The following is a 135,779-nucleotide window of genomic DNA, read 5'->3' on the forward strand; positions in this document are numbered from 1 at the left end:
ACGAGTTAAGTAACATAGGGACATACTAGCCTTTGTTTAAAGCTGTGAAGGATGTGGAACGACCTCGTGTCATAGGGAACATCGGGAAAGAAACGAAGAAAGAGAGAGAATGCAACAAAAAGTTTGGACATCTTTTCCTTTATATCAACAAGAAACTTCTACTACAGTGTTTTCAATACACTACGCATCACATCTTCCTATTGCTACTGCATGTAAGGTGTTATCACCAAAAACCCCATGCAGAAAACCAAAGCATCTTCACCATCAATACTAAGGAGTCTTCTAGGGTTTTGGAGGGTCATGTTTGGTGCCTGAGGTGGTGCCGTTGTTGGTGTTGCCAGCACCACCCTTAGTGTTAGGGTTTGCCTTGGAGAGCCTTTGCTTCAGTTCGGACAAGAGGGCCTGGTTCTCTTGGTTGAGAAGTTGAGCCTTCATCTTTAGCCTCTCGTTCTCTTGTAGTATGTAGCAGTTTTGCAGAAAGAGCTCAGCGTTCAACTTCTCCATCTCTGCACCACAATATGCTATCACTTTTGATCAAACTTTTCTAAAACACCAAGAGAAAGGAAGATAATATAGGTATTGAATTAACAGTGTAAACCATTTGGACACCAAGTGATTTTTTTTTTATAAACATTGTCTGTTTGCAAGATGTGTCTGAACTCAGTAACTACAACGGTTCTAATACTAGGAGCAAACTTCAAACTCTTGATATCATATATGTGAGAGATGACCAATGTTTTTTTATCTTTTCTGAAAAATAGATCCAAATTCATGAACAAAAGCTAAAGAGTTCATGATCTTGGTCGCCTTTATATTTGATTTCTTAGCCGGTTCTTTCATTATTGAAACCCCTCTCTGCTGTCAATAGAATTTAATCACCCAGTCTCCCATACAGCCTAAAAATAAATGCAATATAACAAGAAACAAATAGGATCTTGCTTATTTGGAGCATGGCACTTCACGGGTGCTTAATTTGAAGTGACCAACTAACCCTCGAGATTGGCCTCACTAATTCAGGATGTGACTATGAGTTTGTACATGCCTTTACACTTAGACACGTCCGAAGCTAATAAGAATTGAAGGCCACAAGAAGAAAACACTAAAACCATCAGCCAAAAGCACTGTAGTAAATAAATATATGATGGAACAAGTCTTTGATTAAAATAAATGAAAAAGCACACAACAGATTAAATGAATCTAGCGCCAAAGCATACAGCAGATTAAATGAATCTAGCGCCATGTTGGCTGCTTACAAAACTGTAGTAAATAATAAATAAAAGGAAAAGGTCACGAGATAATTTTATGGAGGGGCAAGTTTTTGAATAAAAACGAATGAAAAAGCACACAGCAAATGAAATGAATCTTGCGCCATGTTGGCCGTTTATAGAAAGTTCATTTTAAAAAAACATATAAGACCATTATCTTCAAATAGAGACACCCAAACTTATTCAGAAAACAAAGTGACCAAGTGAGAAAAGAAAAGTTGGTACTTGAGTGAGAAGTACTAACGATGAGCCAGCAGACAACAGAACAAAGAAAACCAAAGCAAGAAGAAGAGATTGGGAAGTTGGGAACTTCACCTACTTTGCTTCCTCCAGTCCAATCTCTGAATTTTCTGTGTGTGTGTGTGAGAGAGAGAGAGAGAGAGATTTTAGAAAGCCTTATATGAGAAGAATGAAGAGGAGAGGGGATATATATAGAGAGAAGAAAGCAGGAAAGAGATGGGTCTGCAACGACCATCATGTAAGGGAAAGCACGATAGGCGGCGTGTTGGGCGGTTGCATGATGATGGTGATGATGGGGGATGCCGAGCATGGCGTCACGCTCATCAACCATCATCATATATGCCTACCTGTCCTCTGAATTCAAAATCTTCATCATCATCATCCCCTCTTAACGTCTCCCTTCTCTCTCTAGAGAGAGGTTCCCTGGAGATACGCACACTTGAGAGAGAGACCCTTAACTTATCTCTTCTCTCTCTCTGTCTAGAGAGGGGCCCTGTAGATGCACAATTGGAGAGAGAGAGAGAGAGAGGTGATGATGACGAAGAGAGATTCGCAATGATGGGGAGGGAGGTCAGGGGAAAACAAATTTTCATCATCACATGCACTTCCCGACGACGCCATCTGCTTCATTTTCTTTCCTCAACGCCTCCCATCAATGCTCTTTTTGGATATTTTCTCAGTGTTTTCTCTTACCCTTTCAGGGCTATAATGCCCATGGCTTCTCTCCCAAATCACCTTGATATTCCTCTTTGCTATTCTACGCTTAACTCAGTCTGCCCCTCTAGCACTTTTTTCTTTCCTTGCTAAGGGTGCCATGTTAGGGCCCATGGACTTTTGTCATTTTGATTCATCACTGGTATAGATTATAGAACTGCAAGCTCCATGATGGAGTCCTCTTATGACCTTGTTCTATAGCCTAATGCAATCTGAGAAGGTTCACTGGGTCAGGTACTCAAACCATATTTAAGTGCTTCACATGGAGTTGGCCCTGCTACCATGAAATTGGCCAAGTTGGTGTAGGCCAGACTTGGCCAATCATAAATTCCTAGGCTAAGAAAACAAGGACCTGACTAGTGTTGCATTGAATTGCATAGGCTAATCAACATCATGCATAGTCTGTAACTCTGTATATCTGCTATTAATCCTTCAGTAAGGTAGTATCGTGTGATTCATTGCCATATTAAAGAATCACCAATAAATATGATTAAAGGAGCAGTTGGCTCATGTATGTTCAATGAAACAATGATGTAGACCATGGATCTTGGGAATTCGACGGTCTAGATATCACCGATTTCCATGTGGACGTGCTCAATGATCATACATGATCTGTAACTCTAAGACATGAGTTTGGAACAAAATGGTCATTTCATAATCATAGAGACATGCTCACATAGGCAATGAAATGTGTCAAAAGGGGGTATTCTCGTCACATCAGAAAACCACAGAACCGTCCCTACCTCTAGGGCTCATGAGAAGCTCTTGAACTTGACTCTCATATGACCAAAATGCCCCTTCAATGATTGAGATTACATCTGTCATTTGCTAAAACATCTTTTACTACATCCCGTCCCAAACTTAGCATTAGGCAACTCCAGTAGGTTCACTCAAAAAAAAAAAAAAAAACTCTAGAAGGGCATTTCGGTCATTTATGGGCAACCCCAAACGAAGATCCTAATGCTCCTGGACATCATCAAACCAAACCCTGCTCACTGTTCTCACATAATGACTCATCCGGTCTTATAATTATAAGGGTATTATAGTCTTTTGACACTTCAAAAAATTCTCCTTGTTCCCCTCTGTCAGGTCTGTAAATTCCTATTGTAGTGGTGGACTCTAACATCATCATCATCATGCCTATCCCCCTAGGTCAGTGTAGGGCAGGGGTATTTTCGTTCTTTTAAAAATCTGTGGGCCACATCTGTCCATTCAACCCTAGCTTAGCGGTGCTTTTGTTTTGACTTGTTCTCATCTTGTGGTCTACTCGTCATCAAACGTCCCATACAAAACGGTCTTGTCTTCATTGATTGAGAGAGAAAGTCTCATGATAAAGTGTTTGACTGGTGACTTACCCCTACATTCCAAGTCAACCTCAGAAAATAATCTTTTAAGAGATTTTTTACATTTCCGAGGCAGGGTTTTTGAGGGTGAAACTAGGCTGTTCAAATAAAATGATCTAGTTTTCTGATATTGCATGAATTGTAACACCAAGTTCATGAACTCGGGCATCACTGCCATGGCTGTGATCAAGTTCTTGGTGAGGTGCCTCACCTAATACCAAACGCTGAATTTCATACACTTAATGCAAGCAAGCAGGCATTATGACACCGGTTGCATGTTTGCAACATTATTAGAAAGGTAATGATTCAGTGGGAACCGTTTAGAAGCGTTGCTGATAATTGTTAGTCTAGGCTTATTCACAGTTCACCGAAGGCCCTTTTTCTCAGTTCTATTTTTCTCTTGATGACAGTAACATGTTAGCAGTATGTGGGTTTGAATTGGAGCTAGCAATGTTTTTTGTTACTCCCAAAAACCGCTCCAGCCGCAGAGACCTAGCCGTGCTGGCTCATTCTGTTTTACTCAGCTTAAAACTCCCAAGGCTTACCCCTCGATCCCAGGAAATCACCAAGCTTCGGCTTATTGGGGGTGACGCCCATGGGATTTGAACCTAGGCTGCCCGTCAAATGGCCTAGGCCCCAATCCCACTAAGCCAAACCCCTTGGGTCCTGAGCTAGCAATGTTACCAAGAGCTCTACTGTTAGCTTGTTAGAAAATTTTATTTTCTGAAAAACTGCATTGCAAACATTGTTAAGTTATATCTAGAGCATATTAAAAGGCGGTTTGGCCAACGATTCAGGTGCATCGGCCCGATACCAATACTCAAGTGAATCATTCTGCCAAAAAATAATAATAAAAATAATGTGTCAATCAAGACATGACACATGTTAAAACTATTAAAGTACTATTTAAAAATATAAAAAAATAATTTGTATTTTTTAATATTTATTAAAAAATAGCCTAATCAGGGGTGACTCATATCGATTTTCTAGCGATATAATGTGTATGGGTCGGCCGATAAGCGTGGATACTTATAACATTGATTTTTTGGTATAAATATCTGTCTTCCTACTCTTCATTTGTATCCCTAATGCATGCTGTAATTTTGCCATCACAACTGAACTTCAAAAAGTGTTTTTCTTACTTGACATTACGTTAGCATCCCTTGCCGCAAGCTGGAAGCTTGGTATGCTCCCAGGTAGGCAGGTGAATCGGCCTATATCGATCAGAGTTACCGGAAGCTTCTTCGATAGGTGGGAAGCTCACTTTTTGAAAACTTGCTTCGAAAGCGCGATACTCGTCATTTTCGAAACTTGATGATAACCTTGATTCTCTCATGCTTTTCACACACTTCATCTATTCTTCTTATATGTTCTCTTACTCAACTTTTCATGTTATTTTTATGTTTTCTCAAACTCTTCTCACTCACTTTCATGTGCTTTCTCTAAATTGGTAGTCATCATTTTTAGATTTGACTAAAAATGTAATTTTTACATTAAAAAAATCATGAAATTTAATATTAATCACTTTTATTTTAGTTTTTATTTGTGTTTGCCTCGCTTCTCGCTTTTACTTTTCTTATCATTTTCTACTTCCGCTTCCTAATCTAGCAACCTTGATATCGATACTTAAGTGAATAGTATTAAAAGATATTACATGTCAATCAAAATATGACACGTGTTAAAGCTATTAAAATGATTTTAAGTATTTTTTACATTTATTAAAAAATAGCTGATTCAGGGGTGAAGCTCATTGATTTTCTTCCCTAAAGATATGTATCGGCTTATACACATCGATACTGATAACATTGGTTTTAACAACCAGGAGGCCAATCAATGTGCAGTTAGTGATGGTTATTTTTTTCTTGGACTATAAAAAAACAATAAAAAGGAGGTTGAGCATATGGGAATGGGATAACAGTTCTTTATTAAAAAAAACTGAGGGGATCAAATTGGAAAAAATCCCTTAACAGATACTAAAAAAACTCTGAATGCGTTTAAGGATGATGAGAATGCAAGGAACATGAAATTTACCAAATAATACAGGAAGACGAGGACACCAAAAGGACAATTTTTATATATTATGCATACATACAGTTCAAAGTCCTGGCCAAGGGGACCAAAAGGCTAAACCTGCTCCTTACTTCCTGGGCAAAGTGCTCAAGTGAGACACTTGACTTGAAACACTGCAACATGAAATTACCAATGTGAGACTGTAGCGACTGGACACCTATAATAATAGAGTAGTGTAAGGTAGGGTTTGTCACATTTTCATTAAAAAGAGTTAACAACAGTCAGGTTAGGATGGTTTAAGTCTTGATGATCATCTACTAACAAAGACTTGGATGACAGAAGGATGATGGGTTGTTAACCAATCCTACAAATTGGTTGAGCTTATCCTAACCACTAACGTTATATTGTGCCATGAGTAATATGATTCGACTTAGAGTTTTGGTTGATAGCCATATGCCTAATCGATGACTCAAATTTACGTTTATCATATATTTCTCTAAAGGATTTTTGTCTACCTAATAACTAGGCTGGTAAACAAGCTAAGCTGTTCATGGTTTGGTTCATGTTCGGCTCATAAAGAGCTTGTTTGGACTCATAAAATAGGCTTGGGAAGCTGAACATCAACAATAGGTACTTGGCTCAGCTTGACTTGTATAAGCTCATTAAATAATAAGAAATATATTTTATATATACTTTCATTATATAATACAATATAGAACATAGAATTGAACTATTTAGTTTGAAAAAATAGGTTTAGCTGTAAAATCTTATTAGTCCTAGCTATGAAACACAACATATTTTTTATAATCCTATTTCTTCCAACTCTAAAACTGTTTTTTTTCTGTAAACATGCCAGCTCGAGCTCGGCTTGTTTAACTCGGGCTCATTATGAGCTCGAATTCAGCTTGGCTCGCCACAAGAATAAGCAAGCTTGAACTACTTCAAGCTCGGCTCATCTGGCTCGTCTACCAGCATTACGGATAGCCATATGCTTAAAACATTTCTTTAGTGGATTATTGTGACTCCCTGATGCACTTTCTTTCTATATCATGTTACCTGGATCCAAACTTACCAAGTTTGGTGATCGCGTGATGTCTTCAGATCTGTTTAATAAACAATTAATCATGATAACAACTTACAAGCACTAGTGCATTGGGTTGGATTTTTTTTTTGAAGGAACATTGGATTGGATTATTACATACATAAATCTTTTTTTTTTTGAGGAAGATTACATATATAAATCTAAAACCACATATTGCATTTATGTTATTAGCCCTGCCCATGAGAGAAGATCAGATTCGTTTTCCATGCTTTCACCCATTACCTTCAACATACAATTTTTTGCCATCTCAAGAAGTTGGGAATTGGAGGGTAAACTATAGTCACAAACCCTCGGGATTTTTCTCAGCAAAGAAAATTCTTGCGACATATTAAAAAAAAATTGCTTTCTTGGAAAAAATCTCGAAAACAATATTGGCATATTTAAATTTAAAAAAAGACAAGGAAAACATTAAAATATATAAATACAATTGTAATATCATGATAAAAACACAGCATTTAAAAAAAATAAGTGATACTTTGAAATTATCACTTTTTCGGGATTATATTGATTTTTGAAAATTTCACAATAAAATCGGGAGATTTTTAAGAAAACAGCCGATATTTGTGACTAATGTGCAAACAAGAGAAAACGACTGCAACATATGATTGCTGTATTTGAAAATACAACTTGGTTCCCTGCCATGTGCGAAGAATCATTTTTCCTTACAAAATTTGTCATAGTGTTAGTTCCCAAAATACCACCGGATTTGTGAACCAGACAGTCAAATGACAGCCATGGGCCCCACGATATTTAAATCGTTTGTCTCACTCTTTACAGGTAGCATTAAAGATACGTTGGGAACCATGTAAAACGTGAGCGAGTCTCAACTTCCTATTAGAGCCTAAAAAGACTTCCAATATTAACTTTAACAGGCGTTTTATTTCTTTCCCTCAAACTCTTCTGAGTGGAGGGTTTTGGTGACGCAATAGATGAACCCAAGCACTTCTTTACACCATTACCTTCAATTCAGAGTTTCTAACTTATTCCACTACACTACAACCTCAGCCAAGCATCTGGTCTGGAACCCTTGGTTCTTAGGTGTGGAGTAACTGCCTGAAATAGGATTCCCCATTCCCTTGATAAGAATTCAACTTACCTGCAAAGCATCAATCCCTAATTCAGACCACATTTACATCCTAGAGTAACAGTGGAGACTGCACCATAATGGTATACCTACAGGCCTAACAGGATCACACGGGTGGGATCTGCATTGATTTCTAGAAACACCCCACCAAAAAATCTGCCGAGTTCCTCTCAGCAAATCCAATAGGTCATCAGAGTACATATTTTTGCTCCCCCCAACAACAAAACAGCTAACAAGGAAACTGTTCACCATTTTTAACAATTTCACTCCTACCCTGAATTTTTGCACAAAATTTTCTCATTTATGTCACAGTTCTTTCTCTTCTTTGGCCGAACAAGCTGCAACCCAAGGAACAGTGATAACCACAATCTTTTTCTCAACTTTCCTTTGAGGGTGGCCCGGCAAGAATATTTATTACAAACAGTAAAAAACAGCATCCAACCAATTCATTTTCATCTCCGAAATCAATAACCAAGGGACGAAAGATTCCCATCATTTACATAGGGATTTATGCCTAGTTTTCATCACAAGCAGTTCAAATCATCAAAATCGCTAGTACGGTGCATAGTGCATTCTGGCCCCCACTGATGTCCTAAAGGAGGCTGTCATGGACGCCTAAGGTTTTGAGCTAGAGCTGGACTCCTGATGCCAACCTCCTTTCTGGCACAAACTTCAGTTCACGAAGCCATAAAGATGCCATCTGAACATCTGCAGATGGCAGTCTCCCAGCCATTGCCAAAAACCAGCAAGAATGAATGCTTTTGATCACAGGGATTCTGGTTTGCTGCTTTACAGAAAGACCGTGTACAGATAACTCACTTATTGCTCACCCGCGGGTTGTAGAAACAAGGCGAAGGTATTCAGGCATAAATGATACAAACAATGGTTCCTGGAGAATTCCCTTAGGCAATCAAAAAAATTTCCATCTTTCCTCTTAATTTTTTTTCTGGGATGGATGAATTCATTAACCTCAGATAGGAAGAGATTCAAACCCAAGACTGCCATGGTTCTTCCTGGATGGCCACCAAGAATTTATTACAAACAGTTGAATGGCATCAGAAAGGACAGACTAAAAAGAGTTCACCTTGACAAACTAAAAGTTCACTTGGAAAGAAGTGGCCCTATTTGGCTTGTGGAAGGGATGCAATGTAGTCGATGAGTTGTGCAACAGTAGAAATCTTGTCAGCTTCACTGTTTGGTATGTCTATAGCAAATTCTTCTTCCACAGCCATCATAACTTCCACGCTGTCCAACATATCCAACTGCAAATCCTTCTCCAAGTTGGCTGCTGGCGTCACCTGCATAACATTATAGCATGTAGTTGAAATCATTGATCTGATGAGGTTAAGACGGTGAAATAGCTGTAACTTGGCATGTTCCCAGTGACTCCTTAAGAGACATCAAGTCAAGATTGCCAGTTGCAGGCCTAGTGCATGTGAGAGTGAAACAATAGAATGGGCTCTTAAAATCTCAGATCTTTAAATAAGAGACTCTGATTAAACTAAATGCAATTAATCATGGCATCACAGGCGCTTAGCACAATATACAGCTTTGCTCAGACACAAGAAATAGAAACCTGTAAGGAAACTCCATAAAGAGTTTAAAATACTTGAAGTTCAAATTCTAGATAACAAGCTAGGCAGAAATAGCTTAATGGTAGAGCATAGTCAAGGCTGAGGTTGAGAGGCAGCAACCCTTTCTTGTTGAAGGAAATCCTACGTGATGCCAGAACCCCCTCTGCAAGAAGCTTCTAGGAAAAAAAAAACTTTCTGGAAAAAAGGAGAAACATTTCTTTGAAATTTTATCCCAAAGGTAGCAAAAACGCTGGCTCAATATAGTATAGAAATCAGGCCTACATTAATGTTACATGTTATGGAGCTCATTTTTACCATAGAGAGAAAGAGAGAGCTATTCAGATTTCATGAACTTGCTTAGTAGTTAAGGGACGATGTATAATCCAGCAGCTGTACCCATCAATGTAATTTTTTTATGCGGAAAGCATTTAATAGCATCCATGCCAAAACCAACAATCTAGAGCTTGATCCACAACCTTCCCATGCACATGCTATCAGTGTGTGAACATTGCTTGTCAATATGTAAAGGCACATGTTTGAGGTACTACATGAGGCTAGCATCCTGGCAAGCTCTACTAACAGCCACGAACAAATTTTTTTCAGGGGGCAGAAGTAGACAAATGGTGCATTATAGATGGTAGGACTACAAATGGGAAAGATACAAGCGCTTTGACCCACTCCAAACAAGAAAATATGCTGTCGCATGGGTCATCATTAAGATGCATGTGTTTCCACCATATGTGTACACAAGCTTTTTTAAAAGAAAGTGTTTGGCCTTGCCAAGATGCAATTATGCGATCATGTAAGTAAAAGTACTCTCTCTCTCTCTCTCTCTCTCTCTCTCTCTCTCTCTCTCTCTCTCTCTCTCTCTCTGTGTGTGTGTGTTATAAGGGAAGAGAGGGGGAGGGGGGTTGGTGGTGCACATCAAGTTTTAGTAGCACTGAAACCTACAACAAGAATGTGAACCTTGTGAAAGTGATAAGCAAATTTTTTAATTTTCTTGAAAAAGAATTTCCTCAAATCTTAAGAAAAGAATGAAACTCACAGAAACGTACATGCAAGCACACATGTTAGGTTAATCTCATGATGTCATGATAAACGAGGACATCACAATGCACTTCAACCTGGGGATAATTTGAAACTGACAGGATACTTTTAATATCTCATTTCAAAAGGTCTAGCAAGAATATGATACTCTTACCAACGATATTTTTGACAAGGTAGAAACTTCAGACGACTAATGGATATGCATATTTACGTAAACTGAAACTAATGTTTATAATTTTAACATCAAGAAACTCAAGAACATATCTTAACAGAAAAAGAAAAAGAGAAAAACAACTAAGTTTATGTAATCTGAAAATAATTTCTATAATTTTAACATTAATAAGCTCTAGAACGTATCCTAATGGAAAAAGGAAGGAAACAAAAATGTCTGTTTACGTGAGCTGACACAGATGTTCAGACTGAAGAACATATCCTAATGAAAACAGAAAAGAAAAAAAAAATGAGATTATTACTCTTTTTCTTTAATGTATGATCATGTGGTTATGACATGGTTGCCAAAGAATGAGAGAGAAAAAAAAAGTGAGAAAGCTTCAAGGAAAGCATTGAAGTTAAGATTTTAGGAATTTGGAAACAGGAATCCGTAAGGGAGTGAGGGAGGATTTTTTCAGGGAAGAGGTGAGGGGTGGAGGGATGAAAAACAAAAAGCCGTAATGAATGGAAAGCATTAACATGTAAACAGGCTCTGTAATTGTCCAAACTCCAGAGGCTTTAGTACATGCAAGAAATTCTAGTTCTTTTTTGCCCCAAAACATATTTTAAATGATATAGTTGGACCCATATCTTAGCGGTCACTCTCAGGGCCGATTTACTGATTTTTTGTGAAAAGAAAAAGGTACTTTTTCGGTTGTAGCTTAAGAATTAAAGCTCCTAATTAATGTCAAGAACCACCATGGTATTTCAAAACATGTCAAGGCATTTTATCAACTAGTTAATGTGTGCTAAAATGCCATGAATGCTAACAGCAAGCCGGCACCTTAAATTATGTAAATCAATATAACATACTATTCCAAAAATTAAATAAATATACTTTTATATGGAACTTCTGTAAACAACAACAACAACAACAACAAATAACATGTTCCAAATGTTGGGAACCATGCTTCTATTTCGTGGAAAGATGATTCCAGCTAGATGAATTCATGATGGACCGCTGGATGGCGTCATGTTTCCTTAGAGCTTCACAACTTAGTGAAGCATTTTGGCTCCTGCATTCTAGTCAACCTTTGCAGATTGACCTAAAGCTTCCGGTAATGATGCTTACACAAATGTGACTTTGAATTAAAGTAGCAGAAATCTGAACTGTTATCCTCTTTGTGGGACTGCATAGCATGCTTCCTGATATTTGCATATTAATGTAGTCAAATGTCAAATGAATAGCTGGACATGAAACCTATGGGTTAATATTAACATCTTTTGGGAGTGACTGTGTAGAAACCTGGATACAACGTTACTTCAAAAGAAGCCTGAACTCCCATACATTTTTTTCCCCAAGCTAGAGCTTGCAAAAGGAGTGTGCTTCTATTTGGTAAAGGAGTAAAAGATTTACGTTTTGTGGAAGCCTGGTCCTGTCTGGATAGGCAAAACTGTTGCTTAATTGACTAGTTTTGCTTAGGCAAGAATATGCTGCTGGAACCAAGGCCCAAATATAAGTGTGCTTCCACAATTCACAGGATATACTTTTACATTTTCACCATTGATTAACCAATTAAATATAATTTGACAAACACTCGACATTTTGAGAATGATATGTATCTGAACCATCCAACTTTTGTTCAACTTTTTCAACATATAAAGTATTATGTGAACCTAAGTGCTCCATCAAGGTTTTTCTCCATTTTGACTCCCGTTATGTATCCCTTTATATATTACTCATATTAGAAACTTCATAAAAATGGTTGTATTCCTGTATTGACAACTGTATCCATGTGACGGCTTCCTCCTTCCTTGGCCAGAAAATTGGCTGGCAACTTTTTAAATTTTCATGGATGGTCGGCCATTTCTGGCTGATGGGTGGCAAGAAATAATTTCCCTCCACACCAACTCCCTCCTCTTAGTTACTCAAACAGTAGGCTAAGCCAAGACTTGCCTTTTAACCCCTCATCATTCCAAGCAGTAGGCATCAGACTTAGGCCTACAGAAATGGCCTGCACCAACTATCACCTTTTGTTATTATATGGGAGTCGAGAATACCAAGTCGTGCACTCGTGCTGACTAAAACATTCAAAAACCAAACTTTGTTGTGATCTACTTCAGGTCGTAAATCTATAGAACCAAAAAGACAAGAGATGTGGACCCAATCCTTGAAGACACAGTTCCAGATCCAATCCTTCAAGTGCTGAAGCTTGTGGGACCCACCCTTGGGGTGCCACCTATGATTGCGATGAGGAGGATGCACCCGAACAACCGCAGAACCAGCTCAAGAATGCATTGTTAAAATATATTGTATATAAATATATATATATATATATATATATATATATATATATATAAATACCTGATATACGTATATTTATATATTCATATAAATATACATATATCAGGGGCATTTTGGTCTTTTTATAAATATCGGTCACTAGGGACTGTATAGTAATTTAGTTAGGTCCTTTTTACTTTTTATTTTTCTTTTGTTTTTTTTTGTCTGTTGGGAAGCTATGTCATAGGGATTCGGATTCGGCTAGCAGGGTGCCGCACCCGCGTCGACGCGACTCGATGCGGATGCGGCACCGGGTGCAGTCAACCCGATCCTGGGTGCGTTGACCGCACACAGGATCATTTCGGTCCATTTTTTTATTTTTATTTTTAAAAAAAAATTTCCCTGTGAAATGTGCTGCGGAATTTTAAAAAAAAAAATCTACTGACAGCTGCTATTTTCAAAACCATCCAGATCCTTCTTTTTCGTAAAGGATTTTCTCTCTCTATAATAAATGATGATGATGGTGGTAGCCTTGCTGGCTATTAGTATTCATTGTTCTCCTGACGAGATGTAGCTTTCGGTCCATGTTCGTAAGCCAAGTGGTGGGGACGGCCATGGGCTGCATGATTGGGCCGAGCGTGTTCTGGCTCTTCCACAAGGCCTTCAAAGTGGGCAATCCCAATAGCGAGTACCAGGCGCCCTACGCGACGCTCTACAGGAACATCTCCATACTGGGGGTGGAGGGCTTCTCGGCGTTGCCCAATCACTGCTTCAACTCTGCAGCAGCTTCTTCGCCCTGGCCGTCGTCATCGACCTGCTCAAGTACAGGATCCTCCCCGAGAGGTGGTCCAAGTTCGTGCCGATTCCGATGGCGATGGCCATCCCGTTCTACATCGGGGGTTACTTCACCATCGACATGTGCGTGGGGAGCTTGATACTGTACGTTTGGGAGAGGACGGACAAGGCAAAGGCAGAGGCGTTCGGGCGGGCAGTGGCGTCGGGATTGATATGCGGGGACGGGATATGGACGCTGCCCGCCTCCATACTCTCTCTTGCCAAGATCAACCCACCCATCTGCATGAAGTTCTTGTCCCGCGCCCTCAACAACCGGGTGGATTCCTGGTTGAGTGGTTGAGAAGGGTTGGTGATGGAAAGTTGTTCTCTCTCTCTCTCTCTCTCTCTCTCTCTCTCTCTCTCTCTCTCTCTCTCTCTCTCTCTCTCTCTCTCTCTCTCTCTCTCTCTCTCTCTGCTTTTATCTGTTGATATTTGCTTGGACGGTCCAATTAATTGTGTGGTGCTACCGTGTGTTGCAACAACACTCAGCCTGCTTTTGATTTAAGTCTCTGGTTTTATTCGTATTTTATCAGCAGGCTCCATTCTTGAAATAGTAGTAGGGTATGATAATACAAGATTAACTTAATTAGTTCTATCATTCACTGAGTCGAGTTGGTTGAGTCTTTATCTAAATGTTTGTCTTTTTCCAATTTATATGTCAACTTTGGTTGCTCTCATATTTGAGTTACGGATTTGCCAACCATTATTACCAATGATATGACCATGTAACCAGCATGGTTTCTTTTTCTTTTTTTGGTTATGGGCCAAAGCTATATGATAATGATGGTGGTAGCCTTGCTGGCTATTAGTATTCACGGTTCTCCTGACAAGATGTAGCCTTGTGTAGAATAAAAACTATTAGTATCTCGGTGATCCAGCTGTAGCCTTGTGTAGACCTCTCTTTTTCACATGTCAAATCCAATAAATTTCTTTTAGCTGTCATATCTGTGCAGCTGTATATAAAATGAAATTTGAAAAATCCTATGGCATGGCAGTGGAGTGGTAGGCCTCATGAAGACTCTCTCTCCAACAAACCACATCAAACCTAGTGCTTATATTTTTTTTCGTGAAGACCAGGGAGTTTCAGACATGATTGAATCATGACATTCAGAAGAACGCAGCAGGCTGGGATTGCCAATCCTTTCGTTTCATCAATTTTGTCCCGTTGCCTCAAAGTACACAACAAGCAGAACGTGGGTAACGAGTCTTCAAACAAACTCCCGACCCGCGCCGGGGGAACCCCCAGACCCCCTTATATATATATATATATATATATATATATATATATATATATATATATATATATATATATATATATATATATATATATATATATATATATATATATATACACATTTTTGCCCCTACCGCACCCCTGCACCCGGGTTTTTTGGAAGTGCCGAATCCCCGCACCCGCACCCATATGACATAGTTGGGAAGCAGTCCAACTAGTCGTTGGACTGCTCCCAACGGTCATATTTCTGACCGTTGGAGGCAGTCCAATGACTAGTTGGACTCCCTCCTCTCCTTGTTTTGGTGCATGTAAAAGCTCTATAAATAGAGCACTTTGTAACAATTTTACATATGCTTTTTCAAAGCATATTTGTGATATACAAAAGCTTCTTATTTTCTTTGTGTTCTTTGTGATTTTATATCTCTTTTGTGAAATCATTATTGATCTTTAGTCATCATATTGTGTGTGTGCACTTGTGTAACCCTTCGTTGGCATTGTGATTGTGCACGTCTTGTTTCATTTCATGGTATCAAAGCTTAGGGCTCTTGAAGTATTGAAAGTCATCTTGGGATTGATTTCTTTGTGGCGATGGTCTTCAACCTTTATTCTTCAAACTCAAGTCTTCTTCATCATGGGTGAAAGAGAATTCACCTCCATCATCTCCTACAAGCTCAACGAAAGCAACTATTTGATGTGGGCTACCACAATGAAAAACTATATCAAAGGTAAAAAAACTTTGGAGGTTTGTTAGTGAAACCACTAATGAACCCCAACTAAAGTTAACAAGAAAAGAAGGAGATCAAATCAAAGCTCTCTCTAAAAAAGAAAAAGAAAAGGAGAAGGCTTTACAAGAATACCAAAACAAGTTAGAGGATTGAGAGGCTAACAACGCTCAAATACTCTTATGCAGTGTTGTTAAAAAGGTGCCTCAAGGCGCAAAAAGCGTGCCTCGCCTCAAGGAGAGGGCCTTTGTGCCTTCAGGCGCAATTAAAAAGCGTAAACCCATGTAGGTGTACGCCTCTTGCGCCTTGAGGCGAGGCGCGCCTCAGCGTGAGGCGCACACGCCTTATTTTGTTGGTCAAATGAGGGTCAAATCCCTCATTTGACCAACAATAACATCTCACCCCCGACCCTAATAAGGGTCGGGAGCCCTAATTTCCCTAATCTCCTCTCTCGTAGCCCTCTCTCCCTCTCGTCTCTCGCAGCCCCTCTCTCTCTCTCTCGTCTCTTGCAGTCCCTCTCTCTCGTCTCTCACACTCTCTCGCTTCCCCGCCTCCTCCTCGCCGGAAGTAGCTGCGACGCCGGCAACCCTTGCCAGACACCAGGTAACCCCGACCCCCTCCATTCATCCTTGGTTGTTACTACAACCTTTCTTTTGGATAGTGCTGATCAACAACATAGACAAAAAAAGAACAAGCTTAAATGTTTAAAAGTTGGAAATGTAGTGTGAATGATTACTGATGCAAAAACATTGATTTGGTCCTCTTGATGCTTGCAACTATGTATGGACCAAGCGATTCACGTGCATGGAAAGACTGAGTATTTGAGCCAGCTGCGCGGATGGTTTTTCAACCCAAAAATTGTTATGTCCAATTGCCATTCACGTGTAGATTTTTCGGTTGGCTTACTGAGATATTTCAGTGATTTAAATGCCAAGCCAAATTCCAGATATTGAGGTTTTGCTACGGGCAATATCACGGTGCTGTAGACCATTAAACAGAAAAAGAAACTATTGAGTTACTCTTTAAGAAAGTGCACTGCAGCCATACATGCGTCCGAAAAAGATTGTTTCCAACCTCTTTCAATTGTGCCTAACCTTTTTTATGAAATGGAGGTTTTGGAGTTTGATTCAGGTGGAAGTGAATCCATGATCAATCTGGACCATGTTTTCGTATAAAAAAATAAAAACAAAGATAGAAAAAGATGCTTGATAACAACGTAATCAAGGTCATGGTCCAGTTTCTTCAACCATACAGATAAATAAGTTTGTTTTTGGCAATATAGTGGATCTAGTAAGAACCCTTATAATAGGCATACTTCTGATTTGATGTTTGCTTAAATATTGCTAGAATGCAAGTCCAGTGTTAATTACAAACTCTATACTTCTTATTTTATTTTGTGTTGGTTGTTGCTTCATCAATAAAGCATTTCTTATTTATTTATAATTTTAAATAATTTTTATAGTTTTTTTAAGTTAATTTTTTTTTTAGGCTTACGCTTTGCGCCTCAAGGCTTACGCCTCGCCTCAGATTTTGGTGGAGCGCCTCGCTACGCCTCAACGCTTTTCACAACACTGCTCTTATGGTTCATGAATAGCATAGAGTTCTCACCACCAACATCATCAAATTCAAAAAAGCACGTGATGCATGGATCTTTTTAAAGAGCACATTCATTAAAAAATGTATGGCTAGACTATATTATCTTCAAGACAAGGTACGTAAAAACAAATAAGGAGATTAAAGAGTAAGAGACTTTTATGGTATCTTATTTCCTATTTGGGATGAATTAGCTATGTTGGAACCAAAATGAGAAGGTTCGGCAATTGAGATGAGAAAATTACAAGTGTAAAGAGAACTTTTTATCTTTTATATATAGTCTCCGACCGGAATTTGAGCAAGTTAGGTCATCTTTGCTTCATAGGACTTCGGTCCCTTCTATGAGTGAGGCGCTTGCTCAAATTTGTCAAGAAAAAACAAGACTTGGAATCAGTGCTATCAAAAACGCGCCTTGAGGCGCAAAAGGTGTGCCTCGCCTTGAGGTGTGACCCTCTGTGCCTCAAGGCGCAAGCCTGAGGCACATTTTTTTTTTTTTACAACAAGATTTCTGAGACATGATCAACAAGATTTTTGTAGGTTAATCTCATATATTTTCCAGTTATTTCAGTCATGTAATCAGTTTCTTAGTATATTACTATATTTTAACTTTTATTGGTTAATCTCTTATATTTTTCAGTTATTTCAGTTATGTAATTAGTTTCTTAATATATTTTAACTTTTGTTGGTTAATCTCATGTATTTTCCAGTTATGTAATTAGTTTTTTAGTTACTTTTATATGTTAATCTCATATATTTTAACTTTTGTAGGTTAATCTCATAGATTTTCCAGTTATTTCAATTATGTAATTAGTTTCTTAGTATATTTTAACTTTTGTTGGTTAATCTCATATATTTTCCAGTTATGTAATCAGTTTTTAGTTACTTTTATATGTTAATCTCATACTTTTTAGAATAATCTCATATATTTTAACTTTTATAGGTTAATCTCTTATATTTTCCAGTTATTTCAGTTATGTAATCAATTTCTTAGTATATTTTAACTTTTGTTGGTTAATCTCATATATTTTTCAGTTATGTAATCAGTTTTTTAGTTACTTTTATATGTTAATCTCATATTTTTTAGAATAATCTCATATATTTTAACTTTTGTTGGTTAATCTCATATATTTTCCAGTTATGTAATCAGTTTCTTAGTATATTTTATCTTTTCTTGGTTATTATCTTTTCTTGGTTAATCTCATATATTTTCCAAATATGTAATCATTTTTTTAGTTACTTTTATATGTTAATCTCATATTTTTTAGAATAATCTCATATATTTTAACTTTTGTAGGTTAATCTCATATATTTTCCAGTTATTTTAGTTATGTAATCAGTTTCTTAGTATATTTTAACTTTTGTTGGTTAATATCATATATTTTCCAGTTATGTAATCAGTTTTTTAGTTACTTTTATATATTAATCTCATATTTTTTAGAATAATCTCATATATTTTAACTTTTTTTGGTTGATCTCATATATTTTCCAGTTATGTAATCGGTTTCTTAGTATATTTTATCTTTTATTGGTTAATCTAATATATTTTCCAGTTATGTAATCATTTTTTAGTTACTTTTATATGTTAATCTCATATTTTTTAGAATAATCTCATATATTTTAACTTTTGTAGGTTAATCTCATATATTTTCCAGTTATTTCAGTTATGTAATCAGTTTCTTAGTATATTTTAATTTTGTTTTTAGTTATTTTTATATGTTAATCTCATATTTTTTAGTACTTATTTGAGATTTTCTATTTCTTATTGGTTGTTATTTCATCAATAAAGCATTTCTTTATTTATTTATATTTTTAGATATTTTTTATGATTTTTTTAAAGTTTTCAAAAAAAATATTTGAGGCTTACGCTTTACGCCTCGCCTCGGTTTTTGGTGGAGCGCCTCGCTACGCCTCAATGCTTTTCACAACACTGCTTGGAATGCATAAGTCTAATGACGATGTTCTTACTATATCAAGATCCGAAAGTTTTGTAAAAACTTATAAACCGCCTCACTTTAAAAGAAAATTCAATGGAGAAGAACATAATGAGGATACAAGGGAGGTAAGATTACTTGTCATCATTGTAAAAAACTTGGACACGTAAGACCGGATTGTCCCAAACTCAGAAAAATGGCCGCAGTAAGTGAAGAACCTCAAGAATCAAAGAAAATGGGCAACTTCAATGATTTGACAATTGCCCAAATAGCAGAGGTCATATCACAAATACTAAAAGTCACTCCATCTGATGCCGCCATCTCATCTTCTTCTCCTTCGGGTAAGTCTTCTTGGATTTTGGATTCGAAAGCCTATTTTTATGACTCATAATGAGTCTCTATTATCTGATTGCACTAATTCATATTTTTCATTAGTGTCAACCGCCGATGAAACTTCTTTTAAAATTAAAAGTATAGAAAATCTCAATAATATTTCAAAAAAAAATTATGTTCCAAATGTGAGAGTTATTCCAAAATTAGATTTAAACCTTTTTTCGGTATCCCAAATTTCGGATTATGGATGTAAAGTATTCTTCTCATCTAAGGCTTGTTGGGTGCAGGATCTCCAGTCAGAAAAACTGATTGGGCAAGGTCATAGAAGAGGAGAACTTTACTATATAGATTTCTTATGTTTACACTCTTTTTGCAATCGTATCAAAGAAATTAATTTAGATCTTTGGCATAAAAGATTAGGACATCCAAGTATATCCAAATTATCTGTTTTTCTATTTTTGAAAAAAAATTGTAAGGATAAAAAATTTGTATGTAAAGATTATATACTTGAAAAAATGCAAATGACGCATTTTGAATCTAGAACTTCTTTAACTAATAAAATTTTTGAATTAGTGCATTCGGATGTATACTATAGAGACCTCCTCCCATTATGTCTAAAGGTGGTTATTCATATTATGTTACATTCATAGATGATTTTAGTAGACACACTTGGATCTACTTCCTTAAACTCAAATACGAAGTTTTTTCGTGTTTTAAAATTTTTCATAATCTTATTAAAAATCAATTTAAAACAAATATTAAAATCTTTCGCTCTAACTCAAAGGGAGAGTTTCTTTCAAATGAGTTTCAATCCTATATAAAAACTCACGGTATTTTACACCACAAATCTTGTCCTAAGACCTCCCAACAAAATGGTATTTCCGAAAGAAAACTTCGTCGTATTATTAAAACTATTAGGACTCTACTAATTTCAAAAGAAATTCCAAAAAAAATTGGGCCGAAGCCGCTGTCACTGCGGTTTATTTAATAAAAAGGATGCCTTCTCAAACTTTGGAAAACAAAACTCCAATTGAAAAACTCTTTAAAATTTCTCCCAATTTAGAAAGATTGATGGTCTTCGTATGTAAATATTTTATGCGTCTTAAAAAATATAACAAACTCTCTCCTAAAGCTATGAAATGTATTTTTCTTGGATATGCCAAAAATAAAAAAGGCTATCGATGCTATGATCTCAAAAATGATAAACTTTGTCTCTAGAAATGTAACATTTCTTGAAAATGAAAATGGATTTGATCTTTAAAAACCTAAGGAAGAATCTAAGTATGCCTTCTAGTTTGATTTGTTACATAAGTTCAATAATGAAATTATTGATAATGATGATAGTGATAATGTTGAGTCAAATAATGGACCAAGTAAAGAAAGAGAACTAACTCATGATCTTATACAATATTCTAGACGATATAACGGGGAGCATCCATATTTTTTTGAAAAGTATAGTCAACCAACAAATATTGAAGAATCTAGTGTTAGAAGATCTGAACGAATACATAGGCCTCCAAATAGGTTTGTCTCCTATGAATCCTTCTCTCCAAACTATAAGACATGTCTTTTAGCAATTCATTCATATCATAAACCATCTAACTATAAAGAAGCGAAAGACATAAAAGAATTGGTAGAAGCTATAAAAATAGAACTAGATGCATTATATAAAGCCCATACTTGAGAAGTCCAATATCTTCCTAAGGGAAATAAGACCATAAGATGTAGATGGGTATTTAAAGTCAAAACTAAAAGTGACGGGTGTTAAAATACATGTAATTCATATATATATATATATATATATATATATATATATATATATATATATATATATTATCTAAAATACCCGATAGGGGTATTTTAGTCATTTCACAAGTACCCGATAGGGGTACTTGTTTCTTTTCTTTATTTTTTTGTAAATTCTTTTTTTATTTTTTACTTTTTATTTTTTGTATTTTTGCCCACCTAAAAGGGGCCCCACCATGGAGTCGATGGGGCCCCCAACGGTCACATTTGTGACCGTTGGGGGCTCCCAACGACTCCATGGGAGCCCCTAGGTGGCTCTTCTTTTAAGGCCACAAGGCCACTCCTCCTCTCCTCCTTTTGTGTATAAATAGGGGTGAACCCCTCTTGTATTCTTCACACTTGAGAGCTCTCTCTCTTTTCAATAAGAGACATTTATATTTTTATGTTGTGTTGTCTCTTGTGGGTTTGGGTGTTAGCCCTTTTGTTTGTTCATTAGTGGATGTTGTAAGTGTTGAATGCACTCTTTGATTTTTCGCATATTTCATTACATGGTATCAGAGCCTTGTGTATGCTCTTCTTCTTAATATAGCTAGTTGTGTAGCTATATTTTTTTTTCTTTCTTGTTGTATCTCTCTTCATTTATCCTCTTGTGAGTGATTATAATGGAAGGAGAACAAAAGATTGATCTCTCCTTCAACCTCAATGGATCCAACTACATAATGTGGGCCGCCGCCATGGAGAACAACCTCAAAGGTAAAAAACTTTGGGGATACGTTATGGGCACCATTCCGGAACCACAACTCCAACTAACTAAGATGGATGGTGATCAAGAAAAAACTCTTGAAGGAAATGCCCGCATGAAGGCCATTGAAGATCACCAATCTAAAGTGGAAGATTGGGAAAGTAAGCATGCCAAGATTCTTGCTTGGTTCATGAACAATGTGGAGCTCAAGATTTGCGCCAACATTGCCAAGTTTCGGATGGCTAATGAAGTATGGTTCTTTATGAAAGGTATGTTTACTCAAAAAGACCTTGCTCGTCAATTCTTTCTTCAAGAAAAAATCCGGACTATCAAGCAAGGAGAAATGAGTGTAAGGGATTACTTTAGCACTCTTGGTCCCCTATGAGATGAACTATCTTTACTAGAACCAAAATGGGTTTCTAGTGTGGATGTGGAATTAAGGAGAGAACAAATGGAAAAAGAGCACTTTTTCCAATTTTTACATGGGCTTAGGCCCGAATATGAACAAGTTAGATCTTCCCTCCTACATAGATCTAAGTCTCTTCCCTTGGAAGATGCCACAGCCGAAATATGCCAAGAAGAAACTCGTCTTGGCATGATTAAAGGAGGAGATGATGTCTTGGCGGTATCAAAACCCGGCAACCATATGAAAGCTTACAAACCTCCACATTTTGGAAGGCAAAATAATTACAATGGCAACTATAGAAAAGCCATTTGCCATCATTGTCAAGAACCGGGTCATATAAGACCTAATTGCCCTAAGTTGAATGAAGCACCTAAAAATAAGGTTGCTTCCGTTGAAGAAGCTACTCAAAAGAAAGAGGAAACCATCAAAGGGAAGGAATCTTTTTTTCTTGCTCAACTATCGGAAGCACTACAAACTCTACTCAAGATACCATCAACCTCGGGTGCCGCCATAGCTTCTTCCTCTCCTACAGGTATGTCTTCTTGGATCCTTGACTCTGGAGCATCCAATTTCAAGGTAGACCTCTACGTGTTGCCAATGAAGAGTGTCGGTGTAGTACTAGGGATGAGTTGGCTCTGAACCCTAGGAAGAGTCCAGTGGAACTTCAGCAATATGGAAATGAGCTTCGAGAAAGGCAGGAAGGTCATCTGCCTCAAGGCTCATGAGCTTGAGGGTGGTAATGAGATAGTCTCGGAGGAGGCACTCAAAATCTATAGAGCCACTCAGGTAGCCTTGCTTTGCTTAGTCCAAGCAAAGGAACAAACGAGGGACAACGAAGTGGAAGAGGTCCACCCTGAGATGCGAGAAGTTCTTGCGAAATTCGAAGATGTGTTCACATAACTCACATCCTTACCTCCCCAAAGGTCCCTAGATCACCATATCACCCTCTTTCCGAGTGCGGGACCCATGAGTGTTAGAGACTATCGGTACGCACATTCCCCAAAGGACGAGATCGAAAGACTCATCCTAGAAATGCTTGATAGCAAGGTGATCCAGCTGAGTTCAAGCTCATACTCTTCGTCAGTAATGTTGGTGCGAAAGAATGACAACACATGGTGCTTCTGTCTTGACTACAAAACTCTCAATGTTGTAATTATAAAAGATAAACATCAAATCCCAGCCATTGATGAGTTATTGAATGAGTCGCACAGGGCTCGAGTATTTACAAAAATCGACCTTCGAGCTGAATATCACCAAATCCAGATGACGAATGAGAACATTCTGAAGACGGCATTTAGAACTAATGATGGACAATTTGAGTTCCTTGTAATGCCCTTTGGGTTAATGAATGCCATGACCACCTTCCAAAAGGTTATGAATGATGTATTTTGGCCAATGATTAGAAAGTTTGTCCTCATATTCTTTGACAATATTCTAAGCTATAGCCAAACATGGAAAGACCATCTTAAACATGTTAGGGTTGTCCTTTGTACCCTAAAGGACCATCAGTTTGTGGCCAAAAGATCCAGGTGTAGCTTCGAACACTCCCGCATATAGTAGATGAGTAAGGCGTTAGCGCAAATGTCAAAAAAATCGAGGCCATGCTCTCTTAGCCTAAGCCTGCCTCCATCAATGTCTTGAAAGGGTTTTTCGGATTCACTTGGTACTATAAAAGATTCATGTGGAACTATGGAGTATTGCTTCACCCTTAACAACAATGTTGAAGAAAAACACCTTCGCTTGGTTGGAAGGAGCCGAGCTCGCTTTTGAGAAACTCAAGCAAGTCATGTGTGAGGCCCCGCACTCGCCCTGCCCGAGTTTTCCAAAATATTTGTCATGGAAACCGATGTGTGTGACATCAAGATTGGAGTCATCTTAATGCAAGAAGGCCACCCATTAGAGTTTCTCGAACTCACCGGTTACTATAAAAGATTTGTGAGAAACTATGGAGTCATTGATTCCCCCTTAACAACAATGTTGAAGAAAAACACCTTCGCTTGGTCAGAAGGAGCCGATCTCGCTTTTGAGAAACTCAAGCAAGTCATGTGTGAGGCCTCGTACTCGCCCTGCCCGAGTTTTTCAAAGTATTCATCATGGAAACCGATGTGTGTGATATCAAGATTGGAGTCGTCTTAATGCAAGAAGGCCACCCGTTAGAGTTCATAAGCAAGAGTCTCACCAATCGTGCCAAGGCTCTATCAACATACGAGAAGGAGATGTTTGTCATCATAATGGCACTTAAAAAATGGAGGTCCTTTCTTCTCAGAAGGCAATTCATGGTCCGCACAAACCATAGAGGCCTTAAGTACCTCACGGAGCAACGCATTTCGAACTCGATGCAGCAGAAGTGGGTCGCCAAAATGATGGGGTATGACTTCGAGCTCTAGTACAAGAAAGGCCCTGAGAATCACGTCGTCGATGCTCTATCCCGACAAATGAAAGAAGCAAGAATCAAGGAAGCGCAGGAGAGTAGCTATAAGGAAGGACCCTTTCCTAGTGGACTAGGCAATTCTCAAGGGGGAGAGGGTGATGCAGATCCAATCTTCCAAATGTTGAAGCTTGTGGGACCCACCTCATCTAGAAATAGGGCAAGGGAGATCAGAGGGACCCACCTCCTTGGCGTTCCAGCCTATTTTTGGGCTCCAGTAAAATCGAGTAAGGGGTCTTGAAGTCTCTCTAAAAGTAGAACATGGAAGTCCAAGTGAGAAACCTATTTTTGGAGAAGAAGACCCTATTTTTGGGTGGTCCAAGTAGGCTTAACCAAAGATAGCCAAGGCTAGAGTTACCAGAAGCTTCTTAGATAAGTGAGAAGCTCGCTACCGGGAAACTCGCCTCGGAAGCGCAATAATCCTCGCTTCCGAAACTTGATGGGAATCTCGATTCTCTCACGCTTCTCCTATGCTTTTCATGCACTTCATCTATTCTTCTTATATGTTTTCTCACTCCACTTTTCATGTTTTTTATGTATTTCCTCTCATGCTTCACACTCAATTTCATGTGTTTTCTCTAAATTGGCAATCATCATTTTTAGATTTTGTTAAAAAAATTAAATTTTACGATAAAAAATCATGAAATTTAAGAATAGTCACTTTTATTTTAGTTTTTATTTGTGTTTCATTTCGATTCTCATTCAATTCTTATATTGTTTTTTTATTCCTCGCTTTCCGCTTCATATATATTTTAAAATACATCGCTTTTTGCTTCCACTTCCCATATCGTTTACTGCTTCCGATTCCTAGCCTGGCAACCTTGGCCAAGGCTTTATCTAAAATTAGGGTTTCTCTATTAATTTCATATTGTAACTTGTGTAGGCTTTATGAGCCCACCCTTAGCTTAAGGAAGGAAATGAATTTAGAATTGCTCTCTCTCTCTCTCTCTCTCTCTCTCTCTCTCTCTCTCTCTCTCTCTCTCTCTCTCTCTCTCTCTCTCTCTCTCTCGAGTCCCTCTCTCTTGGCTCGATTCTCTCTTTCTTCTAGTGAGTCCCTACCCCCTAACTCGTCTCTCTCTTTAGGGCTAGTCCCTCTCACCTTGGTGTGCTGATCCCTTGTGGACCAACTCACCCAAGTGGACCAAGGCGGCTGCCAAGGCCCTTCTTGATCCGGCTAGATCAACTCAATCTCCCGGTGATCTCGACCTTCCCCAGCCAATCCGTGAATCCCTTGACCTTCCCCAGTTGACCCAACCACTATAGCAAAGCCTGCCCTACTTAGCCTAAGCTCAGTAAGTCGTCCAATCCTTTCCCTTAGCCCATTTCCAAGTTAGAGTCCACCTAACCCTAATTTGCCCAAACCAGAATTCTAACGAACCCTGAATTTTGTCAGACTTCGAAAAATTACCCAACCCAATCCGTAAGGAGTGAGTCTGAAATTTGGACTTAACACACCTTAGGATATCTAGTTTCAGCCCCCGAAATTTCAAGATTTATAGAGCTCTTCGTAAAGAGAACTCTATTTTTCAATTCGGGTCTACCGAATCCAAAACCCTGTTTGTCCAGCTAAAACCCTAAAAACTTGTCTCTTGTCCTAGTCATATCTCCCTGAATATTAACCCTATGGACCTGAAAATTTAACAGAAGGTAGTCCTAGGTGTCTAGATTAATCCCTCAAATTTTGAGATTTTTCTGTAGCGCCAATTAAGAGTTTTGAATTTTCTATCGAACCCTGCCTACACGATTTTGACTTTTGACCTAAACCAAGCATACCTAGTCCCAACCACGCATCAACAAGATTGAGGATTACACTTGTAAATCAGGTGTGGACCTATTGTAGCTCCTGTAAGAAGATAGAACTCACAACCGAATCGTCAAATGATTCGTCACGAATAATCTCTCTAAAGAACCATAAAGGTTCATACACAAAGCATTCACTCAAGAACCACTAAGGTTCATCCAAAAACACCCAAAAGAGAATGCACAAATAAAAAGTAAGTAATGAATTTCATTTAATGAGATAAAATCCACACCAAAAAATACATAACAATTAAGTAGTGAGGCCCCATATTTATAGGGTTGAAAAGGAGAGAAAGAGGGACTCCCTAATGCTTTATGCTTTTTGACTTAGTCAAAAGGCATAAAGCCTATTACATGTCCAAAACAGAAAAACTAAAAATAAAAAAGGTAAAAAGCTAACTAACCTAATCCTAAGTTCCTAACTAAACTAGAAATATAAGATTACATAAGATGGTGGTATCTCACATATGAGATTAACTATGAGATTATAATTTTAACACTCTCCCTCAAACTTATGGTTGAACAACCGAAACTTTGTCTAAGAGAAAATAAAACTGGGGAGCAACGAGAGGTTTAGTAAAGAAATCTGTCAGCTGATATTCTGAGGAGACATATAGAAGATTAATGGTACTGTGTAGAAATTCTTCTCGTACATAGTGACAATTCATCTCAATATGCTTCGTTCTTTCGTGGAATGTCTGATTGCTAGCAATGTAGATAGAACTTTTATTGTCACAGTACAGTTGTGATGGTCCCGTACTCATAACACCCATATCTTGAAGTAATCTCCTTAACCATACTACTTCCATGGTGGTTGTAGTCATGGTTCTGTACTCAGCTTCAGTTGATGAAAGAGAGATCTTTTGTTGCTTCTTGCACCTTTAAGAGATCAATGATTCTCCTAAAAACACACAAAGACCAGTAGTTGAGTGTCGATCGTTGGGATCACCTCCCCAATCCGCATCAGTATAAGCAGTTAATTGTAATGGAAGAAGCAGACAAAAAAAATTCTCTAAAGATGAAAGTTTTAAGATATCTAACAATGCGTAACACAGCTCACATATGAACAATAGTAGGAGCGTGCTGGAATTGACTTGTTGTGTGAACAACATGTGCAATATTAGGTCTTGTGATGGAAAGATAAGATAATGCCCCAACAAGTTGTCATTAAGGTGTTGGGTTCTCGAGGGATTCGTCAATCTTCATTTTGGTATTTACAACTTCAGGAGTATCAACATGTTTTTCATCTGTGATTCCTAACCTGTCAATAATATTAAGAGCAAATTTAGATTGAGTTAGTAAATAACCTCTAGGAGAATAAGCTACTTCGATACCGAGAAAATTTTTTAAAAACCCTAAATCACTCATTTCAAAGTTGTTTTTAAGAAATTTTTTGATATTGGCAATTCCCTGTTTATTATCACTTCTTGTGATGATCATGTCGTCCACGTAGAGAAGAAGAATAATAATACTTGCATTAGATTTCTTAATAAACAAAGTTGTGTCAATAAGGCAAAATTGAAAACCAAAATCAATCATAACTTGACTGAATTTATCATACCAAGCCTTTGGGGCTTGCTTAAGGCCATACAAGGCCTTATATAAACAAAGGGCTTTTCTTTGAGGAATCTTAATGCCAGGTGGTGGTTCTATATATACTTCTTCGGCTAGGCTACCATTGAGGAAAACATTCTTGACATCCATCTGAAAAATATGTCATTTCTTTACAGAGGCAAGAGCTATTTAGGTTCTTACAGTGGTCATTCTAGCGATTGGTGCAAAGGTCTCTTCATAGTCTATTCTATATTCTTGAGAATAGCCTTTAGCAACTAGTCGGGCTTTAAATCTTTCAAGAGTGTCATCACTCTTGGTTTTCTCTTTGTATACCCATCGGCACCCTATGGGCTTCTTTTCAGGTAGAATATCTTGGATAGTTCATGTATTTGCATTTTCTAAGGCATTTAACTCTACTGACATGGCTTTGACCCATTCTGAGTGTTCTTTTGTTGTATCATAATTAGAAGGTTCTATATAGGAATGTAATAAAGCAATATATACTTGATACTTTGGTGAAAAAGACTCATAGGATACAAATTTTTTGGGCACTTTCGACACCCTAGATGATCTTCTAGTTTCTATTTGATCTTGTGCTTTAGTATATTTTTCTAGAGCTCAAGGTGGTTCTAAATTACCTCGTCTGAAGTATTAAATGCAGTCTATATGAAATGATTTAGTGCTTATTATATCATTTTGATCTTCTTGATCAATTTCTTCCTCATTAATCTTAGGAACTAAGTCCAATAAAAAAGAGTATTCATCAATTTCTCTAAAAATTTTAACTTCAAAAAAACCTTCATTTTCTAGGAAGGATACATTTTGTGACACATATAACTTTCTAATCATGAGATCAAGGCATCTATAATCTTTTTTATTGTTAGCATAACCAAGAAACACACATGGAATGGCACGAGTGGAGAGTTTATCATTTTTGTTAGACAAAACAAAACATTTGCAACCAAATACCCTTAACCTTGAATAATCTGAAATTTGTTTGAAAAGTTTTTCAACGGGTGATATATTGTTTAACAAAGATGATGGCATTCTGTTAATGAAATAGACTGCAGTTACAGTAGCCTCGGCCCAAAAATTTTTGGGTACTTGATGAGTAATGAGTAGAGTTCTTGTTGTTTCTATAATATGCCTATATTTTCTTTCTGCTAAACCATTTTGGTGTAGAGTATATGGACATGATCTTTGATGTGTAATACCATGTAAATTCAAATAATCATTAAATTCTTTTGATAAATACTCTCTCCCCGAATCAGTGCGAAAAATAGAGATGTCATTGTTAAATTGGTTTTTGACCAGAAAATATTTGAAAATGAAAAAATACTTCAGACTTATGTTTGAGAAAATAAATCCAAGTATGCCTTGTAAAGTCATCTACAAAAATGACATAATACGAAAAACCTCCTTCTAATATGACAGGTGCAGGACCTCATACATCTGAATGTACTAACTCAAGAGGTCGAGAAGAGACAAAATTTCTTTCTTGAAAGGGTAGTTTCTTCATTTTTTCAAGAATACATTTTTCACATTCAAATGTTTCAGAATTACAAAAAAAATCATATTTGAAAAAAAATGAATCGTGGATATGCTAGGATGACCAAGTCTCTTGTGCCATAGATCCAAGTCCTTTTTCTAAACATTACAACATAACGTATTCTTGGGACGTTCCAAAAAATCCATGTAGTATAGGCCTTCTTCTCTATGGCCTTCCCCAATCAGCTTCACTGACTGGTGATCCTGTACTCGACAATCACGAGAGGAGAAGGAAATGTTATATCCATGATCAGTTAATTGGGAGACAGACAAGAGATTGAGATTTAATTTTGGAATATACCTAGTTTGCAGAATGTAAAAACCTTTTAAGTTTTGAGAAACATTTTCAAAATTTTCTATTGCTTTGATTTCTAGTGATGTTCTATCAGCAGTAAAAACTTAAGACCCATTTGAGTTATGACATTCAGATAGCATATTAATGTTTGGGGTCATATGAAATGAAGCACCTGAATCAAGAAGCCATAGAAATTTACCTGGATCGGAGGTACTAACTGAAGAAACTGCAGCTCCTGTAGATGAAGATACTCCCTTGAGTAGAGGTTGAAGTGCTTCCATCAATTGTGCTAGAGACATATTTCCAATGAAAGATTCGCTTGATTCTTATGGTGGCCCGAGGAGGCAACCTTTTTCTCATAATGTCTCTTCAATTTTGGATAGTGAGTTTTCACATGTCCAAGTTCACGACAATAATAACAAATGATTTTTCTTTTTTTAAAATCATTGCCTCGTTTTTCATCATTTTCCCTTCCATAGTTAGGGGGTTTGTAAGCTCTAACATAGTTTCCTGGTTTTGAGACGACTAGAACTGAGTCGTCATCACACTTGGTGATTCTACTCTTAAGTATATTTTCTTCCATACTTAATTCTTCTATTGTGTCTTCTATTGAAGACACCTTTCCACGATGGAGAAGAATAGACTTAGTGGATTCAAATTTCGATCTTAATCCACTAATAAAATGAAAGAAATGCTCCGCATTGATTTGATTTTGGCGGAGTTCAATATCTTGTGGACAATGCCACTTTGGTTCAAGAAGAGCTAACTCTTCCCACAATTCCAACAAGCCATTGTAGTACTCCCTAATGCTCTTGTTTCCTTGAACCATATTTTTTACTTTGATTTGTAGATTGCACACATGTGCAATATCTTTAAGAGAATACATTCACTTAAGATAATCCAACGCATCATTTGCATGCTCAAATTTTGCAAGACTTGAGCATTTCTTTATGTCAACGTTTGTAATGAGCCAAGACATGATCTTGGCATGTCCCATTCTCCACTCCTCCCACTTTTTTTCATAAGTGGAGATAGCCTTAATCCTTTCTATTCCATATGAGCCCCATCCACTAATCCCCATAATCTTTTTTCCCATATAAGATGCTTCATGATTGAAGCCCATGTAACATAGTTAGAATCGTTGAGTTTGATGGGCTTAATGGTGACATTATCATTGTCATCCATTTTACAATTTTGGGAAAGAGGAGATAAAGGGAAGAAGAAAGAGAGAAAATGCAAAAAAAAAAAAAGATAAAAATGATAGTCTACCACAAACGGTGAGTATAAGTGTTCCTTCAAGCTTTCAAGCCTTCACACGATCACAACTTCAAGGAACGTCACTTCCTTTAAAAAAACTCGAGTGGCACGCTTCCCAATGCATCGAAAGAACTTAGTTTGATCGCTTCAATCAACGGCTCTGATACCATGTAAGAAGATGGAACTCACAACTGAATCGTCAAATGATTCATCACAAATAATCTCTCTTAAGAACCATAAAGGTTCATACACAAAACATTCACTCAAGAACCACTAAGGTTCATCCAAAAACACCCAAAAGAGAATGCACAAATAAAAAGTAATGAATTTCATTTAAGTGGGATAAAATCCACACCAAAAAATACATAACAACTAAGTAGTGAGGCCCCATATTTATAGGGCTGAAAAGGAGAGAAAGAGGGAGTCGTTGGGCTCCCAACGGCTCTAATTTAAATTAGAGCCGTTGGGAGCCCAACGACTCCCTAATGCTTTTTGACTTAGTCAAAAGGCATAAAGCCTATTACATGTCCAAAACAGAAAAACTAAAAATAAAAAAGGTAAAAAGCTAACTAACCTAATCCTAACCAGTGTTATCAAAAGCGTGCCTTGAGGCACAAAAGGTGCACCTCGCCTTGAGGCGCGGCCCTTTGTGCCTCAAGGCGCAAGCCTGAGGTGCAAAAAAAATATTTTTTTTTTACAACAAGACTTCTGAGACATAATCAAAAAGTATTTTGTTGGTTAATCTCATATATTTTCCAGTTATGTAATCAGTTTTTTAGTTACTTTTATATGGTAATCTCATATTTTTTAGAATAATCTCATATATTTTAACTTTTGTTGGTTAATCTCATAGATTTTCCAGTTATGTAAACGGTTTCTTAGTATATTTTTTATTTTATTGGTTAATCTCATATATTTTCCAGTTATGTAATCATTTTTTTAGTTACTTTTATATGTTAATCTCATATTTTTTAGAATAATCTCATATATTTTAACTTTTGTAGGTTAATCGCATATATTTTCCAGTTATTTCAGTTATGTAATAAGTTTCTTAGTATATTTTAACTTTTTTTGGTTAATCTCATATATTTTCCAATTATATAATCAGTTTTTAGTTACTTTTATATGTTAATCTCATATTTTTTAGTACTTATTGGGGATTTTCTATTTCTTATTGGTTGTTATTTCATCAATAAAGCATTTCTTTATTTATTTGTATTTTTAGATATTTTTTTATAATTTTTTTAAAGTTTTCAACAAAAAAAATTTGAGGCTTCCGCTTTACGCCTCGCCTCGGTTTTTGGTGGAGCGCCTCGCTACGCCTCAACGCTTTTCACAACACTGATCCTAACTAAACTAGAAATATAAGATTACATAAGATATTGGTATCTCACATATGAGATTAACTATGAGATTACAGTTTTAACAGCTCCATGAACAGAGGCATCAACGTCCCTATCAAAACATGTGCTACCACCGATACTCCAAAAACCTCCTAAGAGAAGCTCAATTTATTCACATTGTTTTAAAACTGATAGAACATACAATCAGCACTTTATCTAACATACTATCTATGCAATTAAGATCTTCTACCAGGTCAAAATTGTGCATATGGAGACTCCCAATTCGTTGCTATTCACAAATGTAACCTGACCTCTAAACCAAATACACATTCCATGTGGTGACAAATGTAACCTGACCTCTAAACCAAATACACATTCCATGTGGTGAAGGATGTCAAAGGAAACGAAACAGGCAAATCATCCCCAACAACTCTATGAGTTGCACCGCAAGCAAGAATCCCATCCTTCGGCATCAACAAAAAATTGCAACTTAGAGTCTTAGACGATTCACATTTCACCTGATTCCGTTCCTCGCATCCTCCTCGATGTCAAGAGAAAAAGGAACACATTCTTCCAGAGTTCCTTAACAAATCAATCAGGTTTCTTGATCCCTTGAATCCACAAAAATCCTAACGAATTTTCATGCATTCTCTCCAATTAAACACATAAAAAAAGGAAATTTTTTCTGGGGTTAGACAGCACAATCAGCTAGGCTTCTTCATCACCTTAATCCGCAATAATGCTAATGATTTTTTTAACAGAATTTCTCTAATTGCAAAAAGAGTGAAGCCGGAAAAGCATCGATCAAATCGCAAGACGAACATATAAAAATAAAAAGAAAGGAAGAAATTTCACATTTGACCATGAAAACGAACACAAAGACATGCAACCGACTCAACTAGAGAAAATTAGCGTTTCCAACGACGAGAGAGAGAGAGAGAGAGAGAGAAGATCGCATGCCTTCACGGGATCGACGAGGGGGCTCGATCTGAGGATGCCCGTGACTCGATCCACGACCTCCGCCTTGTCCAGGAACGTCGACGGAGAAGCGTACGCCGCTCCGGAGAAGACCCTAGCGCCCGTCACAGGGCCCCGAGACAGGGTTGTTCCCCTGCCACATGCGAGGCTCCATGCAGGCCGGAGAAGACGAGCTCCCGCACGTGCCGCCTGCATCGTCCCTCCTGGATCAAAACCCCAGAATTTCCCCGATTCCCCGAAAATTTCCCCCTTTTGGGGATATTGTTCAGTGCTCTTGCTGGCGGTGAGCGGAAGAAAAAACGCCAACCAAGACCTTTCACTCCGTGGAGTCGGACATCATGACGCACTGATGAAACTGGCTTTCACGTTGACAAGAAATTCATCTTGAGAAACAGATACGAGCATCATGCAAACACCTGTACCAGTAGGTTTATTTTCTTCCCAAATCTCCTCAACATTTCTCTTAATTCTATCAAGGCCATGTTTGAAAATAGCCGAACGAAAAGTGGAGAATGCTCAGCGCGAAAAACCGTTCCACATTTCACTTCCCACCGGGATGAGGTGGCAGTTACCAAATACTGAGCCCCGGCAATATTGAACCCGATACGGGCTGAAATGGAGTTACACCCGGCCCGAAATCCATCATTGGCAAAACAATTATTTGGGTATGCCATCTTGGGCTTTATTTTGATTAAACGATTTGGGTTCAGGTTGGTGCTGGTTAGCCTTTAAGCATACATAATCGGGTATGGTGTAACAATGGATACGGATAATAAAGTGAGAGTCCTTATAAGATTTTGATCTGTTATAGCTTCTCTCAGTGACCAGTTTTGGATTTTGCATGTAAATGAACTATGATCGCAACAGAATTCAGATTTTCTCCACTTTGGGTGGAAAATAACATGTTCAGGTGGTGCCCCTCGGTTAGTTTGAATATCCGACCTGGACCCGGTCGGTAATGGATCATATGTGAGAACCAATATTTCCCTTTTATTGATATGATGCCTTTTAACTGGTGGGCTTATTAAGGGCTTGGGGCCGGTGCGAACACCCGGGGTTTACTTCACCGAGGTGTAAGCCCATTAAATGACCCAGTTCTCGGCCAGAGTACCTCATCATCAAAGACAAAAAAAGTTTGATAATCCCTTTAACAAAATTTTCAGATGCCATTGATAACCCTTGCGTTAAGGACCATTATCAACAAAAGTTGGAAGAATTCATGCCCCAACATTATGTTAATAATGCTAGACCCAAGGAGTTTGGTTTGGCGCAGTGGGATGGGGCCTAGACTGTTTGACAGGTGGTCTAGGTTCAAATCCCATGGATGTCACCCCCTAAATAAGCCAAAGCTTGGCGACTCCCTGGGGTCGAGGGGTAAGCCCTCGAAGTTTTACGCTATCATAAACAGAGACCTAAGTACAGCAGGCTGAGGCAGGGCGGCTAGGTCTCTGCACTAGTAAAAATTAAAAAAAAAAAAAAAGAAAGGAAAGCTGGACAAGCAAAACAAACATTTCTCAGATTGCCACCAGTAGGATGCTGCATGTGCAAAGCTCTATTTTGGGATTTAAGTGCAAAAATTAGGAATACTTTGAGAGCATACTGGCCACTTTGCACAAGTGTCAGCCCAATAATAATAGGTTGCTTGATTTAAAAAATGCCACCAACTTCCCCATCTTCCACCCAAGGTCAAAGACTAGTGTATTTATGTGACTCCATAAACAGGGAACTCCGCATAAAAAGTTGAGCACTTTATCATTTGTACAAACACATAATGTACATCTTTAGTCTCAAAGGACTATACTTTCAAAGGGGTCTATAGCCATTGCATATATCGATGAGCACCACATACACGTGAAAACTAGAACTGAAGAGCCAACTCTCCTATTGCACAAACTCTCTGCTTACTAGGAAGAAAGTGCAAGATTTTCAACTCTTGATGCTTCTCACTGGAAAACAAAAATAATTTTTTTTTCGTTTCACAAATAAAATATAGGGAATGAAAAGTAAAAAAAAGGAAATTTGTTACCAGAGTCTACCTGAATTCTTTGATAACCAAAGGAGGAGATGCCTTGAGAGTGACCCATCAGGTGGCATTTCTGTTGGTAAATAAAATTCAAAAAAAAAAATTGTCTTTAATTTATGGATCTTTCTCCAAGCCCAACTTAAGAACAGAGAGAATTTCATAATACATATCTAAATGAAAAGGTGGCAGATGGGTCACATACCATTAGTTTAACCAACTGTATACATCCCATGTTAGGGAATGGCTATTCTCTGTCTTCATTCATAGGCCAAAAAACATGGCCTTCCAAGCTCATAGAAAGGTAGGCAATGGCTGGAGAACCATGCATTTGCCTCCAAAAGCTGAGAATGATGGAGCTTTTTGATGCCACAAGTCTGGCATGATATATTAATAAACATGCTCCACTCAGACTCAGCCTTGATGCCTGCACATGTCCTGCCAGTTGATAGAATCACTGCACACACGATCGAATCCGAGAGCCCACTACTGGCAGGCGTGCAGGCATGGCCCAAGCCCCTCAACGGGGCCGGGCTAATCCAAAACTAGCTTCAGACTGCTGTTGATGAGGTTGCTGCATGAATTTAGAAACTGTTATGATCTCAATTAGGAAACAGAAGGTGGAAGCATGCTTAGGAATGTCAAACATATCGACCCAAAACACAGTAGGAAATTGATTAGAAGGCCATGTTGTTTACACAAAAGTTTAATTAACAGTGGGGTACTGTGCTTTTAGTAACTTTCACATGCTTCCTGAGAGAAAGATGAAACTAATGGTCTAACCATGATATATTTGTAATGAAAACAATCAAAACACAAGAGAGTGCCTTAAAGGCAACTGAGATGCAAAGCAAAGTGGTTACTTATGGATCAAGAACACATTCACAATAAAGATGCACAACTCAGTAAGAGTCACAAGTAAAAAATATAAAACGTTCTCATTAACAAAAAAATTAAAAAGCTATATGATACAACACACTAGAGGCTCTATTTATAGAGCCAAAATGACAGGCATTGGAGGCAGTCCAGCTAGCTGTTGGACTGCCGTAACAGTCATTTGACAAAAAACAGAAAAAATAAAAGGGTAAAAAGACTGTGCAATCCCTACTAGGCTGTGCCTATTAGAGCAAAGAAAAGGACTACATATCCCTGATGAATATTTCAGCTTATATATATATATATATATATATATATATATATATATATATATAGATAGATAGATAAAGTGGTTGAGCGTCTATCATTCACATCTCTACCCAAATCAGAGTCAAAATGTGCAATAACTTCTAATGAGGAAGAAGGTGAAAGAAACAAACCATAATTTATAGTGTTTTTAATATATTTAATAATCTTCATCACAACACTCAGGGGTAATGAAGTAAGGGCATGCTGAAATTGGCTAAGAGAATGAATAGCATAAACAATATCATGAAGGGTAATAAAGAAATAAGATAGAGCCCTAATTATTTGTCTATATAGAGTGGGTTCTTCATCATCATTCATCATCTTAGCATTGATGACATCTGGAATATCAACTTTTCTTCATCAGAAAGCCCATATTGCTCCATTATCTCAGCAGCATACTTAGCCTTTGACAAAAAATAACCACGAGATGAATATGTAACTTCAATAACAAGAAAGTAACGTAAAAAACCAAGATCTGTCGTATCAAAGTTGAACTTGTGAATATCTTTGATATAACTAACTCTCTGCTTATCACTTCTTGGTATAATCATTTCATCAACATAGAGTAATAAGATAACTATCCATGCATCAGAAGACTTAAAAAACAATGTTGTGTCAGTATAACAGGATTTAAAACCTAGTTGAACCATCACAGCATTTAATCGATCATATCAAGTCTCAGGGGCTTGTTTAAGGTCATACAATGCTTTTCGCAAACAAAATACTCTTTCATGTGCTATCTTCAAACTTAGAGGGGGTTCCATATAAACTTCTTTATTTAGGTTGTCATTTAAAATAGCAGATTTTACATCCATCTAAAAAATAGGTCATGTTTTAATTGAAGTTATAGAGATAAGGGTTCTAACAGTAGTCGTATGAGCAACGGGAGCAAATGTCTCTTCATAATCAATATCGTACTATTGAATATATCATTTAGCTTTATATCTCTACAATGTTCCATCACTTTTGGTTTTCATTTTGTATAACCACCTATATCATATAGTTTTCTTTCCCTTCGGCAAAGTTTGAATTTCTCAAGTTTTTGCCTTTTTTAAAGCTTTTAATTCATTGTTCATGACACTAATTCATTCTTGATGATTTTTAGCCTTATTGTACAAAGAGGGTTTTACATAAGAGTGAATGACCATTAGACAAGCTCTATAATTAGGTTCAAATGATTCATAGGTTACAAATTTACTTCTTCTAACACTAAGTTCAATCGTTCATCTATGTTTTGACTTTGAGAATATCTATCTAATGCACATGGAGGATTCTCTTGAGTTCTACGAGAATAGACATGCATTTCATTGTGAGGTTCAACTATATCAACAAAACTATTGTTTTCATGTGCATCATGAGTGTTATCATTGTCACTCTCAAGCACATCTTTAATAACAACGCTATCATTTACACCAATAATATCATTATCATGCTCAACAATATTATCATTATGCATTTCAATTAAATCAAACAAGAAATGAGTACTCGCACAATTTTTTAGACTTAATTTTTCCAAAACCATTTTCCTTTTAAAGAAAAGTCACATTTCTTGAAATATAAAGCTCGTATTTTTCAATATTATAACATTTATATCTTTTTTGGTTTTCGGCATAGCCCAACAAAGCACAAGGGACAGCTTTTGCGCAAATCTTGTCAGTTTTTTTTTAAAAAGAACAAAACCTTTACAACCAAAGTTTTTTAATCATTTATAGTCGAGAGGCATTTTAAACAATTTTTCAATAGGAAAAATGTTTCCAAGAATAATTGAAGGCATTATACTAATAAGATAGACCGCGGTAAGGGCGGCTTTGGCCCAAAATTTTTTGGAATATTTTTTTATATGAGATGAGTCCTAATGGTTTCAGTAATGTGATGATGTTTTCTTTTGACCAACCCATTTTGTTATAGTGTATATAGACAAGATCTTTGATGAACAATTCATTATTGCTCAATATAATTTTTGAAATCATTTGATAGAAATTCTCCTCCAAAATCATATCTAAAAATATTAATAGAGGCTTTAAATCACAGGTTACCGAAAACGCCGCTTGACTAGGGAAAGTGTGCTTCCCCGAGATGCGCTTCGAAAGCGCGAAATGCGGCGCTTTCGAAATGTGTGGGGAAGCGCATGTTTAATTTAGGAAGCGCGTACGCATTTAAAGGGATGCACGCTTCCCTTTAAAGGGGGACGTGTTTCCTTTCAAAGGGAAGTGTGTCCCCATTTAAAGGGATATGTGCTTCCCTTTAAAGGGGGACGTGTTTCCTTTCAAAGGGAAGCACGTCCCCATTTAAAGGGATATGTGCTTCCCTTTAAAGGGGGACGTGTTTCCTTTTAAAGGGAAATGTGTCCCCCTTTAAAGGGATACACACTTCCCTTTAAAGGGGGATGCATAAAACATGACGAGTTTGCCCTTTATTTAAAAAAAACATGTGAAAAAAAAATAAACATTTTCTTAATAAGGTGGCAAAATGGACATTATCCAAAACTGTGAAAAATACAAAACCGAAGGGTTTTGTTTTTCACCTCTCTCTCTCTCTCTCTCTCTCTCTCTCTCTCTCTCTCTCTCGAGTTTTTGGCCACCGACTTCCGGCGACCTCCAGAAATTCCGACGACCTCCTCTCCACCGACGTTCAGCGATAAATTTGTTCAGGTACGCTGATTCTCTCGATCTCTTCTCTCACGCTCTCGCACGGCCACCGACTTTCGGCGATCATTTTTGGATAGTGATTCCTTTGGAATCTTGGATAGCTGTAAGCATCACGGCACCTATCCTTAATAAACTGGGAGTAGTTGGGTAGTGCAGGGGGTCGTTGCACCCGCCGGGCACGTGCAACTCGTTGGGACACTGGCCATTGATGTCGGCATTGCAGGTGCCCCTGCAGTTGTTGCTTACAGGGTTGAATGCCATGGGGCTGTTGAATCCATCCACAAGGGATTGGTTGAGTGCAAACTCAGCCAGTGTGTTGGGTGGCCAGCCAAAGGCTTGGCAAGCCAACAGTCCACCACAGCCAGTAATTCGATCTATCTAAAACTATGTAGATATGATCATCGAAAGGGCAAATCCTACGTCACATTGAAAGGCTTGGCAAGTAATCATCAAAAAAACCCAAATCCTATGTCACACAAACATTTCAATTTGCAAGTGCATCTCATAACTTGGACAGAAAACATGCCATATCACTTCATGGACACAGTCAAACCTATGGCAGATATATGATCAACACTAATTCCCTAACTTCATGTATTTTTATGGACAGGAATTATATGTATAGTCATTTTTACCTTTTAAAAGTTTTCACTGATAATGCATTCAACTTGGATTTGGTGTTTCCTGTTTTCTGTCATAATGGTTTAGCTGCTTTAGCATCATTGTTCAAGAAGTTGCAATTTTAAGAGGAGTTTTTTTTTTCTTTTGTTTTTTATGTGAATTCTGAACTTACATGTTGATCAAGTGTATAGTGTATACCGAGCAAGATAAAAGAAACAAAAGAGATACTTATAAGTTATAATATATAAAAAATATATTATAGGAAAATTCTTGAATTCATATTATAAAAATATATAAGTTATAATATATAAAAAATATATTATAAGAAAATTCTTGAATTCATATTATAAAAATATATAAGTTATAATATAAAAACATATTATACAAAATGTATACCGAGCATGATTGAGCTTATCATCCTTATTAAGCATGAAATCTTTGATAATATAGATCTTATTTTTTGATAAATTAAAAATATATCATTACATTTTCGCTTCCCTTTCGCTTTTCACTCGAATCCTAGGTCGCTTCCGGGTTCGCTTCTAAGTCGTCCCGCGCTCCCCTCTTCCTAAAATTTTAGAAGTGCCTCGCTTCTCGCTTCTCGCTTCTCGCTTCCCGCTTCCGCTTCCCGTATCGCTTTCCGCTCCCGCTTCCTCGACTGGCAACTCTGCTTTAAATTGATTTTTAACATATCTATGAAATTTTTTAAAGCAATCAAATACTTCGGATTTGAGTTTAAGAAAATAAATTCATGTGTGCAAAAGATACTCCTCCTTTAGACATAACCAGTGTCGATCCTCGTACATCTGAATGTATTAGCTCAAATGGTTCTTTAGAAACAAAATAACTAAGTCCAAAGGGAAAAGATTTTATTTTTTTCGAGAATACAATCTTCACAAACCAATTTTTTTCATTACAATTTTCAAGAAATAGAAATAAATACAATTTTGACATGCTTGGATGTCCTAATCTTCAATGCCAATTTTCAATGTCTTCCTTTTCAACAAAATTACAAAAAACTTGATTGGAAATCTAAGTTGTTCATGTGGTAGAGGTCCCCTCTTCCATGGCCTCGCCTAATCGGCTTTTCAGATTGGAGATCCTGCACCAAGCAACCACTAGATGAGAAAGTGACCCTAGATCCAATGTCGGTAATTTGAGAAACGGATAAAAGATTTAGATTTAGTACAGGTACTACTCTAATGTTCTGAATATAAAAACTTTGGCTATTTTTAGAAGAATTTTTTAAAGTACCAAAGCTTTTGATTTTTAAAGATGTTTCATTGGTGGTTGAAACATAAGACTCATTTGGCTTAATGTGACATTCGGATAGTACGGACTCATTAGGAGTCATATGGAAAGAGACAATGAAATCAAGAATCCAAGAAGTCTAATCGGGGTCCATGCATGTAGAGACAACCGTACAGAAAAAGGAAGAAGTTTGACCTTTGAATAATGGTTGTAGAGCTTTCACAAGCAACATGTTTTCAATATTTTTGGAGCCTTCACTTGCACCACTTTTCTCAAAGAGGCCACTCCCTTTTCTTCTTTTCTATCTTCTCTTTTCCTTTTTAGACAATAAGGTCTGATGTAACCCGATTCATTACAAAAATGACATGATTTTATTTTTGAAATCATAGTCATTTGAATTTCTCCCGAAATGTGGAGGCTTGTAGACTCTTGTATGATTTTCGGGCCTTGGCATAATAAGCATTGAATCTTCATCTTTTGTAGAAGACGACTTCTTTAACATATTTTCTTTCATAGTTAGTTTTTCTAAGGTTTCAACTATGGAGGGAACACCTTCCCTGCGAAGGAGTGCCGATTTGTTTCGCTCAAACTCAGGTCTAAGTCCATTTACAGAATGATATAAATGTTTCACTTTAGTTTGTTTTTCATGGAGTTCTATGTCTATGGGACAATGCCACTTAGGCTCTAGAAGAGCCAACTCATCCCAAAGAAGAGAAATAGCATTATAATATTATCGTATGTTCATGCCTCCTTGGGTCATGGCCCTCACTTTCTTTTGGAGGTTACGTACATGGGCAATATCTATTAGGGAATACATGTCTTAAAGATACTTCCAAGCAACACTAGCAAACTCAAACTTTGTCAAATTTGAGCAGCTTTTTATGTAAACACTACTAATGAGTCATCCCATGATTTTGGAACGACTGATCTTCCACTCTTTGCATCGCCTTTTGTAATCGATAACGATTTTATTCATATCATTTCCTTGAAGTGTCACTTCCTTGCCATTTTCATTCTTGGTGAAAATGAGCTTTTGTTCTTTCTCGGAGCCATCCACCAAACCCCATAGACTATTTTCCCAAATTCTATGCTTCAATATTGATGCCCACATCACATACTGTCATTGAGTCTCACAGGAATGAATACGATGACTTCTCGCTCATCCTCCATGACTACAAGAGAAAATATGAGATAGAAAAAAAGATATAGAGAGAGAGAGAACAAGAAAGAATGGAAGCAAGGTTCTTTTGGACACCACGAGTCCACGATCTTGCGTCCACACCAACAAGCTTCACAAAGATCTCAATACCAATTGCTATGATACCATGTAATGAAACCAATCAAAACACAAGAGAATGCCTTAAAGGTTACAATGAGATACAAAGCAAAGTGTCACTTATGGACCAAGAACACACCCACAAGAAAGACACAATTCACTAAGAGTCACAAGTAAAAAATATAAAATGTTCTCATTAAAAAAAAAAACTTAAAAAGTTATATGATACAACACACTAAAGGGCTCTATTTATAGAGCCATAATGAGAGGCATGGTTGTTGGACTGCCTTCAATGGTCATATTTATGACCGTTGGGAGTGCCTCAACAGTCATTTGACAGAAAACAAAAAAATAATAAAAAAAAAAACAGTAAAATAAAAGGGTAAAAAGCTAAGTCGCACGGACTCGGCTAAAAGGTCGACGCACCCGCATCGCCCGTACCCGACACGGGGTGGACACGGTCAACTAAGTGTCGGACTCGGTCAACGCACCGGGGCCAAGTATGTCCACATTTTGGACTCGATCAACTTTGATTGATTCTATTTTTGTTCATTTATTAAAATTAATTTTGGGACTCGGTCAACTTTGACAAAGTCTATTTTTGTCCATTTATGATAGTTATATATATATATATATATATATATTGTTATTATTGTTATATATATATATTGTCAGCTTTGCCTGGTCAACTTATTGCTTTAAAATTTACAATCTTATTATTGTTATATATATATATATATATATATAGCCGTGTCCAAAAAAATTTAAATTGCTCCGCACCCGTACCCGTACCCACACCCATGTGACATAGGTAAAAAGGCTGTGCAGTCCCCTACTAGATTGTGCCCATTACAGCAAAGGAAAAGATTGGAATACCCATTTCAGTTTACATACAAAATGAATATATATATATATATATATTAGATAAATACAATATATTAACAATATTTTATGATGCAGGTTAGCTTAATTATTTCATGGAAGTTCCAATTAAAATAATATCATGTTATGAATCTTTAACCTCATACATAAGACTATAACATCATAGTATAATGCTAAATGTCGCCTGATAACTAGACAAACACACATCTTATGGAACAAAAAAGTGCTTGTGAGAGGTACCACATATAATTATAAAATAAAAACGATATCACTAACAAAGGAACAGTATTTATTGATACGTTCAGCACCTAGATGTATAATAGAAAAGGTGCTCTCAGAGATACATGCACCCATAATGGAATATGCTCATAACAAGGCCAAGGCCGAGTAAAGATCAGGTCATTATGCACATTTGCCACAGTTTCAGCTATTAAAATTCAGATTGTATTTGCAAGCCATTTTTGGCAAAACTGTTGTACCTGCGGAAATGGTTGGTGAACAGACTCATGTTGATGCAGAAATGGCAATCCAGGACGGGGACAAGCATACTGAGATGACTGCAGATAGATGGCAGAAGAAGAATGCGCTCCAACATGGGTGGGATTGAATGGTGGCATCATGCTTTCATGGGGTGCATAGTTTATTGCCCCTGCAGATCCAGTTGCGGACCATGGCACACGAGGATGCTGAGTAACTGGTCTAGGTGTATGCTCCATAGGAATTTGATGACTATGAGCTGCAGCTCCAAGCTGGGGAAACTCTGTGTTATAGTTAAGTGCAGGGGAATACATAGGCTGTATAGTGTATGGTCCAGTATTGAAGCCAAAACCAGGGTCAAATCTCTGCATGTACCTACAAATTAATCACCATAAGATCTCACTTCAACTTCAGCATGCTTTACAATTCATGCACAAAGGAAAGGCATAAAGATGTGAAAGGCAAAACTAGAGAAATTTCAGTACCACGTGCAAAAGTTCATGCTGCTAACATCAAGGAATTATCATAGCCCAATTTTTACAACTCGGATATCATGCAAGAGATTAACTAACATAACCTTCCATGTTACCAAACAATATTCAATCAAACAATCAAAGCAAGTTTGTCTTTCCCATGCTACGCATGTACAAATTTCTCATCGCTATTTTGATATTTTCTTCCTCTTTATCGTGAATAGGAAAATTAACCAAAGAGTTAAGAGGAAAAGAATGACAATTTTAATTTTAGCCAAAATGTGGAAATTTTTGGATAATGACAAAAGAATGAAAATTTTTTGCTACACCTGGCAGGCTTCAGTCATAGAGAAAAAACAGTTCTATGCAATGCAAGATGCTTGGGTATGATTTGGCACCAGCCCAGGCCTGGTTCTAATAAAGCACAAGATGAATACACAACTGCCCTCATCCATTAAAATATATGCACCCAGGGATGAGCATAGCCCAGACAACTACTGGACTGGGCCTAAGTTCAGGCTCAAACAAGAGACATAACCGTCGAAAAAGGCTAGCCTTTTTCTTGCTTTTAAACACAAGGCACAACCACCAACAAGAAAAAGAAAAACCTCCCTCTTTCTTGGTGAGTCGCCTAAATTAAAGCACGGATGTCACTTGTCACAACTACTAAATGACACTTTGTAACATAGTGTTATGTGGTCCCAAATGCTTAGTTCGCAATTAAATGGTTCCACAAATAAGGCCATAACAAAGGGAAAGAAAATCAGGATGCAATTGTAGCCAATATCATCACTGACCTATCATAACTACGATCATAATCAGGATCCTTTCGGTCAAGCTCACGATCTCTGAAAATTGCCACTCTATTGTTTGGTATTGACCTACCAACAGTCTCTTTGTCACTTGTGTTTCTGTTTGACCTTGCACTACCTGAAGAAGATTCACCCAAACCCTTCCCAGGATGATTTTCTGGTCCTTCAAACAAAGGCTTTTCCTCCACCTTAGTCAGCAGTAAAGAGCTATGCTGCAAACTGTCCAAGACAGATGGCTCACTTTCGGGCTTTACACCAGTGCTGCTATTATTATTGTGGCTAAATATCCTTGCACGGGCTCTGTTGTATTCCTCTTTCCTTTCCTCCACACTTTTCAAATGATTTGCCTTGGAAGAATGGTGGCTTGTGTTGCTCATAGACTGAGACAATTTTTGGGGCCTCTGTTTGATGGCAACCTTGACAAGGTTATCATCCTGTGGTAGATTTACCGGTATATCAGCCAGCCGAACTAGAGGAAGCCTACAACCAGGCATTTTTCGTAGAACAATCTTAGAACCAGAACTGTCTGTTGAATTGTTGTCCAACACGACCATTGACTGCAGAAAATAGTGCTGCGCAATTCGGTGGGCTGCCAATCTTAGGTAAGATGTTGGGAGCTGTTGAAATTCAAGTTGTTGTTGCCTGGGATCAAGAATGAACTTCTCGACATCTTGCTCCATTCGCAAAACTGTAAACAAAATGCACCTTAATTAAAGAAATATGTGTTCATATGTGTCAAAGTGTGCCCATGTGTGTATGTGTTTCAGAGAGAGAGAGAGAGGGTTAAAAAGGTTGCTATAAACTAATTGATTAGAGATTAACGGAAGCCACAATCTTGTGGGTGAAATGAAGAGGACAGAAACACATGAAACCATAAGCCACTACGTAAAGCGAAGAAAATGACTGACCCCAGATCAAGATAAAAAATGAGTAGGAAAGAAAGAAAAGCCTTCATAAGATCCTAAGTAGGCTGAAACATGGAGAGAGTGAACAACTGGCAAGTCCTCGATACTATGCATAAAGAAAGCATGGGCATAAAAGAATTCTACTGTGAAAAGTTTACAACTCTACGCTTCACTGTCATAGCAAATATTCAAAATTAAGTAATTCAGCTAGATGCCTGGATAGCGCAATTTCTAGACATCCTTCAATCGCCTCTCTAATGGTACCAACAGTGTTATATTAGTTGCAGACTAGCATTAATAAGTACGTTAAATTATATACTATTCTAACATTGGCATCAGGACAAACAAATAAACAAATCATATGCAGGATGATATGTAGTGCAAACAGTGATGCATCAATATGATCAAGAATGGTTGATGTATTTCACCTCGTTAGGGCCCACTTCAAATGCTTAGTTTTTGCAAACAAGGGAATTTTTTATTCATGAATCTGGGATCTGAGTACGGCCCCGGATTCATGAATCTCTGGCCAAAGAGGGATCAGGCCAAAGGTACATGTATCTCAAATCTGCACAGGAAGTTGTGTGCTTCCATTTTGACCTACCTTGTCTACCATTTTTTACCTGCCCAATTTCTATACCATTCTCACCTTCTCTCACCCTTCTCTAGGCAGATCAAAAAGGAATTCATCAGTTTCATCATGGGTGAGGTGTCAGACAAGAGTCAGAGGAGGAAAAGGAAAACGATCAACGATGACAACCTCCTCTAGGCCATGCTGATGCTCATCATTAAGGATTATATCAAACCCCTCAAGATCTACATCCAAATCTTCAAGGAGATGGAGGGCTAGACCAGATCCTTGGGGAGACGGGAAGGAGGCCATTTGAATGATGGTGGTGAGCAGTGTAGTTCAAACAATGGTGGTGTGTAGAATGGGTTTGGCGGTGGTTGTGATCAAGGCGATCCAGACAATGGTGGTGATCTATGTCACATGGGTGCGGGTGCGGGTGCAGGTGCGGGTGCGGGGATTCGGCACTTCCAAAAAACCCGGGTGCTGGGGTGCGGCAGGGGCAAAAATATTATATATATATATATATATATATATATATATGCGACGCGGGTTTTTTCAAATTTCATTTTATATACAGCTGCACGCACCCATTTCGTCAGGAGAACAGGAGAACAGTGGAAATCCTTTACTAAAAAGAACCATCATTATCATTTATTATGGAGAGAGAAAATCCTTTACGAAAAAGGATTGAAAAGGCATCTGCTGTCAGCTGTCATTTATTGTGGAGAGAGAAAATCCTTTACGAAATTGAAAAGGCAGGAGCAGCAGCTGCTGTCATTTATTGTGGATCCTTTACGAAATTGAAAAGGCAGGAGCAGCAGCTGCTGTCATTTATTGTGGAGAGAGAAAATCTTTTACGAAATTGAAAAGGCAGCTGCTGTCAGCTGCTAGCAGAATTTTTTTTTTTTAAAATTTCGCAGCCCAGTTCGTAGGGCAAATTTTTTTTTTTTAAAAAAATCCAAACAAAAATGGACCGAAATGATCCTGGGTGCGGTCAACGCACCCAGGATTGGGTTGACCGCATCCGCGTCGAGTCGCGTCGACGCGGGTGCAGCACCCTGCTAGCCGAATCCCTGTGACATAGGTGGTGATGCATTTACGATGATGCCAGTGATGACGGTGGGTCAGAATCTAGGAGAGGTGGTGCACGAGTAGGCCAAGAAGATGGTCAGTGGGTATCAGATTTTGGTGGTCAAAAAGGGTAGGGCTACACCTGGGGGGGGGGGGGGGGGCGGCAAATCAAGCAATAGCTGTTAAGTTATATATATTGTCATTTGTTTCATATTGTACATATATATATATAATGACGTAATAGGTAAATACCCTCTAGGGGTATTCTCATCATTTTACTCACGTAACAGTATTGTTCATTAGGAATAGTTTTTCTCTTATTTATGTTTTTATCTTTTTATTCAAATTCTTTTTTGTAAAGAGCATGGCCTCTATGGTGAAAAGACCATAGAGTCATTGGGGGCTCCCCAACAGTCATATTTGTGCACATTGGAAGCTCCCACCGTCTCTACTGGGCGCTCCCCAATAGAGCCCCAAGCTTTCCCTTTGTGTATAAATAGGGGTTGAACCCCTCTCTTGTAAATAATGCTTCTCTTAAGCATTTATGCTCAATAAAGATAAATATTTTTTATATTTTGTGTTTTTTTATTTAGTTCCTTAATGTTTTATATGCACTTAGTATTTGTGTTGTTGCCCCTTGTTAGTTATTCTTTTGTCCGATAGTGAGCTTGTGCACATTGTGATTGTGATCTTGTAAGACCTAGATCGCATTGGTTTGTGCATATGTACTTTTGTGATCATGATCTTGTAAAGCCCTTAGTGGCATTGTTTTTATATTTTTCGCTATTTCATTACATGGTATCAGAGCCAAGAATTTTTTCTTGGCATTTTGCCTCTTTTGGGCATTTGGATTTTTTTGTTCAAGTTTGTGTTCGTGAAGAATTCATGATCGTTGTGCGGCCTGCATTCAAGGGAAAACTATACCCAGTATGTATCTTATATCTTTATGTATTTCTTGTGTTATCTTTTTTATGCATTATGCATCAAGAAGCACTTATTTTCTTTCATCTTTATATATATATATATATATATATATATATATATATATATGTTTGCTTTTTTATTAAAACAAAAAAAAAACTTTGAATGTTTTGTTTTCTATTATTGTTAGACTTGTTCTTATAAGGTTTATTAGTTTAATCTTGTCAAATTAGACATATGTATGTTTTTTGAAATCATGTTTGAATCTTAATTTTTGAAAAACTTGCTATATTTGATATATATGTATACAATTTTGTATGCTTGAGCATTTGTTGGCTTTTGTTCTATTATTAAACTTTGTTTTGCTGTTTCTCGAAAATTTGTCATATATTTAAAAAAAATAGAATAATGGTGTTGTGTATATTTCATAAGTATGATCTTATGAAATATTGCTTAAACTTGTTTTTAATTTTTCTCTTTACTCTTGGTGTATTACGAGTAGCATATGAAGTGTTACAAATTATGATTTTGCTTATGAGAAAAAATTATATTGATATTTGATCCTTATGCACTTATGGTATTGAGTATAATTTCTTATAAAAAGTCATTCACTTTAATAAATGCCTTTTATGGTCCTTTCGTAGGACAATAGTTATGATATTGGGTGTTTCTCTAGTTGGTTTTTTTGGTGGTCCTTATGATTATGTTATTTTCTTAGTCAAATGGCTCTTTAATCAACATTATCTTACATGTTTTGCATGGGATTTAAATATTATGTTTATATTGCACATTTAGTTTTTAATGAAATATTAGGTTGAGAATCATGAGAAACTTCTTTGAGTTTTCCTTTTGTGGGTGTTATAAATGTTTCCCTCGTGGTTCACTTTAGCACTTGTCAATTATTAATGGACGTGTTTGTCCACTTAGATCTTTGGTGGACATGTATGTTTTTGATTAAAGACTTGATTCATTGCATAATTGTTATTTATAAAATATAAATTTTTATATTGTGGGTGTTATAAGTGTTTCCCTCATGGTTCACTTTAGTACTTGTCAATTATTGATGGACGTGTTTGTCCACTTAGATCTTTAGTGGACATGTGTGTTCTTGATTAAAGACTCTTGATTCATTGCATACTTGTTATTTATAAAATATAAATTTTTATATTGTGCCCTTAGTGTCTTAAATCTATCACTTGCATAAATTCTTAAATTTGTTTTTATGCATGTCTTTTGTATAAAATATATGGCTTTAAATTATTTAGATTATTGCATATACGAGTTCTTTTAATCTCTTTGTAAGTATCCATGATTAGTTGTATTTATATATGTACTTGGTTTTCTATATGGTTCTTTGAGAATCTCTATATATGTTTTTTGTCTTTTTTAATGTTATATGGCATTGATTGTCTCATAGTAAACTTGTAATCTAGATTGAGCTATCTCTCTATATAACTTGCTTATATTAATGATGTTTATGATTGCATCAATTGACATCTTGTTGTGCATATGATTGCACTATATTAAGTCTAAGTTTTTCATCGAACATTATTAGATTTGATTTGAAACTTTATTTTTTCAAATCGGTTCTTATATTTGAACTCACTTATTTGGAAAATGATTTCCGTTAGTATATTTATTGCCTTCTTATGACATTTGTTGTGTCCATCACAGAATTTTACATGATGCATCATTTCTCTTGGCCTTGTTATTGTTGAACCAAAGTTTGGGTGAGTTGTGTGCACCTCAATTATGTCAGTTTAGATTGTCAACTTATAGTTTGGTTTTAACTGACGATTGTTTGATCTCTGATTTTATGAGTGTCTTGTATCACTCATTTGTTTATTTGGCCATTATTATGTTGGATGCTCATAATTATGTTTATCTGTGATGGCTATTTATTTTTTAAACTATGGTGTTTCAAAAGATTGTACAAATTAATGGCATTAGTTTATTTTCATTACAAGTTCTCTTACCTTTTGTGTTTTCTATGCCTCTTATTTAAGTGTCATTTTATGTAGACAAGACATGTTTATTCACACTTTTGTGTTTGTTTAGCCCATTAGTGGCATTATGATTATACTCTTGATCTAGTAGCTGATACACTTAATTTTTTAGTGTCATTAAATATAGACAAAAGATGTTTATTCACACCATCGTGTGTGATTTTAGTCCATTGTTGACATTGTGATTATGCTCTTGTTCTAGTCATTGATACACTTGTTTTGAGTGTCATGATATGTATTTGCACCCATTAGTGATGTTTTCATAGGTTATATTCTTGTTCTAGTCGTTGATACATTTGAATTTTGAGGTTTGGAGGTCTACTGAGGTGATTGCTTGTAGTGGTCGAGCTATTGTTGAAATTTGCAAATATCATTTTCTTTGTTATGTGGGATTTTTTAGAATGTCTCCATGAAATTTCAAAATGTTTTCTACTTGTGTTTCCTTATAGGGAAAAAAGTTCATTGATAAAAAAATCATAGATTTTGCATACTTTTGATGTTTAATAAAAATCTTATTCTTTATATTGTGAGCCTTTTTGCTTGTGCCCCTTTGTGGATGTTGAGAGTGTGTTCCTTGCATAAGCACTTGTTTGTTGTCCACTTGATATTGGTGGATACTTTTATTCGTAATTGAAGGCTATTTAATTCTTTACATTAAAATCATACATTTTATTGATAAAAATAGTTATTTTATTGTTGTCCTATGTGCATTAAATATGCTTTAATTGCATGTTGGATATATATGTGTGTTTCATATTGATTATCTTGTTCTCATTGTTGTGTGCATAAATTTAATTAACTCCTCTTTTCTTGAGGGGGTTTTTTAGTGTTATACTTTATATGCATATTGTTTTTAGTATAAATTGATGATTTGTTTTAATTTAAGAGTTTTTCTAAAAATTTGGAATATTATTAATACGTCATTATTTATCTCTTCTTGATAATTAATATGTTTTTTAGTGATTAAGTTCCGTTATGATCAATATTTATGTTTTCTTGAAAAATATGTTGATTTTGAGTTTATGATTGTCTAAATTTGATTTCATAAAAATTTCTTTTTTGGGGTATGGTCCTCCTATCTTTCTTAATGGTTATCTAATATTTCTAAAAATTATCATTACTTTGTTTAAAAAAAAATCTTGAGTGTTATTCTGGTTCAAAATATATAAATATATATATATATATATATATATTTGTTTTGAAACTTTATAACTATTTGGTTAGAATACCTTCTTTTTGTGCTTGTGAGCTTTGTTTTGTTTTATCTACAAGTTCTGAAAGATGCGATGGATTGAGAAAGGAATATCTTTGATGCATCATGAAGATGGAGATAGCCAATGAAGGTGATTGATGATCACCAATAAAAGACATTTGAAAACTAGTATTTGCAAAACTCTCTAATATGTCATAAAGATGGAGATTTTCATTGAAGACACTTGAAGACTTGGATGCTTCCCATTGAATCTTTGTTGTATTTCCAAACTTTTGGTATATCTCACCATAAGTTGGAGGGAGAGTGTTAAGTTGTATATATATATAATAGATAAATACCTTCTAGGGGTATTTTCATAATTTTACTTGTGTAACTGTATTGTTCATTAAGAACATTTTTCTCTTATTTATTTTTTTATCTTTTTATTTAAAGTCTTTTTTGTAAAGAGCATGGGCTCTATGGTCTAGAGGGTATTTTCATCATTTTACTTGTAACAATATTGTTCATTTAGAACAATTTTTCTCTTTCTTTCTTTTTTTAAAGTCTTTTTTGTAAAGAGCATGGCCTCTATGGTCGAAAGACCATATAACACTATTGGGAGCTCCCCAATAGAGCCCCATGCTCTCCTTTTGTGTATAAATAGGGGTTGAACCCCTCTCTTGTAACTAATGCTTCTCTTAAGCATTTGTGCTCAATAAAGATGAATATTTTTTATGTTTTGTGTTTTTCTATTTAGTTCCTTAACGTTTTATAAGTACCTAGTGCTTGTGTTGTTGTCCCTTGTTGGCTATTGTTTTGTCCGATGGTAGACTTGTGCTTGTACATATTGTGATTGTGATCTTGTAAACCCTTAGTGGCATTGGTTTGTGCTTATGAACTTTTGTGATCTTGATCTTGTAAAGCCCTTAGTGGCATTCTTTTTGTATTTTCCGCTATTTCATTACAATAGCAATGGTCCAAAGGGTGATCAGAGGAAATTCTAAGGTTAGGTCACTCTTTGTTAGGCCCTCCTCAAGGTCCGATTGAATCAGTTTGGAGCTTGGACTAGAAAGGAGCCCTGGCTAGCAACAGATGGGTATTATAGTCTGAGCTCGATGAAAGCGAAAGGATCGTGCATGTGGTTCTTAAACTTTCGAGGATGAGATGGATGTGTTGGGGGTACTGACCCCCATTGGACAGGATGGGGTAGAGGCTTAAGGGTAACCATGGCGTAGGGTTTAGGTGGTTCTGAGAAAATACCTAAAAAATAGAGAAATCGGGTAGGCTAAAAACGACTCTGAAGGCTAATCGAAAAAGGGTTTTGGTTCATATATGGTATTTGGAGCACAAATCGTGAGGCATCTCTTAGAAAATCGAACCATAACACTCGCTCTCTCACACATATCCATTAATGGTCTGTGGTCATAGACTTCATGAGGGCTCATTCAAATATCATTTTTTTGGCTCACATAATTGGAGCATCCCTGTAATTTTTTGGCAAATTATGGTCAATATTTGTTTTAAAAATGTTATTTTTTATTATTTTGATCAATTTTTTATTTTTCAGGATTTAAGAATATTTTCATTGGTATTTTTTAACATTTTTTAGTGTTTATGCATTGAAGAAATTTCAAGTGCTTCATATTTTTTCCCCTTTCTCAGGTTCATCCCATGTCATCCTTCCATCAAAAAGCAATTGAGAAGGAAGAAAACTTGTTGTTGTTATGGAAAAAAGATATCCAAGAATCCCCTCCACGTTCAACTCAGAACAGAAAACAGACAGCAAATAAGATCAGCACCTGATAGTTGCAAAGCTATGTAACAGGGATTCGGCTAGCAAGGTGTCGCACCCGCGTCGACGCGACTCGACATGGGTGCGGGTGCGGGTGAGGCACCGAGTGTGATCAACCTGACCTTGGGTGCGTTGATCGCACCTAGGGTCATTTCGGTCCATTTTTTGGATTTTTTTTTTAATTGCCCTATGAAAAGGGAGGGGGTGTTGCGCAGCCGCTGGAGTGTTGGGGTAACCAACCCCCACTCCCCACGACCCCCCACGATCGCCCACGATCCCCATCTCCCTTATGTTTCGCCCCTCTCTTACGCACTCTTCTAAACCCCCCATCCTCTTCCTCTCTCACTCGTTACCTGTCTCTCTCACTCGTTATCTTCCTTCCCCTACTTCTCTCCCTCTCGTTTTCCTTTCTTTCTAGCACCATTTGGTGAAAAGGCACACGGCTCACACGAGCACGATGGAGAGGGGACTCCTTTGGATTCACGGTAGCTGAAAGAGGGAATCAGAAAGAAATCGGGAATTCGCGATTCACAGGTAGGGTTTACTACGATTGTTGTGGGTGTATTTTGTTTCAAGTTTGCAATGGGTTGTAACACACCCCAAATATAAAGGATTTTGAAAGAAAAAAAGAGGGGTTTTAATGGCTGTCGAAAACCCCAAATCGGCATATTTAGGGGTTTCGGCTGCTTTGAACCCCAAATCAAAAGAGGAGTTTTAAGGGCTGTCGTAAACCCCAAATCGGCAGATTTGGGGATTTCGGCTGCTATGGACCCCCCAAAAAAAAACTCGAAGAATGAAATCACGGACTGAGTATTGGCAACAAAACGTTTTTTTTTCTTCTTGTATGAAATCCACGAATAGAAATCTGTGATTTAGTTATCCTAAATTAAAATTAAAAAAATGTTTGCGATTTGCCTCAACTAATCGGTGTTCTCTTTTGTATCTCAAAGTATAGTTGTGTATGACTGCGGGTTTGCATTTTTATCCATGGTCGAAAATCTGTTTGCAACACCTGCATTACAGCAAAGGATATGTTTTATTAGTTGTTCTCACTTGCTTAGTTCTTATCCCATCATAATTGTGTAATGAATGGTGTTGTACATTTGGATGCAAGTAGGAGTTATATTGGTCGAGATAGTATGAGATTTTATGCTACCTAAAATGTGATGAACATGAAATGTCGAGGAGTTATCTTTTTAAGTATTAAAACATATGTTGTGATTTTCAATATAGATTGTAACTGATCACACCCCTAATTATTAGAAGGGAAATCTATGCGTGTTTATGGATATTCTATAACATAAGGAATTTGTAGGTATTTTTGGCACACGTGGGTCCAGGGGTGTTGCATATTTAATCCCTGTACAACTTACTTTCTTAGATACACTATGGTACTGTGCTATGCTTTACTGGATATTGGTTTTTCCATATGACTATACCGTGATGGTAACATTCACACCAGAAATTGTGAAATATGTTGTTTGTTCATGTACATTTTTTTTATAGAAAACTATAGTTCTAATTGAATTTGAACATATTGAGTAGTGGATTTTATATATATATATATATATTACATTTTTGCCCCTGCCGCACCCCTGCACCTGGGGTTTTTGGAAGTGCCGAATCCCCACACCCGCACCCGCACCCATGTGACATAGCTGCAAAGTATAAGATGAACAAGTGTAGGGAATAACCAGCAGCATAACACGAGGAGATAGATGATATAGATGTGAACAGATCCAAATTGGCAGTTTCGCTACTCAGCAATTCACGCATGTCATGCACCTGACACAAAAGAATCAGAGATTTTCCATAGACTTTTGCAGTTTGAAAGGAGTCGTTATGTACTCATGGAATACATAGAACAAAATGCAGAAACTATACAAATGATGCAACTCATGTTTCAAGATAAGAAGCAGAAACATGAATCACATAATGACTAAAAAGAAAGTGCATGAAATGAACAGACAGATTATGATCCATAAATCATGTCCACTAAGCACATGCTCTTATAGGCTATAGCACATGGTGATACTTGATTCAGCTTAAAGGTTGAACCGTTGAAAAACCCATGTATATGAGATCATGTGTTCAAAAATCATATTTCTGACAATGAAACATCCTATTGATGGTTACAGAGTTGAAGTACTAACACAAGCGCTTAAATATCAGCATGACCTGCAGGGTGCGCAAAAGTGGATTCTTCACCTAGAAAGTGTGAGTCTGTTCCATAGATAAACCTTCCATGATCGGAAATCAAGTTTCTAATCAAGAGGCTACGAATCCAAAACTTGTTGAATGTGAAAAATCATATTCTCAAAGTGAGAATCCAGTAATGACAGCTCATCAACGTGTAATACATCTTCAGGTAACCACATAAGATGCCACGTTCTATGTGAATTCCCCATTCTCATTTGTGTTGTTGCACACCGTATTAATCCACAACCAAAATATAATAGTACATCTATTCATCCAAACATTCGAGCCGTTTCCCATACTAAAGAAATTTCACCATTCCACTCGTGACAAAGACAATGTGAACATGCAGATTACAACAATAAATTGAATGAAGCACTCGGTTAGCAAACACTAACACAAAACCATCAGGACTTACAAAATTCAACAAACACCCAAAAAGGAAATTCAAATTCCCATATTACGGATTGCAGACAAGCACGATTCTGTTATGGTGGCAGCAAGCATTCACGTCGATCTACATAAAAGCAACATAAACTACGGAAGACGATAAGAAAACCAACTCAGATCGCAACCAAAAGAAACCTCCTCAACTCTAAAGACATGATTTTCCAATCCGAGAGAAGAAGATTCTCAACAGCAACGGGCAACAAATGACAGACGATCAAACAACACACCATATTCGAGCAGAATTCCCCGAAAAGTGAATTTAAAACGGCACCCAACCCTAGCATTAATTGTAATCCTAACTCATTAGCTCCAAAAGCAGCTAAAGATCCATAATCCCCATATAGTTATCAGCTAGGATACCACAAAAAGAAAACCTTACAAATAAGACAACAAAACATACAAAAAGGAACAAAAATTCCAAAATTCAATCATAATTGAGTTAAAATTAGGTCAGAAATGAAAAGGACCTACCAGAAATAGAAAGTAGAGACAAACGAAAACCCAAACACTAACATAACCATCAACAAAACCCTAACCCACACCAACAACAAGAAAAGCGAGCAGAGAGAAAGATTCACAAATTTCAATCATAACTGAGGTTAAAATTACGTCAAAAATGAAAAAAAGACCCTGCCAAAAATAGAAACGCAAAGACAAACCCTAACCCTAGCCTTCAACAAAAAACCTTAATCACACACCAACATAGAGAGAGAGATGCTCACTGGAGAGGCGTTCCCGGGGATTCTGAAGGGCTTCACGAAGGAACTGGTCGACCTGGCCGATGGCGTCGTCGAAGCCGCCGTTCCGATCGTGGACGGAGGAGGAAGGCGAGGGGGCGGAAACGGCGTCTGCGGCCGGAGGAGGGCATGCTGGATCCTCGTCGGAGAATTCCGGGGTGGGAGGTCTCCTAGAGACCATGAGCCGCTTGACGCCCTCCTCCAAATCGGCCGATTCCCATGAGTCGGGAGCTCCTGGGTCTTCCGAAGAGCCCTCCATAGCCGGAGAGAGAGAGAGAGAGAGAGGTGAGGGGGAGAGGGAGGGAATCAGGAGGGAAAAGAGAGAGGAATCATCGCGTGATTGAGAGAAAGAAAATCAATCGACCATAGTCCTCCCTTCTTTTATATTTGCCCAGAGAGAGAGAGAGGCGTAAAAGAAGGGATGTAGAAAAATCCCATCCTTTTTCTCAAAAATAAAAAGAAAAGGAAAAGAAAAAATCTCTTAAGTGTGTGTTAGGGTTGGCATGTGTACGAACGGTGGGCTCCGCTTGTCAGTTAGTGCACGTCAACTTGTGTTGGGACGTTGCAAGTTCGAATCTCAATTGTATAGTACAACAACTGGTAGTGGTAGGGGTCTGCCTGACCCAGCTTTCTCTATTAAAAAAAAGATAGGGTTGGCATGTGTGCACGCCTCGTTAAAAACGTGCGCACACAGACATGGACACGGATACGCATACAATGATGTAAACAGGTCGGACACGGCGTCACTTCGGTCCAGTCATTCTTACCGGAAACTTAATCGGCAAATACTTGCAATGGAGGCCTGTTTGGAATCTCAGCGTTGGGATGAGCGTTTATGCATTTGGTGTTCCCAAGGCAAAATCTTGGTCAAACGCTCATGGTGCTCCCATTTGCAATCTCGGCGCATTTAGAGATACTTCTTGTCTGTTTAGAGATGCAAATTTGCTCTTTAGAATCCTATATGTCACTTGACTTGACTTAAACATGCAAATTCAAATTTTTTTAAAAGTATAATTCTATGACAGATTTTAAAAAAAAAAAAATTTATTGATAACCCAACCTTATTCAAATTATATTGAGTTAGTTTTAGTTTTATGAGCGTTGTTTTTTCATTCATTCTATGTCTAAAGCTACATTTTCTGCCACCAATCTTTCAAATCCCACTATATGTTAATTGAGTGCTTTTTTATACTCGAAAAAACCACTCCAGATCCATCCTTTAGTGTAAATACAAAAGAGAAAGGGCTTCATTTTCCATCCCAAATGCATAAACGCCCATCCTAATGGTGGGGACCAACATGGGTGTTTGGCCAAGAATTTGCCTCACGAACACCAAATGCATAAACGCCCATCCCAGTGCCGAGATTCCAAATAGGCACTTATGAGAGCTTTGAATCTAATGTGTCGCGGTTTTTCCCATGTCTTTTTGTTGTTTGGCAACAATAGTATTGTCAAACATTGGATTATGAATAGAGTTGGTATCTCTAACACCACTTTTCAAAATCATTCACAAGAATGGTTTTGGCAACTCCATTCTCAATACCAATTGGGGCTCTGCTTGTATGGCAGTAGTAGTTAGTGTTCGAATCCCAATGGTATGATTATATAAAAGGTAGGGTCTGCCTAACCCCAGCTTTCTCTGTCCAAAAAAACTCCATTTTCACTACCACATTTTGGCAACATACGAAAATGGTGTTTCATGTCAATGCAAGGCTCCCAAACGGGGTCTTATACAATATACATTTCTCTAGGACAGCTGGGTGTTGATTGAGGATGTCTCTAAGTGGGTCCTACACCACCTTTTCCCAGAGTCACTATGATTGGAAAGTGTTTAGAGCAATTTTAGGAGAGAGAAAAACTCTCATAGAAAAAAAATTGCCTATAAGAGTTTTTGATAAGGAAAGTTTTCCCCTTGTTTGTGTAGCATGAGAAAAACAAAGTGACAAAATGTGAAAAAATGAGAGAGAACCATGGTTGTGGGTGGTGATGAGATGGATAGTGGTGGTAATGGTGAGACTCTGAGGGGGTGGTGAGAGGCGGTGAGATGGGTGGTGGAAAGTGTAAAAATAAATTTTTTCTTAGTAGGAAACATTCCTCCACCCCCACATGAATGAATGTTTCCTGTCAAAAATTGTACTTTAAAAAAAAAAATCTCTCAACAAATAAGCATCTTTCGTTTGAAATGATCGAAAAGGGTTTCTCATTTTGCATCACTTTTTCCTACATCTTTCTCGCTTCCAAACGTGCCCTAAGGTATATTGACCAAATTTTTGTCGATATCAATATCGGCCTTGAATCGTTGGGCCACTGGTTCAGCTACATCGTACCGATACTCAATTGAGTCATTCTATATCGGCCACAAAATTCTATATCGGCCACAAAATATTAAAAAAATATTTGGCATCAATCATAACGTGACATGTGTTAAAACCATTAAAATAATAATAACAAATTAAATTTTAGTATTTTTTGTATTTATTTTAAAAATAGCCGGTTCAAGGTGAATCGTATTGATTTTATGCCGACACGCATACTAATATTGGTAAAGACTATAGAGTAAAAACATTCTTAATAGTTAATGCGCACACACACACACACATTAATTGAAATGTGCTTTATCACAAGACATCTTAATTGATAAGATTTATCGGTTTGAGCACAAAAAAGGGTTTATCTATTTTATTTAGCTATCCGGATAAACTAACAACAGTTCACTATTGAAGTACATAACAACAACCATTTTCATCGGACATGTTTATATTTTTTGCAACGGATTATATGTATAAATATATATATAACATGATTGTGAACCTTGGTATCATATGGTGCTAAGCTATTCTATTTAGAGGTGTAAGTTAGTCACTTCGGGTCGGTTTTGTGTCTGGTCTTATCTGACACAATTCGAAATAGAGTCTAAAAGTTAGATCCAAACTCGGGATGTAAACTGTTCAGATTTCGGATCAGAAAATGCATTAGAGAGTCTGATCCGAAACAATCAAAATTTGCAAAAGCTCCATCTTGAATCTGAACCGTTTGCAACCTTAATTCAAACCTGACCCAATCTAATTTGGTTCCAGGTTCGGGTTCAGGCATGGTTGAAATTTCTTGACCCTATAGCTTAATAGGTTCGGGTACCTATCAGGTAGGATAAAATCAGGTTGGGTGGGTCTTCAATAGAATTGCTTTTTAATCAGGTATAAGAATTAGGACTAGACTCCACCCATTTTTTATTCAGGTTCAGGTTTGGGTCTAGGTATGATTGAAAATTATTGATCCATAAGGGTTAACAGAACGGGTATAATCAGTTAGAGTCTTACGGATACGAATTTTAACTCAGGCCTTGATATGATTGGTATTCTGGACCTAATTAACTGCCAATTAAAATATATATATTTAATGGAATCAACAATTCATTAAGAAGATTATATGTTAGCAAATGAGAAGCTTATCTACTATTCTAAATAATAGTGGGTCGGATTTCAATAGGTTCAGTTGGAGTTCGGTCACATATAAAACGAGTTTCAGTACATAATCAGTTTGGATTCAGGTCGGTTCAGATATGAAACAGGTTTGGGTTTGGTTTAGTTCAATTATAAAACGGGCTCAAGTATAGGTCGGTTCTGTTTTACGAACGATTTTTAACTTTTGTCATTATGGTTAAGTGTCTATATTTTGAACCGGACCCAAACCCATGAGTCTACTAAAATCAGATTGGGTAGAGTACAATCAGTTCGAGATGTTAGGTCGAGTTAAGTCTACCCAAAGGCGTAGCTGGGGGGGCAGGACTGGGCTGTAGCCCAGTCCTGCCTCCCGAAACAGTTAAAAAAAAAAAATTTAAAGCCCAGCCCTGATTCCATATAAATAGATTTTAATACATTTTTGTAGCCCAGCCCAGTCCTAGCCCAGCCCTGACTGCAGCAAATAGTTTGATTCGTCCGTCCATATGAAATAGATTTTTATTAATAATTATAGCCATTTTTTATTTTATCTCAAAAAAAAAATTTGGTGGCACTGCCCCCGAACCCCCCGACTATCACACAAAATTTTTTTTTTTTGCTACACCCCTGTTTGCCCCCCCCCCCCCCCTCACATGAATCCTAGCTACGCCACTGAGTATACCCAACCCAATTACATGCCTCCTGTCTGCGATGATTAGGGGGGTGGCAGTGGACTTGGGGAAACAGGGTCCCTCCCCGCCTTGCTCCATTTGGACCAGGGATGGAGGACATGAAACAGGGATGGAGGTTAAAATCAAAACCTGTGTAGGGATGGAGGCGGGGATGGACTTGCGTGTTTCCCCTCCCCGCCCCATCTTGTCCCCATTCTCGGTCCAAATAAGACGAGGCGGGGCCTGGCCTCATTTCTCCCCAATCAAAACATGAAATGGGGATGGAGGTTAAAATCAAAACCTGTGCAAGAATGAAAGCAGGGGGTGGATGGCAGAATTTTGAGACAGAGTGAGGGTGGAGTCCTTGTCCCCTGCATCCGCCCCAAGTCCACTACCATCACTAGCAATGATCAATCCACTGAATATTAGAGATAGGATCAGGTCAAAGTGAGCTCTGACAGTAATACCGTAAGTGTTCTGTACGGATGAGATGCCCATCACTTGGATGGGCCCTACTTTTTCCCTAATGCCCTTCCAGTTCCAGATGAGCAACAAATGAATGGCTCAAATGAGTCTCATTCCCTGTTTGATGAGTGTCGTTCATTTCTAAGATGTGTGACATCCAAGGCACCTCCGACAACCCTTAAACAGTGAATAGGGCTAAGTGGGAGCCATTTATTTTGAACCATTCAGATGTCGTTCATCCAAAACAAGAACGGTATAGTTAAAAAAACATGGGACCCATGTAAGTGATGGTCATCTCATCAGCACAGGTTTAGATGTCGTTCATCTCAAGATCATTGACATCCAAAGTAACCCAGACGGTATCACCGTCAGAGCACACTCTGACCGGATCCCATCTCAATATTAGGGCCACTCATGCACGTGCCTTCAAGGGTGGGTGAAAAATCAAGGGTTTACAATTGATGAAGATAATGATGGTCAAACTTATAATATAAAAAAATTAAAAATAATAACCAATCGCGTATGTGTTTGTTTGGGAGGCACTGTTAGTGCACGTTACCATGTTTTGGGTCGTTGCAAATTCAAAACCCAATAATATGTTGTGGAACTGGTAAGAGTATGCCTAACCCCAACTTGCCTTTCAAAAAAAATAAAAAATATCTACACGCATACAAAAACAAAGAAATAGTAGAATGGTATAAATCTCATGACCATTAGTGTCACGGGCTTACTTTTCAGTGTGTTGCGATGGTCCTTCCTTACCATTGCAAGCCTTTCTATCGCTATGTCACGAGCATAGAATGCTTCGCAAACCCACAATGTGCCAAGTTGTCCAGCCTAACGGCCAAAGGCCACGTACCAATACCTTTCTATGTGTTGAATTATTTTCATTGGCCTTGCGTACCACCTCGTGTGCAGTTGCCTAGCGAAATTTGATCAAGCGCATTTTCAAATGCGCATTATATATAGACCATGCTGCTTTGTGTATAGTCATCCTATACCAGCTATCATTTTTAAAAGAGGCACAAACTTTACCTTAGCCTTACGTACCATGAAGCATATTGCAGCTCCATGCCCACGACATAGCAAAACCTTGTCATTGAAGAAACAAGACCTTGCAGCCCCCAGTCCGAAGACCAATTGATGATTGAACATCATAGCTAAGAACACCACCCAGACTCATTTGTCGGTGCATAGGCATTCACTCGCCTAGCCCCGAGTCACTATACTCGGTTGGAATCACCTAATGTGGTCTCTGAGAATTAACCCTAACTCACACGCACCTCTGTGTGTTCAACCGCTACGCATGAGACACTCTTGAAAGCTGAGAGATCCTTAACCAAATTCTCAAAGGCAATATCCTCTTATCCGCTGGCATTGCTTAACCGAACAATGATGCACACCTATGCCGACATACAACGATGCACTAACAACGATATTGATGCCTATTGCATGCCCTGCTACCACCGCAAGTTAGCGATCAAGCGAACGCACACCGCGCATTCCTACACTCGATATATTTTTCACTTAGTAGAGCTCGGCACTGCACATGTTCTATTCCGAAAGATCGGCCTAAGATAATTAGTTATTGTGGTTCATCATGTATTATATGGCGTATCAGGTACACCCCTAGGTAGAAATCATGCATGTACACGAGCATCTGCTTAATTTGAACCCAAGGGCGTGATTAACATTGGGTGATTTTTTTTTAACGAAGAAAGTTGGGGTTAGACGGACCCTACCAGTTATATAACTCATACCAATGAGTTTTGAACTTGCAACTTTCCAACACAAGGTGACGTGCACTAATTGCTCTTACCAAACAAGTGGAACCCCACAATTGGTGAGTGAGTGCGCTTGCTTGTAGATGCCTAGTGGACTAATTACCATCTTCTCCTATCATTAAGTCTCTCACAATGGAGGGCTCTAACTAAGCATGTGAACGGGTCGGGTTTGGTTCTGAAAATATATTTTTAAAATATTTTATTGAAAAAGTTGTATCATGAGCGTAACATCCTGAAGGGGTTCAACATCATAATTAGAATGTTGAGTGTCACATAGGCAATCCAATGCATTCTGCACAAAGAAAATATGAACCCAACCCCAATCAGTTTTCCAAAACACAGACCAGTTCTTGTGTGACCACAGACTGCCATTATGTTTTGTTTATATGCATGCAAATGTCGCTTTTGGCGTCTACAGCCTTTATGAGCGCTTCGTTCTTTCTCGTCCCGATTTTGATTCTCTAATTCAAGATATTTTTTTTATTAGATTATGCTTTTGCATTAGATCTTTCTTTTTCACCCTTTACTGCTGGATAACCAGTATTGACACAATGATGCTTATGAGTATTATTCTCGTACAATATTTAAGAGAAGCATGTATAATCAAGGATTATTTTTAATCGACTGCTCGATGTATTTAGCCGCAATGAGGACTGGCCTGATAAGACATAACAACTACTCCGGCATAACGACCTTTACGAGTACGGTGCCCTTGAAGGCAAAGATGTAACAAGCCATCCAAGCATGGTTTGACAACAAGGGCATCATTGTGTTATCCATACTAGCTTAGGTAAGTATTTTGCTAAAAATTTTGGCAGTATTTCTCCTGTTTAATGAAAAAAATATGGCATTCTTTTTTAACTCGGAGAGCAATATGTTAGAAATTTTGGCAGCATCTCCCCTGTTTAATGGAAAATTCATTGCGTTCATTTTTAGATAGATGTGCACCATTATGTGTACGTTACATCTTCCATGATTTATTGAAAACCTAGGCCTCAGTTAGGCCTTACGCTGATGACTTAGATGTTTACGTAATTATAATTTTATGCAAATCTAAAATCTTAGTAATAGAGGTTTCTTTGTCAAATAATACTTTAAACGAGGCAAGACATTTGAAATTGCTTTGGACGATAGGGATTAATAAGCATTTGTATGCTTATTATAGCGTAATTAGATTTAATAAAAGTAGGAGCCTATGCACATAACAATGCGATGACAAAGTAAAGTGCATAAAGCAAGACCTGGTGAATGAAACCACGCATTTAGCTAAATAAATTGCGTAAAGTAGGAGCATGTGCACATAACAACATGACGATAAAATAAAGTGCGTAAAGTAGAGCCCAATGAATGAAACCATGCATTGGGCTAAGTAAATTACGTAAAACAACATATATATAGTAAATAAGATAGTACGTAAGGATATATGCGTAGATACTGAAGCAAGCTTGTGATAGCCTAGATGGCGTAAACTAATGACTACAACTCTATGACACATAATTCACCATAAATATCAAGAGATAATCGCTAGGGCACATGCGTAAACATCAAAGCAAGTTTGTGGTGCTCTAGAGGGCATGAACTAGGGATTAGGACCAGATATTATTTTACAAAGATGTACGATAAGAAAAATCCTACCGTACAGGACAGTTAATCTAACAAATAACTTGAAAGAGAGAGAACAACATGCAAACTTACCAAAATTAGGTAGTGGTGGCTCAGTGCAGTGTAGAGGTGCTCTTTGGTTGTAGCTGGCATGTCCCTACATCTGGTACGGTCACAACCAAGAGTATCTCATATAGAATTTGTCAGTGCGATGAAACAAAGAGGTATAGGCGAAAAAATGGATTGGACCTAGTTTAAGTCCAACTGAGTTCAAACCTACTTCTAGTGGGTTAAACTAGGTCAAATGGGTTGGTCCTAGTCAAGAAAAAGATACAAGAGGTCAAGCTATTATGGCTAAGGGGTTTTAACTAAACTGAGTTTAGTTTAGGTCAGGTGGGTCCAAGCTCACCTCAAGTAGGCTCTATCTAGGTCAAGTGAGTTTGACCCAAGATAATACCAAAAACAAAAGAAGAGAGAGAAAAACTAACTTGGTAGGTCAAGTGATTTCACCCAATGGACTCGGTCTAGGCTAGGCAGACTCAAGCTCACCTCAAGTGGGCTTGGTCTAAGTCAACTAGGTTTACATTTTATAAGGAAGAGGAGTCTCCTCTTATTTATAGCCAAGCATTTTGGATCTTGGGTATGTGTAGGGACTCAATCTGATCCATCCAAATCATCTGATTCAGATCTAACCTAAGGCTAAAGTAATAAAATAACATGCACATCCATGTGGGGCCTACTAGATAATTTTATGGTATATTTATGTGAGGCCCACAAGATATTTTTGTGAGATATTTATGTGAGGCCCATGAGATATTTTTGTAAGGCTTGCGCATTTTTGGGGTTTCGTTGATAATTTTCATGAAAAAAATGAGTATGGCATTCTTTTCATCTCGACGAGATAAAGTGAATCTACTCTACGAAATTATCTAATTTTTCTTAGTGAGTGAGATATGGCTCCCTAACTGTTTAAGCATATATCCCTAATGATATATATGTCTTAAGTATAATTGGTTCTGCACAAATTTTTTGTTTAGTATTTTAGGTTAATACAATAAACTTTACATAAAAATACCTCTTGTTTTTATTTATTTATTTTTTTGAAAAGTTATGGATTTTACATTACTGGACACAACCAAGTGAGGATGGCCACCTTGAGAGAGTGAGACACTCTTGAATGACAAAAAGAGAGGGGGAGTGGGGTATTTATAGGGTTGAGAGGGTGCCTTTTTTAGGGAAAAAAGTGAAAAGTAAAAAGAGGAAAAATGTTTTAGAAAATTCAAAGGTTTGAATTTCTTGAAATATGAGAGGGAAGGGGTTTAGGTCTTGGATTTTGTGAGACCCTATTTGGGCCTCATCAAATCCAACCCATTGTTATTAATATTCATATATATTTAATATAATATAATATATATTATATTATATTTTATATGATCCGATTGGGTCTCGAATGAACCCAAATTATTTTACCTTATTGAGATCAATTTGGGTTCTAAATGGATCCAAATCCTTATTTGGCTTTAGTAGGATCTATTTGGATCTCAAATAGGTCCAATTTTTTATTTAATGCTAGTGAGATCTATTTGGGTTTCCAATGGATCTAATTTCCTATGCAGCATTAGTGAGATCCGTTTGGATCTTCAGTGGATTCAACTCTTTAGCAAGACCAATTTGGGTCTCAAGTGGATCCAGAACTCCTTCATATCCCATTTAAACCTAATATGGGTCTAAACCCTACCCACATTCATTTGGTTTGACCCAAATCATTCAAAAATACAAATTTGGATGACTTAAGATCCATTGTGCTTATTTGAATAGTTCAAACTCACATTTTTTTTGTAGGTTGATCATTTGGACAATTTGGACTCACATTTTTTTAGGTTGATCGTCTTGGATCTCTATTGAAGTTCAGATCCAAACACCTCATACCAAACCTCGTAAGTTCTTAATTAAATTTGTTAATTAACAACAAATCACCATAAATGATAATGACTTGTTAAATTCTTGAAATTCATGAGTGTGGACCATAATTCACACGGGTAAAATTCTTATAATATTCTACAACTGGATGAAATGGAAGAGTGCAACTGGAGTGTTGTGCAATCGTAGAATGCCATTGCGGTTGAAGGGAAAGTTTTATAGGACGACTATTAGGCCCGCTTTACTATATGGTACGGAATGTTGGGTTGCCAAGCGACATCATATTCAAAAAATGAGTGTAGCTGAGATGCGTATGCTGAGATGGATGTGTGGAAATACAATAAAAGATAAGATTCAGAACGAAGAGATACGTAAGAAGGTAGGCATTGCACCCATTGAAAATAAGATGAGAGAGAATCGTTTACGGTGGTTTGGACATATTCGACGAAGGCCTAATGATGCTCCAGTTAGAAGGATGGAGAAATGGGAAAATATATTAGTTAAAAGAGGTCGGGGTAGGCCTAGGAAGACATGAATGGAGGTGATAGGAAAGGATATGAATGCTTTGAACCTCACTGAGGACATGGCATTGGATAGAAATGAATGGAGGAGAAGGATTCTTGTGGAAGACCCATAATGATTTTCTTTGTTGGTTCATATCTCCGACCCCAATTGTTTTGGGATGAAGGCGTAGTTGTAGTTGTTGTTGTTGTTGTATTCTACAAAATTTTCGGATATTACACCCCTAGCTCCAACCATCTAGGTGTTTAAATTGGAGCAAGATTTCAATACCAATGTGTAGGTACTCAGTTTCTCTCTTACATAAAGGCCGTCAATTTGGGCCTGATATGTGTAATTTTGGCCCCATAACAATGAGTTTTGGAGTTCACTATGTTGCCCTTCATCATATTTGGTTCATATAGCTCATGTAGTAAAATGGTGAAAAGAACATAATGGATTCACTTACAAAAAGTTGAACCGATCCTCTTTCCAATAGGTCGTATGACTGCAAAAGAGATGAGTTTGGAGATTTGTTTTTTTAGTTTATAACCCGAAGAAACCACACCTGACATGAAGACCTGGTCACGCTGGCTCAGTTTGCCGTACCTGCAGTCATCATGCCAGCAGCGTAAAACTCTGAGGCCAGAACCCTTGACCCCAGGGACTATACTATGCATCGGCTTAAACAGAGGTGCTTGGGAATCGAACCTTGACTGCCAGTCTAGCGGCCAAGACCCCCACCCCACGACGCCAACCATCTTGGGGCAAGAATATTTTTCCTTGTTTTTCACATTGTGGTGCTTGTGGATTACTTACCATTTGAGTCTAACAATTTTTCTTGAAAACCGGGCTATTGCTGGTAGAAGAATAATTCAAGATCAAGAAAAGTTTGTGAGCGTTTCAATGAAGCTTTTTTATACCAAGGACTTCACTTTGGCTATCCTCCCAATATTCTATTGAATATGTTTTTTTCAATTTCTAGAATGGGAGGGAAAGCAATAGTAAAGGGAAGCACATGACTACCTTTTTTCTGATTTTCTCCTTTTTTTTATATTATGCGTTTTGCGTTTTAATCTTTATAGACGGCTTCTGCATGCACACAGAAGCAGGGTGGGCGTGCATGAATTTATCCGTGTATGGTGTGCATGTGTACTTTGTACCATTTTTTCATTTTTTTTAAAATTTTAACTGTGAAGATAATATGTTTTACATGGTCGATTTATTGAGAATCAACATTTAATTCTTCTGGTTTTCACATGAAGGGTTTTTTAAGGTATGAAAAATCAATAACACAAATTTTAAAATTTCACGCAAACATGCCCTAACGAGGCCATCGGCAAAAACAGGTGAACTCTCTCTCTCTCTCTCTCTCTCTCTCTCTCTATATATATATATATATATATATATATATATATATATATATATACACGCCTAAAAGATAGGTTAAATGAATTAAATCTGGTACAATCCAAGCCAATAATAGCCATAAGGAATCACAAGAGGAGGCCTTACCAATGCAAAACTCATAAAGCTGGGTTACGGATAAAATTCATATAAGTACAAAATTTGCACTTTTCAAATTTCTGCAAACAAGGTTGTTAACACAAAGGGAGACCGTGATGGTGGTTTAATTGGGAGACATAGAATTATGCATTTCTTAGTTCCAGCTTTTACCAATTTCTTATAAGCCATCAAATGTCACCACATGTAACGACCCAAATCTGGGCCTCTCGAGCTCGGGTTTGTGGATGATAGTTTTCAATTTTTTTTTATCAAATTAACCTAAAAATCATGGCAAATTATTATTTTTCATAATGGTAATAAGATCCATATATTCATCAATAGTAATGATACCATTTCAACTGAAAGTATTCAATTTACATAATCCTAATAAAAGAAAATACAAAGATGAAACACTACAAGAAAAATGCGGATTAGCGACGGATCATTTCCGTTGCTAATCCGTCGCTAACGTGTTTAGCGACGGATTAGCGACAGAAAGGGTCCGTCGCATAATCCTGGTCGCTAAATAGCGATATAACTAATCTGTCGCTATTTCATCATTAATTAGCGATGGATTAGTGACGAATCATGTTCGTCTCTAATCCGTCGCTAAATAAGGACTGATTTGGTTTTACGACAAAATTTAATACATCGCAAAAATTTAACGACGAATACGTATCCATCGCTAATGTTCATCGACAATTTAGCGAGGGATTAGCGACAGATTAAATTTCATCACAAAACATCGGCAGATTTAAATTAGCGACGGATAATCCGTCGCTAATCCGTCACAAATTTATTGTTTTTTTTTTGAAATATGAATATCGAGAAAAAATTCTCGTTATACAATTTATATAACCTTGTGTATAAAAAACAAAGTACACATAAAAAATACATATATAAAGCAGGTGAAACAAATTTAACACAAGTTATAAGGAAACAAATTTAACAACCCAATACAGTTATTGCCAAGTTCTAATTAGTTACAAGTACGTGAAACAAATTAAACACATGAAGCTAATCCTCGCCAAGATTCAGGGCATCATCCTCTTCATTTTCTCGATCTGCCCCTTCATCCATGCCTCCATCAGCTCCTCTATGCTGATCATCTTCAACATCCTACAAGAGAAACAAAATGTTAGTATTGATAAATAAAATATAATGAAATAAATTATATGCAATGCACCTAATCTAATGCAATCAAAGTAAATGATTGAATGACACATAGACTAGCAATAAAGTGAAGGACATTAACAGAATTCAGATATGTGTTCTAAGACTGACAAAAAAAATCATAGAGATTCAATCATACAGATATGTGTTCTAAGGTTGTAAAAAAATGTCACAGTGATTCACGCATGCATATATGGTTTATAAGGCTGTCAAATAAATGTGTTATGTATCACAATCATGCATATATGTGTTCTAAGGTTGTAAAAAAACTTTATAGTGATGAAATCATGTTTATATGTGTTCTAAGGTTGTCAAAAAAATTTCATAGTGATTCAATCATGCATATATGTGTTCTACGGCAATCAAAAACTTTCATATTGATGCAATCATGCATATATGTGTTATAAGGCAATCAAAAAACTTTCATATATGCTAATATCATGCTCATGTGTGTTCTAAGGTTGTCATGGTGATGAAAGAATGCTTGTATGTGTTCTAAGGTTGTCAAAAAACTTTCATAGTGATTCAATCATGCATATATATGTTATATGGCAGTAAAAAAATTTTATAGTGATTAAATCATGCTTATATGTGTTGTAAGGTTGCCAAAACACTTTCATAGTGATTCAATCATGTGTATATGTGTCATAAAAGTGTCATAAAAATTGTATAGTGATTCAATCAAGCATATATGTGTTCCAAAGGTGTCAAAAAAATTCATAGTGATTCAATCATGTATATACTAGCCTGAAATCTAACAACATGAAACAAATTACATGAATCTTTATACCTGACAGGCACCAGAGCTCATGTTGAATGCAGACGAAGTTCCCCTGTCACGAAAAAAGTTGCACAACTCATTATGGATAAGGTTGGAAATGGCTTCATGTAAAAAGTCACACATTTTGTCCTCAAGATGCTGACAGACACCATCCCAAGACATAGCAGGGTCAATCAGACGATGAAAGTTGATGCTGGCGGGAGAACTCTGAGAGCCCTGGCTGCAGGAGGCAATGACTGGTGTGATATTCATCTTACTCCCAAACCCGAACACATGACCCTTTTTGGTTCACCGGTTGTAGTCACCCATGCTGCATGATCAAAAGGTGGATGTTGAGTGGAGTCATCGCTATATCGCTTTATCATCTGCTGCTCGTATGACTCATACAAAATAATGATTATAGTATGGATTAATAATTAAGAATTATAATATTCATGGTAACTTGTTTATTACAATATTTATTAATACAATAAATACATACTGTTGTCGCTCTCGCCTTCTCTGATATGAACTCTCTCGTGCTATTATGTTTATGTGTTTCAACAAATATATCCTTGTAAGACACAATGCCTCCTTTTTATGCTTCCTGCGAGGTTAAATGATAAAAAAATCAATTAAAAAGTATGCAACAATACTTATAAATTTAATAATATATATTGATGAGTTACCATTTTCTTCTAGTGGCTCCCAAAAGTCTTAGATCCACCTATGTATAGATGGGCATCAGGCATCTTTGCTCGGTTTTGTGCAGCCTTTGCTGAGCGATTTTGAAATTCATTGCTCGCCCACTTGTTGCACATTCTTTCCCAATAATCTTTCCTGATAGTAGAAGAGCCATGACTCTTCCACTGCAGTCGATCATCTATCCCACCAGCTGATTTTATTGTTGCAATCTTCATATTGTGCAGCATGTCGACAAATCAATTGGAAGCCACCTTCTGCCACACTACCCTCGCGTCCTTTTCCTCGTTCGCTATCGTGAAGCGATGCAAGGCCTACAAATACTTTCATAATGTTGGCACACATGACTATAACAAAAAATTTAATATGAAACACATCAGTTATGATAAACGATTAGATACCATGAATCAGGACAATAATCTGTCCAACACCTCTTTCAGGTACTCTTTCCATTGAACGACCGGTCCTGGAAGATGCTGAAGTAATGACTTCCTAATTTCTCGTATTACTTCTTGTGGCTCGAACCTCGCACTGCACATGAATTTATACACATTAACAATCGACTGTCGATATATATTATTTATAAGATAAGTATTGAACAAGTGACAATGAAATACTTATGACCGACTATCGATATATACTATTTGAATGAGTCATCATGTGTCAAACTGAGAAGACCTGGCATCCGGCATTGTCTCGTGATGTGTATGAGTAGTTGGTGTATGTGGGTCATGTGTAGGCGAAACATTACTTAAAGAATAATGAGTTAGAAATTCACACAATGCACATTTAAACTAATCAAGTATATAATTATTTAAAAGATATACCTATCGAAGCATTATGTGAAAACGAAGACTGGCTATAACTGAGCTAGAATCCTATAAAGACGATTAATAAGTAACAATTTTTAAATCAACATATAAGCAAAAACATAATGAATGTCTATATTTAAATATAACACAAAGATATCTACCTAATGATGTCCCACGACCTCCACTTGGTCCTCGACCACTGAGTGTTCGACCACTGTTACCTCCACAAACCATATTCTAACAAATAAAAATATTATTTAGATCAGTTACATGATATGCAATTTCATGGACACATAATCAAATCGAAAATAACTTTATGCAAGCATGGATACTGTAAAACCCGTGTCTTAAAAAAAAAATCTTTTAAAAACACACAGACCCAGGTCGGACCCGACCCGGATTTGTAACCCGGTAGGGTTTTAAAACCCAGACCCGGGTTGCACTTTATAAAACAAAGGGAAACAAGAATCGTGCCTAGGGCACAATTCTTGCAAATATCGAAGGGGAAGAGGGGGGCGGTTACAGAAGGTGTAACCAACCTCGCGTTTCTCGGAGAAGAGGGGGTTTCAGTGTGATAAAAGGGGGATGGAAAGGGTCTCACCCTCCTCACTCGGCTCTCTTTTTCTCCCTCTCTCGTGCGCTCTCTGCATTGCAACAGCCAACGACGTCGGCCGATCCAGAGCCATCGTCGCCGACAACCACCCATCTGAGGCAGGCATCTACTCCACTCTCGACGAGTGAAGCCCCTTTTTCCACCTCCTTCTCGCTATTTCCCCCCTGACCCAAGCTCGACAACAGAAAGATTTGACCTCAACCAACCTTGCTCTCGCGACTGCAGCCTCTGATCGTCGAAAAATCATAGAAAGAGGTACATTGCTCCTCTTGAATCTAGATGAGGGATCAAATATCAGTTCGATTCCGTGTAGGGTTTGGGGATGAGAATCCATGGAAAAATAAAAAGAACCCTATATTGACTGTGTGGCCTAAGAGACATGGAGGGCGAACTGTGGGTCGCTCTCCATGGCTCAATTGTTTGTTTCCCGTTTACTTTCCCTTTCTTTAAAAAAAAAAAGGTTTCAATGTTGTTGACCACCAGTACACTGGTAGGAGGCGACAGGCCCAACCGACCCAGTCAGCTGGGTGTTGTGTTAGCAGGGCCCCAATCGACTCAGTAGGCTGGGTGCTCTGCATCTTTTGGACCGAGCCATAGCAGGCCCAGCCAACCCAGTCGACTGGGTGCTGGCCTGTGACTCGTTTAATTAAAAAAAAAGGGGGGAAATCTGATTGGTGCCCAACTAATTTTTTTTTTGACTGGGAAAATATGTTTTAGGTACCCATTTTCTTTGGGCTGTGTTAGTGCAGATTAGGGGTAAAACTCTGTTATAAAATTGTGTGTTGTGTGGGGATTGTACTGATGCGGTAATAGGGATATGAGAAGCTTGAATGCGTGTTGGTATACGTGCATTAGACTAACTATGTTCGAAATGGTCAGCCCTACGTACCATGCAAATTTTATGCTTGATAGTTTGTTTTATCTGCTCATGCCTGAGGTTTATCAGTTCTATCTCTGTAGCATATATATTACTGGTTCTGTTAGATAGGTTTATCATATAAGTTATGCACAAGCCTCATATGAAGGCTACCTGAAATCGTAGGCCCTGGGTCATGATCAGTCGATCCTTGTGTTTTCAAATGTGAATACTTTTTCGTGGTACCGACTCCTGGTATTATGCAAACTGTATTCTTCTTTCATGAAAGTCCATGTAATTTCAATATGATGGGTTGATATGTAGTCAACTGGACTAAATTGACTATTTAGTTAGGAGGATGGGGGTTCGGGATTGGTAAGCCCGACCATCTTCCCTAGCATATGCAGAAACTTACACTTCTGCCTGGTGAATATGTAAAATGTTATTTTAGTATTTCATTGTACTAGTTGTGCAATCATGAATGTGATCATGGCTCGGTTATTGATATTTTTTAGCATGTATGCTTGATGAGTATGTGTAATTTAGGTGTACACTCACACACTCAAAGGAGATATGCATTGGTTAATACACGTATGTGATGTAGGTAACACACATAACAAGGATGCATATGATTGAGAAATGACATGCTTATGATTGAGTTTGTTTTTGCATGAGTGCACATGCATTTGGCACTTTGGCCTAGTGTTATGAATAAAACACTACTTTGGTTTTGTTAAGTGATGCATCAGTGGCCTAAATTGACCATCACTGGCCTGCAGAGTCGTGGGTTTGATTTCTTTTCATATATAATTTTATTTGCATCACTTAAACCATACAAGTTGGTATGACACACTACTACATTGTTCTAGTTGTCCTCACGGGCTGAAGTTCTGCAAGGGTCCCCGCAAGGGAGGATACGGGTTTTCACTTTACTTTTGCATATGGTGTTGCAAACTTAAAGAATTGACTTTAATAAAAATATAACAAATAAGAATAATGTAATATATGTTCTGAGATCTTCTATCTGGAGAATGGAGATCTTAGAGATCCGGTCTTGGGGAGACTGTGAGGATACAAAAACTCCGTGTGCTGAAATTTGGTCTCCTGAACCCGATATTGAGGTTCCTTCTTCTGCCCACGGTTTTAGGGAGAGTTCGCCACTTTACCTGGGGGTGGTGTGTTTGTCACAACTGTGATTGTTTTGGTACCAAGGAAGTGACACTTGTGGGCGTGGGGTGTCTCTTATGTCCCCGGCATTAGATGTAGAGCTCTAATATTTCGAAGGTAATTCGGTCGAGGGTTGAGTTTGGAACTCAGTAATAAAATACAAATGTGTGTGCTAAGTTACCCTGAGAACCTAACTTAACATCGGGATTTATACCCGTTTGGTGTATCTGCGGGCAATAGAAATTAAAAAGAGAAACTTAAAGTTGTATGCAATTAATAGGGCATGCATATGAAAAGAAAAGAAATTTAAATGAAAGATAATAAAAGGAATCATGCATTGCACATAATCATGTATTTTCCTGCTATACACTAGATCATGCATATTTGAATTATTATCTAAATCATGATATGATGGTGGGTGTATGTTATTTACTTCCTAAAGGCATGTTGACAGACTTGATTACTTAGTTCTTGTTATATGCTACTGCTTTACTGTTTCTTTCTGCTTACCATATGTAACCTGTTACATGTATAATTACTTAAAAGCTGCAAATTGTTATATTTGCACTCACTCAAACTATTACATAAAATCTTATCTATATTTCTTGTCTCACCTTATTTCACTAGAAGTAACTATGCTCAGAATTTCAGTTCTGACACCCTACTTTATTGGCTTTTCGCAGGAACCGGTGATCAGTGAAGTTGACAGCTACTGTGAGGCACGAGGATCACGCTTGGTCTTTGACGGTTTCACTTATGGATAGAGTGACTCTTTCATTTTGTCTTTCAGATCTATTTTTGTTTTTCAGTTCTTTTATTTTAGTCAGTTCTTTAACTACATTCTATTGAATAAATAGTGTCTCTGAAATTGATTCGTGATTTCTAAATAAAGAGTTTTGCTTTGATTCTTATTGATGATGATTGTAAGTTCTTTTATGGTGTTGGGCTATCCAGTTGAAATTGAAACTATGAGGACCCCTGGTTTCTGAGAAGTTTTCCGCTTTGAAAAAAAAATATTTTTGCATTTTCAAGGGGTATAAGTTGGGATCGTTACAGATACAATCACATCAAACATGACAATACATTCAAATCATTCATATCACATCAATGTCCTATAATGTTACAGATATTATCCTAACAAATTAAAAGAGAATAATAAGAATGTTATGATGAAGAAAATATTTAATTTATGATGCATTCATGGTGGATGTAATGATTAAATATATATCACGCACACACACACACACACACACACACACACATATATATATATATATATATATATATATATATATGTATATATATGATGTCATTCAATCACAAGAACTATGATGCATCCATTGATAACTTAATATTTTCATGTGCAAAACCATTCATTTGAAGCATGTTTGAAGCATTGATAACTTATCATTCATTTTCATGTACAAACCCATTCATAACACGATACATTCATTTGAAACATATTTTTATGATACAATTTCACATGAAAGATATAATCAAATTAAAAATAACTTCATGCAAGCATGAAAACAGTCACATCAAATATTGCAATACATTCAAATCATTCATATCAAAACAATGTCAAAAATGTACCTGTAGCAAATACACTCCAATATCCCGCTAACTACTACCATGACTAGCATAAAATCCGAACTCCAAAAATAAGAATACTTCTATTTTCATACATTAAAATCATGTTCAACATGATCTCCGAACTCCATCAAAGCAGTCTCAGATATCCACAACTAAGTGAGTGTGTAAACAAAAAAGTGTTGCATCCAAAAAATCAAATAACGTGTGATGCGCTTGCATCACTTACTCACCACGAGTATTTACCCGATTTGCATTACTTTTGCCTTTGCATTTTTTTTCTGAGTAACAAATTCAGGTACATTTAGTTATAAGTAACACATCCAGATGAATTTTATACTTTGTACATGATATCAGGCCTAATTGAGTCCATAAATTATGACTACAACCAGAACAACCACACGAAGCAAAATAATGACAATTAAGGAACTGTGCATGCAAAATTTACCATAAAGCAAATACGAAAACAAGTAATTTATATATATTTTCTTTATTTTATTCGTCAAAAGTCCTCGTGCGACTGGACCCTACCTCGAGAGGTTGTGTCGCTGCGAGCGCTTACGTGTGTAAGTGATGCGAGGCTCGGGTCACAGGGCACAAGCGGGATCCGTTGCAGAATCTGCATGAGACACTGTGTTAAAATGAAGTTTATTACCCGATGACAAGGGGGGTGATGCCCCCTTGTCGGAAACAAACCCGGACAGGGAGACACAACCCTCTGCTGAAAGTGAGACAGACAAGGGCGCTACCCCTATCGGCAGAAAGGTCAAGGCAGGGAGCGAAACCCCCTGCCGGAACATTCATAGGAGGCACAGAGTGGGACCCCCAGAAAAGAAGCATCGGGAGGCAGGGGCCGAGCCCTCTATCGAGAATCAATCACGAGGTAGGGGGTCTCGCCCCCTACCGAGGCAAAATAACAGAGCAGGGGGTTCTGCCCCCTGCCGGGAAAACAGACAAGGGGCTTCGCCCCTTGTCAAAATTATCGAGGACAGGGGGGGGGGGGAGCCACTCCCTGCCAGAGAAAACAAAAGGGAAGGGGGCTTCTCCCCCTACCGATCATAACGAGGATAGGGGGGCAGAGCCCCACCGCCGAAGAAGTCAAGAGGACAGGGGGCGAGGCCCTCTGTCAGCATTCGAAAAAATAGGGGTGAAGCCCCCTGTCCTGCTGAAAAAAACAAGAGGACAGGGGCAAAGCCCTCTGTCCTGTCGAAGAGATCAAGGGCAAGGGGAGGGTCTAGCAGAGGCGATCGGGGCCTCTGCCAGCCCCTGTCAACTACAGAGGGGTGGAGAGGGCTCGACAGAGGCTGTCGAGCCTCTGTTGGCCTTCTGGCAACCATAGGGGGAAGGGGGAGGCTCCGACAGAGGTTGGCGGCCCTCTGCCAGACCTCTAGTGACCCTGATTTCAAGGGGAAACAACAAGAGGGAAAGGGTTATCTATGAGAGGCGCTGACGATCATCGCGGGCAGGGTCAGCGCAGGGAGAGCGGGTTGGGGTCGTCGGCTCACTAGAAATAGCAGAGGGAGAGCAACGAGAGAGAGAGAGCGAGAGAGGGAATGAGAGGAGAACAAGAGAGGAGGTCACAACCTAGGTCCCCTTCTGCGACTACTTGAAAGCTCAGAGGGTGGTGGGGAGCCGTTTCAGGAAACCCCGAAGGGGTGAGGTAGGAAGGGGCTCGCCGGACGGGGCTCACCGGCCAGAAAAATGACGAGAGCGAGAGAGAGGGGAGCGGAGGTGAGAGGGGAACTGAGTCGAAGGGGGAGGTCGACTGGCGGCGGGCGATGGATGAAACAAAAAGGGAAAGAAGGGGGCTCATATTACGGTTTTACGAGAGAAATTAGCAACAGAACAATTCTGTCGCCACTTGGCGATGGAGTAGCAACGAAAAATTTTTGTCGCTGATCCATCGCCAAGTTGCGATGGGTCTTAAGACAAATTTTTTCCGTCGCTAATTCTGCAAATAATTTAAATTTTAGTGAGAGATAGTTTTCTCTAGCTAATCCGTCACAAATTTGTGACAGTTTATTTTCATCGCTAATTAACGTTTTTCTTGTAGTGAAATGAAATGCTTCAAGTACTTTAATGTTTGATAGTAACCGAGTCTGAGTCTAAGGTCAAGTCCTTCGATCAACAACAGTCCTTGAACCTACAATTGTAACCAAGTGAGGGTGAGTTTATAACTCAGTAAGTTTATATTTACAAATAAGATATGACTGTTACAACTGTAGTGAGCTCTAAGCTTCTAATCGTAGTTTAGTTTGCTAACTAAGCATGTATGTTATTTATAGATTTTATCCCCATTTATTGTTTCTCTATCGTCATTTTCAATGTAGACATTCACATTTTACTCTAATCGGCTATTCCAAAAATAGCTTCTTTGGGCATAGCAATCCATGTATACAACTCAAAGTCTACGGTGTTGGCCAGACATATATACCACCCATAACAATAGTCCAAGCCGACTCAGACTATGAACTCACAATCGTTGTAGCTTGTTCGTCGATTGTAATCTGAGATCCTCAAAATGCTCATCAGTAGCTAGCCAAAGATCTCAATAGGCTTTACCTGCCCCCAAGGTGTCCGAGGAGCTATACCTGCCCCCAAGGTTTATGGTTCATACTACATCCTACATGTATCTATTGGGCATTGTTTTTAACCACTAAATTTTTTTGAGCAAATATTGAGGTATGAACGAGGTATTCATACCCCAAACAATGCTCTAGACCATATGTCTCTTAGTAGAGTTTCTTATCATACTTTGTATTATTATCCGATGTGTATTATTCTTTCAACCTTCATTTCTTTGCATTAGTGCATTATTTAGCCATCAAGTTATTTTGACTAACTACTCTTAACTTGTATTAACAAACACATGTCACATTTATAAGGATAACAACCCACCACAGAGTCAACCCATTATGTCATGACACTTACAATGTCCCTCCCAAGGCAAAAGCGTAACATTCTCAGGACAAGTCCTATCCTGAAACTCTGGAACTCTACTCTTATTTCTCAAAGTCAAACATTCACATTTAACAACATTTTACATGTATCAATATCATAATTTTCTCCATATAAAATATATTCATAATCAAAATCATGTTATAAGTTAAAAAATATATAATATGTGTCAAAAATTTTAAGCATCATACTGAACATCAAAATTATGGATTCCTAAGCATGCTACTCAGTTGTTTTGTTCAAAACACGATAACACTAACATACTTATAACACATGAAATCACATTGCAAAATGCATAAACTAACTAGCACATATTTTATTTAACTAAGGAGAAATTTGCAAATGTTCACTTACCTAGAATACTTAAATTCCAAATTTAATGAATAACCATAGTCTTCTCACAAGTTATAATATGAAATAGAATGAAAATCTGATATAATTATTTAGAGTCTCATCTTTGTAAAAATTATAAAAATATCCCTAACTTTCATGCCAAACTCTGACTCTATTTTATCATAATTTGTCATTATGTCCCCTGCCCATATATCCCACTCAAAAAGAAGAATCTAAGAATTCAAAAATTACTTTAATCAGATATCGATGTGAAAAGTTATGCCTAATCTACTAATCAGACATAACAAGGGCAAAATGATCTTTTTACTTTTTGACCATCCCTGGACTAAATGAAACTTTATCCCAGAATTGTTCTGTGCTAAGTCCCATCTTGTCTTTACATCGTACCGAATTCACACTCATTCTGGTCCAAATTTAGTTCAACTAGATTTTTTGCTTGAGTTTGGAATCCAAATCCAATCTTATTCTGATGCAAATCTTTTAAATTTTCAGGCATAGATTCGATAGGATCTTGAATCCGATATGATTAATCCAAACTTTGTTCATAATGGGTTTAGTACAAGTGTGGTATCAACGATGAAATGTGCTTGGGTTTGAATTGAACCCAACTGGATCTAAATTTATTTTGGATCTACCGCAAGTAGACAAGATCCAATCTGAGTTTGGATCCGATTCGGATCCAAACCTAGATCTGACCCTTATTAAAAATTGAGACATTCACCATGTTCAATCTATGTCTATATATATACCCCCACACATAACCACATATATATTCATTATTTTATTTTATTTATTTTTCTACCAGACTCAGTCTGGATCACATCCAGGCCAAGTCGGTTGGCCGATTGGCCGATTGGCTTTAACTCGGTCTGAGAATGCCCATAGCGAGTCAGTTTGGGTTAACACTAACCTGACTTGGTCTGAATCGCACCTAGACCGGGCAGTCTGGCCAACTCGGTCTTACACAAATCGCAGATCGAGTGGGTTCATTATAAACCCGAGATAGACTCTTTTTTTTCTCAAACTTGACTAACTCAGTCTATTAACAGTAGACCCAACTCGGTTTGAACCGAGTCGATCTGTCAAGAGTAAGCCCAATTCGGTCTGGACTAAGTCAGTCTGCCAAAAGTAGACCCTACTTGGTTTAGAATACATCCAAACCAAGTCAGTCTGGTATATATATATTTTCAGACCCAACTCAGTCTGGTTACCCAAACTGGGTTGGTATGCAGTACGAGATAAGATAGAGAGTTTCACTAAGTTTGGATCGAGACAGTTTGATTTTTTTTAGGTTGAGATAGAGTAAAATCTCTTTCTCTCTCTCTGATATTATAACCTCCAGCAACCATATGGTTGTCGGCAGTTGAGGCAGAGCAACCCTCTTGTCTCCCACCGTTATCGCGGCGGCAGTCCGCCCTCCTTTCTGTTTATTTTTTCCAGCAAAAGCAAGCTATCGACAATTGTGTTGCTGGCGGTGAGGACAAAGGGGAGGATCCCCTTTGCGCCTCCCCATTGAGGGCAGCAGGGACAGGATTGATCCCTGTCCCCGCCCTTCTCTCTTTGATTGGGCCCCTCCATTAAAGTCGGCAACCAATGTGGTTGCCAGTTTTTTTTTTTTTTAAAGAATCAACTTACCGGTGGTGACGTTGTCCTCACCGCTCCTTCTTTTTCTCCTCTCCTGTCTATTCCTTTCTTCTCTACTCAATCTACATCTTTCTCAATCTCTCTTTCTCTTTCTGTCTCCTCTCTCTGTCTCAGGAAAATGGACAAGAGGGGGCCCATGGCATTTTATAAGCCATGGGTGGGGCCCACCTCACTAATCCTCCTTTTTAAGAAGAGTTACCTCCCTCTCTCCCACTACTAAAATCATCAAAGAGAGGGGGTTTTCCTCTTAATTAGAGAGAAGAGGTGAGTCTACTCCCTCTCCCCACTACCCATTTAATGGGAGAGGGGGTCCCACCTCTTTACACCTACCGAACCAAGTGGATTCAAACCCACCTTGTTGGGGATTACACCACACCCGAACGTTACAAAAATGGAGAAATTCCTACTACGAATAAGAATTCAAATAATTCACACAAATCTGGCCTTTGTTAACCAAAGTAAGAAAATTACATTGCACTTTTTTCTTCTGTATTGCAATGTGAAAAACTACTTTGAACTTTTATCCTAATAAAAATCCAGTAATTAAACTACAAAGGTTGTGTTTGGAAAAGAAAAATCCAAAACTTCAAACCAAGTACTGTTGGAGAAAGAAAAAGCTTGTATCTTCCAAGGTAACTCTGACACAGAGAAAGATCAATCGAATTAGAAGGAAGAGCCTTTCAACTAAAGAACCAGATTTGCATCGCTAAATTAGCATCAGCTAGCTAAATCTTACATTCTTGAGAATAGCAACATCTAATAAACTTCACGAACATCCTGAAATGGATCTCTTTTTTGATGTAGTTATATCTAGTGGGAAGCCAGAGTCTGGATCTAGTCCAGTGGTTCCATGATGCAGAAGATGTAATGAAGTATGCGGAAGAACTCAAGAATGCAAATTCATTCACTATGTCCAACACTTGACAAAAGAAACAAGCATAAGAGAGGAAATCCACTAAAGGATATACGAAAGGCCTTACAACAAGGCTATACACATAAAATAAATACTCCTTTTATTGGAAAGGAGCTTTCTAAAAGCAATACAAAGATAAAGGGGGTTCCCCTTATTTATAAGCAAGGGGAGACTAAAGGGTTCTCCCAATAGAGTCGTTGGGAGCCCCCAACAACACCATTGTGGGGCCCCTTTAGTATCTCAAACAAAGATTCTAAAAAACAAAAATAAAAAATAAAAAACAGAAAAAAAAAAAAAATAAAACAAGTACCCCTATCGGGTACTTGTGAAAAGACCATAATACCCCTATCGGGTACTTATGAAAAGACCATAATACCCCTATCAAGTATTATGGTGAATATATATATATATATAGTTAGATGTATTATTATATATGTTTTAACACCCCCCTCAAACTTTACGGGGAGATGACCGAAAGTTTGCCAAGAAGAAACAAGAAGCGAGGAGGAGGAAGTGCTTTGGTAAAGAAATTTGCAAGCTGATATTCCGAAGTGACGTATGGCAGTGTAACTGTCCCATGAAGATATTCATCACGAACATAGTGACAGTCCATCTCAATATGTTTAGTCCTCTCATGAAAGGTGTGGTTGCTGACAATATAGATCGCACTTTTGTTGTCGCAACAAAGCTTCAAAGTACCAATAATTTTGACTCCCATATCTTGAAGAAGACTTCGAAGCCACACAAGTTTCATTGTAGTAGTTGCCATGGCCCTGTACTCAGCTTCAGTGGAAGACAATGAGACTTTCTGCTGTTTCTTGCATCTCCAAGCAATTAGCGAATCTCTTAAAAAAATACAAAAACCAGAAGTTGAGACTCAATCATCTAGGTTTTCTCCCGAGTCAGCATCAGTATAAGCAAGTAAATTTAAGGAAGAGAGTGAGGATAGAAATAACCCTTTAGTTAAAGTATTTTTTATATAGCGAATGATCCGAAGCACAATACTCATATGCACAGTTGTAGGGGCATGCTGAAATTGGCTTGCAGAGTGCACAACATGAGCGATATCAGACCTGATGATAGTCAGATAGGTGAGGGAGCCAATGAGTTGCCTGTAGGGCATATGATCATCCAACAGAACTCTATCCTCCAGACGTAGTTTGACATTGATAACCTCAGGAGTCTCCACCTTTTTGTCATCTGAAATCCCAGATTTGGAACATATGTTTGCAGCAAGCTTCATCTGTGACAAAATATATCCTCGAGGAGAGTACGCTACTTCTATATCAAGAAAATACCTGAGAAAACCCCAATTAGACATATCAAAATTATGTTTTAACATTAAGAATACCACTTTCATCATTAGCAGTGATGATCTCATATCATCAACATAAAGCAAAAGGATGATAATACTACTACCTACACGTTTAACAAAAAGAGCAGTGTCAGTATAACATGAACGAAATCCCAATTGTAACATGATAGCGCTAAATCTATCATACCAAGCCTTAGGGGCTTGTTTAAGACCATATAAAGCATTTAATAATTGAAGAGTTTGACCTTGGTTAACATTAATTCTCTGCGGAGGGTCCATATATACTTCTTTATTCAATTGACCATTAAGAAAGACATTTTTAATATCTAATTGAAATATAGGCCATTTCTTAGATGATGCTACAACAATTAGAGTTCTAACACTTGTCATGAGAGCCACGGGGAAAAAGTCTCCTCATAATCAATACCATATTATTGTGAGTATCCCTTAGCAACTAATCTAGCTTTATATCGTTCTAGGGAACCATCACTTTTTGTTTTGACTTTGTACACCCACGGACATCCTATAACTTTTTTATTTGGAGGATGTTGAACTGTTTCCCAAGTTTTAGCCTTATTTAAAGCATCTAGTTCAATTTTCATTGCTTCAACCCAATGAGGAATATTTTTTGCTTAATTATAATGGGAATGTTCATAGTAAGAATGCAAGGCTATTAGACAAGCTCTATAGTTAGGTGAGAGAGTTTCATAAGAGACAAATCTCTTAGGTGGAATTGATTTTCTAGAAGATCGACTAAGGGAGGTTTCTTCTAGGGGTTCATTAAGCCACAATAATTTTTCTAAAGCACTAATAGGTTGCGCTTGCTTAAGCTGAGTGTATACTTGGAGATTGTCACCATTAGTTGGTGATACCTCAATATCATGAGAATCATTATTATGAGTATTGTCTAAAAATTTTGGATGACTTAATGAGTCATCATTTAAATCTTTTAAAAGATCGTTGATAAACATATAATCAATTTCATTTGGTTTTTCCAATATTTCAAAACCATTTTCATCTTCTAAAAAAGTCACATCTTTGGAGACAAATAACTTATTGTTTTTATAGTCAAAGCATCTATAGCCCTTTTGATTTTCACCATATCCTAAAAACACACATTCACTTGTTTTTTGTGACAATTTATCTCTTTTATGCAAAAGAACAAAGCATTTACACCAAAAAATACGAAGACGATTGTAATCGGGTGTTATATTAAAAAGCTTTTTATAAGAAGAGATATTGTTCAATTTTGAAGATGGCATTCTATTGATTAAATAGGTGGAGGTTAACACGACTTCGACCCAAAAATTTTTAGGAATATTTTTAGAAATGAGTAATGATCTAGTGGTTTCTAAAATATGTCTATATTTTCTTTCCGCTAGACCGTTTTGTTGAGGAGTTCTTGGGCATGATTTTTTATGACAAATGCCATGTTGTTTTAAATATGATTGAAACTCATTTGATAAGTATTCTCCACCCAAATCGGATCTAAGAATGGATATGCGGCTTTGAAATAGATTTTGAACTTTTGCATAAAATTCTTTGAAAAAGTTAAAAACTTCCGATTTAAGGTTAAGAAAATAGATCCATACATGCCTAGTATAATAATCAATAAAGGTAACATAATATGAATAACCACCTTTAGATAGAACCGGAGATGGTCCCCATACATCAGAATGCACCAATTCAAAAGGTTTTGTTGACACAAAGGTTCTTATAGGAAAAGGAATAGACTTCATTTTTTCAAAAATACAATCTTTGTAATTGATATTTTTTTCTTTACAAAACTTGTTTCCAAAAGGAAAAAGATACATTTTAGAGTAACTTGGATGTCCAAGCCTTTTATCCCAAGTTTCAATATTTTTATCTTGAACATAAGTACAAAAAGAGGTATTAGGAAGCGTTAAGTGATCAATAAAATAAAGATCTCCCTTCCTATGGCCTTGCCCAATCCGCTTCCTAGACCGAAGATCCTGCACAAAGCACCCTCGAGATGAGAAAGATATTTCACATCCATGGTCGACAATTTGAGAAACGGGAAAAAGGTTAAGATTTAGTTTATGAACTATTCTTACTTTTGGAACAAGGAAATTTTGAATATTTTTAGAATCAAGAGTTCTAATACCATTTATTTTGAAAAAAATTCCATCAATCGTAGAGACACAAGATATTTTTGAATTGATGCTCATGTTGGTTAATGCATTTTTATGAGGAGTCATGTGAAAAGAGGCTCCAGAATCTAAGATCCAAGAGTGCGTACCGGGTGTTGATGATGAGGCAATGACGGCACCGAAGGTGGAAGAAGTGGCCTTTAGAATTTGTTGGAGAGCCATGGAAATTTGACCAAGAGTATCCTTGAGATCCCCATTATTGCCTTCATCTTCTTTGATGGAGAATTCCTCAATAGAAGTCACCTTTGGCTTGAATGTCCCATTTAGCTTTGGGCAAAATGGGTTTAATGTCCCGGCTCATAACAATTATGACATATAATCATTTTTCTTCCACCACTCTCTTGCTTACCAAAATGAGGTGGCTTGTATGTTTTAACATGATTATCGGGTTTAGATATGACAAGAACTTCATCTATGCTTTTACTCATGCTATGCCTAGTCTCTTCTTGAGTGATTTCGGCAATAGCCTCCTCTAAAGGAGGAAACGTAGATCTATGGAGGAGTGAGGATCTAACTTGTTCAAATTCGGGACGAAGCCCAAATAAAAATTGAAACAATCTATCTTGTTCCATTTGCTTTTGTCTTACTTCCACATCCTCCGTAGCCACCCATCTAGGCTCTAAAAGAGTCAATTTATCCCACAAAGAATTTAGAGCACTATAGTAGTCTTGTATGCTCATGTCGCCTTGTTTTGTGGTTCTCACTTTTTCTTGCAAAAAGTAAGCTCTTGCAAGATCCTTTTGGGTATATATACCCTTCATAAAAAACCAAGCTTCATTTGCCAGACGAAATTTTGCAATATTTGCACATACCTTAAGTTCAACGTTATTCATAAACCATGCTAAGATTTTTGCATGGTTGCTCTCCCAATCTTTCATTTGGTGATGATAATCTTCAATAGCCTTGAGACGAGCATCACCTTCAAGCACTTTCTCTTAATCTTCTTTCATCTTTGTGAGCTTAAGTTGGGGTTCCGAAACGGTTCCCATTACATAACCCCAAAGCTTCTTGCCTTTGAGATTATTCTCCATTGCGGATGCCCACATCATGTAATTTTTCTCATTAAGCTTGAATGATAGGTCGATCTTGACTTCCATCGCTACAAAATGAAGATGTGCAATATAAAGGAAATAGAGAGAGACAAGATTTCACCTTAGAGAATCATATGGCTCTGATACCATGTAATGAAGTATGCGGAAGAACTCAAGAATGCAAATTCATTCACTATGTCCAACACCGGACAAAAGAAACAAACATAAGAGAGGAAATCCACTAAGGGATATACGAAAAGCCTTACAACAAGGCTACACACATAAAATAAATACTACTTTTATTGGAGAGGAGCTCTCTAAAAGCAATACAAAGATACAAGGAGGTTCCCCCTATTTATAAGCAATGGGAGACTAAAGGGGGCTCCCAATAGAGTCGTTGGGAGCCCCCAACGGTACAATTGTGACCGTTGGGGGCCCCAACGACTCCATTGTGACCGTTGGGGGCCCCAACGACTCCATTGTGGGGCCCCTTTAGTATCTCAAACAAAAATTCTAAAAAACAAAAAAGAAAAATAAAAAGAAATAAAACAAGTACCCCTATCGGGTACTTGTGAAAAGACCATAATACCCCTATCGGGTATTATGGTGAATACATCTATATATATAAATATATATATATAGATGTATTATTACATATGTTTTAACAAAAGAGGTATCACATACAAGGTCTCTAGTGGTTCCATGATGCAGAAGAGTTTATCTCATAAAAGGTCAAAATAACTGCAACAGGAGAGCACAAGAGTGGCAGTAACTGTTGTTTCCAGTTGCTACACCCTTCCTGTCTCATGTACAAAAGAGGGATGGGAGGAAAAATAACACTTACAATATCCACAAAAGTGGGAACTAGTTGAGCTGCAAGAGCTATTGAGCTATCTACCTACAGTTGGAATGAGTCTAGCGTCTTCAATAGCCTTTTTCCACTAGGAGCAACCTTTAAGGCACCTGCCCAAGCTTAATTATGTCCTCTGAAAAATTACTTTAGATACTTGTTTTGATAGCAAAAGCTGGAATTCCCAGTAGCAACTTTATAAGCATAAACAAAATCCAAGTCACTAGATTGCATGTGTTTAAGATGATTGACAATTCAAGAAGTTACAATTACAGGGCTGTCTGCTAGATCATTAGTATCATTATAGCCTTTTAACTGGTCCCATCTCACTGCAGTTTAAAGAATATGGTGAACAGCGAGATCGGATAATTACAAATAGGAAATCCTTTTCAATCGATATAGCATAATACAACAAAATTTTAAAATTATATACCAACAAAAATATAATACGGAGCATTTGTAATCTTCTGATTTATGAAAATGTTGGGTACCGGAGCACTTGGCGCCATCATACACGAATTAGATAACAAGGCAAGCACTAAAAGTGCACATGGTTAAAAAGCCAAAGAATCCTAAAGATAGAAACAATGGTTCCATGCTAACCGAAGAAGATAAGCTCTTGGTCCTTTCAGCTTTATTAAAAAGCTCTCATGTGAAAAAGAAAAATAATGCAGGTGCAGAACTGCAGATGCAACGTGCTCAAAGAAGTCACGTGCAAGACAAGAATGCAAAGTTTGTGAGAAACAGAACCAGATCTGAGACAGCATCAGAAAAATAATGGCTTCTGCCAAGGAATGAAAGTTATGGGTTACAGGGCTTTGGCCAACCCTGACTGAGAACAAAGTCCGAATTGGTGGAGGACTCAATTGAATTCAAACATACGAGAATTCAGAGCCCAATGTTAGGCAGAGAGACCAAACATCAAGATCAAAATTAGCTCTCTCACCAACCACAGTACTAGATCTCCTTAGTGCTTCTACTGATGTTCTCAACTTTCAGTCAAACTCTTCTGCTGAAATTTTCTCGAGCTGAACTGCTTTACTTGACAGCTATGTCACATAGGTGCAGGTGCAGGTGCGGGTGCGGGTATGGGTACGGGTGCGGCACTTTAAAAAAACTTGGGTGCGGGGGTGCGGGGATATATATATATATATATATATATATATATATATATATATATATATATATATATATATTTAACAGTTTTAAGTTTACACTATGTGTATTTGTGTGCATTTATGTATTTATATATATAGTATAGATAAAAATGAACTTGATTAGGGTTAACTGAATCTACTTTTGGATAGAAATGGACCTCAGTGTGGTTGCAGTGTGGTTGCCTTCACCTAACACAAAGGAAGTTGTGCTCAAGTGTCGCACCCGTCTGGGTGCTGTGACATAGCTTGACCGCTGGTTATCTGAATCCTTTTTATTTTCTTTCAATTGCAAAAAGGAACTGATGTCCACAAAAAACATCTTGGTTTTTAGATTCCGTGCTTCTCCTGGATCCAAGCAAACTGTATAAATACATGAATACAAAGACAGGCTGCAGATAAATCAAGCCACACACAGTCTCTACCACATCAAATGAATTCTATTGATATCCTTCTCACCATAAAGGAATTCTTTCCAAATGCCAAAATTATGACTAGTGTAGCCCAGGATGCATTCAATTCCACACAGACAGATTTGCAAAATTGCAAGAAATGAAAAGAAACAATATGAACATATTGAATTCAAAAATTGAGAAAGGCAAAAACTTGAAACAGTTTCTCATATAGAAGATTACAGTGTGGTAAGTCAAACTAGACAAATTAAGAAGCATAATAATCAAGTCATCTATATATGGTTACAGGTGGGATCTTGAACTTGGAGTCCTTAAGAAAAGGTATAGATTCTGGCCGTTCAGTCAAATCCTGGTAGAAGACGTACTCTGAATCATAATCGTGCAAATGAAGCTCAGCCTTCTGATTGGTGTGGTAGTGATGCTTAGCATCAGCTGATTTACCGAACCCAAATACGCTAACTTTCTCACACAAACCCAATGCAAGCATGACTGCTTGCATTCCTGATGAGTAATGGAACATGATGCCATCATGGGCAGCACTCCATTCTTCCAGTGGCTTCCCCGTTGTTTCTGCAAACCGCTTCAATGAGTAGTACTTCACAATCCTGGAACATAATGCATCAAAACGAGCATCTGTAATAATCAATGGAGCCTTATGAGTCCGATTGCAGAATGCTAAATCCATGAAATGCACAGCTTGGCAAATGTACATCACCAACGGGACATTCACCCCATATGGATGGCAGAAACAACCCGGTCTGAGGGTACAGAGATGCAAGATATTGCTGTTAACAAATGAAAGAGTGGTCTTTGAACCAACATTTTGCTGGAATCCTTCGGTCCTTGCATTATTCAATCTGATCACCATTTCATGGCTATCGATCAACATGCCGTATTCTTTCTTCAGCAGAATCCCACTGTTCCCCACAACTGCACATGAAACATAGCGACTGTTTGTTTGAGGTAAACCATAATGCTGATCCACTGGATCCTTAACAAGTGACACCAATTCACTCATGATCTCTGGATGAAACCGCTTGTTCCTCACCCAGTTCCTCAGCAACTGCCGGAATTCCGGCCATAGCCCAGAGTACCTGGGGCTCACGAGCTGAACAGGAATCTTACTAGACCCGACATATCGGCTGTCAACAGGAATCTTACTAGACCGGACATATCGGCCGTCATGGTTATCCTGACGCCATGAGGAGATGGATTGGTGCCGACTCTGAGGATAATTCCACTCGAGAAGTTGATTGATCTCTCGCCGCGAATCCAATTCACCGACCTCAATCGCTGCATAGTTCAGGATGGTCTCATTGAAAACACTAGGGGGTGAAGCATCAATGGTGGAAGAGGTTCTGGCTTCCAGAGTAGCAGAAAGGAAACTTCGGCGAACCGCGGTACGGGAACCCAGCACAGTGCACAATACAAGCAGCAGGAAGACGCTGAAGAGGGGACGGATTGGTCGTTTCATTCGGCAGAGATTGAGAGGGAAGAATTTGTGTGGTTTAATGGAATGGAAAAAGCCCAAAAGGAGGGATGAGGGACCATTGAACTCTAAATGGAAGGGTCGCCATTCCCTCAGGAACCCTTGCATCAAAACCAAACAGAGGAGTAATGTGGGTGGGGGCGCTCCCTCAAGGGAAGAGGCCAATGTAAATGGAGAGACCAGAAATAGATGTTTGGAGAGAGAGAGAGAGCTCAGAAACAACTCAAAACTTCACAAAGGAAAATCCCCAGAGAGAGAGAGAGAGAGAGAGAGAGAGAGAGAGAGAGAGAGAGAGAGAGAGAGAGAGAGAGAGATCAGAAACAACTCAAAACTTCACAAAGGAAAATCCCCAGAGAGAGAGAGTTACAAATCAGAAGCAACTGACAACACGGTTTCCATCCCAAACACTTCCACGATTCGCCAAATCCTACAGCACCACAAAACAAACCATAAAAACACAGATAGAAAAGTCCCCCTCCCGCCCAACCTCATCTCTCTCTCTCTTCCCCACAACCAACGAACCAAAAACAATCCAAATAGCAACTCCACCACAATCATAACGGACTGGATCTTACCAATAAAAGAAACGAGCTTTAAGGAATCAGTTCATTCTTACCTCCCAGCTGCTTAACGGCTCAAACCCCTCACCTCAATCCCTCCCTCCCTCTCTCTAAAGGCTTATTTTCCACTTTTTCTGTTTTCTGAACGCAGTTCTTGCTTTGAGTCACGGAGGGAGAACATTAACGGAAATGAGCACCCATATAAAGGCGATTATAATAAGACATTTAATGATTTTAGAATACATTTTCTTCCTCCTTCAATGAATCAGATGGCCATCTAACAACAGTACTTAATTGTTATCATTAAATGGGCGTCATCAAATTTCTCTTTGCCACTGTGTTTCTGCCTCCCCTAGATGATAGATCCCTCACTTTTTGTGGGGGCCTACGCTGGTTCAGCATCAGTTTTTAGGTTCAATTAAAATTACTTCAGTGGACTTGGTTTTTGTGTTAAATGACCATTGGAGGGTTTGGTTCAACCAGTTTTTGACTCTCTGATGTTTCTTATGAATAATGATGGTTCTCGCATTGGATTCTCCCAAAGGGAGATCATTGACCCCACTAGGTGACCCAGCAGAGACAGAGACAGTCTGTCATGCATGGATCTGGAACCATGACCAGACCCAAACCAGTTGGGCTGGATTTGTACTAGATGAACACAAAGTCATGCTAATGCATGTTGGACCAAAACCCAGAATCCTAGATCCGGTAATCCCATGGCCAATGTCTTATGAGTAGGGGTGGCAATCGGGTCGGGTCGGCAGGTCAGAATACCTCAACCCAAACACGACCCGTTTATTAAACGGGTAACCCGACACGACACGGTGAACCCGTTTAATAAACAGGTCAGGTCGACACACGATTACACGACGTCGATAAGGGTTTTCGAGTTTTTTCTGGTAGTTGCCGACACAGGACCCCTTTTGTTGGAAAGGGGTTTTCTAATAGGATGCTCGGCGGGGCTCACTGCCTCGCCGACAATGTCCTATGTCTTATCGAGGTTCATTGTCGTGCCGACGAAGTTTGTTGTCGTCAAAGACGTAGAAGGAGTTTTTGCCCTCTTCGGTCTCAACGATGGTCGACCATCAGGCTATCGTCGACGGAAGGCTCCAAGGACCTCTTTCGGAGGCCGCCATCGCAGGGTTGTCGGATGGTCGTCGATAAACGACGTGGGTCACCAAGCATTGACTGACGTTTTCTTCCTTTGACCCCGATCATGATGCTAATGGGGGACGGTTGGTCGTTCGACTGGCTGTCGGTGCCGGTGACTTCTGGCTGTCGTTCAGGCGACGTGGGTTGGCTATTGCTCTCTTGCGGGTTGATGAGTTTGTGTAAACGGGTTGATCCGTTCGCCTAACTCGTTTATTAAATGAGTCAAACGGTTTGGCGGGTTGGCATACCCCTAACACGAACCTAACCCGTTTAATAAACGGGTTAGGCGGGTCGACCTGTTTACAACACGAACCCGTTTAAGCCAAACCCTAACCCGCTAATAAGAGGGTTGGCGGGTGGGGGTCAGATTTTGCCACCCCTAGTTATGAGACTCAAATTTGGTTAAGAACTAGTATAGGTTAATTAGACCTAGATCTACATCGTACACACAAGCTCCAAAACTCAAGGACATCTGGTGACAGAATCCAATTTCTCTTAGGCTATGTTTACAAGGAGGTATTTGAAAGGAATTGATGGAAATGATTGGAGAGAAAATCCAGAAAATGATTTGGATAATTTATATTCTTTTTCATGGATGAGAGTATTTCAAGTGATTCCACTAAACATCTTCCTGGGGATAAGGGGGGTAAGCCCACAGTGTTTTATGCTGCCAGGACAGCGGAGCTGAGCTAGGGCAGCTAGGTCTCTGATCCTAGAGGTGGTTTCTTTGTATAAATTAAAAAAAAAAGTGATTCCACTAAATACCCAAAGATGAAAAATATTGTTGGTTTCTTGTTTGAACTTTGAAGACAAGTGAGAGAAATAAAAAAATTGAAATTAAATAAAAATTCTCCGAATAATTTGCTAGAGGTTTCTAGGAGTATAAGAATGTTTAACCAGGGCAAATTATCTCCATTTCGTTCATTCAATAAAGAAAAATATCTCCTTTTTTGAAGTAATCCAAAATAAGGGTAATGAAAGCATTGGTGAGGGTGAAATCTATGCCATCTTTTCTGTTTCCTCCAATTCTCGTGTGCCAAACAACAGAAATATGGTTTTAGGAATTAAGGATTCCCATAACATGACCTTGGTAATTTTTGGAAGACTAAAGCGACTTGCTAGGGTTTTGACCAGTTGACTGAGTTGCCGTGAGCTTGCAGTGGGTCTGGGTCCAGGGTAGCACCGTTTCAAAGGCCAGGGTGAAATGAGTCGTGCTTCTTCTGTATTTGACTTGCTCACCAATGCCTCTTTTCAGGTTAATCTGATCTGTAAAACCTGAAATTTAGTTTTTAAATTAGGATTTGGGTAGGTCAGAAAATGGATCTAAAACAGGAGCTGCATAGTTCAAAAAGCATTTAATCTTTTACTTGAAAACCGTATATAAAATAAGAAAAACCTATTGTGGTTTTGAACAGTGCTTAAAAACTCATGACCGAGTCAACTCGTTGACTCGGTGAGGATCACCCATTTATTGGATCAACCCAGCAGGCAAACTCGTCCACAGAAAAAACTTGTTCAGACTTTGTCAAGACTTGGTTGACTCGTCCAGAGTAAAGTTATTGAAGATCTTGAAGTTCAATTCAGTTTCTTGTTAGTAAATGATTAATTGTGGCTTAGTTGTAACTTAGTATGATATTTTTCTATTTATTTAGTGATTTTAGAAGTAACCATGGCCTTTTTTTAGCTTTTTTGTATTTATTTGATTAATATATATTATTTTTATATAAAGTCAAAAGTTAACAAAACCCGAACAAGTTACTTAGTTGACCTTCCGGAGTCACGAGTCACTATTGAACGAGCCGATTTCCCGAGTCACTGGGTTTGCAAATCATGGTTTTGAACCTCCATACCATAGTGGTACACTCCCTTATTTGCATGGATATAACCACCCAATGTTTGATATATAAGGATGTAAACGGTTCTGATTCAGTTCGGATGTAGCCAATACCAAATCTGACTAATCAGATATTGGCTAATCGGACTCAGATTGGTATCCAGATTCAGATGAAAAAAGCTAATACTGAATCCGAAAACTACATTTAATCAGATTTGGTAATCAGATATGCATCCGATTTGGTCATGAAATCTTAAACTGAATCTGAATTTGATTACTAACAGGATTAAGAATTTTAACCAAACAGGACTAATCGGATTCAGAATGGCATCAGATATCATATATAGGGGTGGCAATCGTGTCGGGTTGGCGGGTCGACCCGACGGGTTGGCGGGTCAGCATACATCAACCCGAACCCGACCCGTTTATTAAACGGGTCGGTTGTGACAAACACGAACCCGCACCGTTTAATAAACGGGTAACCCGACACGACCCACCAACCCATTTAGTAAATGGGTTGGGTCGGGTAAACGGGTTCTCAGGTTGGCGGGTTGGCAGACGGGTTGGCGGGTTGGCGGGTTGACCCGCCCGCCTAACCCATTTATTAAACGGGTCAGCCGGGTTGGCGGGTTGGCATACCCCCAACCCGAACCCTGCCCGTTTAATAAACGGGTTAGGCGGGTCGACCCGTTTATTAAACGGGTTCATTTTTTCCCAACCCGAACCCGCCTAAGAGGCGGGTTGGCGGGTCGTGTCAGGTTTTGCCACCCCTAATCATATATATACTATAGTACCTAATATGCTATCAAATTGGTTGTCTAGATGAAAATTTGACAGCTCACGCTTCATGAAAACAAGGATGGTTTAAAAATGGTCCAAAACATTATACTTGATCAATTTTAATACATAGAAATAGTAAATAGAGTATATTAACCGAGGAGTTAGCTAGTTTGGACAAAATATTATACTCATTGAATGGCCCGATGGTCGGGTGTGGGTCACGCACTTAAATGCCATCCATTTTCGAGGCTAGTTGATTCAGCAGTGAATTGTTAGCATTTTGAGTTTCGTGACCACCGTCTTGTTGTCTTAATCGACTGACACTTTTTGTGAGATCAAGGTTAGCATGTAGTTAGGCATTGTAACCCGGCTTCCAGTTCATCATGCATTGCCAGTTTTGCTTACCAAAAATGGCCCACTTGGAGCTCTTGATTTCGTGACGTGGCTCAACAAAGCAGATGTGCCATCCTACCTATTTAAAGCTTGAGAATAGGTTGAGGGCGGTGCGTCCCCGATGCCTCTAATCATTGGCTTTACTTGATAGAACTCTTGCGAGCTACTACTATCCGGAGGGAAACTTCGGAGGAAATTATCTACCAGACACTTCGATTAGTCTTTCACCTCTATAACCAAGTCAGATGAACGATTTGCATGTTACTGCCTCATGGTGCGATAGGGTCCAGACACGACGAGGATCTCACCCTCTTCGATGCCCTCTTTTAGGGGACTTGAGTCCAGTTCATCTCTGAAGACGCTTCTACAAACTACAATTTGGAAGGCAAAGCCTACCGATTCTCAAGCTGGGCTATTCTCGATTCACTCTCCGGTACTAGGAGAATCCTTATAACTTTCTTTTCCTCCGCTTAATGATATGCTTAAACGCTTAAACTTAGCGGGTCGCTGCACCGGGCCTAGGGTCACTAAGCTGAGACAAGATATTGCCTTTAGAGTTCCAACAAGCCTCCAACACTTCATTTGAGGTGCAACAATCCACCACATAAAGTGCATGGGTGGATGACTATGGTAATCTACTGCTTGCCGTAGTTGTAGGCCAACATTTTAGTCGACGGTGCCATAAAAAAGGCATCAAAGGCCAATCCTCCACTCCTTCCATTCCGAGCTCGTAGTAGAGGAGGGGGAAAGGCGCATAGCGTGACTAGCCCGATGTGCCCTCAGCCAAATGGCCTCAGGCACAACTTGCGTTCAAATACTTGATGATGCACGGGATTTTGCAATTCACATTATCACATTTAACTACATTCTTCATCGTGGTGGGAGCCAAGATATCTGTTGCCGAGAGTCATTTTGTTGAAGGCAAAGGATCATCCCCACTACTCATCGCAGTGGGATGCCCATTCCTCTACTTAAGTTCCTTGACGCATGCAATGCCATTTTGTGTTGTTTCAGCCACACGCCACCCGCTTCACCCGATGTAGATAAAAAAAACTTATAACAAGGCAGCGCGAAAAGCAACAACTTGTGGAGAGATGCCGATGCAAAGACCAAACATTCTCAAACACATGTGAAGCTCACATGTTCACAGGTTTGTCTATAAGAAAACAACAATGATCCTTTCGTAGGTTCACCTACATAAACCTTGTTATGACTTCCCTTTCCTCTAAATGATAAGGTTCAATGAACTTTTTACGATGTTGTAGGTGACAAACCACTTTCATCACCGTGATCCGAACACTTTACTGGACCATTCAATCCGTAGGAGTGCAGTGTGTACAAAAGGTAGGAACGTAGTCAACACGAGCTGATGACTCACACTTACTAACTAGTAATTCTTCATTGAAGACTACCAATTGCAATGATCTATCTTCGTCACAATGTAGTTTTTGAAGATTACCTAGGCCCGTCAACCAAGGCTATAGACTCGTTGAAGACATCAGTGTAAAACATCTAAGGGCATCACCTGTTATTGCCTCAAACTTTTGTAGCCTAAACGACCATAGTTCCTCTAAAAAGCTGGGCGTGAAGGGGTATCTCCACATAGCTAGTTAACAGGTTGAGGTCACATTCATTAATGGGACTAACCAGACAAATCGCTTCACCAACTAAGAGCGGTCATGCACCACCTCCTCATAGAATCAATGAAGAGCTCTCAGTCTGTCAATCCTTATTATGTATGGACCTGGTAAGTGTTTCCGTGTTGAGTCAAATTAAGCCATAGGCTCCACTCCTAGTGGTGCCCTTCCATCAATTCCTTTAAGTTTCAGCCTTCTGAATGTACTCCCACTGAAACCCAAAAGCTTTGATCTCATAAGGTGCAAACAGAGTCCTAAAAGCAATATTTGCTGATCCCTAGTCGGCATCGTTTATGATTGAGACTAGGACAGTATCTGATCGTCTTCGAGTCCCCAACTTTCGTTCTTTGATTAACGAAAATATCTTTTGCAAATACTTTCGAAGTTGTTTGTCTTTCATAAATCCAAGAATTTTACCTCTTACTATGAAATATGAATGCCCCTGGCTATCCCTCTTAATCGGAATATTGCTCGAGTCGTTATGTTTATACCCATATTGAGATATTCAAATTCATGTCAAGTCGGGTATACGGCAATGATCTGACAATTGACAGCACACAGTCTGACAAGCTTATCGGGTCTTGTTTGATCCAGAATTCCATTTGGACCTGGGCCTGGTTTTGTGGCCTGTCCTACCCAGATCCAATCAGTTGACCAACAATTTTGGAACTGATTGTGCTTTTTCATGTCTGAATTCGAATTAGATATCCTCCTACTCAGATCCAGATGTTTTTTGCCTATAGAAGGCACATGTTTGACATGGATTTGGCTTGGATCCAGTACAATAAGCCTCAATTTATTCAATACTCACATCTAAATCCAGATATTCATATGAAATGTCCTAATTCTGGATCCAAATATTCAAATGGTGATGAGCGTAGAAAAGAGAGTGGAGATGGGCCCCTTTTCTACTACTCTCTCACAAACAACTCTAGTCATTGTCATCCATTTTCTTCTCTACTCCTATCACCCCTCTCATCTCTCCTCTTCAACGCCAGCTTCTAACAAGAGCTTGAAGGATAGAGAGATTCTTTTAGATTTTCGATAATTGATTTCATATTAAGAAAAAATGAGCTTTCTGTTAACAGGAAGCCAACCTTAATATACTTGTGACTTAGGGATGGCAGTAGACCGGAGGAAGATGGGTCTCACCCTGCCTCACCCCGTTTGGACCGGGGATGAAGCAGTGGCAGAGCCAGAAGTTTTTCGTTGGGTGGGCAGACTTCGAGTCTCGGGGACAATGCTATGGTCTTGAAGGATGATCCATTTATTCGGACCAGTGGTTGAGCCAAAATTTTTTTGCCCACCCATCGTCAGAAGAAAATTTGGTTTTGCGTGGTAGATCTGACATGCTCTTCTAGATGCGGCCTCCCTGGCCGGAGAAGGTGATGGCCATCAAGTTGATGGTACCATCTGGTTTCATCATTCTCATGGCCTTCATGACATTGGCATGCCCGTGGCTAGGCTATAACAACACACTTTCAATCCCTCTTTTCCTCCATTTAGTGAAGCAAGCATAATGTTTGTTTTGCATGGCACCCATAAACACATTTAGGTTTCAGTCATCCATATCGCCATTCCTGTCATTATGACCTCACCGATGCAAGTTGTTTTCATCAAATTGGACCTTGTTTATGTGATCTACATCATCCATTTAGTGAAGATCGGCATTTGAATCGACAGAATCCGACTTATGTGGAGGACTTTTTACTGATTCAAAAATCAATAACCATTAATAAAAACATGGGTTTTTTTTGTTAAAGAACACTGTCAAAATAAATTGAAAATCATGTTTTTTTTTTAAAGAACACTATCAAAAGATTGATTTCTATTAAATCAACCGTGCTGAACCCATCGATAGGGCCAGATTGATCAAAACAACTTAGTACCAATGAGATCCCAGAGGGAGTTATGACCATAGAGGATGATATAGGGATGAGTGGAGTCGGGTTCCCCATAAACGTAGGTTACACGGTTTCACAGAGAACAAATGATAAAAGAAGCTGAAAAAAAACACACACAGATCTTCGTTGAATATTCACAAGAGAGAACTCCAACTCCCACGAACTAATAACCTTTCTCTTCTGCTGTTTTTACACAATTCAATAAGGTGAAAAAAATTAAGGGAAAAGATTAACACTATCATCGTCAGAAGAAAACACACATGGACGCATATTTTTTCTTTAACATCGTCAGAAGAAAAAAAAATCTGGTTTTTAATTCTGGGGTGGGCGACCACCCACCCATGCCCACCCCTAGCTCCGCCAGTGAGATGAAGGGCATGAAACGGGAATGGAGGCGGGGATGAAGGTTAAAATCCATCCCCATGCGGAGATGGAGGAGAGGATGGACTTACGCTTTCCTCCGCCCCACCCCGATCCCTGCCTTGCCCCGTCCAACCCCATCCTCAATTTTGATGACAATAGACAGAAGGAAAACGGGCTCCGTCCTGCCTCGTCCCCATTTGGATAGGGGATGGAGGACATGAAACAGGGATGAAGGCGGGGGTGGTGGTTAAAATCCATCTCTGTGCCGGGATGGAGGTTCAGATTTTGAGATGGGGCAGGGGTGGAGACCTTGTCGTCCGCCCCGCCTCAGTCCACTGCCATCCCTATTGTGACGTGAACAAAACATGTGGTTTCATGCTTTTGAAACGATCTTTATTAGAAAATAGCTCCCATGGTTACTTTAGTAATCATGAAAAGGTCTAGCCTACAAGGGCTCGGTTCATCTGGCAAGGGTTACTTGTGAATGTCACTAAGTTGACAGGACATCACATGTTTGAAACCCACGGGCGGTGTCCCTTGCCACAAGATTGAAGCTAAGTGTACTCTCTGGTGGTAGGGAGGACCTCAAAGGTTCTACCAACTGGGGATAAGAGGACCTCAAGGGTTTTACCATTCAGGGGACCTACCAAGGCGCAGTCGGTGGTGTCCAAGGCATTGGATGCTGATGACCCCACCTGAGCCCACCAGTTAAAGGCACCTACACACCCACACCCGATGGTAGTCAAGAGCAAGGGTTATTGCCAATAGGCTGCGTTTGGATACATGGGACCAGGCATTCCCTTGTTGATCAAATGAATGCACCAAAATTGACTTCCATGGAATGAGCGAAGCATTGAGCCCTGTGACGTGCTTGGGTTTGAAGAGAAGCCCATGGCCCCGGCCAGGCCATAAATGCTTTACTGAAATTATGGGTTAATGATAGAATAGCAAGTACCCATAAAACTAATTAGGTAAATAGTAATAATTAATGAATAGCAAGCTACCATGCAACTAATTATGTAAATAATAATAGTTATCCAAGTTACTATATAATAGTTAATTTTAAAAAGTTTTATATTATTAAAATAATAATAAATAACTCAAGCACATCGGGCGGAGCTAGTAGCCCGGTCCACGTATATAACTATATACGGGCCAGGTTTCAGCCCGGTACCTAACCCAGTCCATGGTGAGCCGAGTCGGCTTGGCCCATCGGGCTGCCGGACCAGTTGCCCATCCCTATTCGTGGGGAAGGAACATCCCTCCAATCTTGATATCCATCATAATGACAAATACCCAGATATTTTTTATAATTTCATGAAAAGTGAGATATCTTGCCAACCATTTTAAATGTTTAATATATCACGATATTTAAAAATATCAAGATATTATCATTTAAATGAACACATCAAGATTTTATTGCAATATATACATTTTCATTACAAACGTTGAGAAAAAACATGTAGGCATTTCAGGAAGTGGCTCCTAGAGGTGGTTGCTGTCAATTTCATGCTTTAATGTAAATACAATGCCACTTCCCATCCGAAATGCATTAACTCCCATCCCAGCTACCAGATTCTAAACCACCACCATTTCCTTAACTCTTATCCCAGTTCCTAGATTCCAAACAGGCCCGTATTCTCCTTTTTTTTCACATAATTTTTTATTAATCGGTTTTTAACCATTAAATTTGTTCTAGCATGATTTTCTTATATAACTCGAGTCCAAAAAAAAAAAAAATATTCTTATCACGATGGTTTCCAAACTGGTCTATGAATCACTGCTCTAATCTTGGGGAGTCACAACTAGGGTGCAAACAGATAGGATATGTACCGGATCATGCCATACCCAAATCTGAATCATATTTGATGAGGAAAGGTCTAAACCGGACCTGAAATACATGTGACAATACTGGATTTGATAACAAAGACAAACGGTCAGACACAAACTTTTTTGCATGTAGAAGACATACAATTGGAATGGATTTTGATCTGAATCCCAGTTAGGTCTGACCTAAAATACTGAACCAATTCAGAAATAATCCTGTTCAGAAGTAATATGTCGGATTCGGATCAGATATCCGGCATTATCTGGTCAGTTTGCACTCTCATTCCCAAAAAGAAAAAAAAAGAATATAAAAACCAAGATTACACATAGACCTCCCCAGTTTTGGTTCTCTTGGGGGAATTGTAAACTTAGACCCTCCCCAGTTCAACTGGTTCTTGGTTATTATCTAACTTAAACCTAGGGGTGGCAATTTCTGACACGACCCGCCAACCCGCCTCTTAGGCGGGTTCGGGTTGGGCTTAAGCCAACCCGTTTAATAAACGGGTCGACCCGTGTAACCCGTTTATTAAACAGGTCGGGTTCGGGTTGGGGGTATGCCAACCCGCCAACCCGGCTGACCCGTTTAATAAACGGGTTAGGCGGGTGGGTCAACCCGCCAACCCGGCCCGACCCGTCAACCCGCCGACCCGCCAACCCGGCTGCCCGACCCGCCAACCCGCCAACCCGACCCGCCAACCTGCCTACCCGATCCGTCAACCCGCCAACCCGACCCACCAACCTGACCCGCGAACCTGAAAACCCGTTTACCTGACCCAACCCATTTATTAAATGGGTTGGCGGGTCGTGTCGGGTTACCCGTTTATTAAACGGGTCGGGTTCGTGTTTGCCACAGCCGACCCGTTTAATAAACGGGTCGGGTTCTGGTTGAGGTATGCTGACACGCCAACCCGCCAACCCGACCCGATTGCCACCCCTACTTAAACCCCAACTTGTTGGATGTTGGTATTTCTATTTCTGGTTAGGTCAACTTGTGCATAACTAAATGAAGGGAATTGGGAATCAAGGTGCCCGCCACGTCAGGTGATTCAGATCAAAAGTTCGAATCTCAACCCGAGTCCGACCCAGTAAAACCGAAAACGCACTCACCAATGTAGAGATGCCGGCAATTCAGATTTGGGCCGGAGATCTGACTGAATCCAAATTTGTTTAGCCTGATTCGTATCGTAGAAGAAAAAAAAAATTCTGATTAATAGCGGATTCAGATTCATGATCTTAAAGAGTTTTATGTCTGAATTTGAACTAATTCTGAATGTAACGAGTATCCGAATCTGATGAAAAAAAGTGCATCAGATTGGATATTTGAATTAGTTGATGCAGATCCGATATTAGTTTTTTCCACCGGAATCTGAATCTGACTCGATTTGTTGGTCGGATTTTCAGTAATGCTTACAGCCATACCAAATCCGACCCGTTAACATCCCTAGACGAACAGGCTCTGAAGATAAAGCTAAGATGGATTTGGACCCAAATAGAGTGGTTTAGACAAGCTCAAGTAGGAGTTTTTTTTCATGAATAGTAGATCTTGATCCAAAACCCAAATAAAGACCTACAGCTGGGTTGGATCTGGGAAAGAGTTTTCTTCTCACTTAGTTGCTTTCACAATCTCAATCACGTTCCCAACATATGCAAGGGAGTGAGTTCATGGATGATGTAGAGAACTATCAAGGTAAAGTAAACCTCAAAATCAAAATTAATTTAGCTGACGTGTTGAAATATTATTTTGATAAAGTCTAAACAAACACGCGTGAATGTTATTATATACTTTAGAAATGCAATTGATTGCATAGAAGGAAACCAGAAACCCTTCAATGCTTTAATAAAGAGCAAATCAATAAAATAATAACTCCATTGCTTAATTAAAAACCCTTCAATTTTGATCAATCATGATGATCTTGAAAACCATGCAATTTCAAAATTGCAAGTTTTTGTACCATGATCTGCAGCTCAATCCCCCTAGTTTTACCCACAAGAACTCCACCTTCTTGGCTAGGGCCAATCGTGGTTTGTTGTCTGATGTCAAGACCACCACGGTTCGAAACCCACGGGAAGGCGTTCCTTGCTGAAAGGTCCAAAACGGTTGTACTCAGTGGGTGCGGAGGGAAGAAGGGTTTTACCAACTGGAGGCCTGCCAAATATGTCATCAATAATGTGGGGGTGGTTTTACTTGACCTAGCCAAAAAAAAAAAACCTCACCTGTATATATATATATATATATATATATATATATATATATATATATATATATATATATATATATATATATATATATATATATATATATATATATATATATATATATTACTTTAATTGAAAATTTGCTATGTTGGTTTCACCAAAATGCTATGCATTTCTTGGCTCTCAAGAAGCTTTGCAATGTTTTAAAAAAAGCTATGATCAAAACAGGAATTACCAAGATAAGTGAATCCAGTAACAATTTCATGACTTTGATAAGAATCAGTTCTCAATTCACAAATCATGGTTTAAAATTTTTGTAGCAATTGACTACTTCATGGCAATGCTTGAGTCTTTTTATACTTTGACAATTTTTTTTTAAATTTTATAAGCTTTTTTTCTCTTTTATTATAGGTTTTGACAAATTTCCTTTGGTATTTAAAATATTGCAATAGATAAACCTGATGGAGATAAACTTGAATGCATGCTTCACCTTAGTTGATTTTACAGTGCACATGTGAGTGCATGCCTATAAGTGCATCTGTGGATGTTTGCATGAATATTCCTTTGCAATCTTTAGATCAAATTCAAATGGCATACTCTATAAAAAAATGCATAAAAAACTAATGCAATTTGACAATCAGATACCACTGTCTTGCATGAAAAGCAAACACAATATTAAACAGATCCCCAATTTTGTCATATTTTGTCATATTTTGAATTTTCCAAAAACGTTCCCTTTGCAGTTTATCGTTTATCAATCTGCTAGGAAAACCACATCACATGTAGACTATGGGTACGTTCGGCCCGTCAACTCGCACTCTGATTTGGAATCAAAGTGATTTCAATTCTCATGGGTTGCCGTGATTTAGAATCAGAATGATTCGAAAATCCCGGCTGCCGGAAATCTCATGTTCGGTTGAACATGAGGTTCCTTTTAGAATCACTCTCACGGCTCCGAATTCTAAATGATGCAACTGAACGTGCCCTAAGTGATTGACTTGAATGATAGGGTGTCTTGTGAAAAATAAAAAAGTGCATATCAACAGGTCGAAAGTGATTAAGATCTGAATTGGATTAATACACGATGTATCAATACACAAGATCCAGTGAGTTATGTGCCCGGAATTAGGATAGGCCTGTCTAGAGCTGACTGACCCATATGGTATCTCTGATCTTGACAGAGGGCCACTATATAGTTTCTTATAAAACTTGTTTCAAGTGTGCAAGGTGGGGGCTATAGTGATAGATATCGCGAGATTTATGAAAATCTCATTATAATATCATGAGAAATTGCCTGGAAGTTTAAAACGATAATTTCTCATGAGATTTTTCAAAATATTGCAAGATTTATGAAAAAAAACATAAATATCGTGATTTAAACACAATATTTATGTTTTAACTGGCTATTTATCATGAAAAATTATGTATTTTTATTTTTAAATAAATTTTATTAATATTTTCTTATAAAAAATATTTTTTATATTTTTCATTTGTTTTTTATTGCTGAGATTTTGTTGAAAAAAATGCAAGATTTATGATTTTTTTTCAATTTCTAGTGAGTTTTTTGAAAAATGAGATTTTGCCGAAGAAAATGTTTGTCACTATGGTGGGGGCCTGCATTTAAAGATTGTCCCGGATAGGATACCAACATGGGAAATTTCCTTTTTATATGCGAAATTTCTTTGTGTCTTGCAAAGTTTCTTTGTGACTTGTGAATTTTGTTTATGACTTGCGAATTTCCTTGTGACTTGCGAAATTCCTCTATGACTTGTGAATTTTCATTATGACTTGCAAAATTCCTTTACAACTTGTGAACTTCCTTTATGACTTACGACTTTTGGTTAGCCTCAACGTGCCAACACGTTGGGATGATTTGTGCATGTGATACTCATGTATGGGCAGTGGCTGCCCTTGATGGGGTAGTTATATTTCCCTTGCTCTGAATCCATCAGTTGCTTTATATGAATCCAGTTTTTTCTATTTTTCATGTAGGTTTTATTCTTCCGCTTCTCCTCTCCCTCACTGTGAAGCTGTTTAGGGTAGTTATGTCATGGACTCTATGATCATGCATATATTTTGCATCTTATTCATATATTTTAATGCATGATCCAACAAAAATTGTATTAAAAACTCATTCTTATCAATATTTTTTAGAAACTGCAATAAATTAAAAAATAAAGGTAAAATCACATATTTCAAGCTCTTCCCTGCATTTTTCAGTGTTTTGCTTAGTTTAGAACTTTTTAATTTGTAGTTTAATTAGATTAGCAATTTTAATAATTATTCTTTTAGTATGTTTAGAAGTGCTCTTTAGGGAAACATGTTTTTCTAGAAAGAGACTTTTCAAAAAATTTAAAACTTAATTGGACATTTTCAAAAAATCGTGTGACCTAGAATCTGTAATATAAAAACCTAGTTTTCAGCCATGGGGCGTCTTTCCCCTTGGATTTCATGCAGCCTCTGTCTCCCTCCCTCTCTTGTCTTCTTTCCCCGTTTCACTCTTGGTCGGTTCCTCCCTCGGTTCTTCTTTCCCTCCTTGTTTCATCTTGCTTCTAATCATTGCTTTCGTTGGCTTTTTCTTGTCCCTATCGTCAGAGCTACGTGTAGCCCGGAGGAAGACCACACTCTTTTTCTCAACCCCTCTGTCAAAAACAGATCATGAGGTTTGTTTCTTCAACCTCTTTTCTTTATTTAGTTTAGATTGATTGCATGTAGTTTAGTTTATTTTTAGCATTACGGTTTCATTTATAATAGTTTGATGTTATACCTTTGTTTATGCATATTATATTAGAATACATTGCATCATAGAGTAGTTCTTGTATTTTTGTTTTTCGTCTAGTTAATCTTCAATTTTTTAGAATATGCAACATAGTTTTAATCTTTTTAACAGCCTGCAATCAAACCTGCGTGATCTGCATATTTATGCAGAGTTGTTTGATTTTTGTGAAACGCCTAAAGGATTAAATTCACGCAAATCTCAAGCTGACGCTACTGCGTTATATATATTTTTATCATGATATTATTTTAGTTAGAAAAATACTGACTGCAAAATCATGCAGATTTGCGTGTATTGTAGATTATGATTTTCTGACATACACGTTCTTCTCTTAAAACACTGATTCATTAAGCACGCGGTGATCTGTTCATTTTCTCCCTCACGCACATGTGCGTGCACTGCAGATCATGCCAATCGTCGAAATTACAAGTTGACCACGTTTTGTTTTCAAACCCGCATATTGTTGGTTGCGTTAGTTAATTAGAATATTTTTGTTTGTTGTGTTAGTCAGTTAGATTTTTTTTTACTAGTTAAGTTTGTTCTTATATGTCTCATAGTTAGGTTCACGTGTTTCTTGTTTAAGTAGTTCGTTGATTAAAAAAATCAATTAATTGAATAGTTAGATTATGTTTAGTTATATTCCATGTTTTTAATTAACTAGTTTTGAATTCACATTTTTCTTAAATCATTAATTAGTTTTAGTTTATTTCATGCATAATTAAGTTAGTGTTATCCACGGATTCTTGTTTTATAATTAATTAGTTAAATAGTTTGTTTTAGTTTGTTTTCAAACTAGTTAAATTGATTCATAGTTGTAATTAAGTTGGTTTGTTAATTAGTTCCATAATTTGTTATTAGTTGTTTCATTAGTTAGTTTCTTTATTATTATTTAGTTAGTTTGTTTGTTACTTTGACATTTAGTGAGTTAGTTTGTTACATGTTAGATTCTTGTTTGTTACATGATAGTTAGTTTATGATAGGTTGTTAGATTAGTTAGTTAGATACTTATATTGTGCTTTTTTATCAAACTAACATTTAATTTTTGTCTATTTCTTCGTTGTTTCGTTCTTGTTTTGTGTTTTTGTCTTGCAGTGAAGCAGTTGGACGTGCGGTAGGCTCTCAAAAGTACTCCTAAAGAGAACTCTAAGGCCCCTAAAAGGTCCCCTCAAAAGGCCCTTTGAGCCCTTTAGAAGACCCTTAATCAATAAAGTCTAAGAACAATAAGCAAAGTAATACAAGCAGAGGCATTGCAAGGGATTAGAGCTAAAGCATTAAAAACCCTTTTCTTTTTTCTTTTAGATTAGGTTATTTTATTTATTAATTTGGGTTTGTATAAGGCTATTTATTATTCTTTTTGAGCCCTCTACAAGAGGGTAACACATTGTAATAGTTAGTTATTTTCATTTATTTTTATTTTAAAGGCAATAAAGCTTGTTATTGTGTGGAATACAAAGTTTTTTCTCGTTCCCTGAGTTCAACCCAGATCTCACCCTAGTGTGAGCCGATTTTTATTATTTAGTGTCTTTCTTTCACAAAACCATTTTTTGTCAAAAATATCTTTTAAAAATCTATTTCAAAAAGCTTTCACCAAATTTTTGGTGTCGTTGTCAGGGAATGGCGATTGAAATAAGAATTCACTTTATTGCCTCCCGTGTGTTCTTGTTTTACTTAGGATTGTTAGTTTTCTTTATGTTATTTATTTAGGTTTGCTAGTTTATTTTCTTAAACATTAATTAGGATTGCTATTTTTTTTTAATTAGGATTTATAGAACCATGATGCTTGCGAGCCCTAGAGATCAATTTACTTTTTCTGCATGGCCCACCTAGTAGGTTACCCCCTTAGTAGGTGACTCTGAACGATTGGTACCGTGTATATAGTTTGCTTTTTGCAAAATATCTGATTGGGTGCAAGTGAGTGGTGTGTGTTTTCTGCTTTATTTATTTCATTTATTTTGCCTGCTTTATGGTTTGCGTGATTAATCATGTGTGCATGCTAGGTTTAGCTTGAGCACCTTTCTTTAGGATGATTGCTACACCGGTCTACCTTTAGGTGTATGCAAGTGCGACACTTGCTTGACCCCAAGCTTGCTGAGCTAGTAGAGCACCCTGAGTCTATAATTAGGAGAGCTCATCGATCCAGCCCCATGGCTAAGGATCAGCAGTTTCTCACTCAATATACTCCCACCTCTTGCATCGCTAGACCCGTTGTAGGAGCCAACCAGTTCGAGATTAAAGTTAGTATTGTCCAGATGTTACCTTCCTTTTACGACCTTAGTAATGAGAACCCCTACCGTCATCTTGATGAGTTCTTCAAGATATGCTCTATGGTACAAATCAATAATTTTGGAGATGACGCGTTGAGGTTGACCTTGTTCCCGTTCTCTCTGAAGGATAAAGCCAAGCACTGGCTGAAGGCTTTAGATATGGTTCATATCACTACTTGAGAACGAATGCAGAGAGAGTTTCTCAAGAAATACTTCTCAATTGGTAAGGCGAACCAGTTTAAAAAAGCCATCATCAGTTTTTTCCAGGTTGAGGGAGAACAGTTTCATAAGATGTGGAAGGGGATGAAAGATCTTTTTCGAAAGTGTCCCCACCACCAAATGCTCTGTTGGCAACTGGTGCAGTACTTTTACGAGGAGTTGACCAAGAAAAATTGTTAGATGGTTGATGCCGCCTGTGGGGGCACTTTTATGTTAAAGAGTGAGGACGAAGCGTGGGTTCTATTTGTGTAACGCCCCAAATATTTAACTTAAAAAAATTGGAATAAATTTTTTTTTTGTAAACAACAGCGGAAAAACTTTATTAAATCCTTCGTCAAATTATTTGGGAGGGTTACAAGTAATAGCACAGACTCAAGGCATTTAAGTAAAATAAATTATTGCATTGAAATACCACAAGTTACCACAAGTTATTATTTACAACTTAATGATTTATTACATGTCATATTCGTCAGGACATCCGAAGAAGATATGGTCACATGGCACTATCGCAGCGACGACCACAATTGCTCGTCATTCAGTTTCCTGAAAAATATTAATTCAGAAAGGGTCAGACTACCACGTCTGAGTAAGAAGCAAAATATCCATATGAATATGCACAGTGTCACGTGTACAAGTATATGTGCAACATGTGTACAGGTCACTAAAAGCAAGTATTTCATGATATATTCCATCAACGTCAAAGCACGATACATCATATGAATGAACCATATTTATATAAGCAATAACAACTTTGGAACTAATTAGGATGTACACCTGACTTAACTAAAGCAATTAATGTAAAGTGTGTATAAAGCACAAATCTCAACATTCAACACCTCATTCATAAGTTATCACAATTTCCATGTAATGGAAACCTAATTTGAATCATGCTATACAGGAGTCACAACTTACTCCAACAATTTCAACATCGAGCAGTATGCAACTACTTAAAAATCTTTCTTAATGCACTAACTTTATGTTTCATCTTGTTAATTACCCTGTGGGTATGCACAGGCATTCGACATCGTAGCGGACCGAGACCACACGAGGGTCTATTATTTTATAACCCGTGTGACTAGCCGTACGGATATCCAAAGGGGACGGTTCACGACCGAGAGAGTACTCCCCAATGGCTAGAACTAGAATTAGGATGCACCCTGTACTTCTGCAGAAGACTTGGATCTACCACCTAGGACACATTGGTAGTCCTGGCCCCCTAACTCCGTGGACTGGGGGGATCGGTGAGACGCCTAGCTCTCACAAAAACAATAATGTCCCACGGAGGTTGTACCATCTACCCTCTCCAAGGTAGACCATGGGTCTGGTAACATACACCGTCTTCAGGTGTACCCAGAGCTCTGGGAAACCAGTAACATATACCGTTGTCAGGTATACCCAGTATCCCGGGAAACCAGTAACATATACCATTTCAGGTATACCCAGAATCCCCCTTATTTTTATTTTAGGTATGCATATATTTTCATTCTTGTCTGATTGAGTCTAGTAACATACATCATCTTTCAGATGTACCCAGAACCCCACACTTATTTTATATGCATATTTTATATTTTGTTTATTTCTCGGTGCGAGTCATTGCACCACGGGAGATTTCCAAAATCCCAACCCATACTCTGGGTGATCTCAAGGTATGTACATTTCTTAACTTAGTGTGCAATAGGCACTAATACAACTTTTCGTAGTTTGGTATGAACCTGAACCAAGTACTTGTATATGCATTATCTTAACTTTTGTTTTTATGCTAGGGTATACATATCGTACCCCACTGGTTATGCCGCAACATGGCATAACCCACTTTAACAATTCACAAGTGCTCGTATGGCCCTGTCAGCATTTTTCAAAGCTGCAAGCTCGACTTTAAGTTTTCATGTCCTTTGCAAATTTGTGTAAAACAAACATAGATCACCTCACACAAAACATGTCGTAACACTTACGTACAAAATCATAAATCACTTTATAAGCAAATTGATTAGCATCATGAATGCTCATATGACACCACAAGAGATGTGCGTGCTTAGCTTCAGTCGTGGATCATCATGCCCCTGTATATTTATTTTTATAACAAAATCATATATTTAACCACAAGTGAATCCTGCATTTAATCTGGGTTTCAACATTCCTATGTCCACCATGCCCCAAACAATGTACAACAATATTACATCATTAACCTCCCATTCATTTGGCTCATTTACCAATACGTACCATTTTCTTCATAAACAGATAATAAGGTGATTCATCATGCTATTTAATCATGAACACTATGGTGACTTTGCCATGACTAATGTAGGTGGACCATGAGGAGTTTTGACCAACTCGTGGCATGTATACTATCGTGAATTGCCAATGCAATACAAATGTCTGTACAAAGTGAATTTCCTTCTTTCTTTCTTTTTCAAACATAACTACCTTGACAGAGGTGCATATACTGGTGTAGAATAATCACAAGTGCAATGACATGTTTACAATCCTATCAGGTTCGCGCAGTTGCAAGACACTTATTAATGTGATGACTAATATATGATCCCTATAAGTTTGCATATGTTGGGGGGTATGACATCTATGAATGAAATTTATGAAATTTCAAATGTAAGTGGGTGGTATACGGGCAGAATGACATGCCAACTTTAGACCATTGTTAGAGTTGGTAGACCCAGTTTGCAACACCTCCATGGTTATGCCAACTGCTGCCACTGTTTACTACTACGGCTTGACACTATGGTGTCCAACAGGACAGCAATCAATGAAAGCCACATATTACACATAACTACCACAAAATTCTGATGGTATAACCTTTTGCAAATGAAGAACCTTGAGCATAGGACAATTAAGAACAACTGCAAACAACAAACTCAAATTGCATATTTATGCTAAAAAAAAAAAAGAATGTATTGGATGAAGAGGCAAAATTCCATGTTTGCCTCAATCTTGCAATGAACCACTTCAGCCATTAAGGGTGAAAACATTGTGATTTGTGACATAAAGATGCTCCAATTAGGAAATAAGATCTTAAGTGTACAAAAAAAAACTTCCCTCAGGCAAGCTGGGGCTGCGACAGACCCCCAATCAACCAGCAACATAGTGTTGCTCAGACCTGCAAAGCCTAGCCAAGATACCTTGCACTGTCAGTGCGTCAGTGGCTTGCAACGTCTAGCCAATGCAAGGTGCACTGCCTGTGTGCCAAGGTCTGATCAGTCCCCTGTAAAATTTCCATCTAATATGCCTATCATACAACTTAATAAAAATCCAAGTTCAAAGGGCATAACAAGCATACCTTAATAAAACTTCATGTCAAAGAGAATGCATGTTGTAGCATCCTTAATACCCATACAGGTTTAATGAATGCGTGTTGTTTGTTTATATACATATAAAGTGCAGATTCAACGTCAGACCTCATGCACAATGCAATAGTGCCCTAACCCCTTTGTCCCTATAAAGGATTTTACTGTATATTTTAAGGGTGTACGTGTGAAAGTTATCAGAGCAAAAAGCTCTTAAATGTCACTCGAGCAGAACAACCCAGTCGACTATTTAGTTCATCAACATATAAATGATATTTAATTCACTTTTAGTAAATTCTATTGCACTGTATGAAGGGATATAGGCTCAACAATATAGGGAACATAATGAGTTTGTGTATGTCAAATTTATTTCAGTCAAAACAATGCAACCCTGTTCTCTATAAAAAGTAAAGATGGACGATGCTCAACCATTATATGGTCCACCGTCCATTGTATAACAAGAATAGTTACTTTCGAGGCACCCATAAATATGAAAGAAAAAAAACAAAATAGATGCTTCTATCTGTTAATGCCTCAAAATCTTCATATTCCATCATTCACTCAACTTATATTGAAAGAACATATCCACTGTATAAGCCTTGTATCATAAATCAGAGATGAAACAAATCAAAGACAGACACTCATACTATGGTCTCAAATTGAAAATGATTTTCAGATCTGCGAGATGCAATTACTGTATGAACACAATAAGTAATGATGTCAAACTTCCTAAAGAGATCCCGGTATAATAAAATGGCTTTGACCACAAAAGAAGCTTCCTCATCAAATCCTAAATTGACTATCATGCATTAAACATGATTTTAAGATTTTTCTCAATAATCATATTGAAGCAAGCTCCTCACGTTTAAAATTTGCGCCAGATGCAATGCTATATCTAATACGAGAGTCCAGTTTCATTCTATCGTATGGATAGTCAAGTCTTACTACTAGTGGTAGGCATTTTATTCCAAGTGCAAAAGAATGGGTAATAGACCTATTACTCAGATCTTAAATTTGACAGAACTTTTCATATTCTATTTTTTTGTAGATAGTCTGTTCTTGCAATGGAACTTTTCCCTTGTCTGAAGCAGTTTCTATAATTAGGATGTAAAGATGGGAAACTCATACATGAAATCGGAGGTTGCTGCACTATATTTGTGTGACAGGGCACTGAACATAAACACATAGATAAAATACCCTTACCTCTCGATGAAGATCGAACCCGGAGGTAGCCGTGCTTCCTTCGCTCGGTCATTGAACGACCTCAAGCAAGCTTCTTGCTGGAAGCAATGGAGCAAAACTCCCGAGGATGAACCACCCGTCCAGCAATGGAGTCCATACTTACGGAGAGAGAGAGAGAGAGAGAGAGAGAGAGAGAGAGAGAGAGAGAGAGAGAGAGAGAGCCCAAAATGAGTTCACGTTTTCTTCTTTTCTCAAGGCCCACCTTTCCCTAATTAATCTCCTTTATTTAAGCATGATTTTTTAACTGTCTACCATTCACGTTTTTGTAACTCCCTCCTCCATATTCAAAATTCAAGAGGAGTTACAAAAAAAAAATCGTTGGTTTATTCTGCAAAAATCCTAGTGCATAGGGGGATTTGAGCTGGGGAGCTTCACAGTACAAGGCAACGAGCCCCACCAGTGTGTCATACACAATTTCGTTGCATATTTTTGCAACGAAATTGTATTTAACCACTTATAGACGTCTGATGGTATTTATTTCTTTTCTTGGAACCGCCATTCTCATTTAAGACTCCAAGAAAGTGGGAGGGCTCCTTCATCTTAGCCTTCAAGTTCATATGTACCAAAGGCCCCATTTCTCAAGACTTTAGAGAGACCAATTTTTTTTTAGCAAACAGGGAGCAAAAATGCAAGAAATGCTTGAGATATTCAAGCATGTTCATATAAACTTCCCTCTGCTCGATGTCACCCAACAACTACCTATTTATGCAAAGTTTTTTAAAGAACTTTGCACCCAGAAAAGAAAATCAAGATCATTGCCCAAGAAGTTCTTCCTGATTGAGCAGGTGAGCTGGGTGTTTCGACACTAAGCCCTACCTAAACTTAAGGATCCAGGGGCACCATTCATCTCTTGTGTCATCGAGAATATGACCATCGAGTGTACTTTACTCGATCTTGGAGACAATGTGAACATATTGCCGGGTTTCCTTTATGACTTGTTAAGGATTGGGGATTTGAAACCCACCACGATAATCTTACAGTTGGGCCGACAGGTCTACCAAGCTTCCGAGGAGAATCTTGGAAGATGTGTTAGTCAAGGTTAAAGACTTTTATTTTCTTGTTGACTTTCTCATTCTGGATATAGAAGGTACTGATGTCGCTCACCAGACCCCCATCATTCTTGGTAGACCATTCTTGGCTACTGCCAACACATGTATTAACTATCGTATTGGAGAGATAGATGTTTCTTTTAGCAATAAGCGATTGTGAATAAACATATTTGATACTGCTATGAGAGCGACAGGAAATGATGAATGTTTTTATGTGGGGGACACTCGTCCTCAATGAAAGCAATATGATCCATTATAGTTGGAGCAATATATGAATGATGTTTCGGTTCATGGCTCATTATCTAAGAAGTGTCCCCAAAGTGTCTAAAAAATTTGCAAATATGTGTGTGGGTTATTCTCGTTCATAGCAGAGAAAAGAGCCATTTTAGGATCCAAGGGGATAGACTTTTAGGACACATGGTGGATAGGGCAAAAGATGAGACTATATACCTCAGACCTCCTGATTAAGCATGACCATCGGTCCATTGATCTCATGGATGATGGAGGGCAACCAGAGATCCGTTTAGCAGAAGACATAAAATTTAGTGCTTTATGGGAGGCAACCCATATTGTTGTTGCAATTTTAGTACTCTAGTAGTTTTTGTTTCTTTTTATTTTTTGAGTGCGTATGATAGATCATGTATACATTTTATTTTTTGGATATGCTTTATGAGTTACAGGTGACCGGACAAATTTCATAGCATGAATGAGGTGACTTCTACTCTTTCTCTTGCATGTCTTTTGTTTTATCGTATACATTCATTTAGTTTCATGTAAGCATGGGGGAGTGCCACTGAGGACAGTGTCATTCAAGCATGGGAGAGGGTGTAGTTTGCATACCCAAATATTTTTCTTTCTTTTAATGTATTTGCACTAATGAAAACTCATAAAAATTAGGCTTTTAAGGAATGAGTCTTAACCTATATGAATGCTTTAGATAATCTAACGTTTTAGAGAATTTTCAAGCCCCCCCAAAAAAATTTCTGACACTAATTTAGAAAAGCGGGGTCACTTATGTGGATTTTTTAAAGAAATGATAATAGAGGCACTTTAGAGTTTTATTTTGAATCGCAAGTATGAATATGCATGATTTATTTTTTTAAACTAAGTAAATTAACAACATTGAAAAGAAGAGCTCAAAAGTGAAAAAGAACATACGTTTAGTTGTTCGATCGCTTTGTATTCCCCGACAGTTGGGCTTATACACAAGTTGAAGTGTTTGAGTCCATGTCGAAAATAATAACGAAGGAAATCACTTCTTTGTCTAAGTTGATATCTGTGGTCTATTTGGTTCAAGCAAGTAGAGCCTGAGGGGTATTTACACCTGGTGCCCTAAAGTCATATAATTTTGGAGTCACCAGCTCCAAAGCCTGTTACATCAACTTTATAGAGAGCCTAATAGTTGTTGAAATTGCATATGACAAGAAGCAAGCTATACATAAAACTACAAAAATTGAATGTCTAGTGACTCGAGCAATTAAGTCTGAGGGATACTTTATATCTGGTACCCTAAGGTTGTCTGGCCTAGGAGTTGCTGACTCAAAGTTCGTTACATGGGCCACGAAAACTGAAAATTTGATATAGCGCTCAACAAAAAGAAAGAAAAAAAGTGTGAAAAAATTGAAAATCTAGAAAAAAGAAAGAAAGAAAATCAAGAGTATAAAGATAAAGTTCACTGCTTAGAAATAATTTTTGAAAAACTTGTGCAGAAAATATATAAGTGAAGAGAAATAAACAATGACATGTGTATATTTGATTTTATGAGAATAAAGCATAAATGATTACGATATTTAAAAAAGTAAAGGAAAAAACTTTGATTCTTTGGTGGCAGGTAAACACTCTAAATATGTTTTGAGAGAGTAATGACATGAAATATTCGTGAAAACAAACTCCTTAACTGCCTAATACTTCATGAAGTTGAAATCTTTATGTATACATAACAAAGATGTTTGTGGGTAGCATCACTGCAAACCCTCACGAGACCTTACTCGTTCACTAGAGTAACCTAGGGGTTTAAATAGCTTATTGCATATGCTAAATGCAATTGTGATTCCTACGAAAGTGAGTTAGGTTTCTACTTTATTAGTTTGCTTTTGCTTTGTTATTCATGGTCAGTTTGCTCGAGGACCAACAAACGATAAGTATGGAGAAATTTGTTCATACATATATTTTGCATCTTATTCATACATTTTTATGCATGATCCAACAAAAAATTGCGATAAAAACTCATTCTTATCAACATTTTTTAGAAACTGCGTTAAATTCAAAAATAAAAGTAAAATCACATATTTCAAGCTCTTCCTTGCATTTTTCAGTGTTTTGCTTAGTTTAGAACTTTTTAATGTATAGTTTAATTAAATTAGTAGTTTTAATAATTATTTTTTTAGTCTGTTTAGAAGTGCTTTTTAGGGAAACACAAATTTCTAGAATGAGGCTTTTCAAATTTTTCAAAACTTAATTGGACTTCTTCATAAAATCGTGTGACCTAAATTCTGTAGTATAAAAACCTAGTTTCCAACCATAGGGGGCGTCTTTCTCCTTGGATTTCATGCAGCCAATGCCTCCCTCCCTCTTCTCTTCTTCCCTTGTTTCACTCTTGGTTGATTCTTCTTTTCCTCCTTGTTTTATCTTGCTTCTAATCATTGCTTTTGTCAGCTTCTTCTTGTCCCCATAGTCGGAGCTATGTGCAGCCCGTAGGAAGACCACGTTCTTTTTCTCAACCCCTCAGTCAAAAACAGATCGTGAGGTTTGTTTCTTCTCCCTTTTTTCTTTATTTAGTTTAGATTAATTGCATATAGTTTAGTTTATTTTCAGCATTACGGTTTCATTTAGAATAGTTTGATGTTATACCTTCATTTCTGCATATTAGATTAGAATACATTGCAACTTAGAGTAGTTCTTGTATTTTTATTTTTTGTCTAGTTAATCTTCGTTTCTTTTAGAGTATGCAACATATTTTTAATCTTTTTAATGGCCGGCAATCAAACCTGCGTGATCTGCATATTTACGCAGAGTTGCTCGATTTTTGTGAAGCGCCTAAAGGATCAAATTCACGTAAATCTCAAGCTAACGCTACTGCGTTATATATTTTTTTATCATGATATTATTTTTGTAAGAAAAATGTTGACTGCAAAATCATGCAGATTTGCGTGTATTGCATATCACGATTTTCTGACTTGCACGTTCTTTTCTTGAAACACTGATTCATTAAGCAGATTTGCGTGTATTGCCAATGCTTGGATCAGATCCGGTCATACGGCCAATGTGAATTGTACACATCAATTTTGGATATCTATCCCAAAATATTTTCGAACGTGTTTGTGGATCAGATTTAAACTAATATAATGAGATGCTCTTTTGGATCTTAACTCAAACATGGTCAGTGTCATCGTCAATCGGATCTAGTATCTAATTTGGATTCCAATCAAATCCATTCATTTGTGCTTTTCTCAAATAAAACCCTGTTTCATCCTTCTTTTTATATAACAGATCCAATATTATCATATAAAGTTTGCATCCAGATTCATCTCTGCTACTTTGGATTGAGATTGAGATCAATATGTTCTGACCTGCATCTGATCCACTTGCACCCCCATTTGAGCTCTTACCATTTGGTCAGACCTGGGCCATTGAGGCTAGCTAGAATCAATCCTACATCTAACTGAGTTGTTCCATCTAGTCATGTTGGGTCTAAGACCCGCTTAACACCCTCAAGAGTTTGAACCCAAATCCAAATCCATATTGCTGCAACCAGTTTCCTTCCCTATTACTTGATTGATGCTGAAGCTACAATAAGTAAATAGAAAAGCACATGACATATGAAGGATGGGATACTGGATTTCATGAAAACATGTAAATTCTCTATATTATATATGGCTGGTGTCCAACACACTTACCTTTGTAAATTATAGTCATAGTAGGTTCTTGTTGTTAGCCTTATAAAAAGTTCTTGGTGATCATTTTGTCAAACCAAACAAAGTTTATTCTCTTTTGGTTTTGATGGTTTCCTCAATTCCATGTCAGGGTTAAACTATAAACGTTACGCTAGCTAGAACCAATTACTTTAAAATGCATATGGAGTATAAGAAAACGTGTAATTTCTTTATTAGAAAAAAATGAAAGGGTTTTTCAATGAAAAATAGATCTCTAAACAACCCAACATAAATAATGAAATTTGGCGTAAGGCATTACATAATTGGTTTGGACTTTGGACAAATATCACTATATTAATAAGGAAATGTGATCCCGATTCTGTAGGCCATAGGGGAGCTCCACAACATGTTCTCTTATGATCAGCAGGATAGAAACAGATTGTTATAGAATGATCTGGATCTCATTTTTTTGTTTGAATCGATCAGATATATTTATTTGGTTGTGTTTTGGTAGTTTGTTTGAAATCGGATTCATTTTTAAACAATCCTTATTTGATTTGGTTTGAAACTATTTTTACTGGATCAGATCCGTCTCAAGTGGGGACTTAACCTTATAATGAAGCATCTTGAACATTTTTGAAGAGATTTTCTCTTATGAGATCACTCTTTCTTTTTCTGCATCCTTTTTATTTTTTGAAAGTACAATCATGGGGATTGAGGATCTCTTTGGTTGAACCTCATTGCTTCGGCTCATCGGAAACGTGTTCCTTCCTTCAATCGTGGTATCCGCGATTTCTCGAGCTTTCACGCATCAGCAAGAGCTCAAACCTTTCACGATTTCTGAAAAATCTGATAGAACACCAATCCCATGATCAACGTTCTATCATAGCGGCCCAGCCAAAGGTTGACCTACAACAAATTTTATTTTGTTGCCAGTCTTGTTTAGAAACTGTATTACTAGTTTTTCATAGCCATACGCCTAACGAAAAGACAACTTGGTAGGAAAGAAAGGTACCAAAGCGTGTAGAAAAAGAGGCCCTTGAGTCAAATCAATAACAAAATACTATAAATCATTAGAAGCCAAAGGAACCCCTGTGTGAGCAGATCAGGTCATGCTCAGCATCATCTTTTTTGCTCACGCCAACATGGTGGCCGTTCGTTTTGTATTTTGAAAAGTTAAAAAGTCGACAGAACAGTTATATGCTACCTGGCATTCATCTAAAATGCAAACAGACGGCTACGATGTTGGCATGAGCAGAAAGCTCATGTTGAGCGTGACATGATCTGCTTCCCATAGGAATGCCTGAAAGAGAGTCAAATCAATAACAAAATACTATAAATCATTAGAAACCAAAGGAACCCACGTATTTTAGTTACCAAATTAGGACTACCTATGAGAGAGAGAGAGAGCCGAAAGTAATTCAACATTACCACTCATGAAGATCAACAAAATGTTGAACCCATGAACCGAACAAGAACAAAAGTCAAAACAAATAAAGAGAGCACAAGATAAAAGAACATTAGACAGATAAAATGGGCTCACGCCATAGCCGCGTGCCCAGATTGAGACAAAGGATAGGTAGCATCAGCAGGAGGGAGTGGAAGATCACTAAGATGCATACGCAAGATCGCATAAACATCTACCAAAATTTTATGCACCAGGTTTTGAATGTTAACTCGAATATGACAAAAATGAGCATCGTTACGCGCCATCCAAACAAACCACCAAGAGGTAAGCAACCACGTCCGCCAGATGAACCTCCACCTCTTGCTGCGCCTAATACAAACCGGCCCCAAGATCAGATCTAGCGCAAAGGACTCCTCCTTAACAAATACTTCCGGATGCCTCCAGGTCCTACTAAAGATTTCCATAAATATTGGGCAAGACCAGAACAAGTGAAACATAGATTCTTCTGCAGCTTGACAAAGCACGCACCAACTCGGGAGTTGAGTGCCCCACTTCTTTAAATTACTGTGGGTCTGGATCCTATCGTGCAAAATTAACCAAGCCAGGACTCGCGAACGGGGGGAAGGACCCTTCGCCCAAAGCACATCCTCGGGCAACCAATCAGCCCCTGGCGGTAGCAACGATCTATAGACTTTTTTGGTGAGAAACTCTCCGCTTGGTGCCAACGCCCACTGCAGCCACTGACCAAAATTTCCGGAGACCTCAAAATGGTCTCTAAAGCAGGCTAAAGCCCTCAACCACGATTTACGCAAGTGCGAGAGCGCCAAACCTCGGGTTCCCAGACGAACCGGAATAAGAGTTGGATCCCCATATTTAGCAAGAAGAAAACTAGCACAAGGGTTATCCGGTTGGTGGGCCAACCAACATTGCTTGGCGACAAGAACAATGCTTCGCAGTCTGGGCACCGGGATGCCTAAACCACCCATACGCCGAGGTAGAACCACCGAACGCCAACCAATCAAGTGACGCTTACCTGTGAGTTTACACCCAGACCAAAGAAAGCCTGCCAGCAAGCGCGTCAGCTGCTTCTCTACTCCCACAGGCATCACAAACAGAGACATGAAAAATTCTGGAATAGTTGAAAGAACATGTCTGACTAAGGTTAGACGTCCAGCGCTAGAGAGATAAGACGACTGCCACGAAAGCAATTTGCGCTTCACTTTTTGAAGCGTCGGAGCCCAAGCCGCTGAAGATAGAGGTTTCACTTGTAACGGCAAGCCAAGGTACATAATAGGCAAGTCAGAAGTAGTGCAATTAAAAATTCTCTTTCCAGCTGCAAGCATATTGACATTAACATTGAACATGGTAATAGAGCATTTGGTCTCATTTAGAGAAAGCCCAGACATGGAGAGAAAGAACTGAATGATAAGCTTGAATCTGAGCATCTGTTGAACATTTGCACGACAAAAAATGATCATATCATCAGCATAAGTAAGAATATGACCCGGGAAGTCGGAAACCTGCAAAGGATCAATGAAACCCGATACAACAGCCCGCTTTAGCAAGACCACAAGACCCTCAGCAACTGCATTGAACAACAAAGGTGATAGGGGGCACCCTTGTCGCAGACCCCGCCCAAGCTTGAACCGGTCTCCTCTAATACCATTGATATTTAACATGGCCTGGGCATTTGAGACCAGCTCTCTCACCCAACCAGAAAAACGACGACCAATACCGAAATTTGCTAACATTTGAAATAAGAATGGCCAATGCACAGAGTCAAAAGCTTTATGAAAGTCTAATTTAAGGACAAAGAAAGGTTGACCGCTATGCTGCAAGGAATGGACCACCTCGGACGCCATGATGAACGAGTGCTGGACCCTCTTCTTACGGATAAAGGCGAACTGAGAGTCTGAAAAAATCTGGTTAGCCACCGATTTCAACCTATTCGCCAAAACTTTGGCAAACATCCGATAGAGAGCACTCATAACTGAGATAGGTCGGAATCGAGAAATATCATTGGCCTCATCATCTTTCAGAATGAGTGAAATAATAGCAACATGCAAATGATAAGGCAGTCTGGAGTTACGATGAAACTCATCGAACATACTCACCACGTCTGATTTGACACAGTCCCAAAAGATTCTAAAAAAGTCGACATGAAACCCGTCAATGCCAGGCGCTTTCCAACCCGACAGATCCTTAATGGCCGAAAAAATCTCATCTTGAGAGAACCTTCTTTGCATATATCTGGCTTGCTCAAGCTGAATTCAGCCAACTAGGAAATTACTAAAGACACCCTCCGCAGTTAACGAAGCAGAATATAAGTCCTTAAAGTATAGCGAGACTGCCGGATTAACGTGCTGATTGAGATAAGAAACACCCTCAATGGAGATAGAAGGAACAACCTTCCTCCTATGACGATGGGAAGCATATGAGTGAAAAAATTTAGTGTTGCCATCACCAGCCGCAAGCCATTTCACCCTAGACCTTTGCTTCCAACGAATTTCCTCTTTGATCCTCCAGTTTTTCAAGAGCATGGTTAATTCTAAGGACCTGGACTGAAAATTGAGAAGTTGCAAATCAGAAAGAGAGTCAGGAGAAAACATAGTCTGATACAACTTAGAAATCTCTTGATCCCATGCGGCTATTTGCTGAAATTTCTCCACCTTACGACTATGAAGCCAAGCTTTGATATCCTTAGCTAGACGAGAAAGCTTATTTTGAACACGTAGCGCGGCCCAATGCACATCAACAGTTTTGTTCCAAGAATTAGTAACAACCGTGAGAAAATCTGGCTCTTGAAGCCACCATTCTTCAAACGCAAAGCTCCTAGTGGGTTGAAAGCCATCTCCCCAATGAGTGATGATCTGACCATGATCCGAGATAGAGGGAGCAAACAACACACACTTAACGTCGAGAATGAGGTCCAATAAATTAGGTGTGACAAAGACCCTATCAAGGACCCTACAGCAAGGACGGGACCGCATATTCGACCAAGAGAAGCGCTCCCCGGTTAAAGGAATAGGGTAGAGAAAATGACGGTGAACAAAGTCTTGGAAACCTCGCATAGAGGGATTGGGAATTACGAGGTTATTAGAGTCATGGATAGATAACAAACAATTGAAATCCCCCATCAGAAGGTGACAATCCGCGCTGGAAACGACAACCCTATCCAAATCATCCCAAAAAGCGGGCCTCATGGCGGCGAGATTAGGACCATAAACAACAGAAACCACTACTCTTCTATCAACTGCCTGCAAATTGAAAGCAACAGACAAAGAGAAAAGACCCACATCCAGCTGAGATAAATTTAAAGACTGCTTGCCCAAGATAAGGATACCGCCTGCATGATTTACCGCTGGCTTATAGAAATAGTCAGCTCCCTGCCAGATGCTAGAAACGACCACGAGCGAGATGACCTCCATTTTAGTTTCACATAAAGCAAGAAGGTCGGGCTTTTGCTCCCTAACCCAATTAGCCAGAAACAGGCGTTTAGTGGGACAATTTAAGCCCCTAACATTCCAACAAACAGTCTTCATGGAACAAAATCTGGAAAAACCCGTGGTTGGTGGCACCGAGATGACCTTCTTGGGGACCTAGCATCGGTAGCCGAAACGATTAACGAAGGCCTCCTTCTTCTTCGCTGACCACCAGCACTAACAGACGACCTCAATTGACCATCGAAAATGCCCAACTGCTCGCAATCTGCTCCACCAGAGTTGCAGAGAGAGTCCCCAATAATCGCAGAAATATCTGAAATCGTAGAATCCATATCAACAGCTATCGCTTGCAGCTGTGAAGATGAGAGAGAGATATCCAGCAACTTAGCTGCATCGACAACTGTGACACCCAGGGGTTGTGGACTAGGATGCTGCTGACCCTGTGCTGGACTAATGAAGGAGACCGCGTCTGGCGGAATACCAAAAGATTTGGTAGAAGAAAAAATCTCAGAGACATAATGCGATACAGAGAAAGGACGAGGAACCGAGGAGCCAAGCACCATGCATCTGATTGCCATGTTAGTTCTAACATTAAACGCAATAAGATTGATAACCAGATAGTCATAGCGTCTGGAGGGAAAAATAATAAGGGACGATAGCAAATTCGTCCTATGTCCATTACGCGCAAGCCTGCCCAACCGCGCCTCCAAGCTGAAATGGCAATTGGTACAAAGAGAAGTAGATACCAGGCCCCGAGCTTGAGAAAAAGCTGACGACTGAACTCCATTAGAGAAAGCATTGCTATCATGGTCAAATATTTGTGGGCTCACCCTAGACAAAGCTCGTGATGACGAGGATGGCAAAAGATTTCTCTGCTTCCCACGAGCATACCTACCCAACCGCGCCATCAGTCTGCCACGAGAATTAGCGCTAAAAGAATCAGACGTCGAGCTCTGAGCATTATAAATAGTGAGCGGCAAACCTCCAAGAGATGAAGCATTGATGGCAGACCCAAATTTTTTGGGGCCCACCACTGGCAGAACTTGCAAAGGTTGGGAGATGCCATCAAAAGCTGGCGAAGAGTCTAACATAGATGGAGCAATAGACGGAAAAGATAGCCCAAAGTGCTGCGGCTCGACTGGGACCCAGATAGACCCAATCTTGACAGCATTGAATGAAATCGCCGGGTTGTGGAGATTGCCAATCTGCACCCATGGCGAGAAGCATAATTTTTGGGAAGACCGTTCAGGATTCCGATTTGCCGGATGATGCACCACCCCAGAAAAATCTTTAGAGGCTAGATTCATCCCCGATGAAGGAGAATGAGAGGGGTTAGATCGTCTTCGCTTCCAGACTGGGTGCCGACGAGAGAGAAAAGATAAGCCGCACTTATGACAATCACAGCGTTTATGGAAATTCAAAGAAAAACAATTAGCACACCACCAATCCCCCGGCCTGGCACGACTCAACTGAGATCTATAACGAATAGCATGGAAGGAGCTTTGCCAAGTAGATGAGACCTGCTTCCATCCTCGATCAGCAACCCATTCTGCAAGCTCACGAATGAAGAAAGGAGAAACAAGCAAAGCCTTGAGAGAGAGAGAGAGGAGAGAGAGAGAGAGAAGAGAGAGAGAGAGAATCCAAAATTTGTTCTCCTTTCACAAATCGTGAAAGCAATAAGAGATAAGGTATTAAACTAATCCAACTATATATATATGATCTCATCTTCCTGATGAATCGTGGAAGGCAAAAAATCATATAAAAAGTGGTCTGATATTCTTACAAGTCGTGAAAGGCAAGAGAGAGAGAGAGTTTATTCAGAAGTCACAAATGACAGTTGCCGAAGTTCCTGATTTACCTTTGTATATTTCTTTGCTGGGGAACATCTTCCAAATTAAGCTAGAAATTATGGCAACATCGATTAGCTTGTTTGCATATATGATGTTGCGTTATCAATGCACCATGGTGAATCCTGTTATAAGTATCTGCCAGATATATTTCATTAGGCATCACTTGTAAAGCGAACAATTCCGGTTTTGGTGTCTGTCATATATACATCTACATACATCACTATCTCTTATAGTTCTTAAATGATCAATATCCGCATGTTATAGCATTGTTGAAGTCTTTAATTAGGTTTGGTAAAATGTTCTCTTTGGAATGCCTGAATGGGAGGTGTGTTGTCAGCAAGGAATAGCAGTGGACCGGAGGAAAATGGGGATCGGTCCGAACCCGTCTCGTTTGGGGCAGGGATGGAAGACATGAAATGGGTAATGGACCCAAGATGGAGGTAAAAATTAAAGGACAGAGGAGATGAGTGCATTTGTAATTTTACTGTATTGGATTAGGGTTCAAACCCAACCAATTTTTCCCATTTTTTTGATGTAGTTAACTGATGTATGCTCAAGTCTCCAGTGTGAGACTAATAAACATCAAAATTGACATGAGTGCATTTGTAATTTTACTTTACACTGGCCCTATGTGAGTACGTATCCTATCATTTGATACAGGATCGGATCTATCCTACATTTAATCCTAGCCGTCCAATGAACAGCAAGATTTGTCCACACCTTCACCTGGATGTGGACAGATCATAGTCATAGCAATCCAGATGCTTCAGCTGGACGGTTAGGATCGAACCCATCCCATGTCAAAGGATGGGATACTTAATTTTTGGTCTTATGATCACCTGAAGGTACAATCGCTATGTGCCACTGCATCTGTCCACTGTCTATCATTGAGATACAGCCTCAACTGTAGGGCCCAACAGCAGATGGACAGTGGTCAGATGTAGCAGCACATCGAAATTATGCAATGTGATTGCACCTGATCTGCCCTCATGATCGCACCTCCTCCAAAGCTATGTCACAAAGATATGGGTATGACCTTCTGAAACAAGTTCATAGTTTTTTTTTTGCCAAAATAGGACATGTTTTAATTTTTATTCAATAAAAGCTGTATTTTTATATTTTAATATACAAAAATGTGAGTTTTACTCAATATAATTAAAAATTAAAATGCCAATGCGATATAGCGTTCAAGTAAATGGATGGTGGAGGTTGGCATATTAATTTAATGGAATAATTAAGTTTCCAGTGCGTATGTGCGTACCGTATCAATGAGTGACCGGAAATGTGCTGGCTCACCGACACTTTAAGTATATCTGACTGTACGCACACGTTTTTTTTTTAAGTACAAACCATGCCTTTCCTATAAAATTTGAATGCCAAAAAGCTTTCTTTTGCCAAACTTTCATTTATATGCTTGTCCAAAATATATTTTAGTATTTAATTTTATTAATTTGAAGATTGTTACAGGGCAAGTTAACTATGATAAATTTATGATTAACCACATTGCATTTATTTCGGTGCTTAGATTTAGAAAAAAATGCACGAATAAGAAGATTTTATTCATTAATACCCAGTTCTTGGGGTGCATATTGGCACTCAAGATGCATATCAAAAAATTGCAAACACTACAAGAAAATTGTTAATTAGCGACGGAAATTAGCGACAGATTTTTTCCGTCGCTCCTTAGCGACAGATTAGCTAGAGATAGAATATGTCGCTAATTAGCGACGGATTAGCGAGGAAATGACTTTTATCGCTAATCTGTCGCTACTTAGCGACGGATTAGTGACTGCATGTTTTTGTCGCTACTTTTTATTACAAGAACACCATTTTAGCGACGGATTTAGAGAGGGAACTCTGTCGTCGCTAATTAGCGACGACGTAGCGACAAAATATATTCCATCGCTTTTTTGGTATTTTGGTTTAGCGACGGAATCCCTAATCCCATCCCTCTTTCTCTTTTCCCTGTTTCGCTGTATTGCTCCCTCTCGTCGCCCGTCGGCTCTCGCCACCGTCCGGCCGCCGTCGCTCGCCAGCCGCCGCTCCCCGTCCACCGCTCGCCAGCCGGCGCTCGCCAGCTGCCGCTCCCCGTCAACCTCCCGCCACCGTCCGGCGACGCGCAGGTAATCTTCTTCTTCTTCTTCTTCTTCTTCTTCTTCTTCTTCTTCTTCTTCTTCTTCTTCTTCTTCTTCTTCTTCTTCTTCTAAACGCAGGGGGTACGCCCCTTCCCTGCCGGAAACGCAGGGGGTTTAACCCCCTGCCGTGCTTTCCGGCAGGGGGGGTCGACCCCCTGCCGGAAAGGCATGGGGGGTCGACCCCCTGTCGGAAACGCAGGGGGTCGACCCCCCCTGCCGTAAAGGCACGGCAGGGGGTCAACCCCCCATGCCGGAACTGCCTTTCCGGCAGGGGGTTTAACCCCCTTCCCTGCCGGAAAGGCAAGGGGTTTAACCCCCTGCCGTGCTTTCCGGCAGGGGGGGTCGACCCCCTGCGTTTCCGGCAGGGGGGGTCGACCCCCTGCGTTTAGCTGCCTATGTGGCTTGTTTAAAAAAAAAAGTTTTCTGTAATTCAGGCTATGCGGCCTATGTGACTTGTAAAAAAAAAAAACTGTAATGAAGCTATGCTGCCTATGTGACTTGTCAAAAAAAATATATGCAATGAAGCTATGCTGCCTATGTGACTTGTCAAAAAAAAATCTGTAATGAAGTTATGCTGCCTAAGTGACTTGTCAAAAAAAAAAGTTTTCTGTTTTTGAATGCCTATGATGCCTATATGAATCGTTTGAAAAATAAAATCTGTAGTAGGAATAACATGTTGCCGATGTGTATTGCTTTTGAAAAAAACAATCTGTTATGAGATATATTATGCTGTCTATGTGAATTGGTTTCAAAAAAATCTGTTTTTTAATGCATATGCTGCCTATGTAAATCAGTTTGAAAAAAAAAATCTTTAGTAGGAATACTATGTTGCCTATGTGTTTGTTTGAAGAAAAAAAAATTGTTATGAGATACCTACGTTGCCTATGTGATCTGTTTTGAAAAGAATTTTTGTTATGGATACCTATGCTGCCCATGTGATCTCTTTTTAAAAAAAAAAAAAGTTATTATGTGATCCCTATGTTGTCCATGTGATTAGCTTGAAAAAAAATTTGTAATATGTGTATATAAGATGTCCATATGGTTTTAAGTGTAGTTTGCATATATGTTGTCCATATGGATTTTAAGTTGAAATTTTTTTTGTAATGTATATATACAAGTTGTCCATGTTGTTCAATTTGTTAGTTTGTTAATGTCTACTGGTAGTTAGTTTTACTTCAATTTGTTTTCTTGAAATCTGGTTAGTTAGAGTATTTCAATCTATTAGTCTTTTATAATTATATTTTTCTTAGATAGATTGGTATTTAATGTTCTCACAATCAGTTAGTTAGATTAGGGCTATTTGAATTCTTTATGATAGTGGTGGTTAAACGGAGTTCACATCTTTTCTAGTAAACTAATTGATTGATTTACTATTCCTTTGCCAAGTAGTTCAGATTAGAAATTGTCTATGACTTTATGTTAGTCGACTGGTTCAACATGTTATAGCTGGTTTGTTAAATTAGCATCTTCTAGTTAGATTTGGCTTAACATATATACTATTTTTCTTTTCTCTTCTTTCAATTAGTTAGAGTTGTTTTAATTTGTTTTAATTTGTTTTAATTTTTTTAGTTAGTGTTTCATCTTGTTTCATGATTAGTTAGTTTGTTACTTAATTTGTTTTGTTTTTGTGCAGATTTTTCAACGGAACCAACTCGTGCTCGGCCACCTGTGGTAAGTAAATGACAAAAACAATGCAAATCGGGTAAATACCCGTGGTGAGTAAGTGATGCAAACGTATCACATGTTATTTAATTTATTGAATGCAGCACTTTATTGTTCACACACTCACTTAGTTGTTGATATCTAGAACTGCTTTGTTGGAGTTCGGAGATCATGCTGAGCATGATTTTAATGTAGAAATATGGAAGTGTTCTTATTTTTTGAGTACGGAGTCCATGCTAAGCATGGTAGTAGTTAGTGAGATATTGAAGTGTGTTTGCTGCAGGTACATGTTTGCCATTTATTTGATATGAATGATTATGATGTATTACAATGTTTGATGTAATTGTATCCATGCTTGCATGTAGTTACTTTCAATTTGATTTTGACTTCCATGTGAAATTTTATAATAAAAGCATGCTTCAAATGATTGTATCGTGTCATTAATAGTTTGCACATGAAAATATTAAGTTATCAATGCATGCATCAAAATTCTTGTTATTGTTTGACATAGTATATTGCATGATAAATTTGATATTTTCTTCATCGTAGCATTCTGATTATTTTTTTCTTAATTCGTTAGGATACTATTCGTAACATCATACGACAGAATGACTGCAAACCGTGAATGGATGTACCGTAGGATAGTGGACAATGAGTTATCGCATGAATATATGGATGGTGTCAATAGTTTTATTGAATTTGCAACGGCGAGTGTCAGTACGGTAGATCCCACAGGTCGGATTAGGTGTCCCTGCAAGATTTGTAAGAATAATCGATTTGTAGAACCTCATGGCGTTAGACATCACCTATACAGGAAGGGTTTTGTGAGTGATTATCAGAACTGGACGTTTCATGGAGAAGAATTTAGAAACAATTTTGATGCACGGGTGAATGTGGTGCACGATAATCCATATACGAATTTGATATTTGATGCTGCAGGAAGAGAACTGGGTTCTGCTATGAGTTCTAGTGATGTAAGAACTGCCGTAGATAAAGAATCACCAAACGATGCAGCTAGTAGATTTTATGATTTACTTAAAGATGCTGATGAGCCACTTTGGAACGGTTGTGAGAGTCACACTATCTTGTCTGCAGTTCTTCAACTAATGAATTTGAAGTCCGAGTATAATTTGAGTCAATCATGTTTTGACCGTTTGTGCATGATTGTGAAGAGTATGTTGCCTAAAGATGAGAAATTGCCACAAAATTTCTATCGTGCGAAAGTTATGATCAACGCTCTAGGTATGGGTTACAAAAAGATTGATGCTTGTCCAAATCACTGCATGTTATATTTCAAGGAGCAGGAAAATGACATATCATGCCCGTCATGTGGGCATCCTCGGTTCAAGCCAAAGACAAGAGGCAATGGTAGCACGAGATCAAAGGAAGTTTCATACAAGTCGCTCCGCTACTTTCCTATCACTCCTAGATTGCAGCGATTGTATATGTCTTCAAAGACAGCTAAACACATGAAATGGCATGTAAATAAAGTTCGACACGATGAAAACAAGATCACGCATCCTGTTGACGCTGAAGCTTAGAAGCACTTTGATCGTACTCATCAGAACTTCGCAATAGAAGTGCGAAATGTTAGACTCGGTCTATGTACAGATGGATTTAATCCATTTGGGGGTAGATCAACTCCATACTCATGTTGGCCAGTATTTGTAACTCCATACAACCTTCCACCAAGCTTGTGTATGAAACGTCCAAATCTTTTCTTGTCTCTGTTGATCTCTGGTCCGACCTCACCTGGCCAAAATCTTGATGTATATCTAAGGCCATTGATTGATGAATTAAAAGTACTGTGGGATGACGGTGTTACCACGTATGATGCCCAAAAAAAACAAAATTTTAACATGAAGGCCGTTGTTCTATGGACAATCAGTGACTTCCCTGCATATGGTATGTTATCTGGTTGGAGCACACATGGGAGGTTGGCTTGTCCGTACTGCATGGAGGATTCCAAAGCTTTTAGATTGAGGCATGGAAGGAAGCCTTGCTGGTTTGATTGCCATCGTCGATTTCTACCCAGCGATCATCCGTTCCGACGTCAAAAGAATGCATTTACAGCAGGCACAACTGAAACGGAAGGTTCATCCTCAAGATTGTCTGGCATAGAGATTTTAAGAAGATTGCGATACTTTCCAGATGTATTAACAGATGCCCGCAGTCCTACACCCTTCCGTGGATTTGGGAAGGAACACAATTGGACGAAAAAATCTATTTTTTGGGAACTACCATATTGGCCGACCCTATTGATACGACATAATTTGGATGTGATGCATGCAGAGAAAAATGTGTTTGATAATGTGTTTAATACAGTAATGAATATTAAAGGAAAAACGAAGGATAATCCGAAGGCCCGTATGGATTTAAAATTAATATGTAAAAGACCAGAATTGGAACTCAAAGAGTATAATGGCAAAGTACTGAAACCAAAGGCGAAGTACGTGCTCGGACCTGATCAAATAAAACATGTATGTCAATGGTTGAGACAACTGAGATTTTCAGATGCATATGTCTCTAACATTGCTCGGGCTGTGAAGATTGACGATGGACAGTTATATGGGTTGAAGAGCCATGATTGTCATATCTTTATGCAACGATTGATACCCCTAGCATTCCATGATATGTTAGATAAACCTATATGGGGGGTATTGTCTGAGTTGAGCGGATTTTTCAGAACATTGTGCGCATCGGAGGTCATTGTATCAGATGTAAAGAATCTCGAGGACTCTGTCATCACCACTGTTTGTCTGTTAGAAAAGATATTTTCGCCAGCATTTTTCGATGTTATGGAACATTTGATCATACATCTGCCATATGAACTAAGGGTTGGTGGCCCTGTGCAATATCGATGGATGTACCCATTTGAAAGGTATATGTTTTTTTATATTTGTCTCTTTAATGACAGATATTTAAAATTTGAAATGTATATTCTTGTCAGATGCATGTTCGACCTAAAAAAAAAGGTTCGTAATAAAGCAAGAGTAGAAGGGTCTATTTGTGAGGCGTACACTTTAGAAGAGATTTCAAATTTCTCATCTATGTACTTCGAACCTCATATTCCAACATGTTACACATGCTCGCCCCGTAACGATGATGGAGAACAAGTAACTGTAGCTGACAAGCTGTCGATATTTCAACCACTTGGGCATGCATTTGGTAGTTGCCGATCAAGGCTATTGACAGATCGAGAGCAAGATGCAGCCCACATCTATATTCTTTTTAATTGCTCAGCGATCGACCCATACATCGAGTAAGTATATGTATATGCAACTCAATTATAAATCCTTTTATGTACTATATTTGATACATGACTCGGTAATATAAGTATTTGTGGTTTGCAGACGATTTGATCTGGAGTTGCGAAACGAAGTTTCACATCTCACTGATGCAGAAGTACAAAAAGAACGTGAAACTAAGTTTGTGGAGTGGTTGAAACAGTTGGTAAAGAAGCTAACATAAATTTTGTACTTATAAACAACACTAAGTTACTTAATTGATCGTGATCACAATCATTGTTTATGTTTGTGCGTAGGTTCGCAATGGTGATGTTAAAGATCAAGGAATATGTGATTTAGAAAATGGTCCGACCAAAGTTGTGCAATGCTACAACAGGTATATCGTAAATGGTTATCGATTCCATACAAAAGACTACGGTATAAACAAATCAACGATAAATAGTGGCGTGTGTGTCAAGGGTAGCAGCTACGGTGAAAATAAACATGATTACTACGGTGTTATAGAGGAAATAATGGAGTTGACTTACTTAGGCATGAATAACAGGGTTACGGTATTCAAGTATCATTGGTTTGATCCAACTGCAACAAGACTCGACAAAGCTTCAGGCATTGTGGAGGTGAATCATAAATCCAGGTTTGGAACATATGAACCATTCATATTAGCCTCGCAAGCTCAACAAGTTTATTATACTTCATATCCGAGTATAAAAAAGTCAGATAGAAATGAATGGTGGGCAGTTTGCAAGGTGAAATCCAAAATATACCCTGAGTATGATCAGTTACAGGAAGATGAGTTAGCTGAAGACAGTGATTACTATCAATCAGATGATGTCTGTGACTTCGCTTATGGTCATGATGTTGCGCATGATATGTATGTCATATCTCCATTGGCTGATGAAACATTCATAGAGGAATGTGATCCAAATGATGTACCAAGTGGATGGGCAAACAATGAAGAAGAAGAAGAAAGTCAAACTAGTGACGAGGAAGAATTCTCAAACTAGTGAGCAAAATCTTATACTACAAACCTCTATTTAAATGCATTGTAATACTTGATGTGAGTTGTATTGCAATACTTGGTGTGAATGATTAAAAATTTTATTTGAATGTAATGTAATACTTGATACGAATGATTCAAATGCATTGTAATACTTGATGTGAATGATTTCAATTATCTGAATGTATTATAATTTATGCAATTAACGAATGATTTGAATTAGTGCAATACTTGATGTCAATGATTTGAATTATTTGAATGCATTGCAATGCTTGATGTGAATGACTTGAATGCATTGTAATACTTGATGTGAATTATTTGAATGTATTGTATGACATATGTTATTTGTTAGAATATGGTTCGTGGAGGTTATAGTGGTCGCTCATCCAGTAGTAGCCAGGCTCAACCTTCATCTTCACGGGCTCCTGTGATAGGTATATCATATAACTAATTAGATGCTTGATTAGTTCAAATGCACATTCTGAGAATTTCTAATGTATTTTTTTACAGATGATGTTGCGCCTGTACACGACCCACCTACACCAGTTGATCGCACAAGTCAACAGCCAACACAGGAAACAGGGTCTTCTCAGGCTGGCACAAGAAGACTCATTCGAATAGTGTATATCGATAATCGACCGTAAGTATTTTGTTTTCAATTATTGCATATCTTTTAAATATTTTATATTGATATTTACTGTGTAACAATTCATGTGCAGCACGAGGTTTGAGCCACAAGAAATAGTATGGGAGATTAGGAATTCACTTCTTCAACATCTACCAGGACCAGTTGCTCAATGGAAAGAGTACCCAAAGGAGGTGCTAGACAGATTATGGTCCTCATTCATGGTATACAGTTGTTCCTCATAGTTAATGTGTTTCATATTTAATTTATTTAAGCAATGTCTACTAACTTTCTGAAAATATTTGTAGGCTTCGAATCGCTTTGCAACTACGGTGGAAGAAAATGATGCAAGGAAGGTGTGGCAGAAGGTGACTGCCAATCGATTTGCAGACATGCTGCACACTATGAAGACTGCAGCAAAAAAAGCATCTGGCGTAGTAGATGATCCATTACTGTGGAAGGGCCATGGTCCTATTACTATCAGGAGAGATTACTGGGATGAAATGTGCGATAAGTGGGCGGGAGATGCATTTAAAAATCGCTCTGCGAAGGCTTCACAAAATCGATCGAAGATGCCCGAAGCCCATCTACACACAGGTGGATCTAAGACATTTGGGAGCCACCTAAAGAAAATGGTAACTCGTCAATATATAATATTAATTTTATAAGTATTGTTGCAAACTTGTGTACTAAATCTTTTGTCATTTAACTTCGCAGGAAGCAGAAAAAGGAGGCAGTGTACCATATAAGGATGTGTTTGTAGAAACACATAAACGGAAGACCACGGGAGTCTTCGTATCAGAGAAGGCGAGAACGACAACGGTATGTATTAATTCTATTAATAATCATTGCAATATATATGCAAGTTATCATAATGTTATCATTAATTATTAATGAATACTTTAAACATTATTTTGTAGGAGGCATATGAGCAACAGATGGTAGAGCGATATGGCGAAGACGCTACTCAGCATCCATCATTTGATCCTACAGCATGGGTGACTGCAGCAGGTGAACCCAAAAAAGGTCGCGTGTTCGGGTTTGGGAGTAATATGAACACTTCACCAGTTATTGGTTCTTCCAGTTACGGCTCACCGACTTCTTGCGCCGACATAAGCTCCAAGCAGCCGACTATTCTTTCCGGTGATGATGTACGCGAGATCATTAATGAATCACTGAATAACTACTTCCAATACACTGTCGCCCCCTTTCTCCGAAATGAGATCAAGGCCGCTGTTCAGGATAGGGGATCTTCGATTCCAGGTCCCTCTCAGGTATAATCACATATATAGTTTTTTTGACTGTCTTAAAGCACATCTGAGCATGGTAGAATCACATATATAGTTTTTTGCCTGCCTTAAAGCACATCTGAGCATGGTAGAATCACATATAGAGTTTTTTTATATGCCTTAGAACACATATGAACATGCTATAATCACATATTCAATTTTTTGACTGCCTTAGCACACATATGAGCATGATAGAATCACATATATATATATTTAACTTTTTGTCTGCCTTAGAGCACATATGAGCATGATAGAATCACATATAAAGTTTTTTTGACTGCATTAGAACACATATGAGCATGCTATAATCACATATTCAGTTTTTTGACTGCCTAAGAACACATATGAGTATATTATAATCACATATTCTGTTTTTTGACTGCCTTAGCACACATATGAGCATGCTATAATAACATATAGAGTTTTTTAACTGCCTTAGAACACATATGAACATGTTATATATCATTTATGATAGAATCACATATAAAATTTTTGGCTTTACTTGCCTTAGAGCACATATGAGCATGCTATATTCACATATTCAATTTTTTTACTGCCTTAGCACACATACGAGCATGATCGAATCACATATATAGTTTTTTGCCTACCTTAAAGCACATCTGAGCATGGTAGAATCACATATAGAGTTTTTTTAGATGCCTTAGAACACATATGAACATGCTATAATCACATATTCAATTTTTTGACTGCCTTAGCACACATATGAGCATGATAGAATCACATATAGAGTTTTTTTATTGCCTTAGATCACACATGAGCACATGATAGAATCACATATAGTGTGTAATTTATTTCATTATATTTTGTTTATCAATACTGACTGTTCTTTTCTTGTGTAGGCTGCTA

At 38.2% G+C, this 135,779-nt stretch overlaps 2 protein-coding genes and 4 pseudogenes across 4 annotated transcripts; 1 reads left to right on the plus strand and 5 right to left on the minus strand.

Annotated features, from left to right (window-relative positions):
- Positions 1-8,647: 8,647 nt before the first annotated feature.
- Positions 8,648-33,875, minus strand: LOC149848544 (uncharacterized). Its single transcript, XM_089996026.1, has 2 exons — positions 33,540-33,875; positions 8,648-9,056 (listed from the first exon to the last, which is right to left on the minus strand). The coding sequence occupies exons 1-2, from the start codon at positions 33,750-33,752 to the stop codon at positions 8,880-8,882; spliced, it is 390 nt and encodes a 129-aa protein (XP_089852152.1). The 5' UTR covers positions 33,753-33,875; the 3' UTR covers positions 8,648-8,879.
- LOC149848545 (putative metal-nicotianamine transporter YSL14 pseudogene) lies at positions 9,276-13,948 on the plus strand (annotated as a pseudogene).
- Positions 33,876-35,251: 1,376 nt separating the features above from the next.
- Positions 35,252-57,403, minus strand: LOC149848546 (uncharacterized). Of its 2 annotated transcripts, none has more exons than XM_089996004.1 (6): positions 57,029-57,403; positions 45,188-45,890; positions 43,920-44,292; positions 35,783-36,151; positions 35,594-35,653; positions 35,252-35,503 (listed from the first exon to the last, which is right to left on the minus strand). In XM_089996004.1, the coding sequence occupies exons 1-4, from the start codon at positions 57,300-57,302 to the stop codon at positions 36,098-36,100; spliced, it is 1,404 nt and encodes a 467-aa protein (XP_089852130.1). In that variant the 5' UTR covers positions 57,303-57,403; the 3' UTR covers positions 35,252-35,503; positions 35,594-35,653; positions 35,783-36,097. The 2 variants fall into 2 exon arrangements, with proteins under 2 accessions (XP_089852130.1, XP_089852139.1); XM_089996013.1 differs by having other exon boundaries at positions 43,920-44,282; positions 57,029-57,402.
- A 32,175-nt stretch (positions 57,404-89,578) lies between these two features.
- Positions 89,579-90,876, minus strand: LOC149848547 (beta-1,6-galactosyltransferase GALT29A pseudogene; annotated as a pseudogene). Its single transcript, XR_016431627.1, has one exon. The product of XR_016431627.1 is annotated as a beta-1,6-galactosyltransferase GALT29A pseudogene (transcript).
- A 5,494-nt stretch (positions 90,877-96,370) lies between these two features.
- Positions 96,371-96,519, minus strand: LOC149848548 (5.8S ribosomal RNA; annotated as a pseudogene).
- A 268-nt stretch (positions 96,520-96,787) lies between these two features.
- Positions 96,788-97,954, minus strand: LOC149848549 (18S ribosomal RNA; annotated as a pseudogene).
- Positions 97,955-135,779: the final 37,825 nt, after the last annotated feature.

The sequence above is a fragment of the Nuphar pumila genome, chromosome 1 (genome assembly GCF_984573655.1).
Source record: "Nuphar pumila chromosome 1, dmNupPumi1.hap1.1, whole genome shotgun sequence".
Taxonomy (NCBI): domain Eukaryota; kingdom Viridiplantae; phylum Streptophyta; class Magnoliopsida; order Nymphaeales; family Nymphaeaceae; genus Nuphar; species Nuphar pumila.

What these genes read in the sequence shown, in the direction of transcription:
- LOC149848544 (XM_089996026.1), bottom strand. Translation starts at nt 33,752, where the DNA reads ATGCAGGCGGCACGTGCGGGAGCTCGTCTTCTCCGGCCTGCATGGAGC. An exon ending in CCCTCGTCGATCCCGTGAAG is followed by an intron (nt 9,057 to 33,539) that starts GCATGCGATCTT and finishes AATGTTATGCAG; the next exon opens with GTGACGCCAGCAGCCAACTT.
- LOC149848546 (XM_089996004.1), bottom strand. Translation starts at nt 57,302, where the DNA reads ATGGAGGGCTCTTCGGAAGACCCAGGAGCTCCCGACTCATGGGAATCG. An exon ending in TCCCCGGGAACGCCTCTCCA is followed by an intron (nt 45,891 to 57,028) that starts GTGAGCATCTCT and finishes TTTTGTTTACAG; the next exon opens with TTTTGCGAATGGAGCAAGAT. An exon ending in TTCACCAACCATTTCCGCAG is followed by an intron (nt 36,152 to 43,919) that starts GTACAACAGTTT and finishes AAATTCATGCAG; the next exon opens with CAACCTCATCAACAGCAGTC.